The sequence below is a fragment of the Phyllobates terribilis genome, unplaced genomic scaffold, assembly GCF_046119375.1.
Source record: "Phyllobates terribilis strain yellow unplaced genomic scaffold, ASM4611937v1 Scaffold_11__3_contigs__length_659146591, whole genome shotgun sequence".
NCBI lineage: Eukaryota > Metazoa > Chordata > Amphibia > Anura > Dendrobatidae > Phyllobates > Phyllobates terribilis.
The window spans coordinates 4,047,230-4,191,408 of record NW_027362771.1 but is presented as its reverse complement, the minus strand read 5'-3'; positions in this window follow the sequence as shown (position 1 = coordinate 4,191,408).

Below are 144,179 nucleotides of genomic sequence, written 5' to 3'. Positions count from 1 at the left end.
TTCAGAGTTCCATCTTTCCAAGCAGAAAAATGACTGTTTGTGCAATGACATTATTCATTGATTTTAGCCATTGAAAAAGGTCATGTTACTCATATACCAGAAATGGTTGAAGGTACTGGCTGAACCCAAGCAGATAGCAGCTTACCCTCTTTGAATCTTCATTAGCATGTTAAAAGGAGCTGTAAAAAGCAAAAAATTTCAGAATTCCACCTTTCAAAGCAGAGAAATCACTATTTGTGCAATGACATTATTCATTTATTTTAGTCATTGAAAAACATCCTGTTACTCATATACCAGTAATGATTTAAGGTATTGGATGAATGCAAACAGATAGCAGCTCACCCTCTTTCAATCTTCATTAGCATGCTAAAAGGAGCAGGAAAAAGCAAAACATTTCAGAATTCCACCTTTCCAAGCAGAGAATTGACTGTTTGTGCAATGACATTATTCATTCATTTTAGCCATTGAAAACCGTCCTGTTACTCATATACCAGAAATGGTTGAAGGTATTGGCTTAACGCAAACAGATAGCAGCTCACCCACCCTCTTTGAATCTTCTTTAGCATGCTAAAAGGAGCAGGAAAAAGCAAAACCTTTCAGAATTCCACCTTTCAAAGCAGAGAAATGACTGCTTGTGCAATGACATTATTCATTGATTTTAGTTATTGAAAAATGTCCTGTTACTCATATACCAGAAATGGTTTAAGGTATTGGATGAATGCAAACAGATAGCAGCTCACCCTCTTTGAATCTTCTTTAGCATGCTAAAACGAGCAGGAAAAAGCAAAACATTTCAGAATTCCACCTTTCCAAGAAGAGAATTGATTGTTTGTGCAATTACATCATTCGTTGATTTTAGACATTGAAAACCATCCTGTTACTCATATATAGTGTTGAGCCACCCCCGTAGTGTTCGAGTTCGGTTCGGTTCGTCGAACACCCGTGTGTTCGCCGAACTATTCGTCGAACACCTTCGAACACCGTTAAAACCAATGGCAGGCAAACAAAAACACATAGAAACACATAGAAAACACCTTCAAAGGTGTCCAAAAGCTGACAAACTGCTCAGAAGACACAACTAACACATGGAAAAGTGATAAGTACATATAGTCATGCGAAAAGAAAAGAGGTGGAGGAGTAAAAGGAGGGGGAGACACAGATATAGGCATGTCATGCCCTTCTAAAGTCCAAAAAGTGAGAAGCCGACACGGCCAGTCCGTTCCTGCCCGTGCCACCTCTGTGTCGCCGGGTTTGTGCCAGAGCCGCGGTGGACCCTGACGGCCAGCCTCCCTATCCCAATACTGGTGCCTGTCCGCCGGTGGGTCGAGGCCCCCCACGGTGGGGGGGGGGAGTAACATCTGCAGAAGAAAGACCATCTTCCAGCCAAACTAAGATGTCGACTTCTTTTCGTGGACAATGTGATACGATCCCATTCTTACGGACACGCCCATCGCTACAAATTCTAGATGAGGCACAAAAACAGCAGGTGCTTCAACGGATATCAATTGCTCCTTCAAGTGGGCTCTCCATCACCTCAATTTCAACATCACAAATACTCCAGTCCTCAGAGGTGTCACCCCAGTCGCACTTGCTTCCTCACAGCTCCCAAGTCTCCAGCTGCCCGTCTGAGTATGGGGTAACACAGATGGTTGAGTCTGCACAGTTGTTTACTCATACTATAGCCTGGGAAACGGAGGTCTGCTCCAGAGCTTCTGTTAATCCAGATGAGGAAATGATCTGATCTGATGCCCAGAATCTTTATAAGTCGGATCCAGGACCAGATGAAGAAGGTTCTGAGCATAATGTAGACCCTTGTTCCCAAACTGTAACTCCTGTTGGTGGAGACAATGATGAAGACGATAATGAGACTCAAATACCTGATTGGAGCGACAACTTGACTTTTCGGTCAGGGCAGGAAGAGGTTGGCTCTGAGGACGACGGGTGTGATAACACACAGGGTGATGATGACGAGGTTGGAGATCCGACTTACTGTCAACCCACAGTCAGCCAGTCGATGAGGTCAGCAGAGGAGGATGTGACTAGCCCTGGGGATGGGGATGACTCGGTACCCGGGCATTTGCCTGGCCTTGGGGATGTCGCGGTGGTCGGCTCCCTGGCCCGTACCCTGGGGTCTCTCTTTAAAAGGGTGGATAATTGTTAATTTTATAAGAGTTCATGACGCCACCTGTGGTATCTGGTGACAAGCACCAGCGCTGCAGCAGTCCACTGAGGCCGGTGATAAGGCAGCTCGATGGTATAGCTCCCCACAGGTGGAGATAGGTCTCAGGGCAGCGTATGCAGGGGGAATGCAGGACAGGTGAGACCCAGCTGGGTCAGAGCAAGAACGGGAACGGACACGGTAGTCACTTCAGTACCTTTTACTGGTGGAAATTCAGGCACATCCCGGAGCACTGTAGGGTGAAGGGTGCATATCAGGATCCTCCCCAATGAGCGGGTGTAGGGCCTCCTGTTTCTTGCCTCTGCGTAGTAAGTTTCTGACCTGACTGGAGCTAGGCCTAACTTTGTCTTTGTCCTGCGCTGGCTGACCTTGTGGTAGGGCCTTCTCTTGGAGTTCACGCTCCCAGTATGCGGGGCCTAAGCGTCTCCTGGCTCTGTTACATATCAGCACCTTAGCGATCCTGGGACTTTTAGTTCTCCAGGGATTCCGGTTATGCCTTACTGGGTCATAGAGATACTGGTAAGCTCGGATCCTGTGTCCGGTAAATGCTTCGGGGTGAGCTGGTTAAGCTCCTCTGCCCCTTATGTACTAACTCACCACTCGCCTTCGGCCTACTCGGGCCCTCACTAGGCTATACACACTAACGGCAGCTTGCCGCGTTTCACTGATCTTACGGCACCGGCACAAGTTAAGCTCTATCTGGGCTCCCTGAATCTAGCAAGCAGGAGCCTCGTGCTCCACTGCTGAACTATTAACTGCGTTCTCTAGACTAGACTGAGCTCCACTGCACCAGACAATGTGAACTGAGGTCTAAGATGGCAGACATACAAGAAACAGAGGCATGTTCACACTAGCAAAAAAGAAGCAAGACAAAAATATATCTCATACCCTACCATAATTATATATAAATGTAAAGCAAAATTGCATAATAAATATAGGGTACTTAGTGAACTATTTTTGATCAAAAAAAGTATACAAGCCGTCCCACCAGCGGCAAGGTGACCCTAAATTGGGACGGTACCTATACTGCCTATATTAAAAACCTTACTGTATATCAAAGTTGAAGTAATGCATATAAAAGGGTAGACAAATAGGACCGGGTCCCAACTCCAGACCACCTAGGCCCGTGGTAAGCTACATATATACCAATCGGCTCAACAAAGGGCATGCCACACCCTTAAATTGCACAGAATGCAAACAAGTCAAAAAACCAGACAATGTGAACTGAGGTCTAAGATGGCAGACATACAAGAAACAGAGGCATGTTCACACTAGCAAAAAAGAAGCAAGACAAAAATATATCTCATACCCTACCATAATTATATATAAATGTAAAGCAAAATTGCATAATAAATATAGGGTACTTAGTGAACTATTTTTGATCAAAAAAAGTATACAAGCCGTCCCACCAGCGGCAAGGTGACCCTAAATTGGGACGGTACCTATACTGCCTATATTAAAAACCTTACTGTATATCAAAGTTGAAGTAATGCATATAAAAGGGTAGACAAATAGGACCGGGTCCCAACTCCAGACCACCTAGGCCCGTGGTAAGCTACATATATACCAATCAGCTCAACAAAGGGCATGCCACACCCTTAAATTGCACAGAATGCAAACAAGTCAAAAAACCAGACAATGTGAACTGAGGTCTAAGATGGCAGACATACAAGAAACAGAGGCATGTTCACACTAGCAAAAAAGAAGCAAGACAAAAATATATCTCATACCCTACCATAATTATATATAAATGTAAAGCAAAATTGCATAATAAATATAGGGTACTTAGTGAACTATTTTTGATCAAAAAAAGTATACAAGCCGTCCCACCAGCGGCAAGGTGACCCTAAATTGGGACGGTACCTATACTGCCTATATTAAAAACCTTACTGTATATCAAAGTTGAAGTAATGCATATAAAAGGGTAGACAAATAGGACCGGGTCCCAACTCCAGACCACCTAGGCCCGTGGTAAGCTACATATATACCAATCAGCTCAACAAAGGGCATGCCACACCCTTAAATTGCACAGAATGCAAACAAGTCAAAAAACCAGACAATGTGAACTGAGGTCTAAGATGGCAGACATACAAGAAACAGAGGCATGTTCACACTAGCAAAAAAGAAGCAAGACAAAAATATATCTCATACCCTACCATAATTATATATAAATGTAAAGCAAAATTGCATAATAAATATAGGGTACTTAGTGAACTATTTTTGATCAAAAAAAGTATACAAGCCGTCCCACCAGCGGCAAGGTGACCCTAAATTGGGACGGAGCCTATACTGCCTATATTAAAAACCTTACTGTATATCAAAGTTGAAGTAATGCATATAAAAGGGTAGACAAATAGGACCGGGTCCCAACTCCAGACCACCTAGGCCCGTGGTAAGCTACATATATACCAATCAGCTCAACAAAGGGCATGCCACACCCTTAAATTGCACAGAATGCAAACAAGTCAAAAAACCAGACAATGTGAACTGAGGTCTAAGATGGCAGACATACAAGAAACAGAGGCATGTTCACACTAGCAAAAAAGAAGCAAGACAAAAATATATCTCATACCCTACCATAATTATATATAAATGTAAAGCAAAATTGCATAATAAATATAGGGTACTTAGTGAACTATTTTTGATCAAAAAAAGTATACAAGCCGTCCCACCAGCGGCAAGGTGACCCTAAATTGGGACGGTACCTATACTGCCTATATTAAAAACCTTACTGTATATCAAAGTTGAAGTAATGCATATAAAAGGGTAGACAAATAGGACCGGGTCCCAACTCCAGACCACCTAGGCCCGTGGTAAGCTACATATATACCAATCAGCTCAACAAAGGGCATGCCACACCCTTAAATTGCACAGAATGCAAACAAGTCAAAAAACCAGACAATGTGAACTGAGGTCTAAGATGGCAGACATACAAGAAACAGAGGCATGTTCACACTAGCAAAAAAGAAGCAAGACAAAAATATATCTCATACCCTACCATAATTATATATAAATGTAAAGCAAAATTGCATAATAAATATAGGGTACTTAGTGAACTATTTTTGATCAAAAAAAGTATACAAGCCGTCCCACCAGCGTCAAGGTGACCCTAAATTGGGACGGTACCTATACTGCCTATATCAAAAATCTTACTGTATATCAAAGTTGAAGTAATGCATATAAAAGGGTAGACAAATAGGACCGGGTCCCAACTCCAGACCACCTAGGCCCGTGGTAAGCTACATATATACCAATCAGCTCAACAAAGCATTATATGCATTACTTCAACTTTGATATACAGTAAGGTTTTTAATATAGGCAGTATAGGTACCGTCCCAATTTAGGGTCACCTTGCCGCTGGTGGGACGGCTTGTATACTTTTTTTGATCAAAAATAGTTCACTAAGTACCCTATATTTATTATGCAATTTTGCTTTACATTTATATATAATTATGGTAGGGTATGAGATATATTTTTGTCTTGCTTCTTTTTTGCTAGTGTGAACATGCCTCTGTTTCTTGTATGTCTGCCATCTTAGACCTCAGTTCACATTGTCTGGTTTTTTGACTTGTTTGCATTCTGTGCAATTTAAGGGTGTGGCATGCCCTTTGTTGAGCTGATTGGTATATATGTAGCTTACCACGGGCCTAGGTGGTCTGGAGTTGGGACCCGGTCCTATTTGTCTACCCTTTTATATGCATTACTTCAACTTTGATATACAGTAAGGTTTTTAATATAGGCAGTATAGGTACCGTCCCAATTTAGGGTCACCTTGCCGCTGGTGGGACGGCTTGTATACTTTTTTTGATCAAAAATAGTTCACTAAGTACCCTATATGTATTATGCAATTTTGCTTTACATTTATATATAATTATGGTAGGGTATGAGATATATTTTTGTCTTGCTTCTTTTTTGCTAGTGTGAACATGCCTCTGTTTCTTGTATGTCTGCCATCTTAGACCTCAGTTCACATTGTCTGTTTTTTTGACTTGTTTGCATTCTGTGCAATTTAAGGGTGTGGCATGCCCTTTGTTGAGCTGATTGGTATATATGTAGCTTACCACAGGCCTAGGTGGTCTGGAGTTGGGACCCGGTCCTATTTGTCTACCCTTTTATATGCATTACTTCAACTTTGATATACAGTAAGGTTTTTAATATAGGTAGTATAGGTACCGTCCCAATTTAGGGTCACCTTGCCGCTGGTGGGACGGCTTGTATACTTTTTTTGATCAAAAATGGTTCACTAAGTACCCTATATTTATTATGCAATTTTGCTTTACATTTATATATAATTATGGTAGGGTATGAGATATATTTTTGTCTTGCTTCTTTTTTGCTAGTGTGAACATGCCTCTGTTTCTTGTATGTCTGCCATCTTAGACCTCAGTTCACATTGTCTGGTTTTTTGACTTGTTTGCATTCTGTGCAATTTAAGGGTGTGGCATGCCCTTTGTTGAGCTGATTGGTATATATGTAGCTTACCACGGGCCTAGGTGGTCTGGAGTTGGGACCCGGTCCTATTTGTCTACCCTTTTATATGCATTACTTCAACTTTGATATACAGTAAGGTTTTTAATATAGGCAGTATAGGTACCGTCCCAATTTAGGGTCACCTTGCCGCTGGTGGGACGGCTTGTATTCTTTTTTTGATCAAAAATAGTTCACTAAGTACCATATATTTATTATGCAATTTTGCTTTACATTTATATATAATTATGGTAGGGTATGAGATATATTTTTGTCTTGCTTCTTTTTTGCTAGTGTGAACATGCCTCTGTTTCTTGTATGTCTGCCATCTTAGACCTCAGTTCACATTGTCTGGTTTTTTGACTTGTTTGCATTCTGTGCAATTTAAGGGTGTGGCATGCCCTTTGTTGAGCTGATTGGTATATATGTAGCTTACCACGGGCCTAGGTGGTCTGGAGTTGGGACCCGGTCCTATTTGTCTACCCTTTTATATGCATTACTTCAACTTTGATATACAGTAAGGTTTTTAAAATATGCAGTATAGGTACCGTCCCAATTTAGGGTCACCTTGCCGCTGGTGGGACGGCTTGTATACTTTTTTTGATCAAAAATAGTTCACTAAGTACCCTATATTTATTATGCAATTTTGCTTTACATTTATATATAATTATGGTAGGGTATGAGATATATTTTTGTCTTGCTTCTTTTTTGCTAGTGTGAACATGCCTCTGTTTCTTGTATGTCTGCCATCTTAGACCTCAGTTCACATTGTCTGGTTTTTTGACTTGTTTGCATTCTGTGCAATTTAAGGGTGTGGCATGCCCTTTGTTGAGCTGATTGGTATATATGTAGTTACCACGGGCCTAGGTGGTCTGGAGTTGGGACCCGGTCCTATTTGTCTACCCTTTTATATGCATTACTTCAACTTTGATATACAGTAAGGTTTTTAATATAGGCAGTATAGGTACCGTCCCAATTTAGGGTCACCTTGCCGCTGGTGGGACGGCTTGTATACTTTTTTTGATCAAAAATAGTTCACTAAGTACCCTATATTTATTATGCAATTTTGCTTTACATTTATATATAATTATGGTAGGGTATGAGATATATTTTTGTCTTGCTTCTTTTTTACTAGTGTGAACATGCCTCTGTTTCTTGTATGTCTGCCATCTTAGACCTCAGTTCACATTGTCTGGTTTTTTGACTTGTTTGCATTCTGTGCAATTTAAGGGTGTGGCATGCCCTTTGTTGAGCTGATTGGTATATATGTAGCTTACCACGGGCCTAGGTGGTCTGGAGTTGGGACCCGGTCCTATTTGTCTACCCTTTTATATGCATTACTTCAACTTTGATATACAGTAAGGTTTTTAATATAGGCAGTATAGGTACCGTCCCAATTTAGGGTCACCTTGCCGCTGGTGGGACGGCTTGTATACTTTTTTTGATCAAAAATAGTTCACTAAGTACCCTATATTTATTATGCAATTTTGCTTTACATTTATATATAATTATGGTAGGGTATGAGATATATTTTTGTCTTGCTTCTTTTTTACTAGTGTGAACATGCCTCTGTTTCTTGTATGTCTGCCATCTTAGACCTCAGTTCACATTGTCTGGTTTTTTGACTTGTTTGCATTCTGTGCAATTTAAGGGTGTGGCATGCCCTTTGTTGAGCTGATTGGTAAATATGTAGCTTACCACGGGCCTAGGTGGTCTGGAGTTGGGACCCGGTCCTATTTGTCTACCCTTTTATATGCATTACTTCAACTTTGATATACAGTAAGGTTTTTAATATAGGCAGTATAGGTACCGTCCCAATTTAGGGTCACCTTGCCGCTGGTGGGACGGCTTGTATACTTTTTTTGATCAAAAATAGTTCACTAAGTACCTTATATTTATTATGCAATTTTGCTTTACATTTATATATAATTATGGTAGGGTATGAGATATATTTTTGTCTTGCTTCTTTTTTGCTAGTGTGAACATGCCTCTGTTTCTTGTATGTCTGCCATCTTAGACCTCAGTTCACATTGTCTGGTTTTTTGACTTGTTTGCATTCTGTGCAATTTAAGGGTGTGGCATGCCCTTTGTTGAGCTGATTGGTATATATGTAACTTACCACGGGCCTAGGTGGTCTGGAGTTGGGACCCGGTCCTATTTGTCTACCCTTTTATATGCATTACTTCAACTTTGATATACAGTAAGGTTTTTAATAGAGGCAGTATAGGTACCGTCCCAATTTAGGGTCACCTTGCCGCTGGTAGGACGGCTTGTATACTTTTTTTGATCAAAAATAGTTCACTAAGTACCCTATATTTATTATGCAATTTTGCTTTACATTTATATACAATTATGGTAGGGTATGAGATATATTTTTGTCTTGCTTCTTTTTTGCTAGTGTGAACATGCCTCTGTTTCTTGTATGTCTGCCATCTTAGACCTCAGTTCACATTGTCTGGTTTTTTGACTTGTTTGCATTCTGTGCAATTTAAGGGTGTGGCATGCCCTTTGTTGAGCTGATTGGTATATATGTAGCTTACCACGGGCCTAGGTGGTCTGGAGTTGGGACCCGGTCCTATTTGTCTACCCTTTTATATGCATTACTTCAACTTTGATATACAGTAAGGTTTTTAATATAGGCAGTATAGGTACCGTCCCAATTTAGGGTCACCTTGCCGCTGGTGGGACGGCTTGTATACTTTTTTTGATCAAAAATAGTTCACTACGTACCCTATATTTATTATGCAATTTTGCTTTACATTTATTTATAATTATGGTAGGGTATGAGATATATTTTTGTCTTGCTTCTTTTTTGCTAGTGTGAACATGCCTCTGTTTCTTGTATGTCTGCCATCTTAGACCTCAGTTCACATTGTCTGGTTTTTTGACTTGTTTGCATTCTGTGCAATTTAAGGGTGTGGCATGCCCTTTGTTGAGCTGATTGGTATATATGTAGCTTACCACGGGCCTAGGTGGTCTGGAGTTGGGACCCAGTCCTATTTGTCTACCCTTTTATATGCATTACTTCAACTTTGATATACAGTAAGGTTTTTAATATAGGCAGTATAGGTACCGTCCCAATTTAGGGTCACCTTTCCGCTGGTGGGACGGCTTGTATACTTTTTTTGATCAAAAATAGTTCACTAAGTACCCTATATTTATTATGCAATTTTGCTTTACATTTATATATAATTATGGTAGGGTATGAGATATATTTTTGTCTTGCTTCTTTTTTGCTAGTGTGAACATGCCTCTGTTTCTTGTATGTCTGCCATTTTAGACCTCAGTTCACATTGTCTGGTTTTTTGACTTGTTTGCATTCTGTGCAATTTAAGGGTGTGGCATGCCCTTTGTTGAGCTGATTGGTATATATGTAGCTTACCACGGGCCTAGGTGGTCTGGAGTTGGGACCCGGTCCTATTTGTCTACCCTTTTATATGCATTACTTCAACTTTGATATACAGTAAGGTTTTTAATATAGGCAGTATAGGTACCGTCCCAATTTAGGGTCACCTTGCCGCTGGTGGGACGGCTTGTATACTTTTTTTGATCAAAAATAGTTCACTAAGTACCCTATATTTATTATGCAATTTTGCTTTACATTTATATATAATTATGGTAGGGTATGAGATATATTTTTGTCTTGCTTCTGTTTTGCTGAGCTCCACTGCAGACTGACCTCTCTTAGGCATCTCTACTGCAGGAACTCTTCAGAGGAACTGATCTGCCTAGCTCCACCTTCCCTATTAATATCCCTAACGGGCTCCTTCTGCTGGTCTGAGGTGGAAGGTGGAGATGTGTGAATGTTTATGGGGGCCTCTTGTGGAGGATTCCATCAATGCACTCTTCTAGGATCTGTGATACCAAGCGCAGCTGGGCATCACAGATGCTATTGACGACGAGGTTAGGTTGCGCCTTCCTGAACAGAGATGGAGTACTGGAAGCACGTCAACAACTGCATCCTCAACCACAACTCTGCCTCTGACCACAAGTCGTAGTGGCTCTTCAGGTCACATGGGCTCTAAGCCTTGCTTAGCCTGGGCATTTATTCAGATCGATAAGGATGACCCAACTCGTGTTATCTGTAATATTTGTCAGCAAAAGCTAAGTAGAGGCCAAAAAATCCATAGTTTGAGTACTTCATGCATGTACGGTCACATGGATATGAAGCATAAGTTGCAGTGGGAAGCTCACTGTGCTACTATGCGGCCTAGCCGGCTTGGCCAACCACCGTCTGCCCCATCTTGTGCATCCGCAGCCTCTTCATCCTCTGTGACTGGGGGGACAGCAGTCACACATGTTTTTGGACGCAGACCTGCCACCTCTTTACCCGCAACAGCCAGTGTGATTGGCAGGTCGTCAGTTCATTGGGAAGTGGAAACACCTGCTAGTGTTGAGCGCTCTCCGACATCGAGAGCACCACCTTTGGATCAAGGCAACCTAACATGTCCGCCTGCATCTTCCTCACAGACCGGCAGTTTGCCGGGGACACCCTACTCAACACCGTCTAAGCACAACAGCCAGCCCTCGGTCCCTCAGATGTGGAAAAGTAAAAGACCATTTCCTCCTAGCCATGAGAAAGCTAAGAGGTTGAATTTCACCATCTGCAATCTGTTGGCTACAGAAATGCTGCCTTTCCACCTGGAGGACACAGAGGATTTTCAAGACCTTATGTCCGTCACAGTGCCCCAGTACCAGATGCCCAGTCGGCACTACTTCTCAAAGAAAGGTGTGCCTGCGCTCCACTAGCATGTCGCACACAACATCACCGCTTCTTTGAGAAACTCTGTGTGTGACAGGGTGCACTTCACCACAGACACTTGGACGAGAAGGCATGGACAGGGGAGTTACATGTCGCTGACTGGGCACTGGGTAACTATGGTGACAGCAGGACAAGGGGCTGCTGTCCAAGTCTTACCGTCCCCACGAGTTGTGCGTCAATCCTCTTTATCTCGAAGTTCGTCCACTGCTTCTGCCTCCTCAACCTCCTCTCGGTCCTCCAACTGCACCCAAAGCCTGTCTGGTAATGCCACCTGCTTTCTAACTGCGCAGAAGGAATCCTGCACACCTCCTTACTATGCTGGCAGCAGGGCTCAACGGCATCAGTGTTTACTTTGAAATGTCTGGGAAATGTGAGTCACACAGCTGAGGAGTTGTGGTCAGTTCTGGAGACCCAGTTTCATGAAAGGTTGTCTCCACTGGACCTGCAACCAGGGAAGGCCATGTGCGACAATGCTGCAAACCTGGATGCGGCACTTCGCCGGGGCAATGTCACACACGTGCCTTGTATGGCTCACGTGTTGAACCTGGTTGTCCAGCAATTTTTAGCCCACTATCCCGGCCTAGATGGCCTTCTGCAGAGGGCACGGTCGCTGTGTGCTCACTTCCGCCGTTCGCATCCCGCAGTTCAACGACTTACATCTCTACAGAAGTCGTTGGGCCTGCCAGTTCACCGGCTGAAATGCGATGTGCCGACACGGTGGAATTCAACTCTGCACATGTTGCAGCGACTGTGGCAGCACCGACAAGCCCTGGTGCAATACGTTCTGACGTATAGCCTGGGCCAACGAGATCCAGAGGTGGGGAAAATCACGCTGCAGGAGTGGTCTCAGATCAGGGACCTATGAAGTTGACGCGCCCCCTGGGCCATGGGGTACCCTGAGCCGGGCCGGTAGACGCTGGGGGTTGTAGTCACTGTGGCGGTGACCCAGTCCGTGACCCAGGGCGGTCAATCCAAGGGTAATTTGTATATATGGATTTTATAATGTCTGACTACGCCACCTGTGGAGTGCGGCCAAAGGGGCCGCCGCTGTGGAACAGTCCTCTGAAGCTGGTGGTTTTGCAGCAACGGTATTATTACTCACCACAGGGAGAGTGTAGCTTCAGGGCAGTGTGGGTGGATGATGGTGGTTGTAGTGCAGGGAGTCAGTAATGAACACAGAGTCCGTGTGATGCCGTCTCAAGATATTACTCACAGTTGTTGTAGTCCAGATTACAGGTACCAGAGCAATCTCCCCCGTCATGCTGTGCATACTCAGTGAGGGGCTCAGTCCACCCCCAGATAGCTCCGGAGTACTTAGCAGGACCCCCTTCTGTGTGTCCTTTCTCTGGCCTTCTCCCTGCACCTCACACCCAGTGACACTTCTATCCGGTATCCTCGGGCCTTGGCGGGTGACGTGTGTTCCGTCCCCTGGGTCCTATGTGGCTACCTTCTTAGTGAGACTGGTGTGGACTTTGGCCTGCAGTACATGAAATGCAGCAGCCTCCGGTTTCTAGTTGAGCCTTGCTGTTTCTCCGCTAGTTGAGGGACCGGTTCCCCTTATCTGGCCTGACCCCTCTACCTCCTGGTAGCAGCGGGAGTACGGGTGGCCTTCTGCATGGCCCATAGCCGTAGGGTCCCTACGGTTCCTGAAGCCTTCCAGCTCCCACTCCTCTCTTCTCTCCTTCAGTCCTGGGCCTCCCAGGCTAGGCCCGCCTCCGGAGCAGAGCTCATGCCTAGTCTCTGCTCCTGTCACTTTTCCTCCTCTGTCTGGCTTGCTCTTTCTAAGATGGCTTCCTATTTATACTCTCCTTGTCATGTGCTCCCCTAAGCTGCTCCCCTAAGCACCCACTACATAGGACCCTCAAACCAGCTAGCGACCTGGGACTGTGCTCTCCCTTAGGAGCAATCTCGCCCTACCCCCACTGCGGGTATGTGTTGGATGCAGGAGTTAGGGTCCCGAGCCATACGCCTTCCTTACCTGAGGGTGAGATACCACACCTCTGGGTGAGATGCAGTAACTCTGTGGCGACTGAACCCTCAGGGGCGCCACACACCCTTCTGCACAGTTTTGAAATGGCGACGAAGATGTTTAGTGCTGACGACGATGCCATTATCAGCATGACTATTCCGGTGATTTACATGCTGGAGCACACATTAAACAGAATTCAGAGTCAGGTGGTGGGACAAGAGGAGGTGGAGGAAGTAGAGGAGGAGTCGTATGCGGAAGGGATAACATCTCCAAGGTCCAGACGGTTGGCAGCACCAAGGCGGCAGGCATGGGAGGGTGGGGGAGAGGGATTAACCAGGGCGCATGGTAGCAGCCAAACTGTTGAGGAAGGTGCAGGAGCTGAGGAAGAAGCGGAGGACGAACTGGCGATGGGCATGGAAGACTCATCAGATGAGGGAGACCTTGATCACATTTCTGTTGCGCGAGGTTGGAGGGAGAGGGCAGAGGAAGGAAGCATGATTCTTACCTCGCTACCAACACAACAAGGACTTGGTCCTTCTGGATGCGCAAGACACATGAATGCCTTCTTGCTGCACTACCTGCAACATGACCCCCAGATTGTCAGAATTCGAAGTAATCCCGACTACTGGGTAGCCACACTCTTAGATCCCCGGTACAAAAGTATATTTGCCGAAATTATTCCTGCCATAAAAAGGTATTGACGAATGCAGGAGTATCTGCAGACGCTGTTGCAGAATCTTACATGTGCTTTTCCACAAAACACCAGTGGTGCACGTAGTGAATCTCACAGTTCTAACTTGCCAACGGTGGGACTGTCGAGTCTTCATCACTCAAACAGTAACAGTAACACAGTATCTGCTGGTAACAGCAATTTTGTGGAATCGTTTCACCACTTTTTTAGACCATCCTTTGCAAGGCCACAGGAGACAAGAAGTCTGACACATAGTCAATGCCTAGAGAGGATGGTACAGGAGAATCTCCAAGTGAACATCGAAGCCATGACTGTGTCACTGGACCCTTGCTCATTTTGGTATTCCAATCTGGAAAAATCGCCAGAGCTCGCCACTCACGCCTTGGAGATCTTGTCATGCCATGCAGCCAGCGTTCTCTCTGAACGTGTGTTGAGCGCTGCTGGTGGTGTGCTGACAGATAAGCGCACGCGGCTGTCCACTGAGAATGTAGACAGACTCACGTTCATAAAGATGAACAAATCATGGATTCGCAAGGACATTTCTACCCCTGTGTCATCCTTGGGAGACTAAAAGCTTGGGGATTTGGTAAAATCACCTCACCAACCGTTTTAAGCAACAGTGGGGCAATTGATGCCACTTAACCCTAGAATGCATGACCATAAAAATCTACACTTTCACATACCTGGGGCCCTTTAGGCCCGTGTGCAAATAACATGGAATAACTCAAACTCAAATGACAAACAACTATATACATGAAGAATACCTAGAGTTTCAAAATTCTAACTAAAGTAATCTTGCAGAAAATAGAAAACAATTAACTGGGCGGGCCTGCAAGGCCACAGGTATGCGTTCTAGGGTTAAGTGGTGTCTGTGCCACAATTTTGGGAGTCCCCTTGCTGTGTCTTACGTGACGTTGGCATCATCAATTCCAGGTGGGTTGGGTCACACCCCCCCCTTTTAACTGTAAGAAACTACATACACTATGGCTTGGGGTAACACAGATGGTTGAGTCTGAAGAGCTGTTTACTCAGAGGTCTGCTCCAAATCTTCAGTGTCTGCTAGTCTGCGTAGAATTTTTAACTGCATCTAGCCTAGGCAATACTTTGGGCGTAGTAGCCCAGCTGCGAAGCAAGCTGCACCGCCTGTGTATCTAATAAGAATTTTTAAATGAATCTAGCCTAGGCAGACTGTGGGGACCCCCAACCAAACCCAGACGCTCAGCCCCCCTACCGCCCCCCTTTCATGGACAATACAATAATGTAACTCTTACAACTGGATGGGTGAGGATCGGTCACAGCTTTATTAACTCTTTATACTCATTCCATTAGAAAGGCATTTTATTTCTAAAATAATTCAGCTTGTTGCAGCATGCCCTGGGTCCCCACTCCGGCAAGTTGGCCAACAAGTGTAACTCTCCAACATGTCCTTTCTATTTCCAGGCCACGGAGGATCCAGCGTTCTCGTATGCAGGACTCTGACCCCACCCATCACTCTTAACGCTTGTTCCACTCCGTCCTGGAGTCCTGACAGGAATATGTCCAGTCCAATATCTATTAAGTGAACACCGTCGGGCCGTATGAGGCCTGCTTTATCTCCTTCCAGTTGTCGGTGTCGTATCACTACACCGCCTCTGTCTCTTCTAAATTTTGCCATCCGAATATTTATTACCCGCCTTGTCCATTCGATGGCCGTGATGTCTCGCGCACATTGCCATACCGTTTTCGGCACAATCTCTGACCATACTATAGCTAATTTTGTGAAAAATTCTCTGCAGCGCTCAGTGTCTAGTTTCAGTATTGCCATTAGTTATGCGCTCTTGTGATGACCTAGGTTGTTTCCCCCGGCCTGTATAACTAAGATGACCGGACCTCTTGCCTCTCTCCCTACCTTGATTACCTCCATTAGTACCTGTGGCCATAGCAGGCCTCTAATACCTCTCCAGTTGAAATATGTGTTATGAAACTCTAATTTCCTCCCGCCTGGGCGGACTTTCGCCCTTTTTTGTGCCCAATATATATACGAGTGGCCTATCACTCACACTTTTGGCTTAGCGTCACCTGTAAAAGAAACAAACCACGTTAGGATAACAAGTCCGGTCTTATGTATCTCGCCAAACACGTGGATCGCCATCTCCCTATCCTCTGAACTTCCGTTTCTGACAGTCCTGCTCTTGCTGCTTCCGTGGCCGCACCTATGCGGAATGAGTGTGTCCCGTAATCTTTGGGGTGGTTCCCTGCTGATGTTATGCATTTATTAAATATAGCTTGGAACAGGTATCTTGATAATGGCGTTCAATCAATGTGTGATAGGAAGAAATTACTTTGTGATCTGATGGTTAGATATGTTTTTACTATTGTTACCCGACTCAGTGTACCGTTTGTGGGTTGTAGAAGTACCCAAGTACCCCTGCCCGCTGGAACCGTTTTGGATTGGTGTATGCGTAGACGTATTGCATTATTGGCTATGACTACGTCCTGGTGTAATAAGCCTCCACTGGTGGTAATTTTGGATTGAGGGACTAATTCGCTTATACATAGCGCCCCGAAGAAGGCGATCACAAATGCAGTAGACATTAGTGTTGCTTCAAATTGTGAGTGTCATGTTAATGGTGTTAGGGATAAGATGTGAGAAATCAGTTTTAGTGACAGGGGCGGGACGTCTACATTCCTGACTTGGCTGACCCCTTTTCCACCCTTTTATGGATTGTCTGATGAAGAATCTTTGTCACATCTCCCCAATTCAGTAGTTGGAAGTGAAATGCTACTCCGGTCAGACACCGCTGCGCTGACGCCCCTGATATGCCCCTCATCATTAGCTGGTGGAGAAATTCTATGGTGACTTGTGATCTGGCTTGTTCACATTGGTCAACCCGTCTGCCTGCTACTAGTCGTGTCCACTCTTCCCATGCCTTACCGTATGCTTGCCACGTTGACGGGGCAACTGACGCTCTGATTAATGGCATCAACTATTTGCCACTAGATCACATAGGGAGGGTGGGCAACTGTTGCCCGATGGGTGGGCGTTGTGGAAGAGCTCTGTGAAAATCTGCCAATTGAATTGTTATAAAGCACTAGCAGCAGCTTTATACCCCTCAGCATAGTGGCTAGCGCGGACCCATACATTGTGTTTTAGGCACAGGAATGCTAGCCTGCGTAGAAGGTCTAGCACTGGGAGAGACGATGATGCCATCTTATTAATGCAGTGCGCTAGGCTGGTGTTTTGTGTTATGAAGCGTATATTTTTGTTAGCCAGGCGCGCGCCCCATATTTCTATTGCTACCACTATTGGGAAAAATTATTTTCAGGGCTAGATGCAGCTAAAAATTATTATTAATTTCAAAGCTGGTGGAGCTTGGTATAAATGGCCTAATACAATGAGTCCCACACACTGCTAGAAGCCCAAATTTTTTTTTAGCGGTAGATGCAGAAAAAAATTATATTCAATTTGCAACCTGATGGAGGTCAGTATAGATGGACTAATAGACAAAGTCCCACACACTGCTAGAAGGCCAAATATTTTTTCAGAGCTAGATGCAGAAAAAAATTATATTCAGTTTGCAACCTGATGGAGGTCAGTATAGATGGACTAATAGAACAAGTCCCACACACAGCTAGAAGCCCAAATATTTTTTCAGAGGTAGATGCAGAAAAAAAATATATTCAGTTTGCAACCTGATGGAGGTCAGTATAGATGGACTAATAGAGAAAGTCCCACACACTGCTAGAAGGCCAAATATTTTTTCAGAGCTAGATGCAGACAAAAAATTATTTTTAATTTGCAACCTGATGGAGGTCAGTATAGATGGACTAATAGAGAAAGTCCCACACACTGCTAGAAGGCCAAATATTTTTTCAGAGCTAGATGCAGACAAAAAATTATTTTTAATTTGCAACCTGATGGAGGTCAGTATAGATGGACTAATAGAGAAAGTCCCACACACTGCTAGAAGGCCAAATATTTTTTCAGAGCTAGATGCAGACAAAAAATTATTTTTAATTTGCAACCTGATGGAGGTCAGTATAGATGGACTAATAGAGAAGGTCCCACACACTGCTAGAAGGCCAAATATTTTTTCAGAGCTAGATGCAGATATAAATTATTTTTAATTTGCAACCTGATGGAGGTCAGTATAGATGGACTAATAGAGAAAGTCCCACACACTGCTAGAAGGCCAAATATTTTTTCAGAGCTAGATGCAGAAAAAAATTATATTCAGTTTGCAACCTAATGGAGGTCAGTATAGATGGACTAATAGGACAAGTCCCACACACAGCTAGAAGGCCAAATATTTTTTCAGAGGTAGATGCAGATAAAAATTATTTTTAATTTGCAGCCTGATGGAGGTCAGTATAGATGGACTAATAGAGAAAGTCCCACACACTGCTAGAAGGCCAAATATTTTTTCAGAGCTAGATGCAGACAAAAAATTATTTCTAATTTGCAACCTGATGGAGGTCAGTATAGATGGACTAATAGAGAAAGTCCCACACACTGCTAGAAGGCCAAATATTTTTTCAGAGCTAGATGCAGATAAAAATTATTTTTAATTTGCAACCTGGTGGAGGTCAGTATAGATGGACTAATAGAGAAAGTCCCACACACTGCTAGAAGGCCAAACATTTTTTCAGAGCTAGATGCAGAAAAAAATTATATTCAGTTTGCAACCGGATGGAGGTCAGTATAGATGGACTAATAGAACAAGTCCCACACACAGCTAGAAGCCCAAATATTTTTTCAGAGGTAGATGCAGATAAAAATTATTTTTAATTTGCAATCTGATGGAGGTCAGTATAGATGGACTAATAGAGAAAGTCCCTCACACTGCTAGAAGGCCAAATATTTTTTCAGAGCTAGATGCAGACAAAAAATTATTTTGAATTTGCAGCGTGATGGAGGTCAGTATAGATGGACTTATAGAACAAGTCCCAAACACTGCTAGAAGGCCAAATATTTTTTCAGAGCTAGATGCAGAAAAAAATGATATTCTGTTTTTCAACCTGATGGTGGTCAGTATAGATGGACTAATAGAACAAGTCCCACACACTGCTAGAAGCCCAAATATTTTTTCAGAGCTAGATGCAGAAAAAAATTATATTCAATTTGCAACCTGATGGAGGTCAGTATAGATGGACTAATAGAATGATGCTATGACCAAAAGATTTTACTTCACTAGGTGCAGTAAAAAAATTGGTATTCTATACACAGGTGGTATATCTTGCAACACAGATAGGCTACTCCACTGACTAACACACTCTGCAATAGGCCAAAAAGGATGAGCTTTGCTAGATTCAGCCAAATGCTGTGAAAAAAACTTGCACAGCACTGGCACAGACCTGCCTGGCAAAAACTGATAGGAACTGATGTAACCTAGTCCTGAAAAGGACTCCAATTACAATTAGTCTTTACTCCCACAATCTATCTATTTAAGAGCACAAACCTGCCTGATAAAAGTCGTAGGAAATGCTGTAACCTAGTCCTTAAAAGGACTGCAATCACAACTATTCCCTACTCCCAAGCTATCTGTAGATTTGTGCGAAAATTGGCTTGAAATTAACAAGGTATAGCGCACACAGCAACAGCGGTGCCGTCTAACACGCAGCTGCAGCAGTGAGAAAATGGTGGCGACGGGGAAAATGGCTTGGTCTTATAGGGCAAGGACATGTGACATACACTGCCAATGACACATGCCCTTGCTTGTGTGAAAAAAAGCCCTTCGCTCCGTGTGTGCGCTGCTGATTCATTGTTCCTGCAGAGATCCATCCCCTGCCCCTCCCCCCACCCCGCTGTACACTCAAACTGCGTATTAACATTAATTTTCATCATTACTGAGAAAAAATCCAGTTATGATTTTGGTGCACGAACAGTTATCGAACATAACCTCGAACAGCCGAATTTTTCTGAAATCGTTCGTGTTCGCCGAACGGCTCGAACACCGCCCAAAACAGATCGAATTTGAGATTGGTGAACATTTCGAGGAGAACAACGCTCATCTCTACTCATATAGCAGAAATGGTTGAAGGTATTGGCTGAATGCAAACAGAAAGCAGCTCACCCTCTTTGAATCTTCTTAGCATGCTAAAAAGAGCAGGAAAAAGCAAAACATTTCAGAATTCCACATTTCCAAGCAGAAAATTGACTGTTTGTGCAATGACATTATTCATTGATTTTAGCCATTGAAAAATGTGCTGTTACTCATGCACCAGAAATGGTTGAAGGTATTGGCTGAACGCAAACAGATAGCAGCTCACACTCTTTGAATCTTCTTTAGCATTCTAAAAGGAGTAGGAATAAGCAAAACATTTTTAGAATTCCACCTTTCCACGCAGAGAAATGACTGTTTGTGTAATGACATTATTCATTGATTTTAGCCATTGAAAACCATCCTGTTACTCATACAACAGAAATGGTAGAAGGTATTGGCTGAACGCAACCAGATAGCATCTCACCCTCTTTGAATCTACTTTAGTATGCTAAAAGTAGAGATGAGCGTTGTTCTACTCGAACTGTTCGCCAATCTCAAATTCGAGCTGTTTTGGGCGGTGTTCGAGCCGTTCTGCGAACACGAACAATTTGAGAAAAATTCGGCTGTTCGAGGTTATGTTCGATAACTGTTCGTGCACCAAAATCATAACTGGATTTTTTCTCAGTAATGATGAAAATTAATGTTAATACGCAGTTTGAGTGTACAGCGGGGTGGGGGGAGGGGCAGGGGATGGATCTCTGCAGGAACAATGAAGATCTCCATTTTTTTTTCTCTTTCCCACATTTACAGTGGGGAGGTGCAATCTGTCAGCCTATCAGCAGCGCACACACGGAGCGAAGTGCTTTTTTTCACACAAGCAAGGGCATGTGTCATTGGCAGTGTATGTCACATGTCCTTGCCCTATAAGACCAAGCCATTTTCCCCGTTGCCACCATTTTCTCACTGCTGCAGCGGCGTGTTAGACGGCACCGCTGTTGCTGTGTGCGCTATACCTTGTTAATTTCAAGCCAATTTTCGCACAAATATACAGATAGCTTGGGAGTAGGGAATAGTTGTGATTGCAGTCCTTTTAAGGACTAGGTTACAGCATTTCCTATGACTTTTATCAGGGAGGTCTGTGCTCTTAAATAGATAGGCTGTGGGAGTAAAGACTAATTGTAATTGGAGTCCTTTTCAGGACTAGGTTACATGAGTTCCTATCAGTTTTTGCCAGGCAGGTCTGTGCCAGTGCTGTGCAAGTTTTTTTCACAGCATTTGGCTGAATCTAGCAAAGCTAATCCTTTTTGGCCTATTGCAGAGTGTGTTAGTCAGTGGAGTAGCCTATCTGTGTTGCAAGATATACCACCTGTGTATAGAATACCAATTTTTTTACTGCACCTAGTGAAGTAAAATCTTTTGGGCATAGCATCATTCTATTAGTCCATCTATACTGACCTCCATCAGGTTGCAAATTAAAACTAATTTTTATCTGCATCTACAGTACCTCTGAAAAAATATTTGGGCTTCTAGCAGTGTGTGGGACTTGTTCTATTAGTCCATCTATACTGACCTCCATCAGGTTGCAAACTGAATATATTTTTTTCTGCATCTACCTCTGAAAAAATATTGGGCTTCTAACTGTGTGCGGGACTTGTTGTATTAGTCCATCTATACTGACCTCCATCAGGTTGCAAACTGAATATAATTTTTTTCTGCATCTACCTCTGAAAAAATATTTGGCCTTCTAGTAGTGTGTCGTACTTTCTCTATTAGTCCATCTATACTGACCTCCATCAGGTTGCAAATTAAAACAAATTTTTATCTGCATCTACAGTACCTCTGAAAAAATATTTGGGCTTCTAGCAGTGTGTGGGACTTGTTCTATTAGTCCATCTATACTGACCTCCATCAGGTTGCAAACTGAATATATTTTTTTCTGCATCTACCTCTGAAAAAATATTGGGCTTCCAGCTGTGTGTGGGTCTTGTTCTATTAATCCATCTATACTGACCTCCATCAGGTTGCAAACTGAATATATTTTTTTCTGCATCTACCTCTGAAAAAATATTTGGCCTTCTAGTAGTGTGTCGGACTTTCTCTATTAGTCCATCTATACTGACCTCCATCAGGTTGCAAATTAAAACTAATTTTTATCTGCATCTACAGTACCTCTGAAAAAATATTTGGGCTTCTAGCAGTGTGTGGGACTTTTTGTATTAGTCCATCTATACTGACCTCCATCAGGTTGCAAACTGAATATATTTTTTTCTGCATCTACCTCTGAAAAAATATTTGTCCTTCTAGTAGTGTGTCGGACTTTCTCTATTAGTCCATCTATACTGACCTTCATCAGGTTGCAAATTAAAACTAATTTTTATCTGCATCTACAGTACCTCTGAAAAAATATTTGGGCTTCTAGCAGTGTGTGGGACTTGTTCTATTAGTCCATCTATACTGACCTCCATCAGGTTGCAAACTGAATATATTTTTTTCTGTATCTACCTCTGAAAAAATATTTGGCCTTCTAGTAGTGTGTCGGACTTGTTCTATTAGTCCATCTATACTGACCTCCATCAGGTTGCAAACTGAATATATTTTTTTCTGCATCTACCTCTGAAAAAATATTTGGCCTTCTAGTAGTGTGTCGGACTTTCTCTATTAGTCCATCTATACTGACCTCCATCAGGTTGCAAATTAAAACTAATTTTTATCTGCATCTACAGTACCTCTGAAAAAATATTTGGGCTTCTAGCTGTGTGTGGGACTTGTTGTATTAATCCATCTATACTGACCTCCATCAGGTTGCAAATTCAAAATAATTTTTTTCTGCATCTAACCCAGCCAATAGTTTTGGCCTAATACCACAGTTTGGCCACTCAGCTCTGCTCGGTTACCATCCATTGTTTTTTTGTGCAAACAACTCCAGAGTTGTGAATTAGTTAACCACCAAAATGAGTGGAAAAAGGCCTGCTGCTGGTGGAAAGGGGAATAGGCGTGTTGGGAAGGGGAAAAAAGGTTGTGTCCGTGGGGTAGGTGTTAAAGCAACAGTAACATCTGCAGAAGAAAGACCATCTTCCAGCCAAACTAAAATGTCTACTTCTTTTAGCGGACAATGTGATAAGATCCCTTTCTTACGGCCACACCAATCGCTACAAATTCCAGATGAGGCACAAAAACAGCAGGTGCTTCAACGGATATCAAGTGCTCCTTTAAGTGGGCTCTCCTCCACATCAACTTCAACATCACAAATACTCCAGTCCTCAAAGGTGTCACCCAAATCGCACTTGCTTCCTCACAGCTCCCAAATCTCCAGCTGCCCGTCTGAGTATGAGGTAGAACAGATGGTTGAGTCTGCAGAGCTGTTTACTCATACTATAGCCTGGGAATCAGAGGTCGACTCCAGCGCTTCTGTGAATCCAGACGAGGAAATGATCTGCACTGATGCCCAGAATCTTTATGAGTCGGATCCAGGACCAGACGCAGAAGGTTCTGACCATAATGTAGACCCTCATTCCCAAACTGTAACTCCTGTTGGTGGAGACAATGAGGAAGACGATGATAAGACTCAAATACCTGATTGGAGCGACAACTTTAGTTTTTTGTCAGGGCAGGAACAGGTTGGCTCTGAGGACGACGGGTGTGATAACGCACAGGGTGATGATGATGAGGTCGGAGATCCCACTTACTGTCAACCCACAGTCAGCCAAGAGATGAGGTCAGCAGAGGAGGTGGAGGAAGATGCTAGTGACGACGAGGTCAGGTTGCGCCTTCCTGGACAGAGACGTAGTACTGGAAGCACGTCAACAACTGCATCCTCAAACACAACTCTGCCTCTCACCACAAGTCGTGGTGGCTCTTCAGGTCGCATGGGTGCTAAGCCTTGCATAGCCTGGGCATTTTTTCAGATCGATAAAGATGACCCAACTCGTGTTATCTGTACCATTTGTCAGCAAAAGCTAAGTAGAGGCCAAAAAATACATAGTTTGAGTACTTCATGCATGAACCGGCACATGGACATGAAGCATAAGTTGCAGTGGGAAGCTCAGTGTGCTACAATGCGGCCTAGCCGGCCGGGCCAACCACCGTCTGCCATATCTTGTGCATCCGCGGCCTCTTCATCCTCTGTGACTGGGGGGACAGCAGTCACACCTGTTTTGGGGCGCAGACCTGCCACCTCTTTACCCGCAACAGCCAGCGTGATTGGCAGGTCATCATTTTCTTTGGAGGTGGTAACACCAGCTGGTGTTGAGCGCTGTCCGACATCGATAGCACCACCTTTGGATGAAGGCAACCTAACATGTCCGCCTGCATCTTCCTCACAGACCGGCAGTTTGCCGGGGACACACTTTTCAACCCCGTCTAAGCACAATAGCCAGCCCTCGGTCCCTCAGATGTGGACAAGTAAAAGACCGTTTCCTCCTAGCCATGAGAAAGCTAAGAGGTTGAATTTCACCATCTGCAAGCTCTTGGCTACAGAAATGCTGCCTTTCCGCCTGGTGGACACAGAGGATTTTCGAGACCTTATGTCCGTCGCAGTGCCCCAGTACCAGATGCCCAGTCGGCACTACTTCTCAAAGAAAGGTGTGCCTGCGCTCCATCAGCATGTCGCACACAACATCACCGCTTCTTTGAGAAACTCTGTGTGTGACAGGGTGCATTTCACCACAGACACTTGGACGAGTAGGCATGGACAGGGGCGTTACATGTCGCTGACTGGGCACTGGGTAACTATGGTGACAGCAGGACAAGGGGCTGCTGTCCAAGTCTTGCCGTCCCCACGAGTTGTGCGTCAATCCTCTTTATGTCAAAGTTCCTCCACTGCTTCTGCCTCCTCAACCTCCTCTCGGTCTTCCACCTGCACCCAAAGCCTGTCTGGTCATGCCACAAGCTTTCTAACTGCGCAGAAGGGATCCTGCACACCTCCTTACTATGCTGGCAGTAGGGCTCAACGTCATCAGGCGGTTTTTACATTGAAATGTCTGGGAAATGTGAGTCACACAGCTGAGGAGTTGTGGTCAGCTCTGGAGAACCAATTTCATGAATGGTTGTCTCCACTGGACCTGAAACCAGGGAAGGCCGTGTGCAACAATGCTGCAAACCTGGGTGCGGCCCTTCGCCGGGGCAATGTCACACACGTGCCTTGTATGGCTCACGTGTTGAACCTGGTTGTCCAGCAATTTTTAGCCCACTATCCCAGACTAGATGGCCTTCTGCAGAGGGCACGGTCGCTGTGTGCTCACTTCCGCCGTTCGCATCCCGCAGCTCAGCGACTTACATCTCTACAGAAGTCGTTGGGCCTGCCACTTCACCGGCTAAAATGCGATGTGCCTACCCGGTGGAATTCAACTCTGCACATGTTGCAGCGACTGTGGCAGCACCGACAAGCCCTGGTGCAATACGTTCTGACGTATAGCCTGGGCCAACGAGATTCAGAGGTGGGGCAAATCACGCTGGAGGAGTGGTCTCAGATCAGGGACCTATGCACCCTTCTGCACAGTTTTGAAATGGCGACGAAGATGTTTAGTGCTGACGATGCCATTATCAGCATGACTATTCCGGTGATTTACATGCTGGAGCACATGTTAAACAGAATTCGGAGTCAGGTGGTGGCACAAGAGGAGGTGGAGGAAGTAGAGGAGGAGGAGTTGTATGCGGAAGGGCTAACATCTGCAAGGTCCAGAAGGTCGGCAGCACCAATGCGGCAGGCATGTGAGGGTGGGGGAGATGGTTTTACCAGCGTGCATGGTAGCAGCCAAACTAGTGAGGAAGGTGCAGGAGCCCAGGAAGAAGTGGAGGACGAACTGATGGAAGACTCATCAGATGAGGGAGACCTTGATCACATTTCTGTTGTGCGAGGTTGGGGGGAGAGGACAGAGGAAGGAAGCATGATTGTTACCTCGCCACCAACACAACAGGGACTTGGTGCTCCTGGATGCGCAACACACATGAGTGCCTTCTTGCTGCACTACCTGCAACATGACCCTCGAATTGTGAGAATTAGAAATAATCCTGACTACTGGGTTGCCACACTGTTAGATCCCCGGTACAAAAGTAAATTTGCAGAAATTATTCCTGCCATAGAAAGGGATGCACGCATGCAGGAGTATCAGCAGAGACTGTTGCAGAATCTTACATGTGCTTTTCCACAAAATACCAGTGGTGCACGTAGTGAATCTCACAGTTCCAACTTGCCAACCGTGGGACCGTCAAGTGTTCAGCACTCAAACCGTAACAGAACCACAGTATCTGCTGGTAACATCAATTTTGCGGAATCATTTCACCACTTTTTTAGCCCATCCTTTGCAAGGCCACAGGAGACAAGAAGTCTGACACATAGTCAACGCCTAGAGACGATGGTACAGGAGTATCTCCAAGTAAACATTGAAGCCACGACTGTGTCACTGGACCCTTGCTCTTTTTGGGCTTCCAATCTGGATAAATGGCCGGAGCTAGCCACTTACGCCTTGGAGATCTTGTCATGCCCCGCAGCCAGCGTTCTGTCTGAACGTGTGTTCAGCGCTGCTGGTGGTGTGCTGACAGATAAGCGCACGCGGCTCTCCACTGATAATGTAGACAGACTCACGTTCATAAAGATGAACAAATCATGGATCCGAAACGACTTTTCTACCCCTGTGTCATCCTGGGGAGAGTAAAAGCTTGATGATTGGTTAAAATCACCCTACCAAACGTTTTAAGCTTTCAAATTACTAATCATGTTTATCTGTATCTTGACTGGAAAAAAATTTGGGCTTTGTAGCAGTGTGCAGCACTGATCCTATTAGGCCATCTATAATAAGCTCCACCAGATTTAAAATTAAAAATAATTTTTAGCTGCATCTAGCCCGGAAAATAATTTTGGGGCTCCGAGATGCGCAAGACACATAAGTGCCTTCTTGCTGCACTACCTGCAGCATGACCCTCATATTGTCAGAATTCGAAGTAATCATGACTACTGGGTTGCCACACTCTTAGATCCCCCAAACTTTTCGATCAACCTTTTCATTTTAATAAAGACCAAAAAAATGGTCATTTTTGAAATTATAAGCATTAGCAGGTTGTTAGAAACTGAAATCAAACAGTTTTCAACTCAAAACTTTATTCTAGGTGATGTTACATTTTCACATAGGACCCCTTGTTCGAAAGGAGCTTCTGAACTCTCTCGTCCATTGAATTTGTCAGGTTTTGGATGGTTTCTGCTTCAATTGTTTTGCATGAGGACAGAGTACCCTCCCAGAGCTGTTGCTTAGATGTGAACTGCCTCCCGCCATCATAGACACTCCTTTTAATGATGCTCCAAAGGTTCGGAATGGGGTAGAGGTCAGGGGAGCATGGGGATCACACCATAAGTTTGTCCCCTTTTATGCCCATATCAGCCAGAGATGCAGATGTTTTATGTGCAGCATGAGATGGTGCATTATCATGCAGAAAAATGATCTTGCTGTGAAATACACGGTTCTTCTTCTTGAACCATGGCAGGAAGTGCTGTTTGAGAAAATCCACATACATTATGGAGTTCATCTTTAGCGCCTTCAGGGATCCTAAAGGGGCCGACAATCTCTCTCCCCATGATTCCAGCCCAAAACATTACTCCACCTCCTCCTTGTTGGCGCTGTAGCCGTGTTTGCATGGGGTGTCCATCAACCAGCCATCCTCCACTCCATCCATCTGGACCATCGAGCGCTGCACGGCACTCATCCGTGAACAAAACAGTTTTGAAATCAGTCTTCATGTAATGTTTGGCCCACTGGAGCCGTTTCTGCTTGTGTGAAGTGGATAGAGGAGGTCGACAGGATGGCGTATGCACAGCTGCAAACCTCTGAAGGACCCTGCATCTTGTTGTTCGGGGGACGTTGGAGGCACAAGCAGCTTCAAAAACTTGTCTGCTGCTATGACAAGGCTTTTTTGCCGCTGCTCTTTCAACCTGACGTAATTGCCTGTAGGAAAGAGTCCTCAATTTGCCCTTATCAGCACGCACACGTGTGTACTGTGAATCAGCTACATACTTCTTGATTGCCAAGACACTTCATCCTGATCATCGCACAATGTTGATTGTAGTCATGCCTTGACCTAAACACTCCACAATTTGTTGTTTCTCAGCAGCCGACACATCCTTTTTCTTTCCCATTTTGGCAGAAAATGTAGGCTGCTTAATAATGTGAGAGAGCCTTCTTAAGTAGTCTTGCCTTTCATTGGACACACCTGCCAAACTAATTAGCACAGGTGTCTGCAATTGCTTACAGTGATATAAAGAGCCCTGACACACATCACCATCAATGAGTTTAACTGACAAACAAACAAATTCTTCCCTTATCACTCCTAAACACTTTTTGCATAATAATTTGGAACGCGGTGTACATGTGCTTTTCCACAAAACACCAGCGGTTCACGTAGTGAATCTTACAGTTCTAACTTGCCAACCGTGGTCTGTATGGAATTGTTCAATAAAGGGCCCAAAATTAAGATAACATAGATGGGAGAGGTCTCTATGAATAGGAATTCCTAAGTATTTGATACCCTGTGAGGGCCAGGCAAAGGGAAAGTTGGACTGGATGGAATCCTATATGGATTTGGGGAGGGAGACATCGAGGGCCTCAGACTTCGCTGCATTGATTTTAAAATTTTACCATGTAACAAAGTGATCTATTTCAGCCATAACAGCATGGATGGATATATGTGATTGAGTGATATATACTAGGACATCATCAGCAAATAGAGAGCACTTGTACTCGGTGCCTCCCACCTCAATCCACCTAATATTGGGGTTATGGCGAATTAATGAGAGCAGGTGCTCCGTCACTAGGATGTATAAGAGAGGGGACAGAGGACATCCCTGCCTTGTCCCATTGGTGATTGTGAAAGGTGATGAAAATGTTCTGACGCACCCCCTGGGCCTTGGGACACCCGGAGCCGGACCCTTTTTGGTGGATGCTGGTGGTTGTAGTCTTCGTCTCGGCGACCCGGTTCCGTGGCTCAGGGCGGTCAAACCAGTGGCGGAACTATTTATGTGGTTTTGATGTTTAAATGTCCGACTACGCCACCCGTGGATTGCGGTCAGAGTGAACCGCCGCTACAGGGCAGACCGCTGAGGCTGGTGTTGTGGGTGCAGCAGAGCGTAGCATAACTCCCCACGGGAGGAGTATAGCCTCAGGGCAGTGTATGCGGAGGATGGGGGTGATGGTGCAGGGCAGCAGCAGTAATGACACGGAGTCAGTGATGCAGTCCAGGGCCTTTACTCACAGTTCTTATTATCCAGACCACGTCTGCAGGTAACGGCTGCCCACGTCGTACTGTGCTCACCAGGTGAAGGGCTCAGACAACTCCCAGATAACTTTGGAGCACTTCACAGGACCCCCTTTGTGTGTCCTTTGTCTGGCCTTTCTTACCAACACTTCTGTCCGGCTGCCTCGGGCCTCCTCTTGGTAAACTTGGCGCCAGTTTCCCTGACCCTATGTGGTGCCTTCCTAGCGGGTGTAGCGAGGGTCTGCGCCACATAAAATGTCAGAGCCTCCGGTTTCTAGCTGAGGGTCGTTTCCTGCCTCCACTAGTTCGGGGACCGGTCTCCCCCTTTGGCCTGACCCCTCCACGCAGGTGGATTCGGGCGTGCGGTGGCGACTTGCCCGTCCGCACCCCTGGGATCCCTTCATTCCTCGTTCCTGGAGCCTTCTCCGCTCCTCTTCCTTCCTTCTCCCTCTTCCAGGCCTGGGCCTCTGTTACTAGGCCCGCCTCCGGAGCAGAGCTCATGCAGAGCCCCTGCTCCCTGCCACTTCTGCTCAGACTTCTCTGCACTGAACTAAGATGGTGCCCACCTTTTATACTCCCTTCTCAATGCACCCAGGAACTGCTTCCTCCCTGCTCCTGCACTACAGGGTTCCCCTTCCTCAGTGTTCCCTCCCCCCACTCCAGCCAGGGACAGGGACTGTCGTGCCCATCTCAGGGGCATATTGGTCGCCCTGCCCCACGGCAATGTGGTGTAATGCATGCAGGTGTCGGGTCCTGATCCACACTCCATCCTTACCTGAGAGTGAGATATCACACCTCTGGGTGAGGTGCAATACGTCTGTAGCAACCGAGCCCTCAGGGTGCTACAGTTCCATTTATCTTCAGCCTAGGTGACGTATTGCGATACAGGGCCGTGATTTTGGCTATAAAAGGGTCCCCTAGACCCCTACCCCAAGCTTTTTAAGAGAATCATATATGGCGTGCCAGGACACTCTATGGAATGCTTTCTCAGCATCCAACGAGAGTATCTAATTACAAATTTTTAACTGCATCTAGCCCAGGAAATACTTTGTGCCTAGTAGCAGTGTCTGCTAGTCAGCGGATTATCCCGGCTGTTAAGCAAGCTACACCACCTGTAGTTTAGACACTTAATTTTTTCAAAGGAAATGCTTCGGGACCATGGGATACTCAGTGAAGAGCATCAGGAGGCACCCCAAGGCATAGGGGCTGGGACTGGCAGTAGGATGCCTTGCGGTGGACAGCCGAGCTCTATCCTTATAAAAGCTTTTTAACTGCAGCAGCTTTAGTGGACGCTACTGGAGCTGGAATTACGCGGCTGCTGGCATGAGACTTGCCCTCCAATAGATCCTTGTAAATGGATTTAAAGTGTATTCATTCAAATTAGAGAGACAATTTAAATTAAAAAGCTTAGAGCTGCCTCCACCACAGGGGGGCTCGCTCGACCCACCAGCGGACAGGCACCAGTATTGGGAGAGGGGGGCTGGCCATCAGGGTTCACCGCGGCTCTGGCACAAACCCGGCGACACGGAGGTGGCACGGGCAGGAGCGGACTGGCCGTGTCGGCTTCTCACTTTTTGGATTTTAGAAGGGCATGACATGCCTATATCTGTGTCTCCCCCTCCTTTTACTCCTCCACCTCTTTTATTTTCGCATGACTATATGTACTTGTCACTTTTCCATGTGTTAGTTGTGTCTTCTGAGCAGTTTGTCAGCTTTTGGACACCTTTGAAGGTGTTTTCTATGTGTTTCTATGTGTTTTTGTTTGCCTGCCATTGGTTTTAACGGTGTTCGACGAACAGTTCGACGAACAGTTCGGCGAACACACGGGTGTTCGACGAACCGAACCGAACTCGAACACTACGGGGGTGGCTCAACACTAGCTAAAAGGAGCAGGAAAAAGCAAAAAAATTTCAGATTTCCACCTTTCAAAGCAGAGAAATGACTGTTTTTGTGTAGCATCGGCGTCTCTGCGCCGTTCTAGGCAGAGACGCCGTCTCTCTCACCTCCCCGCTCCTGGCGCGGCGTCCTCCAGCGCTTCTCTCCCCGCTGCTTCCGGCACGCACTCCTTCCCCGGCAGTGTGCTTAGGGCGCGCGCGCGCTCCCCCTCTCTTAAAGGGACCGCGCGCGCCGTCCTAAGGAGTCCTCGGCCAATTGCCGGAGGACCTCCCATATAAAAGGCACCTCCTCCAAAATGGAGGTGCCCGAGCAATGTTGTAGCACTGTTCACTACTCTGCTTCAGCCCTCAGGTCCCGTTGCCAGTTACCTGCCAGATACCTGCCAGATTCCTGCCAGTCTGCTGTCTAATTCCTGCCTGATATCCTGCTACCTGCCTGCTAGCCTGAGGTCCGACGGTCTGCCTTCCAACTCCTGTCAGTCTGTCTAAGGACCAGCTTGCCCGCTCACCTGGGAGCGCACATCTTCTACCTGCCTGCTTGCCTGAGGTCCGACGGTCTGCCTTCCAACTCCTGTCAGTCTGTCTAAGGACCAGCTTGCCCGCTCACCTGGGAGTGCTCATCTGCTGCCTGTCTGCTAGCCTACCAGGAGGCTCTGCCATCACGTGCTGTGACCACCCGCCTGTCCAGAGACTCCTGCCCGCTCACCTGGGAGCGCTCATCTGCTACCTGTCTGTTGGTCTTCCTGGAGGCTCCGCCGTCACATGCTGTGACCACCCGGTTATCCAGAGACTCTCGCCTGCTCACCTGGGAGCTCACGTCTATCATCTGCCGCCACAGGTCGTACCAATCCTTTACCCAGAGACTGCCCCGGTCACTTGCCGTGATCTCCTGCCCGTTCATCCAGAGACTGCCCTGGTCACTTGCCGTGACCTCCTGCCCGTTCATCCAGAGACTGCCCCGGTCACTTGCCGTGACCTCCTGTCCGTTCATTCAGAGACTGTCCCGGTCACCTGCTGTGACTGCCTGCCCGTCTACCCTGGTCGCCACCCGCTCCCTTACAAGGACTGCCCCCTTGTATAGTAGCTCAGAGGTTCCGCCGCCCAGACCCGTTGCATTGTGCAATGACATTATTCATTCATTTTTACCATTGAAAAACATCCTGTTACTCATATTCCAGAAATGGTTGAAGGTATTGGCTGAACGCAAACAGACAGTAACTCACCCTCTTTTAATCTTCTTTAGCACGCTAAAAGGAGCAGGAAACAGCAAAAAATTTCAGAGTTCCATCTTTCCAAGCAGAGAAATGACTGTTTGTGCAATGACATTATTCATTGATTTTAGCCATTGAAAAAGGTCCTGTTACTCATATACCAGAAATGGTTGAAGGTATTGGCTGAACGCAAGCAGGTAGAAGGTCTCCCTCTTTGAATCTTCATTAGCATGCTAAAAGGAGCAGTAAAAAGCAAAAAATTTCAGAATTCCACCTTTCAAAGCAGAGAAATGACTGTTTGTGCAATGACATTATTCATTGATTTTAGTCATTGAAAAACGTCCTGTTACTCATATACCAGAAATGATTTAAGGTATTGGATGAACGTAAACAGATAGCAGCTCAACCTCTTTGAATCTTCATTAGCATGCTAAAAGGAGCAGGAAAAAGCAAAACATTTCAGAATTCCACCTTTCCAAGCAGAGAATTGACTGTTTGTGCAATGACATTATTCATTCATTTTAGCCATTGAAAACCGTCCTGTTACTCATATACCAGAAATGGTTGAAGGTATTGGCTGAACGCAAACAGATAGCAGCTCACCCTCTTTGAATCTTCTTTAACATGCTAAAAGGAGCAGGAAAAAGCAAAACATTTCAGAATTCCACCTTTCAAAGCAGAGAAATGACTGTTTGTGTAATGACATTATTCATTGATTTTAGTCATTGAAAAATGTCCTGTTACTCATATACCAGAAATGGTTTAAGGTATTGGATGAATGCAAACAGATAGCAGCTCACCCTCTTTGAATATTCTTTAGCATGCTAAAACGAGCAGGAAAAAGGAAAACATTTCAGAATTCCACCTTTCCAAGAAGAGAATTGATTGTTTGTGCAATGACATCATTCGTTGATTTTAGACATTGAAAACCATCCTGTTACTCATATAGCAGAAATGGTTGAAGGTATTGGCTGAATGAAAACAGATAGCAGCTCACCCTCTTTGAATCTTCTTAGCATGCTAAAAGGAGTAAGAAAAAGCAAAACATTTCAGATTTCCACCTTTCCAAGCAGAGAATCGCCTGTTTGTGCAATGACATTATTCATTGATTTTAGCCATCGAAAAACATGCTGTTACTCATACAACAGAAATGGTTGAAGGTATTGGCTGAACGCACACAGATATCAGTTCACCCTTTTTGAATCTTCTTTAGCATGCTAATAGGAGCAGGAAAAGCAAAAAAATTTCAGATTTCCACCTTTCCAAGCAGAGAAATGACTGTTTGTGCAATGACATTATTCATTGATTTTAGCCATTGTAAAACGTCCTGTTTCTCATATACCAGAAATGGTTGAAGGTATTGGCTGAACGTAAACAGATAGCAGCTCACCCTCTTTGAATATTCTTTAGCATGCTAAAAGGAGTAGGAAAAAGCAAAACATTTTTAGAATTCCACCTTTCCAAGCAGAGTAATGACTGTTTGTGCAATGACATTATTCATTGAGTTTAGCCATTGAAAAACATCCTGTTACTCATATTCGAGAAATAGATGAAGGTATTGGCTGAACGCAAACAGGAAGCAACTCACCCTCTTTGAATCTTCTTTAGCACGCAAAAAGGAGCAGGAAAAAGCAAAAAATTTCAGAATTCCACTTTTCCAAGCAGAGGTATGTCTGTTTTTGCAATGACATTATTCATTGATTTTAGCCATTGAAAACCGTCCTGTTAATCATATACCAGAATTGGCTGAAGGTATTGGCTGAACGCAAACAGATAGCAGCTCATCCTCTTTGAATCTTCTTTAGCATGGTAAAAGGAGCAGGAAAAGCAAAAAAAAATCAGAATTCCACCTTTCCAAGCAGAGAAATGACTGTGCAATGACATTATTCATTGGTTTTAGCCATTGAAAACTGTCTTGCTACTCATATACCAGTAATAATTGAAGGTATTGGCTGAACGCAAACAGATAGCAGCTCACCCTCTTTGAATCTTCTTTAGCATGCTAAAAGAAGCAGGAAAAATCAAAACATTTTAGAATTCCACTTTTCCAAGCAGAGAATTGATTGTTTGTGCAATGACATCATTCATTGATTTTAGCCATTGAAAAACGTGCTGTTACTCATACACCAGAAATGGTTGAAGGTATTGGCTGAACGCAAACAGATAGCAGCTCACCCTCTTTGAATCTACTTTAGCATGCTAAAAGGAGCAGGAAAAAGCAAAAAAAATTCAGAATTACACCTTTCTAAGCAGAGAAATGACTGTTTGTGCAATGACATTATTCATTGATTTTAGACATTGAAAAAGGTCCTGTTACTCAAATAACAGAATTGGTTGAAGGTATTGACTGAACGCAAACAGATAGCAGCTCATCCTCTTTGAATCTTCTTTAGCATTGTAAAAGGAGTAGGAAAAGCAAAAAATTTCAGAATTCCACCTTTCCAAGCAGAGAAATGACTGTGCAATGACATAATTCATTGATTTTAGCCATTGTAAACCATCCTGTTACTCATATTCCAGAAAGGGTTGAAGGTATTGGCTGAACGCAAACAGACAGCAGCTCACCCTCTTTGAATCTTATTAAGAACGCAAAAAGGAGCAGGAAAAAGCAAAAAATTTCAGAATTCCACCTTTCCAAGCAGAGAAATGACTGTTTGTGCAATGACATTATTCATTGACTTTAGCCATTGAAAATCGTACTGTTTCTCATATACCAGAAATGGTTGAAGGTATTGGCTGAATGCAAACAGAACCTACAAAAGACAAAAGACAAAAATATATCTCATACCCTACCATCATTATATATAAATGTAAAGCAAAGTTGCATAATAAATATAGGGTACTTAGTGAACTATTTTTGATCAAAAAATGTATACAAGCCGTCCCACCAGCGGCAAGGTGACCCTAAATTGGGACGGTACCTATACTGCCTATATTAAAAACCTTACTGTATATCAAAGTTGAAGCAATGCATATAAAAGGGTAGACAAATAGGACCAGGTCCCAACTCCAGACCACCCAGGCCCGTGGTAAGCTACATATATACCAGTCAGCTCAACAAAGGGGATGCCACACCCTTAAATTGCACAGAATGCAAACAAGACAAAAAACCAGGCAATGTGAACTGAGGTCTAAGATGGTAGACATGCAAGAAATAGGAGCATGTTCACACTAGCAAAAAAGAAACAAAACCTACAAAAGACAAAAGACAAAAATATATCTCATACCCTACCATCATTATATATAAATGTAAAGCAAAGTTGCATAATAAATATAGGGTACTTAGTGAACTATTTTTGATCAAAAAAAGTATACAAGCCGTCCCACCAGCGGCAAGGTGACCCTAAATTGGGACGGTACCTATACTGCCTATATTAAAAACCTTACTGTATATCAAAGTTGAAGCAATGCATATAAAAGGGTAGACAAATAGGACCGGGTCCCAACTCCAGACCACCCAGGCCCGTGGTAAGCTACATATATACCAGTCAGCTCAACAAAGGGGATGCCACACCCTTAAATTGCACAGAATGCAAACAAGACAAAAAACCAGGCAATGTGAACTGAGGTCTAAGATGGTAGACATGCAAGAAATAGGAGCATGTTCACACTAGCAAAAAAGAAACAAAACCTACAAAAGACAAAAGACAAAAATATATCTCATACCCTACCATCATTATATATAAATGTAAAGCAAAGTTGCATAATAAATATAGGGTACTTAGTGAACTATTTTTGATCAAAAAAAGTATACAAGCCGTCCCACCAGCGGCAAGGTGACCCTAAATTGGGACGGTACCTATACTGCCTATAATAAAAACCTTACTGTATATCAAAGTTGAAGCAATGCATATAAAAGGGTAGACAAATAGGACCGGGTCCCAACTCCAGACCACCCAGGCCCGTGGTAAGCTACATATATACCAGTCAGCTCAACAAAGGGGATGCCACACCCTTAAATTGCACAGAATGCAAACAAGACAAAAAACCAGGCAATGTGAACTGAGGTCTAAGATGGTAGACATGCAAGAAATAGGAGCATGTTCACACTAGCAAAAAAGAAACAAAACCTACAAAAGACAAAAGACAAAAATATATCTCATACCCTACCTGGGTGGTCTGGAGTTGGGACCCGGTCCTATTTGTCTACCCTTTTATATGCATTGCTTCAACTTTGATATACAGTAAGGTTTTTAATATAGGCAGTATATTTACCGTCCCAATTTAGGGTCACCTTGCCGCTGGTGGGACGGCTTGTATACTTTTTTTGATCAAAAATAGTTCACTAAGTACCCTATATTTATTATGCAACTTTGCTTTACATTTATATTTAATGATGGTAGGGTATGAGATATATTTTTGTCTTTTGTCTTTTGTAGGTTTTGTTTCTTTTTTGCTAGTGTGAACATGCTCCTATTTCTTGCATGTCTACCATCTTAGACCTCAGTTCACATTGCCTGGTTTTTTGTCTTGTTTGCATTCTGTGCAATTTAAGGGTGTGGCATCCCCTTTGTTGAGCTGACTGGTATATATGTAGCTTACCACGGGCCTGGGTGGTCTGGAGTTGGGACCCGGTCCTATTTGTCTACCCTTTTATATGCATTGCTTCAACTTTGATATACAGTAAGGTTTTTAATATAGGCAGTATAGGTACCGTCCCAATTTAGGGTCACCTTGCCGCTGGTGGGACGGCTTGTATACTTTTTTTGATCAAAAATAGTTCACTAAGTACCCTATATTTATTATGCAACTTTGCTTTACATTTATATATAATGATGGTAGGGTATGAGATATATTTTTGTCTTTTGTCTTTTGTAGGTTTTGTTTCTTTTTTGCTAGTGTGAACATGCTCCTATTTCTTGCATGTCTACCATCTTAGACCTCAGTTCACATTGCCTGGTTTTTTGTCTTGTTTGCATTCTGTGCAATTTAAGGGTGTGGCATCCCCTTTGTTGAGCTGACTGGTATATATGTAGCTTACCACGGGCCTGGGTGGTCTGGAGTTGGGACCCGGTCCTATTTGTCCAACCTTTTATATGCATTGCTTCAACTTTGATATACAGTAAGGTTTTTAATATAGGCAGTATAGGTACCGTCCCAATTTAGGGTCACCTTGCCGCTGGTGGGACGGCTTGTATACTTTTTTTGATCAAAAATAGTTCACTAAGTACCCTATATTTATTATGCAACTTTGCTTTACATTTATATATAATGATGGTAGGGTATGAGATATATTTTTGTCTTTTGTAGGTTATGTTTCTTTTTTGCTAGTGTGAACATGCTCCTATTTCTTGCATGTCTACCATCTTAGACCTCAGTTCACATTGCCTGGTTTTTTGTCTTGTTTGCATTCTGTGCAATTTAAGGGTGTGACATCCCCTTTGTTGAGCTGACTGGTATATATGTAGCTTACCACGGGCCTGGGTGGTCTGGAGTTGGGACCCGGTCCTATTTGTCTACCCTTTTATATGCATTGCTTCAACTTTGATATACAGTAAGGTTTTTAATATAGGCAGTATAGGTACCGTCCCAATTTAGGGTCACCTTGCCGCTGGTGGGACGGCTTGTATACTTTTTTTGATCAAAAATAGTTCACTAAGTACCCTATATTTATTATGCAACTTTGCTTTACATTTATATATAATGATGGTAGGGTATGAGATATATTTTTGTCTTTTGTCTTTTGTAGGTTTTGTTTCTTTTTTGCTAGTGTGAACATGCTCCTATTTCTTGCATGTCTACCATCTTAGACCTCAGTTCACATTGCCTGGTTTTTTGTCTTGTTTGCATTCTGTGCAATTTAAGGGTGTGGCATCCCCTTTGTTGAGCCGACTGGTATATATGTAGCTTACCACGGGCCTGGGTGGTCTGGAGTTGGGACCCGGTCCTATTTGTCTACCCTTTTATATGCATTGCTTCAACTTTGATATACAGTAAGGTTTTTAATATAGGCAGTATAGGTACCGTCCCAATTTAGGGTCACCTTGCCGCTGGTGGGACGGCTTGTATACTTCTTTTGATCAAAAATAGTTCACTAAGTACCCTATATTTATTATGCAACTTTGCTTTACATTTATATATAATGATGGTAGGGTATGAGATATATTTTTGTCTTTTGTCTTTTGTAGGTTTTGTTTCTTTTTTGCTAGTGTGAACATGCTCCTATTTCTTGCATGTCTACCATCTTAGACCTCAGTTCACATTGCCTGTTTTTTTGTCTTGTTTGCATTCTGTGCAATTTAAGGGTGTGGCATCCCCTTTGTTGAGCTGACTGGTATATATGTAGCTTACCACGGGACTGGGTGGTCTGGAGTTGGGACTCGGTCCTATTTGTCTACCCTTTTATATGCATTGCTTCAACTTTGATATACAGTAAGGTTTTTAATATAGGCAGTATAGGTACCGTCCCAATTTAGGGTCACCTTGCCGCTGGTGGGACGGCTTGTATACTTTTTTTGATCAAAAATAGTTCACTAAGTACCCTATATTTATTATGCAACTTTGCTTTACATTTATATATAATGATGGTAGGGTATGAGATATATTTTTGTCTTTTGTCTTTTGTAGGTTTTGTTTCTTTTTTGCTAGTGTGAACATGCTCCTATTTCTTGCATGTCTACCATCTTAGACCTCAGTTCACATTGCCTGTTTTTTTGTCTTGTTTGCATTCTGTGCAATTTAAGGGTGTGGCATCCCCTTTGTTGAGCTGACTGGTATATATGTAGCTTACCACGGGCCTGGGTGGTCTGGAGTTGGGACCCGGTCCTATTTGTCTACCCTTTTATATGCATTGCTTCAACTTTGATATACAGTAAGGTTTTTAATATAGGCAGTATAGGTACCGTCCCAATTTAGGGTCACCTTGCCGCTGGTGGGACGGCTTGTATACTTTTTTTGATCAAAAATAGTTCACTAAGTACCCTATATTTATTATGCAACTTTGCTTTACATTTATATATAATGATGGTAGGGTATGAGATATATTTTTGTCTTTTGTCTTTTGTAGGTTTTGTTTCTTTTTTGCTAGTGTGAACATGCTCCTATTTCTTGCATGTCTACCATCTTAGACCTCAGTTCACATTGCCTGTTTTTTTGTCTTGTTTGCATTCTGTGCAATTTAAGGGTGTGGCATCCCCTTTGTTGAGCTGACTGGTATATATGTAGCTTACCACGGGCCTGGGTGGTCTGGAGTTGGGACCCGGTCCTATTTGTCTACCCTTTTATATGCATTGCTTCAACTTTGATATACAGTAAGGTTTTTAATATAGGCAGTATAGGTACCGTCCCAATTTAGGGTCACCTTGCCGCTGGTGGGACGGCTTGTATACTCTTTTTGATCAAAAATAGTTCACTAAGTACCCTATATTTATTATGCAACTTTGCTTTACATTTATATATAATGATGGTAGGGTATGAGATATATTTTTGTCTTTTGTCTTTTGTAGGTTTTGTTTCTTTTTTGCTAGTGTGAACATGCTCCTATTTCTTGCATGTCTACCATCTTAGACCTCAGTTCACATTGCCTGGTTTTTTGTCTTGTTTGCATTCTGTGCAATTTAAGGGTGTGGCATCCCCTTTGTTGAGCTGACTGGTATATATGTAGCTTACCACGGGCCTGGGTGGTCTGGATTTGGGACCCGGTCCTATTTGTCTACCCTTTTATATGCATTACTTCAACTTTGATAAACAGTAAGGTTTTAATTATAGGCAGTATAGGTACCGTCCCAATTTAGGGTCACCTTGCCGCTGGTGGGACGGCTTGTATACTTTTTTTGATCAAAAATAGTTCACTAAGTACCCTATATTTATTATGCAACTTTGCTTTACATTTATTTATAATGATGGTAGGGTATGAGATATATTTTTGTCTTTTGTCTTTTGTAGGTTTTGTTTCTTTTTTGCTAGTGTGAACATGCTCCTATTTCTTGCATGTCTACCATCTTAGACCTCAGTTCACATTGCCTGGTTTTTTGTCTTGTTTGCATTCTGTGCAATTTAAGGGTGTGGCATCCCCTTTGTTGAGCTGACTGGTATATATGTAGCTTACCACGGGCCTGGGTGGTCTGGAGTTGGGACCCGGTCCTATTTGTTTACCCTTTTATATGCATTGCTTCAACTTTGATATACAGTAAGGTTTTTAATGTAGGCAGTATAGGTACCGTCCCAATTTAGGGTCACCTTGCTGCTGGTGGGACGGCTTGTATACTTTTTTTGATCAAAAATAGTTCACTAAGTACCCTATATTTATTATGCAACTTTGCTTTACATTTATATATAATGATGGTAGGGTATGAGATATATTTTTGTCTTTTGTCTTTTGTAGGTTTTGTTTCTTTTTTGCTAGTGTGAACATGCTCCTATTTCTTGCATGTCTACCATCTTAGACCTCAGTTCACATTGCCTGTTTTTTTGTCTTGTTTGCATTCTGTGCAATTTAAGGGTGTGGCATCCCCTTTGTTGAGCTGACTGGTATATATGTAGCTTACCACGGGCCTGGGTGGTCTGGAGTTGGGACCCGGTCCTATTTGTCTACCCTTTTATATGCATTGCTTCAACTTTGATATACAGTAAGGTTTTTAATATAGGCAGTATAGGTACCGTCCCAATTTAGGGTCACCTTGCCGCTGGTGGGACGGCTTGTATACTTTTTTTGATCAAAAATAGTTCACTAAGTACCCTATATTTATTAAGCAACTTTGCTTTACATTTATATATAATGATGGTAGGGTATGAGATATATTTTTGTCTTTTGTCTTTTGTAGGTTTTGTTTCTTTTTTGCTAGTGTGAACATGCTCCTATTTCTTGCATGTCTACCATCTTAGACCTCAGTTCACATTGCCTGGTTTTTTGTCTTGTTTGCATTCTGTGCAATTTAAGGGTGTGGCATCCCCTTTGTTGAGCTGACTGGTATATATGTAGCTTACCATGGGCCTGGGTGGTCTGGAGTTGGGACCCGGTCCTATTTGTCTACCCTTTTATATGCATTGCTTCAACTTTGATATACAGTAAGGTTTTTAATATAGGCAGTATAGGTACCGTCCCAATTTAGGGTCACCTTGCCGCTGGTGGGACGGCTTGTATACTTTTTTTGATCAAAAATAGTTCACTAAGTACCCTATATTTATTATGCAACTTTGCTTTACATTTATATATAATGATGGTAGGGTATGAGATATATTTTTGTCTTTTGTCTTTTGTAGGTTTTGTTTCTTTTTTGCTAGTGTGAACATGCTCCTATTTCTTGCATGTCTACCATCTTAGACCTCAGTTCACATTGCCTGGTTTTTTGTCTTGTTTGCATTCTGTGCAATTTAAGGGTGTGGCATCCCCTTTGTTGAGCTGACTGGTATATATGTAGCTTACCACGGGCCTGGGTGGTCTGGAGTTGGGACCCGGTCCTATTTGTCTACCCTTTTATATGCATTGCTTCAACTTTGATATACAGTAAGGTTTTTAATATAGGCAGTATAGGTACCGTCCCAATTTAGGGTCACCTTGCCGCTGGTGGGACGGCTTGTATACTTTTTTTGATCAAAAATAGTTCACTAAGTACCCTATATTTATTATGCAACTTTGCTTTACATTTATATATAATGATGGTAGGGTATGAGATATATTTTTGTGTTTTGTCTTTTGTAGGTTTTGTTTCTTTTTTGCTAGTGTGAACATGCTCCTATTTCTTGCATGTCTACCATCTTAGACCTCAGTTCACATTGCCTGGTTGAATGCAAACAGATAGCAGCTCACCCTCTTTGAATCTCCTTTAGCATGCTAAAAGGAGCAGGAAAAATCAAAACATTTCAGAATTCCACCTTTCCAAGCAGAGAATTGATTGTTTGTGCAATGACATCATTCATTGATTTTAGACATTGAAAACCGTCCTGTTACTCATATAGCAGAAATGGTTGAAGGTATTAGCTGAATGCAAACAGATAGCAGCTCACCCTCTTTGAATCTTCGTAGCATGCTAAAAGGAGTTGGAAAAAGCAAAATATTTCAGATTTCCACCTTTACAAGCAGAGAATTGACTGTTTGTGCAATGACATTATTCATTGATTTTAGCCATCGAAAAAAATGCTGTTACTCATACACCAGAAATGGTTGAAGGTATTGGCTGAACGCACACAGATATCAGCTCACCCTCTTTGAATCTTCTTTACCATGCTAATAGGAACAGGAAAAAGCAAAAAAAATTCAGATTTCCACCTTTCCAAGCAGAGAAATGACTGTTTGTGCAATGTCATTATTCATTGATTTTAGCCATTGAAAAACGTCCTGTTTCTCATATACCAGAAATGGTTGAAGGCATTGGCTGAACGTAAACAGATAGCAGCTCATCCTCTTAGAATCTTCTTTAGCAAGCTAATAGGAGTAGGAAAAAGCAAAACATTTTTAGAATTCCACCTTTCCAAGCAGAGAATTGACTATTTGTGCAATGGCATTATTCATTGATTTTAGCCATTGAAAAACATGTTGTTACTCATATACCAGAAATGGTTGAATTACTTGGCTGAAGGCAAACAGATAGCAGCTCACCCTCTTTGAATCTTCTTTAGCGTGCTAAAAGTAGCAGGAAAAAGCAAAAAATTTCAGATATCCACCTTTCAAAGCAGAGAAATGACTGTTTGTGCAATGACATTATTCATTCATTTTAACCATTGAAAAACATCCTGTTACTCATATTCCAGAAATGGTTGAAGGTATTGGCTGAATGCAAACAGACAGCAACTCACCCTCTTTTAATCTTCTTTAGCACGCTAAAAGGAGCAGGAAACAGCAAAAAATTTCAGAGTTCCATCTTTCCAAGCAGAGAAATGACTGTTTGTGCAATGACATTATTCATTGATTTTAGCCATTGAAAAATGTCCTGTTACTCATACACCAGAAATGGTTGAAGGTAATGGCTGAACGCAAGCAGATAGCAGCTCACCCTCTTTGAATCTTCATTAGCATGCTAAAAGGAGCAGGAAAAAGCAAAACATTTCAGAATTCCACCTTTCAAAGCATAGAAATGACTGTTTGTGCAATGACATTATTCATTGATTTTAGTCATTGAAAAACGTCCTGTTACTCATATACCAGAAATGATTTAAGGTATTGGATGAATGCAAACAGATAGCAGCTCACCCTCTTTGAATCTTAATTAGCATGCTAAAAGGAGCAGGAAAAAGCAAAACATTTCAGAATTCCACCTTTCCAAGAAGAGAATTGATTGTTTGTGCAATGACATCATTCGTTGATTTTAGACATTGAAAACCATCCTGTTACTCAAATAGCAGAAACGGTTGAAGGTATTGGCTGAATGCAAACAGAAAGCAGCTCACCCTCTTTGAATCTTCTTAGCATGCTAAAAGGAGCAGGAAAAAGCAAAACATTTCAGAATTTCACCTTTCCAAGCAGAGAATTGACAGTTTGTGCAATGACATTATTCATTGATTTTAGCCATTGAAAAACGTGCTGTTACTCATGCACCAGAATTGGTTGAAGGTATTGGCTGAACGCAAACAGATAGCAGCTCACACTCTTTGAATCTTCTTTAGCATGCTAAAAGGAGCAGGAAATGCAAAAAAATTTTAGAATTCAATCTTTCCAAGCAGAGAAATGACTGTTTGTGCAATGACATTATTCATTGATTTTAGCCATTGAAAAATGTCCTGTTACTCATATGCCAGAAATGGTTGAAGGTATTGGCTGAACCCAAACAGTTAGCTGCTCACCCTCTTTGAATCTTCTTTAGCATGCTAAAAGGAGCAGGAAAAAGCAAAACATTTCAGAATTCCACCTTTCCAAGCAGAGAAATGACTGTTTGTGCAATGACATTTTTCATTGATTTTAGCCATTGAAAAACGTCCTGTTACTTATATACCAGAAATGGTTGAAGATATTGGCTGCACTCAAACAGATAGTAGCTCACTCTCTTTGAATCTTCTTTAGCATACTAACAGAAGCAGGAAAAGGCAAAAAATTTCAGAATTTCACCTTTCCAAGCAGAGAAATTACTGTTTGTGCAATGATATTATTCATTGATTTTAGCCTTAGAAAACCGTCCTGTTACTCATATATCAGAAAAGGTTGAAGGCATTGGCTGAACTCAAACAGATAGCAGCTCAACCTCTTTCAATCTTCTTTAGCATGCTAAAAGTAGCAGGAAAAAGCAAAAAAATTTTATAATTCCACCTTTCCAAGCAGAGAAATGACTGTTTGTGCAATGACATTATTCATTGACTTTAGCCATTGAAATCTGTGATGTTATTTATATACCAGAAATGGTTGAAGGTATTGTCTGAACACAAACACATAGCAGATCACCCTCTTTGAAGCTTCTTTAGCATGCTAAAAGGAGCAGGAAAAAGCAAAACATTTCAGAATTTCACCTTTCCAAACAGAGAATTGACTTTTTGTGCAATGACATAATTCATTCATTTTAGCCATTGAAAACTGTCCTTTTACTCATATACCAGAAATGGTTGAAGGTATTGGCTGAACGCAAACAGATAGTAGCTCATCCTCTTTGAATCTTCTTTAGCATGTTAAAAGGAGCAGGAAAAGCAAAAAATTTCAGAATTTCATCTTTCCAAGCAGAGAAATGACTGTGCAATGACATTATTCATTGGTTTTAGCCATTGAAAACTGTCTTCTTACTCATATACCAGAAATGGTTGAAGTTATTGGCTGAATGCAAACAGATAGCAGCTCTCTCTCTTTGAATCTTCTTTAGCATGCTAAAAGGAGAAGGAAAAAGCAAAACATTTTAGAATTCCACCTTTCGAAGCAGAGAATTGATTGTTTGTGCAATGACATCATTCATTGATTTTAGCCATTGAAAAACGTGCTGTTACTCATCCACCAGAAATGGTTGAAGGTATTGGCTGAAAGCAAACAGATAGCAGCTCACGCTCTTTGAATCTACTTTAGCATGCTAAAATGAGCAGGAAAAAGCAAAAAAATTTCAGAATTACACCTTTACAAGCAGAGAAATAACTGTTTGTGCAATGACATTATTCATTGATTTTAGACATTGAAAAAGGTCCTGTTACTCAAATAACAGAATTCGTTGAAGGTATTGGCTGAAAGCAAACAGATAGCAGCTTATCCTCTTTGAATCTTCTTTAGCATGGTAAAAGGAGTAGGAAAAGCAAAATATTTCAGAATTCCCCCTTTCCAAGCAGAGAAATGACTGTGCAATGACAATATTCATTGATTTTAGCCATTGAAAACTGTCTTGTTACTCATATACCAGAAATGGTTGAAGGTATTGGCTGAATGCACAGATAGCAGCTCACCCTCTTTGAATCTTATTAAGCACGCAAAAAGGAGCAGGAAAAAGCAAAAAATTTCAGAATTCCACCTTTCCAAGCAGAGAAATGACTGTTTGTGCAATGACATTATTCATTGATTTTAGCCATTGAAAATCGTACTGTTACTCATATAACAGAAATGGTTGAAGGTATTGGCTGAATGCAAACAGATAGCAGCTCACCCTCTTTGAATCTCCTTTAGCATGCTAAAAGGAGCAGGAAAAAGCAAAACATTTCAGAATTCCACCTTTCCAAGCAGAGAATTGATTGTTTGTGCAATGACATCATTCATTGATTTTAGACATTGAAAACTGTCCTGTTACTCATATAGCAGAAATGGTTGAAGGTATTGGCTGAATGCAAACAGATAGCAGCTAACCCTCTTTGAATCTTCTTAGCATGCTAAAAGGAGTAGGAAAAAGCAAAACATTTCAGAATTTCACCTTTCCCAGCAGAGAATTGACTTTTTGTGCAATGACATAATTCATTCATTTTAGCCATTGAAAACCGTCCTTTTACTCATATACCAGAAATGGTTGAAGGTATTGGCTGAAATCAAACAGATAGCAGCTCATCCTCTTTGAATCTACTTTAGCATGGTAAAAGGAGCAGGAAAAGCAAAAAAATTCAGAATTCCACCTTTCCAAGCAGAGAAATGACTGTGCAATGACATTATTCATTGATTTTAGCCATTGAAAACTGTCTTGTTACTCATACACCAGAAATGGTTGAAGGTATTGGCTGAACGCAAACAGATAGCAGCTTACGCTCTTTGAATCTACTTTAGCATGCTAAAAGGAGCAGGAAAAAGCAAAAAAAATTCAGAATTACACCTTTACAAGCAGAGAAATGACTGTTTGTGCAATGACATTATTCATTGATTTTAGACATTGAAAAAGGTCCTGTTACTCAAATACCAGAATTGGTTGAAGGTATTGGCTGAACGCAAACAGATGGCAGCTCATCCTCTTTGAATCTTCTTTAGCATGGTAAAATGAGCAGGTTAAGCAAAAAATTTCAGAATTTCACCTTTCCAAGCAGAGAAATGACTGTGCAATGACATTATTCATTGGTTTTAGCCATTGAAAACTGTCTTGTTACTCATATACCAGAAATGGTTGAAGGTATTGGCTGAATTCTCAGATAGCAGCTCACCCTCTTTGAATCTTCTTTAGCATGCTAAAAGGAGTAGGAAAAAGCAAAACATTTTTAGAAATCCACCTTTCCAAGCAGAGAAATGACTGATTGTGCAATGACATAATTCATTGATTTTAGCCATTGTACACCATCCTGTTACTCATATTCCAGAAATGGTTGAAGGTATTGGCTGAACGCAAACAGACAGCAGCTCACCCTCTTTGAATCTTATTAAGCACGCAAAAAGGAGCAGGAAAAAGCAAAACATTTCAGAATTCCACGTTTCCAAGCAGAGGAATGACTGTTTGTGCAATGACATTATTCATTGATTTTAGCCATTGAAAATCGTACTGTTACTCATATACCAGAAATGGTTGAAGGTATTGGCAGAATGCAAACAGATAGCAGCTCACCCTCTTTGAATCTCCTTTAGCATGCTAAAAGTAGCAGGAAAAAGCAAAACTTTTCAGAATTCCACCTTTCCAAACAGAGAATTGACTGTTTGTGCAATGACATTATTCATTCATTTTAGCCATTGAAAACCGTCCTGTTACTCATATACCAGAAATGGTTGAAGGTATTGGCTGAACGCAAACAGATAGCTGCTCACCCTCTTTGAATCTTCTTTAGCATGCTAAAAGGAGCAGGAAAAAGCAAAACATTTCAGAATTCCACCTTTCAAAGCCGAGAAATGACTGTTTGTGCAATGACATTATTCATTGATTTTAGTCATTGAAAAATGTCCTGTTACTCATATTCCAGAAATGGTTTAAGGTATTGGATGAATGCAAACAGATAGCAGCTCACCCTCTTTGAATATTCTTTAGCATGCTAAAAGGAGCAGGAGAAAGCAAAACATTTCAGAATTCCACCTTTCCAAGAAGAGAATTGATTGTTTGTGCAATGACATCATTCGTTGATTTTAGACATTGAAAACCATCCTGTTATTCATATAGCAGAAATGGTTGAAGGTATTGGCTTAATGCAAACAGAAAGCAGCTCACCCTCTTTGAATCTTCTTAGCATGCTAAAAGGAGCAGGAAAAAGCAAAACATTTCAGAATTTCACCTTTCCAAGCAGAGAATTGACTGTTTGTGCAATGACATTATTCATTGATTTTAGCCATTGAAAAACGTGCTGTTACTCATGCACCAGAAATTGTTGAAGGTATTGGCTGAACCCAAACAGTTAGCAGCTCACCCTCTTTGAATCTTCTTTAGCATGCTAAAAGGAGCAGGAAAAAGCAAAAAATTTCAGAATTCCACCTTTCCAAGCAGAGAAATGACTATTTGTGCAATGACATTTTTCATTGATTTTAGCCATTGAAAAACGTCCTGTTACTCATTTACCAGAAATGGTTGAAGATATTGGCTGAACGCAAACAGATAGTAGCTCACTCTCTTTGAATCTTCTTTAGCATGCTAATAGAAGCAGGAAAAGGCAAAAAATTTCAGAATTTCACCTTTCCAAGCAGAGAAATTACTGTTTGTGCAATGATATTATTCATTGATTTTAGCCTTAGAAAACCGTCCTGTTACTCATATACCAGAAAAGGTTGATGGCATTGGCAGAACTCAAACAGATAGCAGCTCAACCTCTTTGAATCTTCTTTAGCATGCTAAAAGCAGCAGGAAAAAGCAAAAAAATTTTAGAATTCCACCTTTCCAAGCAGAGAAATGACTGTTTGTGCAATGACATTATTCATTGACTTAAGACATTAAAAACGGTCCTGTTACTTATATACCAGAAATAGTTGAAGGTATTGTCTGAACACAAACATATAGCAGCTCACCCTCTTTGAATCTTCTTTAGCATGCTAAAAGGAGCAGGAAAAAGCAAAACATTTCAGAATTTCACCTTTCCAAACAGAGAATTGACTTTTTGTGCAATGACATAATTCATTCATTTTAGCCATTGAAAACCGTCCTTTTACTCATATACCAGAAATGGTTGAAGGTATTGGCTGAACGCAAACAGATAGCAGCTCATCCTCTTTGAATCTTCTTTAGCATGTTAAAAGGAGCAGGAAAAGCAAAAAATTTCAGAATTCCACCTTTCCAAGCAGAGAAATGACTGTGCAATGACATTATTCATTGGTTTTAGCCATTGAAAACTGTCTTGTTACTCATATACCAGAAATGGTTGAAGGTATTGGCTGAATGCAAACAGATAGCAGCTCACCCTCTTTGAATCTTCTTTAGCATGCTAAAAGGAGCAGGAAAAAGCAAAACATTTTAGAATTCCACCTTTCGAAGCAGAGAATTGATTGTTTGTGCAATGACATCATTCATTGATTTTAGCCATTGAAAAACGTGCTGTTACTCATCCACAAGAAATGGTTGAAGGTATTGGCTGAATGCAAACAGATAGCAGCTCACGCTCTTTGAATCTACTTTAGCATGCTAAAAGGAGCAGGAAAAATCAAAAAAAATTCAGAATTACACCTTTCCAAGCAGAGAAATTAGTGTTTGTGCAATGACATTATTCATTGATTTTAGACATTGAAAAAGGTCCTGTTACTCAAATAACAGAATTGGTTGAAGGTATTGGCTGAACGCAAACAGATAGCAGCTCATCCTCTTTGAATCTTCTTTAGCATGCTAAAAGGAGCAGGAAAAAGCAAAAAAATGTCAGAATTACACCTTTACAAGCAGAGAAATGACTGTTTGTGCAATGACATTATTCATTGATTTTAGACATTGAAAAAGGTACTGTTACTCAAATACCAGAATTGGTTGAAGGTATTGGCTGAACGCAAACAGATAGCAGCTCATCCTCTTTGAATCTTCTTTAGCATGCTAAAAGGAGCAGGAAAAGCAAAAAATTTCAGAATTTCACCTTTCCAAGCAGAGAAATGAATGTGCAATGACATTATTCATTGATTTTAGCCATTGTACACCATCCTGTTACTCATATTCCAGAAAGGGTTGAAGGTATTGGCTGAACGCAAACAGACAGCAGCTCACCCTCTTTGAATCTTATTAAGCACGCAAAAAGGAGCAGGAAAAAGCAAAAAATTTCAGAATTCCACCTTTTCAAGCAGAGAAATGACTGTTTGTGCAATGACATTATTCATTGATTTTAGCCATTGAAAATCGTACTGTTACTCATATACCAGAAATGGTTGAAGGTATTGGCAGAATGCAAACAGATAACAGCTCACCCTCTTTGAATCTCCTTTAGCATGCTAAAAGGAGCAGGAAAAAGCAAAACATTTCAGAATTACACCTTTCCAAGCAGAGAATTGAATGTTTGTGCAATGACATCATTCATTGATTTTAGACATTGAAAACCGTCCTGTTACTCATATAGCAGAAATGGTTGAAGGTATTGGCTGAATGCAAACAGATAGCAGTTCACCCTCTTTGAATCTTCTTAGCAAGCTAAAAGGAGTAGGAAAAAGCAAAACATTTCAGATTTCCACCTTTCCAAGCAGAGAATTGACTGTTTGTGCAATGACATTATTCATTGATTTTAGCCATCGAAAAACATGCTGTTACTCATACACCAGAAATGGTTGAAGGTATTGGCTGATCGCACACAGATATCAGCTCACCTTTTTTGAATCTTCTTTAGCATGCTAATAGGAGTAGAAAAAAGCAAAAAAAATTCAGATTTCCACCTTTCCAAGCAGAGAAATGACTGTTTGTGCAATGACATTATTCATTGATTTTAGCCATTGAAAAAAGTCCTGTTTCTCATATACCAGGAATGGTTGAAGGTATTGGCTGAACGCAAACAGATAGCAGCTCATCCTCCTTGAATCTTCTTTAGCATGTTAAAAGGAGCAGGAAAATCAAAAAATTTCAGAATTCCACCTTTCCAAGCAGAGAAATGACTGTGCAATGACATTTTTCATTGATTTTAGCCATTTTACACCATCCTGTTACTCATATTCCAGAAAGGGTTGAAGGTATTGGCTGAATTCACAGATAGCAGCTCACCCTCTTTGAATCTTCTTTAGCATGCTAAAAGGAGTAGGAAAAAGCAAAACATTTTTAGATTTCCACCTTTCCAAGCAGAGAAATGACTGATTGTGCAATGACATAATTCATTGATTTTAGCCATTGTAAACCATCCTGTTACTCATATTCCAGAAAAGGTTGAAGGTATTGGCTGAACGCAAACAGACAGCAGCTCACACTCTTTGAATCTTATTAAGCACGCAAAAAGGAGCAGGAAAAAGCAAAAAATTTCAGAATTCCACCTTTCCAAGCAGAGAAATGACTGTTTGTGCAATGACATTATTCATTGATTTTAGCAATTGAAAAACGTCCTGTTACTCATATACCAGAAATGGTTGAAGGTATTGGCTGAATGCAAACAGATAGCAGCTCACCCTCTTTGAATCTCCTTTAGCATGCTAAAAGGAGCAAGAAAAAGCAAAACATTACAGAATTAGACCTTTCCGAGCAGAGAATTGATTGTTTGTGCAATGACATCATTCATTGATTTTAGACATTGAAAACCGTCCTGTTACTCATATAGCAGAAATGGTTGAAGGTATTGGCTGAATGCAAACAGATAGCAACTCACGCTCTTTGAGTATTCTTAGCATGCTAAAAGGAGTAGGAAAAAGAAAAACATTTTAGAATTAAACCTTTCCAAGCAGAGAATTGATTGTTTGTGCAATGACAACATTCATTGATTTTAGCCATTGAAAAACGTGCTGTTACTCAAATAACAGAATTGGTTGAAGGTATTGGCTGAACGCAAACAGATAGCAGCTTATCCTCTTTGAATCTTCTTTAGCATGGTGAAATGAGTAGGAAAAGCAAAAAAATTTCAGAATTCCACCTTTCAAAACGGAGAAATGACTGTGCAATGACATTATTCATTGATTTTAGCCATTGAAAACTGTCTTGTTACTCATATACCATAAATGGTTGAAGGTATTGGCTGAATGCACAGATAGCAGCTCACACTCTTTGAATCTTCTTTAGCATGCTAAAAGGAGTAGGAAAAAGCAAAACATTTTTAGAATTCCACCTTTCCAAGCGGAGAAATGACTCATTGTGCAATGACATACTTCATTGATTTTAGCCATTGTAAACCATCCTGTTACTCATATTCCAGAAAGGGTTGAAGGTATTGGCTGAACGCAAACAGACAGCAGCTCAGCCTCTTTGAATCTTATTAAGCACGCAAAAAGGAGCAGGAAAAAGCAAAAATTTCAGAATTCCACCTTTTCAAGCAGAGAAATGACTGTTTGTGCAATGACATTATTCATTGATTTTAGCCATTGAAAATCGTACTGTTACTCATATACCAGAAATGGTTGAAGGTATTGGCTGAATGCAAACAGATAGCAGCTCATCCTCTTTGAATCTCCTTTAGCATGGTAAAAGGAGCAGGAAAAAGCAAAACATTTCAGAATTCCACCTTTCCAAGCAGAGAATTGATTGTTTGTGCAATGACATCATTCATTGATTTTAGACATTGAAAACCATCCTGTTACTCATATAGCAGAAATGGTTGAAGGTATTGGCTGAACGCAAACAGATAGCAGCTCACCCTCTTTGAATCTTCTTAGCTAAAAGGAGTAGGAAAAAGCAAAACATTTCAGATTTCCACCTTTCCAAGCAGAGAATTGACTGTTTGTGCAATGACATTATTCATTGATTTTAGCCATCGAAAAACATGCTTTTACTCATACACCAGAAATGGTTGAAGGTATTGGCTGAAAGCACACAGATATCAGCTCACCCTCTTTAAATCTTCTTTAGCATGCTAATAGGAGCAGGAAAAAGCAAAAAAAATTCAGATTTCCACCTTTCCAAGCAGAGAAATGACTGTTTGTGCAATGACATTATTCATTGATTTTAGCAATTGAAAAACGTCCTGTTTCTCATATACCAGAAATGGTTGAAGGTATTGGCTGAACGTAAACAGATAGCAGCTCACCCTCTTTGAATCTTCTTTAGCATGCTAAAAGGAGTAGGAAAAAGCAAAACATTTTTAGAATTCCACCTTTCCAAGCAGAGTAATGACTGTTTGTGCAATGACATTATTCACTCAGTTTAGCCATTGAAAACCGTCCTGTTACTCATATACCAGAAATCGTTAAAGTTATTGGCTGAACACAAAAAGATAGCAGCTCACCCTCTTTGAATCTTCTTTAGCATGCTAAAAGGAGCATGAAAAAGCAAAAAAATTCATAATTCCACCTTTCCAAGCAGAGAAATGACTGTGCAATGTCATTCATTGATTTCAGACATTGAAAACCGTCCTGTTGATCATATACCAGAAATGGTTTGAGGTATTGGCTGAATGCAAACAGATATCAACTCACCCTCTTTGAATATTTTTTAGCATGCTAAAAGGAGTAGGAAAAAGCAAAACATTTTTAGAATTCCACCTTTCCAAGCAGAGAAATGACTGATTGAGCAATGACATAATTCATTGATTTTAGCCATTGTAAACCATCCTGTTTCTCATATTCCAGAAAGGGTTGAAGGTATTGGCTGAACGCAAACAGACAGCAGCTCACCCTCTTTGAATCTTATTAAGCACGCAAAAAGGAGCAGGAAAAAGCAAAAAATTTCAGAATTCCACCTTTCCAAGCAGAGAAATGACTTTTTGTGCAATGACATAATTCATTCATTTTAGCCATTGAAAACCATCCTTTTACTCATATACCAGAAATGGTTGAAGGTATTGGCTGAACGCAAACAGATAGCAGCTCGTCCTCTTTGAATCTTCTTTAGCATGGTAAAAGGAGCAGGAAAAGCAAAAAATTTCAGAATTTCACCTTTACAAGCAGAGAAATGACTGTGCTATGACATTATTCATTGGTTTTAGCCATTGAAAACTGTCTTGTTACTCATATACCAGAAATTCTTGAAGGTATTGGCTAAATTCACAGATAGCAGCTCACCCTCTATGAATCTTATTAAGCACGCAAAAAGGAGCAGCCATTGTACACCATCCTGTTACTCATATTCCAGAATGGGTTGAAGGTATTCATTGATTTTAGCCATTGAAAATCGTACTGTTACTCATATACCAGAAATGGTTGAAGGTATTGGCTGAATGCAAACAGATAGCAGCTCACCCTCTTTGAATCTCCTTTAGCATGTTAAAAGGAGCAGGAAAAAGCAAAACATTTCAGAATTCCACCTTTCCAAGCAGAGAATTGATTGTTTGTGCAATGACATCATTCATTGATTTTAGACATTGAAAACCATCCTGTTACTCATATAGCAGAAATGGTGGAAGGTATTGGCTGAACGCACACAGATATCAGCTCACCCTTTTTTGAATCTTCTTTAGCATGCTAATAGGAGTAGGAAAAAGCAAAAAAAATTCAGATTTCCACCTTTCCAAGCAGAGAAATGACTGTTTGTGCAATGACATTATTCATTGATTTTAGCCATTGAAAAAAGTCCTGTTTCTCATATACCAGAAATGGTTGAAGGTATTGGCTGAACGCACACAGATATCAGCTCACCCTCTTTGAATCTTCTTTAGCATGCTAATAGGAGCAGGAAAAAGCAAAAAAATTTCAGATTTCCACCTTTCCAAGCAGAGAAATGACTGTTTGTGCAATGAAATTATTCATTGATTTTAGCCATTGAAAAATGTCCTGTTTCTCATATACCAGAAATTGTTGAAGGTATTGGTTGAACGTAAACAGATAGCAGCTCACCCTCTTTGAATCTTCTTTAGCACGCAAAAAGGAGCAGGAAAAAGCAAAAATTTTCAGAATTCCACTTTTCCAAGCAGAGGTATGACTGTTTTTGCAATGACATTATTCATTGATTTTAGCCATTGAAAACCGTCTTGTTAATCATATACCAGAATTGGTTGAAGGTATTGGCTGAACGCAAACAGATAGCAGCTCATCCTCCTTGAATCTTCTTTAGCATGTTAAAAGGAGCAGGAAAATCAAAAAATTTCAGAATTCCACCTTTCCAGGCAGAGAAATGAATGTGCAATGACATTTTTCATTGATTTTAGCCATTGTACACCATCCTGTTACTCATATTCCAGAAAGGGTTGAAGGTATTGGCTGAATTCACAGATAGCAGCTCACCCTCTTTGAATCTTCTTTAGCATGCTAAAAGGAGTAGGAAAAAGCAAAACATTTTTAGATTTCCACCTTTCCAAGCAGAGAAATGACTGATTGTGCAATGACATAATTCATTGATTTTAGCCATTGTACACCATCCTGTTACTCATATTCCAGAAAAGGTTGAAGGTATTGGCTGAACGTAAACAGACAGCAGCTCACACTCTTTGAATCTTATTAAGCACGCAAAAAGGAGCAGGAAAAAGCAAAAAATTTCAGAATTCCACCTTTCCAAGCAGAGAAATGACTGTTTGTGCAATGACATTATTCATTGATTTTAGCCATTGAAAAACGTCCTGTTACTCATATACCAGAAATGGTTGAAGGTATTGGCTGAATGCAAACAGATAGCAGCTCACCCTCTTTGAATCTCCTTTAGCATGCTAAAAGGAGTAGGAAAAAGCAAAACATTTTAGAATTAAACCTTTCCAAGCAGAGAATTGATTGTTTGTGCAATGACGTCATTCATTGATTTTAGCCATTGAAAAACGTGCTGTTACTCATACACCAGAAATGGTTGAAGGTATTGGGTGAACGAAAACAGATAGCAGCTCACGCTCTTTGAATCAACTTTACCATGCTAAAAGGAGCAGGAAAAAGCAAAAAAATTTCAGAATTACACCTTTCCAAGCAGAGAAATGACTGTGCAATGACATTATTCATTGATTTTAGCCATTGAAAACTGTCTTGTTACTCATATACCAGAAATGGTTGAAGGTATTGGCTGAATGCACAGATAGCAGCTCACACTCTTTGAATCTTCTTTAGCATGCTAAAAGGAGTAGGAAAAAGAAAAACATTTTTAGAATTCCACCTTTCCAAGCAGAGAAATGACTGATTGTGCAATGACATCATTCATTGATTTTAGACATTGAAAACCATCCTGTTACTCATATAGCAGAAATGGTTGAAGGTATTGGCTGAATGCAAACAGATAGCAGCTCACCCTCTTTGAATCTTCTTAGCATGCTAAAACTAGTAGGAAAAAGCAAAACATTTCAGATTTCCACATTTCCAAGCAGAGAATTGACTGTTTGTGCAATGACATTATTCATTGATTTTAGCCATCGAAAAACATGCTGTTACTCATACACCAGAAATGGTTGAAGGTATTGGCTGAACGCACACAGATATCAGCTCACCTTCTTTAATCTTCTTTAGCATGCTAATAGGAGCAGGAAAAAGCAAAAAAAATTCAGATTTCCACCTTTCCAAGCAGAGAAATGACTGTTTGTGCAATGACATTATTCATTGATTTTAGCCATTGAAAAACGTCCTGTTTCTCATATACCAGAAATGGTTGAAGGTATTGGCTGAAATCAAACAGATAGCAGCTCATCCTCTTTGAATCTTCTTTAGCATGGTAAAAGGAGCAGGAAAAGCAAAAAATTTCAGAATTCCACCTTTCCAAGCAGAGAAATGACTGTGCAATGACATTATTCATTGATTTTAGCCATTGAAAACTGTCTTGTTACTCATACACCAGAAATGGTTGAAGGTATTGGCTGAACGCAAACAGATAGCGGCTTACGCTCTTTGAATCTACTTTAGCATGCTAAAAGGAGCAGGAAAAAGCAAAAAAATTTCAGAACTACACCTTTACAAGCAGAGAAATGACTGTTTGTGCAATGACATTATTCATTGATTTTAGACATTGAAAAAGGTCCTGTTACTCAAATACCAGAATTGGTTGAAGGTATTGGCTGAACGCAAACAGATAGCAGCTCATCCTCTCTGAATCTTCTTTAGCATGGTAAAAGGAGCAGGAAAAGCAAAAAATTCCAGAATTTCACCTTTCCAAGCAGAGAAATGACTGTGCAATAACATTATTCATTGGTTTTAGCCATTGAAAACTGTCTTGTTACTCATATACCAGAAATGGTTGAAGGTATTGGCTGAATTCACAGATAGCAGCTCACCCTCTTTGAATCTTCTTTAGCATGCTAAAAGGAGTAGGAAAAAGCAAAACATTTTTAGAATTCCACCTTTCCAAGCAGAGAAGTGACTGAGTGTGCTATGACATAATTCATTGATTTTAGCCGTTGCACACCATCCTGTTACTCATATTCTAGAGAGGGTTGAAGGTATTGGCTGAACGCAAACAGACAGCAGCTCACCCTCTTTGAATCTTATTAAGCACGCAAAAAGGAGCAGGAAAAGGCAAAAAATTTCAGATTTCCACCTTTCCAAGCAGAGAAATGACTGTGCAATGACATAATTCATTGATTTCAGCAATCGAAAAACATGCTGTTACTCATACACCAGAAATGGTTGAAGATATTGGCTGAACGCACACAGATATCAGCTCACCCTCTTTGAATCTTCTTTAGCATGCTAATAGGAGCAGGAAAAAGCAAAAAAAATTCAGATTTCCACTTTCCAAGCAGAGAAATGACTGTTTGTGCAATGACATTATTCATTGATTTTAGCCATTGAAAACCCTCCTGTTAATCATATACCAGAATTGGTTGAAGGTATTGGCTGAATGCAAACAGATAGCAGCTCATCCTCTTTGAATCTTCTTAGCATGGTAAAAGGAGCAGGAAAAGCAAAAAATTTCAGAATTCCACCTTTCCAAGCAGAGAAATGACTGTGCAATGACATTATTCATTGATTTTAGCCATTGAAAACTGTCTTGTTACTCATATACCAGAAATGGTTGAAGGTATTGGCTGAATGCAAAGATAGCAGCTCAGCCTCTTTGAATCTTCTTTAGCATGCTAAAAGGAGTAGGAAAAAGCAAAACATTTTTAGAATTCCACCTTTCCAAGCAGAGAAATGCCTGTTTGTGCAATGACATTATTCATTGATTTTAGCCATTGAAAAATGTCCTGTTACTCATATACCAGAAATAGTTGAAGGTATTGGCTGAACCCAAACAGTTAGCAGCTCACCCTCTTTGAATCTTCTTTAGCATACTAAAAGGAGCAGGAAAAAGCAAAACATTTCAGAATTCCACCTTTCCAAGCATTGAAATGACTGTTTGTGCAATGACATTATTCATTGATTTTAGCCATTGAAAATCGTACTGTTACTCATATACCAGAAATGGTTGAAGGTATTGGCTGACTGCAAACACATAGAAGCTCATCCTCTTTGAATCTCCTTCAGCATTCTAAAAGGAGCAGGAAAAAGCAAAACATTTCAGAATTCCACCTTTCCAAGCAGAGTATTGATTGTTTGTGCAATGACATCATTCATTGATTTTAGACATTGAAAACCGTCCTGTTACTAATATAGCAGAAATGGTTGAAGGTATTGGCTGAATGCAAACAGATATCAGCTCACCCTCTTTGAATCTTCTTTAGCATGCTAATAGGAGCAGGAAAAAGCAAAAAAAAATCAGATTTCCACCTTTCCAAGCAGAGAAATGACTGTTTGTGCAATGACATTATTCATTGATTTTAGCCATTGAAAAATGTCCTGTTTCTCATATACCAGAAATGGTTGAAGGTATTGGCTGAACGTAAACAGGTAGAAGCTCACCCTCTTTGAATCTTCTTTAGCATGCTAAAAGGAGTAGGAAAAAGCAAAACATTTTTAGAATTCCACCTTTCCAAGCAGAGAAATGACTGTTTGGGCAATGACATTATTTATTGATTTTAGCCATTGAAAAACGTCCTGTTTCTCATATACCAGAAATGTTTGAAGGTATTGGCTGAACGTAAACAGATAGCAGCTCACCCTCTTTGAATCTTCTTTAGCATGCTAAACGGAGTAGGAAAAAGCAAAACATTTTTAGAATTCCACCTTTCCAAGCAGAGTAATGACTGTTTGTGCAATGACATAATTCATAGATATTAGCCATTGAAAAACGTGTTGTTACTCAAATACCAGAAATGGTTGAATTACTTGGCTGAACGCAAACAGATAGCAGCTCATCCTCTTTGAATCTTCTTTAGCATGCTAAAAGTAGCAGGAAAAAGCAAAAAATTTCAGATTTCCACCTTTCAAAGCAGAGAAATGACAGTTTGTGCAATGACATTATTCATTCATTTTAGCCATTGAAAAACATCCTGTTACTCATATTCCAGAAACGGTTGAAGGTATTGGCTGAACGCAAACAGACAGCAACTCACCCTCTTTTAAACTTCTTTAGCATGCTAAATGGAGCAGGAAACAGCAAAAAATTTCACATTTCCACCTTTCAAAGCAGAGAAATAACTGTTTGTGCAATGACATTATTCATTGATTTTAGTCATTGAAAAACGTACTGTAACTCATATACCAGAAATGATTTAAGGTATTGGATGAATGCAAACAGATAGCAGCTCACCCTCTTTGAATCTTCATTAGCATGCTAAAAGTAGCAGGAAAAAGCAAAACATTTCAGAATTCCACCTTTCCAAGCAGAGAATTGACTGTTTGTGCAATGACATTATTCATACATTTTAGCCATTGAAAACCGTCCTGTTACTCATATACGAGAAATGGTTGAAGGTATTGGCTGAACGCAAACAGATAGCAGCTCACCCTCTTTGAATCTCCTTTAGCATGCTAAAAGGAGCAGGAAAAAGCAAAACATTTCAAAATTCCACCTTTCAAAGCAGAGAAATGACTGTTTGTGCAATGACATTATTCATTGATTTTAGTCATTGAAAAATGTCCTGTTACTCATATACCATAAATGGTTTAAGGTATTGGATGAATGCAAACAGATAGCAGCTCACCCTCTTTGAATATTCTTTAGCATGCTAAAACGAGCAGGAAAAAGCAAAACATTTCAGAATTCCACCTTTCCAAGAAGAGAATTGATTGTTTGTGCAATGACATCATTCGTTGATTTTAGATATTGAAAACCATCGTGTTACTCATATAGCAGAAATGGTTGAAGGTATTGGCTGAATGCAAACAGAAAGCAGCTCACCCTCTTTGAATGTTCTTAGCATGCTAAAAGGAGTAGGAATAAACAAAACATTTTTAGAATTCCACCTTTCCAAGCAGAGATATGACTGTTTGTGCAATGACATTATTCATTGATTTTAGCCATTGAAAACCGTCCTGTTACTCATACACCAGAAATGGTTGAAGGTATTGGCTGAATGCAACCAGATAGCATCTCACCCTCTTTGAAACTTCTTTAGCATGCTAAAAGGAGCAGGAAATGCAAAAAATTTTTAGAATTCCACCTTTCCAAGCAGAGAAATGCCTGTTTGTGCAATGACATTATTCATTGATTTTAGCCATTGAAAAATGTCCTGTTACTCATATACCAGAAATAGTTGAAGGTATTGGCTGAACCCAAACAGTTAGCAGCTCACCCTCTTTGAATCTTCTTTAGCATACTAAAAGGAGCAGGAAAAAGCAAAACATTTCAGAATTTCACCTTTCCAAGCAGAGAAATGACTGTTTGTGCAATGACATTTTTCATTGGTTTAGCCATTGAAAAACGTCCTGTTACTCATATACCAGAAATGTTTGAAGATATTGGCTGAACGCAAACAGATAGTAGCTCAATCTCTGTGAATCTTCTTTAGCATGCTAATAGAAGCAGGAAAAGGCAAAAAATTTCAGAATTTCACGTTTCCAAGCTGAGAAATTACTGTTTGTGCAATCACATTATTCATTGATTTTAGCCATTGAAAACTGTCTTGTTACTCATACACCAGAAATGCTTGAAGGTATTGGCTGAACGCAAACAGATAGCAGCTTACGCTCTTTGAATCTACTTTAGCATGCTAAAAGGAGCAGGAAAAAGCAAAAAAATTTCAGAATTACACCTTTCCAAGCAGAGAAATGACTGTTTGTGCAATGACATTATTCATTGATTTTAGACATTGAAAAGGTCCTGTTACTCAAATACCAGAATTGGTTGAAGTTATTGGCTGAAAGCAAACAGATAGCAGCTCATCCTCTTTGAAGCTTCTTTAGCATGGTAAAAGGAGCAGGAGAAGCAAAAAATTTCAGAATTCCACCTTTCCAAGCAGAGAAATGACTGTGCAATGACATTATTCATTGGTTTTAGCCATTGAAAACTGTCTTGTTACTCATATACCAGAAATGGTTGAAGGTATTGGCTGACTGCAAACAGATAGCAGCTCACCCTCTTTGAATCTTCTTTAGCATGCTAAAAGGAGCAGGAAAAAGCAAAACATTTTAGAATTCCACCTTTCCAAGCAGAGAATTGATTGTTTGTGCAATGACATCATTCATTGATTTTAGCCATCGAAAAACGTGCTGTTACTCATACACCAGAAATGGTTGAAGGTATTGGCTGAACTCAAACAGATAGCAGCTCACGCTCTTTGAATCTACTTTAGCATGCTAAAAGGAGCAGGGAAAAGCAAAAAAATTTCAGAATTACACCTTTCCAAGCAGAGAAATGACTGTTTGTGCAATGACATTATTCATTGATTTTAGACATTGAAAAAGGTCCTGTTACTCAAATAACAGAATTGGTTGAAGGTATTGGCTGAACGCAAACAGATAGCAGCTCATCCTCTTTGAATCTTCTTTAGCATGGTAAAAGCAGTAGGAAAAGCAAAAAAATTCAGAATTCCACCTTTCCAAGCAGAGAAATTACTGTGCAATGACATTATTCATTGATTTTAGCCTTTGAAAACTGTCTTGTTACTCATATACCAGAAATGGTTGAAGGTATTGGCTGAATGCACAGATAGCAGCTCACCCTCTTTGAATCTTTTTTAGCATGCTAAAAGGAGTAGGAAAAAGCAAAACATTTTTAGAGTTCCACCTTTCCGATCAGAGAAATGACTGATTGTGCAATGACATAATTCATTGATTTTAGCCATTGTAAACCATCCTGTCACTCATATTCCAGAAAGGGTTGAAGGTACTGGCTGAACGCAAACAGACAGCAGCTCACACTCTTTGAATCTTATTAAGCACGCAAAAAGGAGCAGGAAAAAGCAAAAAAATTCAGAATTCCACCTTTGCAAGCAGAGAAATGACTGTTTGTGCAATGACATTATTCATTGATTTTAGCCATTGAAAATCGTACTGTTACTCATATACCAGAAATGGTTGAAGGTATTTCCTGAATGCAAACAGATAGTAGCTCACCCTCTTTGAATCTCCTTTAGCATGCTAAAAGGAGCAGGAAAAAGCAAAACATTTCAGAATTCCACCTTTCCAAGCAGAGAATTGATTGTGCAATGACACCATTCATTGATTTTAGACATTGAAAACCATCCTGTTACTCATATAGCAGAAATGGTTGAAGGTATTGGCTGAATGCAAACAGATAGCAGCTCACCCTCTTTGAATCTTCTTAGCATGCTAATAGGAGCAGGAAAAAGCAAAAAAAAATCAGATTTCCACCTTTCCAAGCAGAGAAATGACTGTTTGTGCAATGACATTATTCATTGATTTTAGCCATTGAAAAACGTCCTGTTTCTCATATACCAGAAATGGTTGAAGGTATTGGCTGAATGTAAACAAATAGCAGCTCACCCTCTTTTAATCTTCTTTAGCATGCTAAAAGGAGTAGGAAAAAGCAAAACATTTTTCGAATTCCACCTTTCCAAGCAGAGTAATGACTGTTTGTGCAATTACATTATTCATTCAGTTTAGCCATTGAAAACCATCCTGTAACTCATATTCGAGAAATAGATGAAGGTATTGGCTGAACGCAAGCAGGCAGCAACTCACCCTCTTTGAATCTTCTTTAGTACGCAAAAAGGAGCAGGAAAAAGCAAAAAATTTCAGAATTCCACTTTTCCAAGCAGAGGTATGACTGTTTGTGCAATGTCATTATTCATTTGATTTTAGCAATTGAAAACCATCCTGTAACTCATATTCAAGAAATAGATGAAGGTATTGGCTGAAGGCAAACAGACAGCAGCTCACCCTCTTTGAATCTTATTAAGCACGCAAAAAGTAGCAGGAAAAAGCAAAAAAATTCAGAATTCCACCTTTCCAAACAGAGAAATGACTGTTTGTGCAATGACATTATTCATTGATTTTAGCCATTGAAAATCGTACTGTTAATCATATACCAGAAATGGTTGAAGGTATTGGCTGAATGCAAACAGATAGCAGCTCACCCTCTTTGAATCTCCTTTACCATGCTAAAAGGAGCAGGAAAAAGCAAAACATTTCAGAATTCCACGTTTCCAAGCAGAAAATTGATTGTTTTTGCAATGACATCATTCATTGATTTTAGACATTGAAAACCGTCCTGTTACTCATATAGCAGAAATGGTTGAAGGTATTGGCTGAATGCAAACAGATAGCAGCTCACCCTCTTTGAATCTTCTTAGCATGCTAAAAGAAGTAGGAAAAAGCAAAACATTTCAGATTTCCACCTTTCCAAGCAGAGAAATGACTGTTTGTGCAATGACATTATTCATTGATTTTAGTCAATGAAAAATGACCAGTTACTCATATACCAGAAATGGTTTAAGGTATTGGATGAATGCAAACAGATAGCAGCTCACCCTCTTTGAATATTCTTTAGCATGCTAAAATGAGCAGGAAAAGCAAAACATTTCAGAATTCCATCTTTCCAAGAAGAGAATTGATTGTTTGTGCAATGACATTATTCATTGATTTTAGCCATTGAAAAATGTCCTGTTACTCATATACCAGAAATGGTGGAAGGTATTGGCTGAACCCAAACAGTTTGCAGCTCACCCTCTTTGAATCTTCTTTAGCATACTAATAGGAGCAGGAAAAAGCAAAAAATTTCAGAATTTCACCTTTCCAAGCAGAGAAATGACTGTTTGTGCAATGATATTTTTCATTGATTTTAGCCATTGAAAAACGTCCTGTTACTCATATACCAGAAATGGTTGAAGATATTGGCTGAACGCAAACAGATAGTAGCGCACTCCCTTTGAATCTTCTTTAGCATGCTAATAGAAGCAGGAAAAGGCAAAAAAATTCAGTAATTGACCTTTCCAAGCAGAGAAATTACTTTTTGTGCAATGATATTATTCATTGATTTTAGCCTTAGAAAACAGTCATGTTACTCATATACCAGAAAAGGTTGAAGGCATTGGCTGAACTCAAACAGGTAGCAGAACAACCTCTTTGAATCTTCTTTAGCATGCTAAAAGCAGCAGGAAAAAGCAAAAAAATTTTAGAATTCCACCTTTCCAAGCAGAGAAATGACTGTTTGTGCAATGACATTATTCATTGACTTTAGCCATTGAAAACTGTCCTGTTACTTATATACCAGAAATGGTTGAAGGTATTGGCTGAACACAAACACATAGCAGCTCATCCTCTTTGAAGCTTCTTTAGCATGCTAAAAGGAGCAGGAAAAAGCAAAACATTTCAGAATTTCACCTTTCCAAGCAGAGAATTGACTTTTTGTGCAATGACATAATTCATTCATTTTAGCCATTGAAATCCGTCCATTTACTCATATACCAGAAATGGTTGAAGGTATTGGCTGAAATCAAACAGATAGCAGCTCATCCTCTTTGAATCTTCTTTAGCATGGTAAAAGGAGCAGGAAAAGCAAAAAAATTCAGAATTCCACCTTTCCAAGCAGAGAAATGACTGTGCAATGACATTATTCATTGATTTTAACCATTGAAAACTGTCTTGTTACTCATACACCCGAAATGGTTGAAGGTATTGGCTGAACGCAAACAGATAGCAGCTTATGCTCTTTGAATCTACTTTAGCATTCTAAAAGGAGCAGGAAAAAGCATAAAAATTTCAGAATTACACCTTTATAAGCCGAGAAATGACTGTTTGTGCAATGACATTATTCATTGATTTTAGACATTGAAAAAGGTCCTGTTACTCAAATTCCAGAATTGGTTGAAGGTATTGGCTGAACGCAAACAGATAGCAGCTCATCCTCTCTGAATCTTCTTTAGCATGGCAAAATGAGCAGGAAAAGAAAAAATTTCAGAATTTCACCTTTCCAAGCAGAGAAATGACTGTGCAATGACATTATTCATTGGTTTTAGCCATTGAAAACTGTCTTGTTACTCATATACCAGAAATGGTTGAAGGTATTGGCTGAATTCACAGATAGCAGCTCACCCTCTTTGAATCTTCTTTAGCATGCTAAAAGGAGTAGGAAAAAGCAAAACATTTTTAGAATTCCACCTTTCCAAGCAGAGAAGTGACTGAGTGTGCTATGACATAATTCATTGATTTTAGCCGTTGCACACCATCCTGTTACTCATATTCTAGAGAGGGTTGAAGGTATTGGCTGAACGCAAACAGACAGCAGCTCACCCTCTTTGAATCTTATTAAGCACGCAAAAAGGAGCAGGAAAAGGCAAAAAATTTCAGAATTCCACCTTTCCAAGCAGAAAAATGACTGTTTGTGCAATGACATTATTCATTGATTTTAGCCATTGAAGATCGTACTGTTACTCATATACCGGAAATGGTTGAAGGTATTGGCTGAATGCAAACAGATAGCAGCTCACCCTCTTTGAATCTCCTTTAGCATGCTAAAAGGAGCAGGAAAAAGCAAAACTTTTCAGAATTCCACCTTTCCAAGCAAACAATTGATTGTTTGTGCAATGATATCATTCATTGATTTTAGACATTGAAAACCGTACTGTTACTCATATAGCAGAAATGGTTGAAGGTATTGGCTGAATGCAAACTGATAGCAGCTTACCCTCTTTGAATCTTCTTAGCATGCTAAAAGGAGTAGGAAAAAGCAAAACATTTCAGATTTCCACCTTTCCAAGCAGAGAAATGACTGTGCAATGACATAATTCATTGATTTTAGCAATCGAAAAACATGCTGTTACTCATACACCAGAAATGGTTGAAGATATTGGCTGAACGCACACAGATATCAGCTCACCCTCTTTGAATCTTCTTTAGCATGCTAATAGGAGCAGGAAAAAGCAAAAAAAATTCAGATTTCCACTTTCCAAGCAGAGAAATGACTGTTTGTGCAATGACATTATTCATTGATTTTAGCCATTGAAAACCGTCCTGTTAATCATATACCAGAAAGGGTTGAAGGTATTGGCTGAACGCAAACAGACAGCAGCTCACCCTCTTTGAATCTTATTAAGCACGCAAAAAGGAGCAGGAAAAAGCAAAAAATTTCAGAATTCCACCTTTCCTAGCATTGAAATGACTGTTTGTGCAATGACATTATTCATTGATTTTAGCCATTGAAAATCGTACTGTTACTCATATACCAGAAATGTTTGAAGGTATTGGCTGACTGCAAGCACATAGAAGCTCATCCTCTTTGAATCTCCTTCAGCATTCTAAAAGGAGCAGGAAAAAGCAAAACATTTCAGAATTCCACCTTTCCAAGCAGAGAATTGATTGTTTGTGCAATGACATCATTCATTGATTTTAGACATTGAAAACCGTCCTGTTACTAATATAGCAGAAATGGTTGAAGGTATTGGCTGAATGCAAACAGATATCAGCTCACCCTCTTTGAATCTTCTTTAGCATGCTAATAGGAGCAGGAAAAAGAAAAAAAAAATCAGATTTTCACCTTTCCAAGCAGAGAAATGACTGTTTGTGCAATGACATTATTCATTGATTTTAGCCATTGAAAAATGTCCTGTTTCTCATATACCAGAAATGGTTGAAGGTATTGGCTGAACGTAAACAGGTAGAAGCTCACCCTCTTTGAATCTTCTTTAGCATGCTAAAAGGAGTAGGAAAAAGCAAAACATTTTTAGAATTCCACCTTTCCAAGCAGAGAAATGACAGTTTGTGCAATGACATTATTTATTGATTTTAGCCATTGAAAAACGTCCTGTTTCTCATATACCAGAAATGTTTGAAGGTATTTGCTGAACGTAAACAGATAGCAGCTCACCCTCTTTGAATCTTCTTTAGCATGCTAAACGGAGTAGGAAAAAGCAAAACATTTTTAGAATTCCACCTTTCCAAGCAGAGTAATGACTGTTTGTGCAATGACATAATTCATAGATTTTAGCCATTGAAAAACGTGTTGTTACTCAAATACCAGAAATGGTTGAATTACTTGGCTGAACGCAAACAGATAGCAGCTCATCCTCTTTGAATCTTCTTTAGCATGCTAAAAGTAGCAGGAAAAAGCAAAAAATTTCAGATTTCCACCTTTCAAAGCAGAGAAATGACTGTTTGTGCAATGACATTATTCATTCATTTTAGCCATTGAAAAACATCCTGTTACTCATATTCCAGAAACGGTTGAAGGTATTGGCTGAACGCAAACAGACAGCAACTCACCCTCTTTTAACCTTCTTTAGCATGCTAAATGGAGCAGGAAACAGCAAAAAATTTCAGAGTTCCACCTTTCCAAGCAGAGAAATGACTGTTTGTGCAATGACATTATTCATTGATTTTAGCCATTGAAAACCGTCCTGTAACTCATATACCAGAAATGGTTGAAGGTATTGGCTGAAGGCAAGCAGATAGCAGCTCACCCTCTTTGAATCTTCATTAGCATGCTAAAAGTAGCAGGAAAAAGCAAAACAGTTCAGAATTCCACCTTTCCAAGCAGAGAATTGACTGTTTGTGCAATGACATTATTCATACATTTTAGCCATTGAAAACCGTCCTGTTACTCATATACGAGAAATGGTTGAAGGTATTGGCTGAACGCAAACAGATAGCAGCTCACCCTCTTTGAATCTCCTTTAGCATGCTAAAAGGAGCAGGAAAAAGCAAAACATTTCAAAATTCCACCTTTCCAAGCAGAGTAATGACTGTTTGTGCAATGACATAATTCATAGATTTTAGCCATTGAAAAACGTGTTGTTACTCAAATACCAGAAATGGTTGAATTACTTGGCTGAACGCAAACAGATAGCAGCTCATCCTCTTTGAATCTTCTTTAGCATGCTAAAAGTAGCAGGAAAAAGCAAAAAATTTCAGATTTCCACCTTTCAAAGCAGAGAAATGACTGTTTGTGCAATGACATTATTCATTCATTTTAGCCATTGAAAAACATCCTGTTACTCATATTCCAGAAACGGTTGAAGGTATTGGCTGAACGCAAACAGACAGCAACTCACCCTCTTTTAACCTTCTTTAGCATGCTAAATGGAGCAGGAAACAGCAAAAAATTTCAGAGTTCCACCTTTCCAAGCAGAGAAATGACTGTTTGTGCAATGACATTATTCATTGATTTTAGCCATTGAAAACCGTCCTGTAACTCATATACCAGAAATGGTTGAAGGTATTGGCTGAAGGCAAGCAGATAGCAGCTCACCCTCTTTGAATCTTCATTAGCATGCTAAAAGTAGCAGGAAAAAGCAAAACATTTCAGAATTCCACCTTTCCAAGCAGAGAATTGACTGTTTGTGCAATGACATTATTCATACATTTTAGCCATTGAAAACCGTCCTGTTACTCATATACGAGAAATGGTTGAAGGTATTGGCTGAACGCAAACAGATAGCAGCTCACCCTCTTTGAATCTCCTTTAGCATGCTAAAAGGAGCAGGAAAAAGCAAAACATTTCAAAATTCCACCTTTCAAAGCAGAGAAATGACTGTTTGTGCAATGACATTATTCATTGATTTTAGTCATTGAAAAATGTCCTGTTACTCATATACCATAAATGGTTTAAGGTATTGGATGAATGCAAACAGATAGCAGCTCACCCTCTTTGAACATTCTTTAGCATGCTAAAACGAGCAGGAAAAAGCAAAACATTTCAGAATTCCACCTTTCCAAGAAGAGAATTGATTGTTTGTTCAATGACATCATTCGTTGATTTTAGATATTGAAAACCATCGTGTTACTCATATAGCAGAAATGGTTGAAGGTATTGGCTGAATGAAAACAGAAAGCAGCTCACCCTCTTTGAATCTTCTTAGCATGCTAAAAGGAGCAGGAAAAAGCAAAACATTTCAGAATTTCACCTTTCCAAGCAGAGAATTGACTGTTTGTGCAATGACATTATTCATTGATTTTAGCCATTGAAAAACGTGCTGTTACTCATGCACCAGAAATGGTTGAAGGTATTGGCTGAACGCAAACAGATAGCAGCTCATACTCTTTGAATCTTCTTTAGCATGCTAAAAGGAGTAGGAATAAACAAAACATTTTTAGAATTCCACCTTTCCAAGCAGAGAAATGACTGTTTGTGCAATGACATTATTCATTGATTTTAGCCATTGAAAAATGTCCTGTTACTCATATACCAGAAATAGTTGAAGGTATTGGCTGAACCCAAACAGTTAGCAGCTCACCCTCTTTGAATCTTCTTTAGCATACTAAAAGGAGCAGGAAAAAGCAAAACATTTCAGAATTTCACCTTTCCAAGCAGAGAAATGACTGTTTGTGCAATGACATTTTTCATTGGTTTAGCCATTGAAAAACGTCCTGTTACTCATATACCAGAAATGTTTGAAGATATTGGCTGAACGCAAACAGATAGTAGCTCAATCTCTGTGAATCTTCTTTAGCATGCTAATAGAAGCAGGAAAAGGCAAAAAATTTCAGAATTTCACGTTTCCAAGCTGAGAAATTACTGTTTGTGCAATCACATTATTCATTGATTTTAGCCATTGAAAACTGTCTTGTTACTCATACACCAGAAATGGTTGAAGGTATTGGCTGAACGCAAACAGATAGCAGCTTACGCTCTTTGAATCTACTTTAGCATGCTAAAAGGAGCAGGAAAAAGCAAAAAAATTTCAGAATTACACCTTTCCAAGCAGAGAAATGACTGTTTGTGCAATGACATTATTCATTGATTTTAGCTATTGAAAAACGTGCTGTTACTCATGCACCAGAAATGGTTGAAGGTATTGGCTGAATGCAAACAGATAGCAGCTCATACTCTTTGAATCTTCTTTAGCATGCTAAAAGGAGTAGGAATAAACAAAACATTTTTAGTATTCCACCTTTCCAAGCAGAGATATGACTGTTTGTGCAATGACATTATTCATTGATTTTAGCCATTGAAAACCGTCCTGTTACTCATACACCAGAAATGGTTGAAGGTATTGGCTGAATGCACAGATAGCAGCTCACCCTCGTTGAATCTTCTTTAGCATGCTTAAAGGAGTAGGAAAAAGCAAAACATTTTTAGAATTCCACCTTTCCAAGCAGAGAATTGACTTTTTGTGCAATGACATAATTCATTCATTTTAGCCATTGAAATCCGTCCATTTACTCATATACCAGAAATGGTTGAAGGTATTGGCTGAAATCAAACAGATAGCAGCTCATCCTCTTTGAATCTTCTTTAGCATGGTAAAAGGAGCAGGAAAAGCAAAAAAATTCAGAATTCCACCTTTCCAAGCAGAGAAATGACTGTGCAATGACATTATTCATTGATTTTAACCATTGAAAACTGTCTTGTTACTCATACACCCGAAATGGTTGAAGGTATTGGCTGAACGCAAACAGATAGCAGCTTATGCTCTTTGAATCTACTTTAGCATTCTAAAAGGAGCAGGAAAAAGCAAAAAAATTTCAGAATTACACCTTTATAAGCAGAGAAATGACTGTTTGTGCAATGACATTATTCATTGATTTTAGACATTGAAAAAGGTCCTGTTACTCAAATTCCAGAATTGGTTGAAGGTATTGGCTGAACACAAACAGATAGCAGCTCATCCTCTTTGAATCTTCTTTAGCATGGCAAAATGAGCAGGAAAAGAAAAAATTTCAGAATTCCACCTTTCCAAGCAGAGAAATGACTGTGCAATGACATTATTCATTGGTTTTAGCCATTGAAAACTGTCTTGTTACTCATATACCAGGAATGGTTGAAGGTATTGGCTGAATGCACAGATAGCAGCTCACCCTCGTTGAATCTTCTTTAGCATGCTTAAAGGAGTAGGAAAAAGCAAAACATTTTTAGAATTCCACCTTTCCAAGCAGAGAATTGACTGATTGTGCAATGACATTATTCATTGATTGTAGCCATTGTAAACCATCCTGTTACTCATATTCCAGAAATGGTTGAAGGTATTGGCTGAAAGCAAACAGACAGCAGCTCACACTCTTTGAATCTTATTAAGCATGCAAAAAGGAGCAGGAAAAAGCAAAAAATTTCAGAATTCCACCTTTCCAAGCAGAGAAATGACTGTTTGTGCAATGACATTATTCATTGAATTTTGCCATTGAAAATCGTACTGTTACTCATATACCAGAAATGGTTGAAGGTATTGGCTGAATTCAAACAGATAGCAGCTCACCCTCTTTGAATCTCCTTTAGCATGCTAAACGGAGCAGGAAAAAGCAAAACATTTCAGAATTCCACCTTTCCAAGCAGAGAATTGATTGTTTGTGCAATGACATCATTCATTGATTTTAGCCATCGAAAAACATGCTGTTACTCATACACCAGAAATGGTTGAAGGTATTAGCAGAACGCACACAGATATCAGCTCACCCTCTTTGAATCTTCTTTAGCATGCTAATAGGAGCAGGAAAAAGCAAAAAAAATTCTGATTTCCACCTTTCCAAGCAGAGAAATTACTCTTTATGCAATGACATTATTCATTGATTTTACACATTCAAAAACGTCCTGTATCTCATATACCAGAAATGGTTGAAGGTATTGGCTGAACGTAAACAGATAGTAGCTCACCCTCTTTGAATCTTCTTTATCATGCTAAAAGGAGTAGGAAAAAGCAAAACATTTTTAGAATTCCACCTTTCCAAGCAGAGAAATGACTGTGCAATGACATTATTCAATGATTTTAGCCATTGAAAACCATCCTGTTACTTATACACCAGAAAAGGTTGAAGGTATTGGCTGAACGCAAACAGATAGCATCTCAACCTCTTTGAATCTTCTTTAGCATGCTAAAAGAAGCAGGAAAAAGCAAAACATTTCAGAATTCCACCTTTCCAAGCAGAGAAATGACTGTTTGTGCAGTGACATTATTCATTGATTTTTGCCATTGAAAAACGTCCTGTTACTCATATACCAGAAATGGTTGAAGGTATTGGCTAAACGCAAACAGATAGCAGCTCACCCTTTTGAATTTTCTTTAGCATGCTAAAAGGAGCAGGAAAAAGCAAAACATTTCAGAATTCCACCTTTCCAAGTAAAGAATTGACTGTCTGTGCAATGACATTAATCACTCATTTTAGCCATTGAAAGCCGTCCTATTACTCATATACCAGAAATGGTTGAAGGTATTGGCTGAACACAAACAGACAGCAGCTCACCCACTTGAGTCTTCTTTAGCATGCTAAAATGAGCAGGAAAAAGGAAAAAAATTCAGAATTCCACCTTTCAAAGCAGAGAAATGGCTGTTTGTGCAATGACATTATTCATTGATTTTAGCCATTGAAAAACATCGTGTTACTCATATACCAGAAATGGTTGAAGGTATTGGCTGAACGCAAACAGATAGCATCTCAACCCCTTTGAATCTTCTTTAGCATGCTAAAAGGAGCAGGAAAATGCAAAAATTTATTAGAGTTCCACCTTTCCAAGCAGAGAAATGACTGTTTGTGCAATGACATTATTCATTGATTTTAGTCATTGAAAAATGTCCTGTTACTCATATACCAGAAATAGTTGAAGGTATTGGCTGAACGCAAACAGATAGTAGCTCCCTCTCTTTGAATCCTCTTTAGCATACTAAAGGAGCAGAAAAAGGCAAAAAATTTCAGAATTTCACCTTTCCAAGCAGAGAAATTACTGTTTGTGCAATGATATTATTCATTGATTTTAGCCATTGAAAAAGGTCCTGTTACTCATATACCAGAAATGGTTGAAGGTATTGCTACACGCAAACAGATAGTAGCTCCCTCTCTTTGAATCCTCTTTAGCATACTAAAGGAGCAGAAAAAGGCAAAAAATTTCAGAATTTCACCTTTCCAAGCAGAGAAATTACTGTTTGTGCAATGATATTATTCATTGATTTTAGCCATAGAAAACAGTCCTGTTACTCATATACCAGAAAAGGTTGAAGGTATTGGCTGAACTCAAACAGATAGCAGCTAAACCTCTTTGAATCTTCTTTAGCATGCTAAAAGGAGCAGGAAAAAGCAAAATATTAAAGAATTCCACCTTTCCAAGCAGAGAAATGACTGAGCATGGACATTATTCACTGATTTTAGCCATTGAAAAATGTCCTGTTACTCATATACCCGAATTGGTTGAAGGTATTGGCTGAATAAAAACAGATAGTAGCTCAGCCTCTTTGAATCGTCGTTAGCATGCTAAAAAGAGAAGAAAAAAACAGAAAAAAATTCAGAATTCCACCTTTCCAAGCAGAGAAATGACTGTTTGTGCAATGACATTATTCATTGATGTTAGCCATTGAAAACCGTCCTGTTACTCACATACCAGAAATGGTTGAAGGTATTAGCTGAACACAAACAGATAGCAGCTCACCCTCTTTGAATCTTCTTTAGCATGCTAAAAGGAGCAGGAAAAAGCAAACAATTTCAGAATTCCACCTTTCAAAGCAGACAAATGACTGTTTGTGCAATGACATTATTCATTGATTTTAGCCATTGAAAAACGTGTGGTTACTCATATACCAGAAATGGTTGAATTACTTGGCTGAACGCAAACAAATAGCAGCTCACCCTCTTTGAATCTTCTTTAGCATGCTAAAAGTAGGAGGAAAATGCAAAAAAATTCAGATTTCCACCTTTCAAAGCAGAGAAATGACTGTTTGTGCAATGACATTATTCATTGATTTTAGCCATTGAAAAACATCCTGTTACTAGTGTTGAGCCACCCCCGTAGTGTTCGGGTTCGGTTCGGTTCGTCGAACACCGGGATGTTCGAGGAACTGTTCTTCGAACTGTTCGTCGAACACCTTAGAACACCGTCGAACACCGTTAAAACCAATGGCAGGCAAACAAAAACACATAGAAACACATAGAAAACACCTGCAAAGGTGTCCAAAAGCTGACAAACTGCTCAGAAGACACTCTCTTTAAAAAAGCCGGCCGGCAAATTCAGCAGCGGCATACACCGGTACCCGACAATTTAGACAAGAAGGAATAGAGCATCACACATAGATTAGATAGATAGAAACATGTCAGTCACACATATAAGAAGCACAGTGACAGTGTTGGTTACTGCACTTGTCATTTAGTGTAAAGGATTTATTAAAAAAAATATTAGTGTTTTCATGCACCGTCTCTTTAAAAAAGCCGGCCGGCAATTCAGCATCTGTACCCGACAATTTAGAACAGAAAGAATAGAGCTTCACACATAGATTAGATAGATAGAAACATGTCAGTCACATATATAATAAGTACAGTGATAGTGTTGCTTACTATACTTGTCATTTAGTGTAAAGGATTTATTTAAAAAAATAATAGTGTTTTCATGCACTGTCTCTTTAAAAAAGCCGGCCGGCAATTCAGCAGTGGTACCCGACAATTTAGAACAGAAAGATAGAGCATCACACATAGATTAGATAGATAGAAACATGTCAGTCACATATATATGAAGTACAGTGATAGTGTTGGTTACTGTACTTGTCATTTAGTATTAAAATAAAGGATTTATTATTAAAAAAATTGGCGTGGGGTTCCCCTTAATTTTAGCTCTAGCGGAGGTTAAGCAGACGGCTGGGGCAGATGTTTGAAGCCTGGGAAGGGGGTAATACCCACGGAGCTTCCCAGGCTACTAATATCAGCCCCCAGCTGAATACATAGCCTTTACTAGCTATTAAAATGGGGGACCCCCCCAAAAAAATGACGTGGGGTCCCCCCTAATTTAATAGCTAGCAAAGGCTAGGCAGACAGCTGGGGGCTGATATTAATAGCCCAGGAAGGGAGCCATGAATATTGGCCCCCTCCCAGGCTAGAAACACCAGCCGTCAGCCGCCCCAGAAATGGCGCATTCATAGGATGCGCCAATTCTGGCACTTAGCCTCGCTCTTCCACGCTGCCCTGGTGCGGTGGCAGGGGGTAATAGGGTTGGGGTTGATGTCAGCTTATAATGCCAGCTGACATCAAGCCCAGGTTAGTAATGGAGAGGCGTCTATAAGACACCCCCATTACTAACCCCATAGTCAAAGTTAAAAAAAACACAAACACCCAGAATAAAGTCCTTTAATTGAAATAAAGACACAATCCTTTATTGTTCTAAATTAAACCATACTTACCATCACGCCCATTCCAGCTGAAGCCAACGATCTCCTGCAATAAAAGAAAAATAATAAAGCAACCTCATCCTTACCTTTCCATGGTTCCCACGACAGCTTCAGCTCTGCTACATCGAGATGACAGGCTGGACCGCAGCAGAACGCTGCCATCCAGCCTGTCATCCCGCAGACACTGAGAAGCGCAGGCTTGCTTGCGCTGCTCAGCGTCTCTCTGTGACGACATCCAGATGAGCCGAGTTCATCTCCAATGAACTCGGCTCACCTCATGCACGTCACTGACAGCGTGGGAAAATTCTCACGCTGAAGCGCTGATTGCAGGAGAATTTTCCCACGCTGTCAGTGACGTGCAGGAGGTGAGCTGAGTTCATTGGACATGAGCTCACCTCATGCACATCACTGACAGCGTGGGAGAATTCTCCTGCACTCAGCACTTCAGCGTGAGAATTTTCCCACGCTGTCAGTGACGTGCATGAGGTGAGCCGAGTTCATTGGACATGACCTCGGCTCATCTGGATGCCGTCACAGCGAGACAGTGAGGAGCGCAAGCATGCCTGCGCTTCTCAGTGTCTGCGGGATGACAGACTGGATGGCAGCGTTCTGCTGCGGTCCAGCCAGTCATCTCGATGTAGCAGAGCTGAAGCTGTCGTGGGAACCATGGAAAGGTAAGGATGAGGTTGGTTTATTATTTTTCTTTTATTGCAGGAGATCGTTGGCTTCAGCTGGAATGGGTGTGATGGTAAGTATGGTTTAATTTAGAACAATAAAGAATTGTGTCTTTATTTCAATTAAAGGACTTTATTCTGGGTGTTGTGTTTTTTTTAAATACTTTACTAGAAATTCATGGCGGTCATGTCTAATACTGGCGTGACCCCATGAATTTTGGGCTTGGGGCCAGCTGATAATACCAAGCTGGCCCTAACCCCTTTATTACCCAGTGAGCCACCGCACCAGGGCCCTGGATGAGTTGGGTACAGCGCCAGAAGATGGCGCTTCTATGAACGCGCCATTTTCTGGGGCGGCTGCGGACTGCAATTTGCAGCGGGGGTGGCCCAGAAAGCTTGGGCCTCCCTGCGCTGCAGATTCCAGCCCCCAGCTGCCTAGTTGTACCTGGCTGGACAAAAATAGGGCGAAGCCCCACGTACTTTTTTTTTAATTATTTCATGAAATTCATGAAATAATTAAGAAAAAAAGGGCTTCCCTATATTGTTGTGTCCGGCCAGGTACAAATAGGCAGCTGGTAGATGGGGGCAGCCCGTTCCTGCCTGCTGTACCTGGCTGGACACAAATATAGTGCGAAGCCCCACTTCAATTTTTTTAATTATTTCATGAATTTCATGAAATAATTAAGAAAAAAAGGGCTTCCCTATATTGTTGTGTCCGGCCAGGTACAAATAGGCAGCTGGTGGATGGGGGCAGCCCGTTCCTGCCTGCTGTACCTGGCTGGACACAAATATAGTGCGAAGCCCCACTTCAATTTTTTTAAATTATTTCAGGAAATTCATGAAATAATTTAAAAAAAATTGACGTGGGGCTTCGCACTATATTTGTGTCCAGCCAGGTACAGCAGGCAGGAACGGGCTGCCCCCAACCACCAGCTGCCTATTTGTACCTGGCCGGACACAACAATATAGGGAAGCCCTTTTTTTCTTAATTATTTCATGAAATAATTTAAAGAAAATTGACGTGGGGCTTCGCCCTGTTTTTGTGTCCAGCCAGGTACAACTAGGCAGCTGGGGGCTGGAATCCGCAGCGCAGGGAGGCCCAAGCTTTCTGGGCCACCCCCGCTGCAAATTGCAGTCCGCAGCCACCCCGGAAAATGGCGCGTTCATAGAAGCGCCATCTTCTGGCGCTGTACCCAACTCATCCAGGGCCCTGATGCGGTGGCTCACTGGGTAATAAAGGGGTTAGGGCCAGCTTGGCATTATCAGCTGGCCCTAAGCCCGAAATTCATGGGGTCACGCCAATATTAGACATGACCACCATGAATTTCTAGTAAAGTATTTAAAAAAAACACAACACCCAGAAAAAAGTCCTTTAATTGAAATAAACACACAATTCTTAATTGTTCTAAATTAAACCATACTTACCATCACGCCCATTCCAGCTGAAGCCAACGATCTCCTGAAATAAAAGAAAAATAATAAAGCAACATCATCCTTACCTTTCCATGGTTCCCATGACAGCTTCAGCTCTGCTACATCGAGATGACAGGCTGGACCGCAGCAGAACGCTGCCATCCAGCCTGTCATCCCGCAGACACTGAGAAGCGCAGGCTTGCTTGCGCTCCACAGTGTCTCTCTGTGAGGGCATCCAGATGAGCCGAGTTAATGTCTAATGAACTCGGCTCACCTCATGCACGTCACTGACAGCGTGGGAAAATTCTCCTGCACTCAGCGCTTCAGCGTGGGAGAATTCTCACACTGAAGCGCTGAGTGCAGGAGAATTCTCCCACGCTGTTAGTGACGTGCAGGAGGTGAGCTGAGTTCATTGGACATGAGCTCACCTTATGCACGTCACTGACAGCGTGGGAGAATTCTCCTGCACTCACCGCTTCAGCGTGAGAATTTTCCCACGCTGTCAGTGACGTGCATGAGGTGAGCCGAGTTCATTGGACATGAACTCGGCTCATCTGGATGTCGTCACAGAGAGACGCTGAGCAGCGCAAGCAAGCCTGCGCTTCTCAGTGTCTGCGGGATGAGAGGCTGGATGGCAGCGTTCTGCTGCGGTCCAGCCTGTCATCTCGATGTAGCAGAGCTGAAGCTGTCGTGGGAACCATGGAAAGGTAAGGATGAGGTTGCTTTATTATTTTTCTTTTATTGCAGGAGATCGTTGGCTTCAGCTGGAATGGGCGTGACTTTAAGTATGGTTTAATTTAGAACAATAAAGGATTGTGTCTTTATTTCAATTAAAGGACTTTATTCTGGGTGTTTGTGTTTTTTTTAACTTTGACTATGGGGTTAGTAATGGGGGTGTCTTATAGACGCCTCTCCATTACTAACCTGGGCTTGATGTCAACTGGCATTATAAGCTGACATCAACCCCAACCCTATTACCCCCTGCCACCGCACCAGGGCAGCGTGGAAGAGCGAGGCTAAGTGCCAGAATTGGCGCATCCTATGAATGCGCCATTTCTGGGGCGGCTGACGGCTGGTGTTTCTATCCTGGGAGGGGGCCAATATTCATGGCTCCCTTCCTGGGCTATTAATATCAGCCCCCAGCTGTCTGCCTAGCCTTTGCTAGCTATTAAATTAGGGGGGACCCCACGTCATTTTTTTGGGGGGGTCCCCCATTTTAATAGCTAGTAAAGGCTATGTATTCAGCTGGGGGCTGATATTAGTAGCCTGGGAAGCTCCGTGGGTATTACCCCCTTCCCAGGCTTCAAACATCTGCCCCAGCCGTCTGCTTAACCTCCGCTAGAGCCTAAAATTAAGGGGAACCCCACGCCAATTTTTTTAATAATAAATCCTTTATTTTAATACTAAATGACAAGTACAGTAACCAACACTATCACTGTACTTCATATATATGTGACTGACATGTTTCTATCTATCTAATCTATGTGTGAAGCTCTATTCTGTCTGTTATAAATTGTCGGGTACCGCTGCTGAATTGCCGGCCGGCTTTTTTAAAGAGACGGTGCATGAAAACACTATTATTTTTTTTGATAAATCCTTTACGCTAAATGACAAGTACAGTAAGCAGCACTTTCACTGTACTTCGTATATATGTGGCTGACATGTTTATATCTATCTAATCTATGTGTGAAGCTCTATTCTTTCGGTTCTAAATTGTCGGGTACCGGTGTATGCCGCTGCTGAATTGCCGGCTTTTCATGTTTCACTGTTGGCACTGTTCCCATCGATTTGGGCAATCACTGTAATGCCACAACCACCATGGCTGTGGCATTACAGTGAGTGGCAGACAATCCCTGCATGATTGGTGCTCTAAATAGCACCAGACATGCAGGACACGCTTTTGGTGCACGAACAGTTATCGAACATAACCTCGAACAGCCGAATTTTTTGCAAATCGTTTGGGTTCGTCGAACAACTCGAACACCGCCCAAAACAGCTCGAATTTGAGATTGGCGAACAGTTCTAGTCGAACACGGCTCATCTCTACCTGTTACTCATATTCCAGAAATGGTTGAAGGTATTGGCTGAACGCAAACAGACAGCAACTCACCCTCTTTTAATCTTCTTTAGCACGCTAAAAGGAGCAGTAAACAGCAAACAATTTCAGAGTTCCACCTTTCCAAGCAGAGAAATGACTGTTTGTGCAATGACATTATTCATTGATTTTAGCCATTGAAAACCGTCCTGTTACTCATATACCAGAAAAGGTTGAAGGTATTGGCTGAACTCAAACAGATAGCAGCTCAACCTCTTTGAATCTTCTTTAGCATGCTAAAAGGAGCAGGAAAAAGCAAAATATTAAAGAATTCCACCTTTCCAAGCAGAGAAATGACTGTTTGTGCAGTGACATTATTAATTGATTTTAGCCATTGAAAAACGTCCTGTTACTCATATACCAAAAATGGTTGAAGGTATTGGCTGAACGCAAACAGACAGAAACTCACCCTCTTTGAATATTCTTTAGCACGCTAATAGGAGCAGGAATTAGCAAAAAAATTTCTGAATTCCATCTTTCCAAGCAGACAATTGACTGTTTGTGCAATGACATTATTCATTGATTTTAGACATTGAAAACCGTCCTGTTACTCATATATCAGAAATGGTTGAAGGTATTGGCTGAATGCAAACAGATAGCAGCTCACCCTCTTTGAATCTTCTTTAGCATGCAAAAAGGAGCAGGAAAAAGCAAAACATTTCAGAATTCCGCCTTTCCAAGTAGAGAATTGACTGTTTGTGCAATGACATTAATCACTCATTTTACCCATTGAAAGCTGTCCTATTACTCATATACCAGAAATGGTTGAAGGTATTGGCTGAACACAAACAGATAGCAGCTTAACCTCTTTGAATCTTCTTTAGCATGCTAAAATGAGCAGGAAAAAGCAAAAAAATTCAGAATTCCGCCTTTCCAACTAGAGAATTGACTGTTTGTGCAATGACATTAATCACTCATTTTAGCCATTGAAAGCTGTCCTATTACTCATATACCAGAAATGGTTGAAGGTATTGGCTGAACGCAAACAGACAGCAACTCATCCTCTTTTAATCTTCTTAAGCACGCTAAAAGGAGCAGGAAACAGCAAACAATTTCAGAGTTCCACCTTTCCAAGCAGAGAAATGACTTTTTGTGCAATGACATTATTCATTGATTTTAGCCATTGAAAACCATCCTGTTACTCATATATAGTGTTGAGCCACCCCCGTAGTGTTCGAGTTCGGTTCGGTTCGTCGAACACCCGTGTGTTCGCCGAACTCTTCGTCGAACTGTTCGTCGAACACCTTCGAACACCGTTAAAACCAATGGCAGGCAAACAAAAACACATAGAAACACATAGAAAACACCTTCAAAAGTGTCCAAAAGCTGACAAACTGCTCAGAAGACACAACTAACACATGGAAAAGTGACAAGTACATATAGTCATGCGAAAAGAAAAGAGGTGGAGGAGTAAAAGGAGGGGGAGACACAGATATAGGCATGTCATGCCCTTCTAAAATCCAAAAAGTGAGAAGCCGACACGGCCAGTCCGCTCCTGCCCGTGCCACCTCCGTGTTGCCGGGTTTGTGCCAGAGCCGCGGTGAACCCTGATGGCCAGCCCCCCGCTCCCAATACTGGTGCCTGTCCGCTGGTGGGTCGAGCGAGCCCCCCTGTGGTGGAGGCAGCTCTAAGCTTTTTAATTTAAATTGTCTCTCTAATTTGAATGAATACACTTTAAATCCATTTACAAGGATCTATTGGAGGGCAAGTCTCATGCCAGGAGCCGCGTAATTCCAGCTCCAGTAGCGTCCACTAAAGCTGCTGCAGTTAAAAAGCTTTTATAAGGATCGAGCTCGACTGTCCACCGCAAGGCATCCTACTGCCAGTCCCAGCCCCTATGCCTTGGGGTGCCTCCTGATGCTCTTCACTGAGTATCCCATGGTCCCGAAGCATTTCCTTTGAAAAAATTAAGTGTCTAAACTACAGGTGGTGTAGCTTGCTTAACAGCCGGGATAATCCGCTGACTAGCAGACACTGCTACTAGGCACAAAGTATTTCCTGGGCTAGATGCAGTTAAAAATTTGTAATTAGATACTCTCGTTGGATGCTGAGAAAGCATTCCATAGAGTCTCCTGGCACGCCATATATGATTCTCTTAAAAAGCTTGGGGTAGGGGTCTAGGGGACCCTTTTATAGCCAAAATCATGGCCCTGTATCGCAATACGTCACCTAGGCTGAAGATAAATGGAACTGTAGCACCCTGAGGGCTCGGTTGCTACAGACGTATTGAACCTCACCCAGAGGTGTGATATCTCACTCTCAGGTAAGGATGGAGTGTGGATCATGACCCGACACCTGCATGCATTACACCACATTGCCGTGGGGCAGGGCGACCAACATGCCCCTGAGATGGGCACGACAGTCCCTGTCCCTGGCTAGAGTGGGGGGAGGGAACACTGAGGAAGGGGAACCCTGTAGTGCAGGAGCAGGGAGGAAGCAGTTCCTGGGTGCATTGAGAAGGGAGAATAAAAGGTGGGCACCATCTTAGTTCAGTGCAGAGAAGTCTGAGCAGAAGTGGCAGGGAGCAGGGGCTCTGCATGAGCTCTGCTCCGGAGGCGGGCCTAGTAACAGAGGCCCAGGCCTGGAAGAGGGAGAAGGAAGGAAGAGGAGCGGAGAAGGCTCCAGGAACGAGGAATGAAGGGATCCCAGGGGTGCGGACGGGCGAGTCGCCACCGCACGCCCGAATCCACCTGCGTGGAGGGGTCAGGCCAAAGGGGGAGACCGGTCCCCGAACTAGTGGAGGCAGGAAATGACCCTCAGCTAGAAACCGGAGGCTCTGACATTTTATGTGGCGCAGCCCCTCGCTACACCCGCTAGGAAGGCACCACATAGGGTCAGGGAAACTGGCGCCAAGTTTACCAAGAGGAGGCCCGAGGCAGCCGGACAGAAGTGTTGGTAAGAAAGGCCAGACAAAGGACACACAAAGGGGGTACTGTGAAGTGCTCCAAAGTTATCTGGGAGTTGTCTGAGCCCCTCACCTGGTGAGCACATTATGACGTGGGCAGCCGTTACCTGCAGACGTGGTCTGGATAATAAGAACTGTGAGTAAAGGCCCTGGACTGCATCACTGACTCCGTGTCGTTACTGCTGCTGCCCTGCACCATCACCCCCATCCTCCGCATACACTGCCCTGAGGCTATACTCCTCCCGTGGGGAGTTATGCTACGCTCTGCTGCACCCACAACACCAGCCTCAGCGGTCTGCCCTGTAGCGGCGGTTCACTCTGACCGCAATCCACGGGTGGCGTAATCGGACATTTAAACATCAAAACTACATAAATAGTTCCGCCACTGGTTTGACCGCCCTGAGCCACGGAACCGGGTCGCCGCCACGAAGACTACAACCACCAGCATCCACCAAAAAGGGTCCGGCTCCGGGTGTCCCAAGGCCCAGGGGGTGCGTCAGAACATTTTCATCACCTTTCACAATCACCAATGGGACAAGGCAGGGATGTCCTCTGTCCCCTCTCTTATACATCCTAGTGACGGAGCACCTGCTCTCATCAATTCGCCATAACCCCAATATTAGGTGGATTGAGGTGGGAGGCACCGAGTACAAGTGCTCTCTATTTGCTGATGATGTCCTAGTATATATCAATCAATCACATATATCCATCCATGCTGTTATGGCTGAAATAGATCACTTTGTTACATGGTAAAATTGTGATAAGGGAAGAATTTGTTTGTTTGTCAGTTAAACTCATTGATGGTGATGTGTGTCAGGGCTCTTTATATCACTGTAAGCAATTGCAGACACCTGTGCTAATTAGTTTGGCAGGTGTGTCCAATGAAAGGCAAGACTACTTAAGAAGGCTCTCTCACATTATTAAGCAGCCTACATTTTCTGCCAAAATGGGAAAGAAAAAGGATGTGTCGGCTGCTGAGAAGCAACAAATTGTGGAGTGTTTAGGTCAAGGCATGACTACAATCAACATTGTGCGATGATCAGGATGAAGTGTCTTGGCAATCAAGAAGTATGTAGCTGATTCACAGTACACACGTGTGCGTGCTGATAAGGGCAAATTGAGGACTCTTTCCTACAGGCAATTACGTCAGGTTGAAAGAGCAGCGGCAAAAAAGCCTTGTCATAGCAGCAGACAAGTTTTTGAAGCTGCTTGTGCCTCCAACGTCTCCCGAACAACAAGATGCAGGGTCCTTCAGAGGTTTGCAGCTGTGCATACGCCATCCTCTCGACCTCCTCTATCCACTTCACACAAGCAGAAACGGCTCCAGTGGGCCAAACATTACATGAAGACTGATTTCAAAACTGTTTTGTTCACGGATGAGTGCCGTGCAGCGCTCGATGGTCCAGATGGATGGAGTGGAGGATGGCTGGTTGATGGACACCCCACGCAAACACGGCTACAGCGCCAACAAGGAGGAGGTGGAGTAATGTTTTGGGCTGGAATCATGGGGAGAGAGATTGTCGGCCCCTTTAGGATCCCTGAAGGCGCTAAAGATGAACTCCATAATGTATGTGGATTTTCTCAAACAGCACTTCCTGCCATGGTTCAAGAAGAAGAACCGTGTATTTCACAGCAAGATCATTTTTCTGCATGATAATGCACCATCTCATGCTGCACATAAAACATCTGCATCTCTGGCTGATATGGGCATAAAAAGGAACAAACTTATGGTGTGACCCCCATGCTCCCCTGACCTCTACCCCATTCAGAACCTTTGGAGCATCATTAAAAGGAGTGTCTATGATGGCGGGAGGCAGTTCACATCTAAGCAACAGCTCTGGGAGGGTATTCTGTCCTCATGCAAAACAATTGAAGCAGAAACCATCCAAAACCTGACAAATTCAATGGACGAGAGAGTTCAGAAGCTCCTTTCGAACAAGGGGTCCTATGTGAAAATGTAACATCACCTAGAATAAAGTTTTGAGTTGAAAACTGTTTGATTTCAGTTTCTAACAACCTGCTAATGCTTATAATTTCAAAAATGACCATTTTTTTGGTCTTTATTAAAATGAAAAGGTTGATCGAAAAGTTTGGGGGATCTAAGAGTGTGGCAACCCAGTAGTCATGATTACTTCGAATTCTGACAATATGAGGGTCATGCTGCAGGTAGTGCAGCAAGAAGGCACTTATGTGTCTTGCGCATCTCGGAGCCCCAAAATTATTTTCCGGGCTAGATGCAGCTAAAAATTATTTTTAATTTTAAATCTGGTGGAGCTTATTATAGATGGCCTAATAGGATCAGTGCTGCACACTGCTACAAAGCCCAAATTATTTTCCAGTCAAGATACAGACAAACATGATTAGTAATTTGAAAGCTTAAAACGTTTGGTAGGGTGATTTTAACCAATCATCAAGCTTTTACTCTCCCCAGGATGACATAGGGGTAGAAAAGTCGTTTCGGATCCATGATTTGTTCATCTTTATGAACGTGAGTCTGTCTACATTATCAGTGGAGAGCCGCGTGCGCTTATCTGTCAGCACACCACCAGCAGCGCTGAACACACGTTCAGACAGAACGCTGGCTGCGGGGCATGACAAGATCTCCAAGGCGTAAGTGGCTAGCTCCGGCCATTTATCCAGATTGGAAGCCCAAAAAGAGCAAGGGTCCAGTGACACAGTCGTGGCTTCAATGTTTACTTGGAGATACTCCTGTACCATCGTCTCTAGGCATTGACTATGTGTCAGACTTCTTGTCTCCTGTGGCCTTGCAAAGGATGGGCTAAAAAAGTGGTGAAATGATTCCGCAAAATTGATGTTACCAGCAGATACTGTGGTTCTGTTACGGTTTGAGTGCTGAACACTTGACGGTCCCACGGTTGGCAAGTTGGAACTGTGAGATTCACTACGTGCACCACTGGTATTTTGTGGAAAGCACATGTAAGATTCTGCAACAGTCTCTGCTGATACTCCTGCATGCGTGCATCCCTTTCTATGGCAGGAATAATTTCTGCAAATTTACTTTTGTACCGGGGATCTAACAGTGTGGCAACCCAGTAGTCAGGATTATTTCTAATTCTCACAATTCGAGGGTCATGTTGCAGGTAGTGCAGCAAGAAGGCACTCATGTGTGTTGCCCATCCAGGAGCACCAAGTCCCTGTTGTGTTGGTGGCGAGGTAACAATCATGCTTCCTTCCTCTGTCCTCTCCCCCCAACCTCGCACAACAGAAATGTGATCAAGGTCTCCCTCATCTGATGAGTCTTCCATCAGTTCGTCCTCCACTTCTTCCTGGGCTCCTGCACCTTCATCACTAGTTTGGCTGCTACCATGCGCCCTGGTAAAACCATCTCCCCCACCCTCACATGCCTGCCGCCTTGGTGCTGCCGACCTTCTGGACCTTGCAGATGTTAGCCCTTAAGCATACAACTCCTCCTCCTCTACTTCCTCCACCTCCTCTTGTGCCACCACCTGACTCCGAATTCTGTTTAACATGTGCTCCAGCATGTAAATCACCGGAATAGTCATGCTGATAATGGCATCGTCAGCACTAAACATCTTCGTCGCCATTTCAAAACTGTGCAGAAGGGTGCATAGGTCCGTGATCTGAGACCACTCCTCCAGCGTGATTTTCCCCACCTCTGAATCTCGTTGGCCCAGGCTATACGTCAGAACGTATTGCACCAGGGCTTGTCGGTGCTACCACAGTCGCTGCAACATGTGCAGAGTTGAATTCCACCGGGTAGGCACATCGCATTTTAGCCGGTGAAGTGGCAGGCCCAACGACTTCTGTAGAGATGTAAGTCGCTGAGCTGCGGGATGCGAACGGCGGAAGTGAGCACACAGCGACCGTGCCCTCTGCAGAAGGCCATCTAGTCTGGGATAGTGGGCTAAAAATTGCTGGACAACCAGGTTCAACACGTGAGCCATACAAGGCACGTGTGTGACATTGCCCCGGCGAAGGGCCGCACCCAGGTTTGCAGCATTGTCGCACACGGCCTTCCCTGGTTTCAGGTCCAGTGGAGACAACCATTCAAGAAATTGGTTCTCCAGAGCTGACCACAACTCCTCAGCTGTGTGACTCACATTTCCCAGACATTTCAATGTAAAAACCGCCTGATGACGTTGAGCCCTACTGCCAGCATAGTAAGGAGGTGTGCAGGATCCCTTCTGCGCAGTTAGAAAGCTTGTGGCATGACCAGACAGGCTTTGGGTGCAGGTGGAAGACCGAGAGGAGGTTGAGGAGGCAGAAGCAGTGGAGGAACTTTGACATAAAGAGGATTGACGCACAACTCGTGGGGACGGCAAGACTTGGACAGCAGCCCCTTGACCTGCTGTCACCATAGTTACCCAGTGCCCAGTCAGCGACATGTAACGCCCCTGTCCATGCCTACTCGTCCAAGTGTCTGTGGTGAAATGCACCCTGTCACACACAGAGTTTCTCAAAGAAGCGGTGATGTTGTGTGCGACATGCTGGTGGAGCGCAGGCACACCTTTCTTTGAGAAGTAGTGCCGACTGGGCATCTGGTACTGGGGCACTGCGACGGACATAAGGTCTCGAAAATCCTCTGTGTCCACCAGGCGGAAAGGCAGCATTTCTGTAGCCAAGAGCTTGCAGATGGTGAAATTCAACCTCTTAGCTTTCTCATGGCTAGGAGGAAATGGTCTTTTACTTGTCCACATCTGAGGGACCGAGGTCTGGCTATTGTGCTTAGACAGGGTTGATAAGGGTGTCACCGGCAAACTGCCGGTCTGTGAGGAAGATGCAGGCGGACATGTTAGGTTGCCTTCATCCAAAGGTGGTGCTATCGATGTCGGACAGCGCTCAACACCAGCTGGTGTTACCACCTCCAAAGAAAATGATGACCTGCCAATCACGCTGGCTGTTGCGGGTAAAGAGGTGGCAGGTCTGCGCCCCAAAACAGGTGTGACTGCTGTCCCCCCAGTCACAGAGGATGAAGAGGCCGCGGATGCACAAGATATGGCAGACGGTGGTTGGCCCGGCCGGCTAGGCCGCATTGTAGCACACTGAGCTTCCCACTGCAACTTATGCTTCATGTCCATGTGCCGGTTCATGCATGAAGTACTCAAACTATGTATTTTTTGGCCTCTACTTAGCTTTTGCTGACAAATGTTACAGATAGCACGAGTTGGGTCATCTTTATTGATCTGAAAAAATGCCCAGGCTATGCAAGGCTTAGCACCCATGCGACCTGAAGAGCCACCACGACTTGTGGTGAGAGGCAGAGTTGTGTTTGAGGATGCAGTTGTTGACGTGCTTCCAGTACTACGTCTCTGTCCAGGAAGGCGCAACCTGACCTCGTCGTCACTAGCATCTTCCTCCACCTCCTCTGCTGACCTCATCTCTTGGCTGACTGTGGGTTGACAGTAAGTGGGATCTCCGACCTCATCATCATCACCCTGTGCGTTATCACACCCGTCGTCCTCAGAGCCAACCTGTTCCTGCCCTGACAAAAAACTAAAGTTGTCGCTCCAATCAGGTATTTGAGTCTTATCATCGTCTTCCTCATTGTCTCCACCAACAGGAGTTACAGTTTGGGAATGAGGGTCTACATTATGGTCAGAACCTTCTGCGTCTGGTCCTGGATCCGACTCATAAAGATTCTGGGCATCAGTGCAGATCATTTCCTCGTCTGGATTCACAGAAGCGCTGGAGTCGACCTCTGATTCCCAGGCTATAGTATGAGTAAACAGCTCTGCAGACTCAACCATCTGTTCTACCTCATACTCAGACGGGCAGCTGGAGATTTGGGAGCTGTGAGGAAGCAAGTGCGATTTGGGTGACACCTTTGAGGACTGGAGTATTTGTGATGTTGAAGTTGATGTGGAGGAGAGCCCACTTAAAGGAGCACTTGATATCCGTTGAAGCACCTGCTGTTTTTGTGCCTCATCTGGAATTTGTAGCGATTGGCGTGGCCGTAAGAAAGGGATCTTATCACATTGTCCGCTAAAAGAAGTAGACATTTTAGTTTGGCTGGAAGATGGTCTTTCTTCTGCAGATGTTACTGTTGCTTTAACACCTACCCCACGGACACAACCTTTTTTCCCCTTCCCAACATGCCTATTCCCCTTTCCACCAGCAGCAGGCCTTTTTCCACTCATTTTGGTGGTTAACTAATTCACAACTCTGGAGTTGTTTGCACAAAAAAACAATGGATGGTAACCGAGCAGAGCTGAGTGGCCAAACTGTGGTATTAGGCCAAAACTATTGGCTGGGTTAGATGCAGAAAAAAATTATTTTGAATTTGCAACCTGATGGAGGTCAGTATAGATGGAGTAATAGAGAAAGTCCGACACACTACTAGAAGGCCAAATATTTTTTCAGAGGTAGATGCAGAAAAAAATATATTCAGTTTGCAACCTGATGGAGGTCAGTATAGATGGACTAATACAACAAGTCCCGCACACAGCTAGAGGCCCAAATATTTTTTCAGAGGTACTGTAGATGCAGAAAAAAATTATTTTTAATTTGCAACCTGATGGAGGTCAGTATAGATGGACTAATTGAGAAAGTCCGACACACTACTAGAAGGCCAAATATTTTTTCAGAGGTAGATGCAGAAAAAAATATATTCAGTTTGCAACCTGATGGAGGTCAGTATAGATGGACTAATACAACAAGTCCCACACACAGCTAGAAGCCCAAATATTTTTTCAGAGGTACTGTAGATGCAGATAAAAATTAGTTTTAATTTGCAACCTGATGGAGGTCAGTATAGATGGACTAATAGAGAAAGTCCGACACACTACTAGAAGGCCAAACATTTTTTCAGAGCTAGATGCAGAAAAAAATTATATTCAGTTTGCAACCTGATGGAGGTCAGTATAGATGGATTAATAGAACAAGACCCACACACAGCTAGAAGCCCAATATTTTTTCAGAGGTAGATGCAGAAAAAAATATATTCAGTTTGCAACCTGATGGAGGTCAGTATAGATGGATTAATAGAACAAGTCCCACACACTGCTAGAAGCCCAAATATTTTTTCAGAGGTACTGTAGATGCAGATAAAAATTAGTTTTAATTTGCAACCTGATGGAGGTCAGTATAGATGGACTAATAGAGAAAGTCCGACACACTACTAGAAGGCCAACTATTTTTTCAGAGCTAGATGCAGAAAAAAATTATATTCAGTTTGCAACCTGATGGAGGTCAGTATAGATGGACTAATAGAGAAAGTCCGACACACTACTAGAAGGCCAAATATTTTTTCAGAGCTAGATGCAGAAAAAAATTATATTCAGTTTGCAACCTGATGGAGGTCAGTATAGATGGATTAATAGAACAAGACCCACACACAGCTAGAAGCCCACTATTTTTTCAGAGGTAGATGCAGAAAAAACTATATTCAGTTTGCAACCTGATGGAGGTCAGTATAGATGGACTAATACAACAAGTCCCACACACTGCTAGAAGCCCAAATATTTTTTCAGAGGTACTGTAGATGCAGATAAAAATTAGTTTTAATTTGCAACCTGATGGAGGTCAGTATAGATGGACTAATAGAGAAAGTCCGACACACTACTAGAAGGCCAAATATTTTTTCAGAGCTAGATGCAGAAAAAAATTATATTCAGTTTGCAACCTGATGGAGGTCAGTATAGATGGATTAATAGAACAAGACCCACACACAGCTAGAAGCCCAATATTTTTTCAGAGGTAGATGCAGAAAAAACTATATTCAGTTTGCAACCTGATGGAGGTCAGTATAGATGGACTAATAGAACAAGTCCCACACACTGCTAGAAGCCCAAATATTTTTTCAGAGGTACTGTAGATGCAGATAAAAATTAGTTTTAATTTGCAACCTGATGGAGGTCAGTATAGATGGACTAATAGAGAAAGTCCGACACACTACTAGAAGGCCAAATATTTTTTCAGAGCTAGATGCAGAAAAAAATTATATTCAGTTTGCAACCTGATGGAGGTCAGTATAGATGGACTAATAGAGAAAGTCCGACACACTACTAGAAGGCCAAATATTTTTTCAGAGGTAGATGCAGAAAAAAATATATTCAGTTTGCAACCTGATGGAGGTCAGTATAGATGGATTAATAGAACAAGACCCACACACAGCTAGAAGCCCAATATTTTTTCAGAGGTAGATGCAGAAAAAACTATATTCAGTTTGCAACCTGATGGAGGTCAGTATAGATGGACTAATAGAACAAGTCCCACACACTGCTAGAAGCCCAAATATTTTTTCAGAGGTACTGTAGATGCAGATAAAAATTAGTTTTAATTTGCAACCTGATGGAGGTCAGTATAGATGGACTAATAGAGAAAGTCCGACACACTACTAGAAGGCCAAATATTTTTTCAGAGCTAGATGCAGAAAAAAATTATATTCAGTTTGCAACCTGATGGAGGTCAGTATAGATGGACTAATAGAGAAAGTCCGACACACTACTAGAAGGCCAAATATTTTTTCAGAGGTAGATGCAGAAAAAAATATATTCAGTTTGCAACCTGATGGAGGTCAGTATAGATGGATTAATAGAACAAGACCCACACACAGCTAGAAGCCCAAAATTTTTTAAGAGGTAGATGCAGAAAAAACTATATTCAGTTTGCAACCTGATGGAGGTCAGTATAGATGGACTAATAGAACAAGTCCCACACACTGCTAGAAGCCCAAATATTTTTTCAGAGGTACTGTAGATGCAGATAAAAATTAGTTTTAATTTGCAACCTGATGGAGGTCAGTATAGATGGACTAATAGAGAAAGTCCGACACACTACTAGAAGGCCAAATATTTTTTCAGAGCTAGATGCAGAAAAAAATTATATTCAGTTTGCAACCTGATGGAGGTCAGTATAGATGGATTAATAGAACAAGACCCACACACAGCTAGAAGCCCAATATTTTTTCAGAGGTAGATGCAGAAAAAACTATATTCAGTTTGCAACCTGATGGAGATCAGTATAGATGGACTAATAGAACAAGTCCCACACACTGCTAGAAGCCCAAATATTTTTTCAGAGGTACTGTAGATGCAGATAAAAATTAGTTTTAATTTGCAACCTGATGGAGGTCAGTATAGATGGACTAATAGAGAAAGTCCGACACACTACTAGAAGGCCAAATATTTTTTCAGAGCTAGATGCAGAAAAAAATTATATTCAGTTTGCAACCTGATGGAGGTCAGTATAGATGGACTAATAGAGAAAGTCCGACACACTACTAGAAGGCCAAATATTTTTTCAGAGGTAGATGCAGAAAAAAATATATTCAGTTTGCAACCTGATGGAGGTCAGTATAGATGGATTAATAGAACAAGACCCACACACAGCTAGAAGCCCAATATTTTTTCAGAGGTAGATGCAGAAAAAACTATATTCAGTTTGCAACCTGATGGAGGTCAGTATAGATGGACTAATAGAACAAGTCCCACACACTGCTAGAAGCCCAAATATTTTTTCAGAGGTACTGTAGATGCAGATAAAAATTAGTTTTAATTTGCAACCTGATGGAGGTCAGTATAGATGGACTAATAGAGAAAGTCCGACACACTACTAGAAGGCCAAATATTTTTTCAGAGCTAGATGCAGAAAAAAATTATATTCAGTTTGCAACCTGATGGAGGTCAGTATAGATGGACTAATAGAGAAAGTCCGACACACTACTAGAAGGCCAAATATTTTTTCAGAGGTAGATGCAGAAAAAAATATATTCAGTTTGCAACCTGATGGAGGTCAGTATAGATGGATTAATAGAACAAGACCCACACACAGCTAGAAGCCCAATATTTTTTCAGAGGTAGATGCAGAAAAAACTATATTCAGTTTGCAACCTGATGGAGGTCAGTATAGATGGACTAATAGAACAAGTCCCACACACTGCTAGAAGCCCAAATATTTTTTCAGAGGTACTGTAGATGCAGATAAAAATTAGTTTTAATTTGCAACCTGATGGAGGTCAGTATAGATGGACTAATAGAGAAAGTCCGACACACTACTAGAAGGCCAAATATTTTTTCAGAGCTAGATGCAGAAAAAAATTATATTCAGTTTGCAACCTGATGGAGGTCAGTATAGATGGACTAATAGAGAAAGTCCGACACACTACTAGAAGGCCAAATATTTTTTCAGAGGTAGATGCAGAAAAAAATATATTCAGTTTGCAACCTGATGGAGGTCAGTATAGATGGATTAATAGAACAAGACCCACACACAGCTAGAAGCCCAAAATTTTTTAAGAGGTAGATGCAGAAAAAACTATATTCAGTTTGCAACCTGATGGAGGTCAGTATAGATGGACTAATAGAACAAGTCCCACACACTGCTAGAAGCCCAAATATTTTTTCAGAGGTACTGTAGATGCAGATAAAAATTAGTTTTACTTTGCAACCTGATGGAGGTCAGTATAGATGGACTAATAGAATGATGCTATGCCCAAAAGATTTTACTTCACTAGGTGCAGTAAAAAAATTGGTATTCTATACACAGGTGGTATATCTTGCAACACAGATAGGCTACTCCACTGACTAACACACTCTGCAATAGGCCAAAAAGGATTAGCTTTGCTAGATTCAGCCAAATGCTGTGAAAAAAACTTGCACAGCACTGGCACAGACCTGCCTGGCAAAAACTGATAGGAACTCATGTAACCTAGTCCTGAAAAGGACTGCAATTACATTTAGTCTTTACTCCCACAACCGATCTATTTAAGAGCACAGACCTCCCTGATAAAAGTCGTAGGAAATGTTGTAACCTAGTCCTTAAAAGGACTGCAATCACAACTATTCCCTACTCCCAAGCTATCTGTATATTTGTGCGAAAATTGGCTTGAAATTAACAAGGTATAGCGCACACAGCAACAGCGGTGCCGTCTAACACGCAGCTGCAGCAGTGAGAAAATGGTGGCGACGGGGAAAATGGCTTTGTCTTATAGGGCAAGGACATGTGACATACACTGCCAATGACACATGCCCTTGCTTGTGTGAAAAAAAGCACTTCGCTCCGTGTGTGCGCTGCTGATAGGCTGACAGATTGCACCTCCCCACTGTAAATGCGGGAAAGAGAAAAAAAAATGGAGATCTTCATTGTTCCTGCAGAGATCCATCCCCTGCCCCTCCCCCCACCCCGCTGTACACTCAAACTGCGTATTAACATTAATTTTCATCATTACTGAGAAAAAATCCAGTTATGATTTTGGTGCACGAACAGTTATCGAACATAACCTCGAAAAGCCGAATTTTTCTCAAATAGTTCGTGTTCGCCGAACGGCTCGAACACCGCCCAAAACAGCTCGAATTTGAGATTGGCGAACAGTTCGACTAGAACAACGCTCATCTCTACTCATATACCAGAAAAGGTTGAAGGTATTGGCTGAACTCAAACAGATAGCAGCTCAACCTCTTTGAATCTTCTTTAGCATGCTAAAAGGAGCAGGAAAAAGCAAAATATTAAAGAATTCCACCTCTCCAAGCAGAGAAATGACTGAGCATGGACATTATATACTGATTTTAGCCATTGAAAAACGTCCTGTTTCTCATATGCCAGAATTGGTTGAAGGTATTGGCTGAATACAAACAGATAGTAGCTCAGCCTCTTTGAATCGTCGTTAGCATGCTAAAAAGAGAAAAGAAAAAAACAGAAAAAAATTCAGAATTCCACCTTTCCAAGCAGAGAAATGACTGTTTGTGCAATGACATTATTCCTTGATTTTAGCCATTGAAAACCGTCCTGTTACTTATATAGCAGAAATGGTAGAAGGTATTGGTTGAACACAAACACATAGCAGCTCAACCTCTTTGAATCTTCTTTAGCATGCTAAAGGAGCAGGAAAAGTCAAAAAATTTCAGAATTTCACCTTTCCAAGCAGAGAAATTACTGTTTGTGCAATGATATTATTCATTGATTTTAGCCATAGAAAGCTGTCGTGTTACTCATATACCAGAAAAGTTTGAAGGCATTGGCTGAACTCAAACAGATAGCAGCTCAACCTCTTTGAATCTTCTTTAGCATGCTAAAAGGAGCAGGAAAAAGCAACAATTTTCAGAATTCCACCTTTCCAAGCAGAGAAATGACTGAGCATGGACATTATTCACTGATTTTAGCCATTGAAAAACGTCCTGTTACTCATACACCAGAAATGGTTGAAGGTATTGGCTGAACACAAACAGAACTCACCCTATTTGAATCTTCTTTAGCACGCTAAAATGAGCAGGGAAAAGCAAAAAAAATTCAGAATTCCATCTTTCCAAGCAGACAAATGACTGTTTGTGCATTGACATTATACATTGATTTTAGCCATTGAAAAACATCCTGTTACTCATATACTACAAATGCTTGAAGGTATTGGCTGAAAACAAACAGATGGCAGCTCACCCTCTTTGAATCTTCTTTAGAATGGTAAAAGCAGCAAGAAAAAGCAAAAAATGTCAGAATTTCAGCTTTCCAAGCAGAGAAATGACTGTTTGTGCAATGACATTATTCATTGATTTTAGCCATTGAAAACCGTCCTGTTACTCATATACCAGAAATGGTTGAAGGTATTGGCTGAACACAAACAGATAGCAGCTCACTCTCTTTGAATCTTCTTTAGCATGATAAAAGGAGCAGGAAAAAGCAAAAAAATTCAGAATTCCACCTTTCAAAGCCGACAAATGACTTTTTGTGCAATGACATTATTCATTGATTTTAGCCATTGAAAAACATGTTGTTACTCATATTAAAGAAAGGGTTGAATTACTTGGCTGAACGCAAACAGACAGCAGCTCACCCTCTTTGAATCTTCTTTAGCACGCAAAAAGGAGCAGGAAACAGCAAAAATTTCAGAGCTCCACCTTTCCAAGCAGAGAAATGACTGCTTGTGCAATGACATTATTCATTGATTTTAGCCATTGAAAACCGTCCTGTTACTCATATACCAGAAAAGGTTGAAGGTACTGGCTGAATAAAAAACAGATAGCAGCTCAACCTCTTTGAATCTTCTTTAGCATGCTAAAAGGAGCCGGAAAAAGCAAAATATTAAAGAATTCCACCTTTCCAAGCAGAGAAATGACTGAGCATGGACATTATTCACTGATTTTAGCCACTGAAAAACGTCCTGTTACTCACATACCAGAATTGGTTGAAGGTATTGGCTGAATACAAACAGATAGTAGCTCAGCCTCTTTGAATCGTCGTTAGCATGCTAAAAAGAGAAGAAAAAAACAGAAAACATTTCAGAATTCCACCTTTCCAAGCAGATAAATGACTGTTTGTGCAATGACATTATTCATTGATTTTAGACATTGAAAAAGGTCCTGTTACTCGTATACCAGAATTGGCTGAAGGTATTGGCTGAACGCAAACAGATAGCAACTCACCCTCTTTGAATCTTCTTTAGCATGCTAATAGGTGCAGAAAAAAGCAAAAAAATTTCAGATTTCCACCTTTCCAAGCAGTGAAATGACTGTTTGTGCAATGACATTATTCATTGATTTTAGCCATTGAAAAATGTACTCTTACTCATATACAAGAAATGGTTGAAAGTATTGGCTGAACGTAAACAGATAGCAGCTCACTCTCTTTGAATCTTCTTTAGCATGCTAAAAGGAGTAGGAAAAAGCAAAACATTTTTAGAATTCCAACTTTCCAAACAGGGAAATGACTGATTGTGCAATGACATTATTCATTGATTTCAGCCATTGTAAACCATCCTGTTACTCATATTCCAGAAAGGGTTGAAGGTATTGGCTGAACGCAAACAGACAGCAGCTCACCCTCTTTGAATCTTCTTAAGCACGCAAAAAGGAGTAGGAAAAAGCCCAAAATTTCAGAATTCCACCTTTCCAAGCAGAGAAATGACTGTTTGTGCAATGACATTATTCCTTGATTTTAGCCATTGAAAACCGTCCTGTTAATTATATAGCAGAAATGGTAGAAGGTATTGGCTGAACAAAAAACACATAGCCGCTCAACCTCTTTGAATCTTCTTTAGCATGCTAAAAGGAGCAGGAAAAAGCAAAACATTTCAGAATTCCACCTTTCCAAGCAGAGAAATGACTGTTTGTGCAGTGACATTATTAATTGATTTTAGCCATTGAAAAACGTCCTGTTACTCATATACCAAAAATGGTGGAAGGTATTGGCTGAACGCAAACAGACAGAAACTCACCCTCTTTGAATATTCTTTAGCACGCTAATAGGAGCAGGAATTAGCAAAAAAATTTCAGAATTCCATCTTTCCAAGCAGACAAATGACTGTTTGTGCAATGACATTATTCATTGATTTTAGACATTGAAAACCGTCCTGTTACTCATACATCAGTACTGTTGAGCCACCCCCGTAGTGTTCGAGTTCGGTTCGGTTCGTCGAACACCCGTGTGTTCGCCGAACTGTTCGTCGAACTGTTCGTCGAACACCTTCGAACACCGTTAAAACCAATGGCAGGCAAACAAAAACACATAGAAACACATAGAAAACACCTTCAAAGGTGTCCAAAAGCTGACAAACTGCTCAGAAGACACAACTAACACATGGAAAAGTGACAAGTACATATAGTCATGCGAAAAGAAAAGAGGTGGAGGAGTAAAAGGAGGGGGAGACACAGATATAGGCATGTCATGCCCTTCTAAAATCCAAAAAGTGAGAAGCCGAGACGGCCAGTCCGCTCCTGCCCGTGCCACCTCCGTGTCGCCGGGTTTGTGCCAGAGCCGCGGTGAACCCTGATGGCCAGCCCCCCTCTCCCAATACTGGTGCCTGTCCGCTGGTGGGTCGAGAGAGCCCCCCTGTGGTGGAGGCAGCTCTAAGCTTTTTAATTTAAATTGTCCCTCTAATTTGAATGAATACACTTTAAATCCATTTACAAGGATCTATTGGAGGGCAAGTCTCATGCCAGCAGCCGCGTAATTCCAGCTCCAGTAGCGTCCACTAAAGCTGCTGCAGTTAAAAAGCTTTTATAAGGATCGAGCTCGGCTGTCCACCGCAAGGCATCCTAGTGCCAGTCCCAGCCCCTATGCCTTGGGGTGCCTCCTGATGCTCTTCACTAAGTATCCCGTGGTCCCGAAGCATTTCCTTTGAAAAAATTAAGTGTCCAAACTACAGGTGGTGTAGCTTGCTTAACAGCCGGGATAATCCGCTGACTAGCAGACACTGCTACTAGGCACAAAGTATTTCCTGGGCTAGATGCAGTTAAAAATTTGTAAGTAGATACTCTCGTTGGATGCTGAGAAAGCATTCCATAGAGTCTCCTGGCACGCCATATATGATTCTCTTAAAAAGCTTGGGGTAGGGGTCTAGGGAACCCTTTTATAGCCAAAATCACGGCCCTGTATCACAATACGTCACCTAGGCTGAAGATAAATGGAACTGTAGCACCGAGGGCTCGGTTGCTACAGACGTATTGCACCTCACCCAGAGGTGTGATATCTCACTCTCAGATAAGGATGGAGTGTGGATCAGGACCCGACACCTGCATGCATTACACCACATTGCCGTGGGGCAGGGCGACCAATATGCCCCTGAGATGGGCACGACAGTCCCTGTCCCTGGCTGGAGTGGGGGGAGGGAACACTGAGGAAGGGGAACCCTGCAGTGCAGGAGCAGGGAGGAAGCAGTTCCTGGGTGCATTGAGAAGGGAGTATAAAAGGTGGGCACCATCTTAGTTCAGTGCAGAGAAGTCTGAGCAGAAGTGGCAGGGAGCAGGGGCTCTGCACGAGCTCTGCTCCGGAGGCGGGCCTAGTAACAGAGGCCCAGGCCTGCAAGAGGGAGAAGGAAGGAAGAGGAGCGGAGAAGGCTCCAGGAACGAGGAATGAAGGGATCCCAGGGGTGCGGACGGGCGAGTCGCCACCGCACGCCCGAATCCACCTGCGTGGAGGGGTCAGGCCAAAGGGGGAGACCGGTCCCCGAACTAGTGGAGGCAGGAAACGACCCTCAGCTAGAAACCGGAGGCTCTGACATTTTATGTGGCGCAGCCCCTTGCTCCACCCGCTAGGAAGGCACCACATAGGGTCAGGGAAACTGGCGCCAAGTTTACCAAGAGGAGGCCCGAGGCAGCCGGACAGAAGTGTTGGTAAGAAAGGCCAGACAAAGGACACACAAAGGGGGTCCTGTGAAGCGCTCCAAAGTTATCTGGGAGTTGTCTGAGCCCCTCACCTGGTGAGCACAGTACGACGTGGGCAGCCGTTACCTGCAGACGTGGTCTGGATAATAAGAACTGTGAGTAAAGGCCCTGAACTGCATCACTGACTCCGTGTCGTTACTGCTGCTGCCCTGCACCATCACCCCCATCCTCCGCATACACTGCCCTGAGGCTATACTCCTCCCGTGGGGAGTTATGCTACGCTCTGCTGCACCCACAATACCAGCCTTAGCGGTCTGCCCTGTAGCGGCGGTTAACTCTGACCGCAATCCACGGGTGGCGTAGTCGGACATTTAAACATCAAAACCACATAAATAGTTCCGCAACTGGTTTGACCGCCCTGAGCCACGGAACCGGATCGCCGCCGCGAAGACTACAACCACCAGCATCCACCAAAAAGGGTCCGGCTCCGGGTGTCCCAAGGCCCAGGGGGTGCGTCAGAACATTTTCATCACCTTTCACAATCACCAATGGGACAAGGCAGGGATGTCCTCTGTCCCCTCTCTTATACATCCTAGTGACGGAGCACCTGCTCTCATCAATTCGCCATAACCCCAATATTAGGTGGATTGAGGTGGGAGGCACTGAGTACAAGTGCTCTCTATTTGCTGATGATGTCCTAGTATATATCACTCAATCACATATATCCATCCCTGCTGTTATGGCTGAAATAGATCACTTTGTTACATGGTAAAATTTTAAAATCAATGCAGCGAAGTCTGAGGCCCTCGATGTCTCCCTCCCTAAATCCATATAGGATTCCATCCAGTCCAACTTTCCCTTTGCCTGGCCCTCACAGGGTATCAAATACTTAGGAATTCCTATTCATAGAGACCTCTCCCATCTATGTTATCTTAATTTTGGGCCATTTATTGAACAATTCCATACAGACCACGGTTGGCAAGTTAGAACTGTAAGATTCACTACGTGAACCACTGGTGTTTTGTGGAAAAGCACATGTACACCGCGTTCCAAATTATTATGCAAAAAGTGTTTAGGAGTGATAAGGGAAGAATTTGTTTGTTTGTCAGTTAAACTCATTGATGGTGATGTGTGTCAGGGCTCTTTATATCACTGTAAGCAATTGCAGACACCTGTGCTAATTAGTTTGGCAGGTGTGTCCAATGAAAGGCAAGACTACTTAAGAAGGCTCTCTCACATTATTAAGCAGCCTACATTTTCTGCCAAAATGGGAAAGAAAAAGGATGTGTCGGCTGCTGAGAAGCAACAAATTGTGGAGTGTTTAGGTCAAGGCATGACTACAATCAACATTGTGCGATGATCAGGATGAAGTGTCTTGGCAATCAAGAAGTATGTAGCTGATTCACAGTACACACGTGTGCGTGCTGATAAGGGCAAATTGAGGACTCTTTCCTACAGGCAATTACGTCAGGTTGAAAGAGCAGCGGCAAAAAAGCCTTGTCATAGCAGCAGACAAGTTTTTGAAGCTGCTTGTGCCTCCAACGTCCCCCGAACAACAAGATGCAGGGTCCTTCAGAGGTTTGCAGCTGTGCATACGCCATCCTGTCGACCTCCTCTATCCACTTCACACAAGCAGAAACGGCTCCAGTGGGCCAAACATTACATGAAGACTGATTTCAAAACTGTTTTGTTCACGGATGAGTGCCGTGCAACGCTCGATGGTCCAGATGAATGGAGTGGAGGATGGCTGGTTGATGGACACCCCACGCAAACACGGCTACAGCGCCAACAAGGAGGAGGTGGAGTAATGTTTTGGGCTGGAATCATGGGGAGAGAGATTGCGGGCCCCTTTAGGATCCCTGAAGGCGCTAAAGATGAACTCCATAATGTATGTGGATTTTCTCAAACAGCACTTCCTGCCATAGTTCAAGAAGAAGAACCGTGTATTTCACAGCAAGATCATTTTTCTGCATGATAATGCACCATCTCATGCTGCACATAAAACATCTGCATCTCTGGCTGATATGGGCATAAAAGGGGACAAACTTATGGTGTGACCCCCATGCTCCCCTGACCTCTACCCCATTCAGAACCTTTGGAGCATCATTAAAAGGAGTGTCTATGATGGCGGGAGGCAGTTCACATCTAAGCAACAGCTCTGGGAGGGTATTCTGTCCTCATGCAAAACATTTGAAGCAGAAACCATCCAAAACCTGACAAATTCAATGGACGAGAGAGTTCAGAAGCTCCTTTCGAACAAGGGGTCCTATGTGAAAATGTAACATCACCTAGAATAAAGTTTTGAGTTGAAAACTGTTTGATTTCAGTTTCTAACAACCTGCTAATGCTTATAATTTCAAAAATGACCATTTTTTTGGTCTTTATTAAAATGAAAAGGTTGATCGAAAAGTTTGGGGGATCTAAGAGTGTGGCAACCCAGTAGTCATGATTACTTCGAATTCTGACAATATGAGGGTCATGCTGCAGGTAGTGCAGCAAGAAGGCACTTATGTGTCTTGCGCATCTCGGAGCCCCAAAATTATTTTCCGGGCTAGATGCAGCTAAAAATTATTTTTAATTTTAAATCTGGTGAAGCTTATTATAGATGGCCTAATAGGATCAGTGCTGCACACTGCTACAAAGCCCAAATTATTTTCCAGTCAAGATACAGATAAACATGATTAGTAATTTGAAATCTTAAAACGCTTGGTAGGGTGATTTTAACCAATCATCAAGCTTTTACTCTCCCCAGGATGACACAGGGGTAGAAAAGTCGTTTCGGATCCATGATTTGTTCATCTTTATGAACGTGAGTCTGTCTACATTATCAGTGGAGAGCCGCGTGCGCTTATCTGTCAGCACACCACCAGCAGCGCTGAACACACGTTCAGACAGAACGCTGGCTGCGGGGCATGACAAGATCTCCAAGGCGTAAGTGGCTAGCTCCGGCCATTTATCCAGATTGGAAGCCCAAAAAGAGCAAGGGTCCAGTGACACAGTCGTGGCTTCAATGTTTACTTGGAGATACTCCTGTACCATCGTCTCTAGGCGTTGACTATGTGTCAGACTTCTTGTCTCCTGTGGCCTTGCAAAGGATGGGCTAAAAAAGTGGTGAAATGATTCCGCAAAATTGATGTTACCAGCAGATACTGTGGTTCTGTTACGGTTTGAGTGCTGAACACTTGACGGTCCCACGGTTGGCAAGTTGGAACTGTGAGATTCACTACGTGCACCACTGGTATTTTGTGGAAAAGCACATGTAAGATTCTGCAACAGTCTCTGCTGATACTCCTGCATGCGTGCATCCCTTTCTATGGCAGGAATAATTTCTGCAAATTTACTTTTGTACCGGGGATCTAACAGTGTGGCAACCCAGTAGTCAGGATTATTTCTAATTCTCACAATTCGAGGGTCATGTTGCAGGTAGTGCAGCAAGAAGGCACTCATGTGTGTTGCGCATCCAGGAGCACCAAGTCCCTGTTGTGTTGGTGGCGAGGTAACAATCATGCTTCCTTCCTCTGTCCTCTCCCCCCAACCTCGCACAACAGAAATGTGATCAAGGTCTCCCTCATCTGATGAGTCTTCCATCAGTTCGTCCTCCACTTCTTCCTGGGCTCCTGCACCTTCCTCACTAGTTTGGCTGCTACCATGCGCCCTGGTAAAATCATCTCCCCCACCCTCACATGCCTGCCGCCCTGGTGCTGCCGACCGTCTGGACCTTGCAGATGTTAGCCCTTCCGCATACAACTCCTCCTCCTCTACTTCCTCCACCTCCTCTTGTGCCACCACCTGACTCCGAATTCTGTTTAACATGTGCTCCAGCATGTAAATCACCGGAATAGTCATGCTGATAATGGCATCGTCAGCACTAAACATCTTCGTCGCCATTTCAAAACTGTGCAGAAGGGTGCATAGGTCCCTGATCTGAGACCACTCCTCCAGCGTGATTTGCCCCACCTCTGAATCTCGTTGGCCCAGGCTATACGTCAGAACGTATTGCACCAGGGCTTGTCGGTGCTGCCACAGTCGCTGCAACATGTGCAGAGTTGAATTCCACCGGGTAGGCACATCGCATTTTAGCCGGTGAAGTGGCAGGCCCAACGACTTCTGTAGAGATGTAAGTCGCTGAGCTGCGGGATGCGAACGGCGGAAGTGAGCACACAGCGACCGTGCCCTCTGCAGAAGGCCATCTAGTCTGGGATAGTGGGCTAAAAATTGCTGGACAACCAGGTTCAACACGTGAGCCATACAAGGCACGTGTGTGACATTGCCCCGGCGAAGGGCCGCACCCAGGTTTGCAGCATTGTCGCACACGGCCTTCCCTGGTTTCAGGTCCAGTGGAGACAACCATTCACATTTCCCAGACATTTCAATGTAAAAACCGCCTGATGACGTTGAGCCCTACTGCCAGCATAGTAAGGAGGTGTGCAGGATCCCTTCTGCGCAGTTAGAAAGCTTGTGGCATGACCAGACAGGCTTTGGGTGCAGGTGGAAGACCGAGAGGAGGTTGAGGAGGCAGAAGCAGTGGAGGAAAAATGACATAAAGAGGATTGACGCACAACTCGTGGGGACGGCAAGACTTGGACAGCAGCCCCTTGTCCTGCTGTCACCATAGTTACCCAGTGCCCAGTCAGCGACATGTAACGCCCCTGTCCATGCCTACTCGTCCAAGTGTCTGTGGTGAAATGCACCCTGTCACACACAGAGTTTCTCAAAGAAGCGGTGATGTTGTGTGCGACATGCTGGTGGAGCGCAGGCACACCTTTCTTTGAGAAGTAGTGCCGACTGGGCATCTGGTACTGGGGCACTGCGACGGACATAAGGTCTCGAAAATCCTCTGTGTCCACCAGGTGGAAAGGCAGCATTTCTGTAGCCAAGAGCTTGCAGATGGTGAAATTCAACCTCTTAGCTTTCTCATGGCTAGGAGGAAATGGTCTTTTACTTGTCCACATCTGAGGGACCGAGGTCTGGCTATTGTGCTTAGACAGGGTTGATAAGGGTGTCCCCGGCAAACTGCCGGTCTGTGAGGAAGATGCAGGCGGACATGTTAGGTTGCCTTCATCCAAAGGTGGTGCTATCGATGTCGGACAGCGCTCAACACCAGCTGGTGTTACCACCTCCAAAGAAAATGATGACCTGCCAATCACGCTGGCTGTTGCGGGTAAAGAGGTGGCAGGTCTGCGCCCCAAAACAGGTGTGACTGCTGTCCCCCCAAGTCACAGAGGATGAAGAGGCCGCGGATGCACAAGATATGGCAGACGGTGGTTGGCCCGGCCGGCTAGGCCGCATTGTAGCACACTGAGCTTCCCACTGCAACTTATGCTTCATGTCCATGTGCCGGTTCATGCATGAAGTACTCAAACTATGTATTTTTTGGCCTCTACTTAGCTTTTGCTGGGTTGACAGTAAGTGGGATCTCCGACCTCATCATCATCACCCTGTGCGTTATCACACCCGTCGTCCTCAGAGCCAACCTGTTCCTGCCCTGACAAAAAACTAAAGTTGTCGCTCCAATCAGGTATTTGAGTCTTATCATCGTCTTCCTCATTGTCTCCACCAACAGGAGTTACAGTTTGGGAATGAGGGTCTACATTATGGTCAGAACCTTCTGCGTCTGGTCCTGGATCCGACTCATAAAGATTCTGGGCATCAGTGCAGATCATTTCCTCGTCTGGATTCACAGAAGCGCTGGAGTCGACCTCTGATTCCCAGGCTATAGTATGAGTAAACAGCTCTGCAGACTCAACCATCTGTTCTACCTCATACTCAGACGGGCAGCTGGAGATTTGGGAGCTGTGAGGAAGCAAGTGCGATTTGGGTGACACCTTTGAGGACTGGAGTATTTGTGATGTTGAAGTTGATGTGGAGGAGAGCCCACTTAAAGGAGCACTTGATATCCGTTGAAGCACCTGCTGTTTTTGTGCCTCATCTGGAATTTGTAGCGATTGGCGTGGCCGTAAGAAAGGGATCTTATCACATTGTCCGCTAAAAGAAGTAGACATTTTAGTTTGGCTGGAAGATGGTCTTTCTTCTGCACCTACCCCATGGACACAACCTTTTTTCCCCTTCCCAACACACCTATTCCCCTTTCCACCAGCAGCAGGCCTTTTTCCACTCATTTTGGTGGTTAACTAATTCACAACTCTGGAGTTGTTTGCACAAAAAAACAATGGATGGTAACCGAGCAGAGCTGGGTGGCCAAACTGTGGTATTAGGCCAAAACTATTGGCTGGGTTAGATGCAGAAAAAAATTATTTTTAATTTGCAACCTGATGGAGGTCAGTATAGATGGACTAATAGACCAAGTCCCACACACTGCTAGAAGCCCAAATATTTTTTCAGAGCTAGAAGCAGAAAAAAATTATTTTTAATTTGCAACCTGATGGAGGTCAGTGTAGATGGACTAATAGACCAAGTCCCACACACCGCTAGAAGCCCAAATATTTTTTCTGAGCTAGATGCAGAAAAAAATTATATTCAATTTGCAACCTGATGGACGTCAGTATAGAAGGACTAATAGAACAAGTCCCACACACTGCTAGAAGCCCAAATATTTTTTCAGAGCTAAATGAAGAAAAAAATTATTTTTAATTTGCAACCTGATGGAGGTCAGTATAGATGGACTAATAGACCAAGTCCCACACACTGCTAGAAGCCCAAATATTTTTTCAGAGCTAGATGCAGAAAAAAATTATTTTTAATTTGCAACCTGATGGAGGTCAGTATAGATGGACTAATAGACCAAGTCCCACACACCGCTAGAAGCCCAAATATTTTTTCAGAGCTAGATGCAGAAAATTTTTTTATTCAATTTGCAACCTGATGGAGGTCAGTATAGATGGACTAATAGACCAAGTCCCACACACTGCTAGAAGCCCAAATATTTTTTCAGAGCTAGATGCAGAAAAAAATTATTTTTAATTTGCAACCTGATGGAGGTCAGTATAGATGGACTAATAGAACAAGTCCCACACGCTGCTAGAAGCCCAAATATTTTTTCAGAGATAAATGAAGAAAAAAATTATTTTTAATTTGCAACCTGATGGAGGTCAGTATAGATGGACTAATAGACCAAGTCCCACACACTGCTAGAAGCCCAAATATTTTTTCAGAGCTAGATGCAGAAAAAAATTATTTTTAATTTGCAACCTGATGGAGGTCAGTATAGATGGACTAATAGACCAAGTCCCACACACCGCTAGAAGCCCAAATATTTTTTCAGAGCTAGATGCAGAAAAAAATTATATTCAATTTGCAACCTGCTGGAGGTCAGTATAGAAGGACTAATAGAACAAGTCCCACACACTGCTAGAAGCCCAAATATTTTTTCAGAGCTAGATGCAGAAAAAAATTATTTTTAATTTGCAACCTGATGGAGGTCAGTATAGATGGACTAATAGACCAAGTCCCACACACTGCTAGAAGCCCAAATATTTTTTCAGAGCTAGATGCAGAAAAAAATTATATTCAGTTTGCAACCTGACGGAGGTCAGTATAGATGGACTAATAGAATGATGCTATGCCCAAAAGATTTTACTTCACTAGGTGCAGTAAAAAAATTGGTATTCTATACACAGGTGGTATATCTTGCAACACAGATAGGCTACTCCACTGACTAACACACTCTGCAATAGGCCAAAAAGGATTAGCTTTGCTAGATTCAGCCAAATGCTGTGAAAAAAACTTGCACAGCACTGGCACAGACCTGCCTGGCAAAAACTGATAGGAACTGATGTAACCTAGTCCTGAAAAGGACTCCAATTACAATTAGTCTTTACTCCCACAATCTATCTATTTAAGAGCACAGACCTGCCTGATAAAAGTCGTAGGAAATGCTGTAACCTAGTCCTTAAAAGGACTGCAATCACAACTATTCCCTACTCCCAAGCTATCTGTATATTTGTGCGAAAATTGGCTTGAAATTTACAAGGTATAGCGCACACAGCAACAGCGGTGCCGTCTAACACGCAGCTGCAGCAGTGAGAAAATGGTGGCGACGGGGAAAATGGCTTGGTCTTATAGGGCAAGGACACGTGACATACACTGCCAATCACACATGCCCTTGCTTGTGTGAAAAAAAGCACTTCGCTCCGTGTGTGCGCTGCTGATAGGCTGACAGATTGCACCTCCCCACTGCAAATGCGGGAAAGAGAAAAAAAAATGGAGATCTTCATTGTTCCTGCAGAGATCCATCCCCTGCCCCTCCCCCCGCCCCGCTGTACACTCAAACTGGGTATTAACATTAATTTTCATCATTACTGAGAAAAAATCCAGTTATGATTTTGGTGCACGAACAGTTATCGAACATAACCTCGAACAGCCGAATTTTTCTCAAATTGTTCGTGTTCGCCGACCGGCTCGAACACCGCCCAAAACAGCTCGAATTTGAGATTGGCGAACAGTTCGAGTAGAACAACGCTCATCTCTATACATCAGAAATGTTTGAAGGTATTGGCTAAATGCAAACAGATAGCAGCTCACCCTCTTTGAATCTTCTTTAGCATACTAAAAGGAGCAGGAAAAAGCAAAACATTTCAGAATTCCACCTTTCCAATTAGAGAATTGACTGTTTGTGCAATGACATTAGTCACTCATTTTAGCCATTGAAAGCTGTTCTATTACTCATATACCAGAAATGGTTGAAGGTATTGGCTGAACACAAACAGATAGCAGCTCACCCTCTTTGAATCTTCTTTAGAATGGTAAAAGCAGCAAGAAAAAGCAAAAAATTTCAGAATTTCAGCTTTCCAAGCAGAGAAATGACTATTTGTGCAATGACACTATTCATTGATTTTAGCCATTGAAAAACGTGCTGTTACTCATACACCAGAAATGGTTGAAGGTATTGGCTGAACTCAAACAGATAACAGCTCAACCTCTTTGAATCTTCTTTAGCATGCTAAAAGGAGCAGGAAAAAGCAAAAAATTTCAGAATTCCTCCTTTCCAAGCAGAGAAATGACTGAGCATGGACATTATTCACTGATTTTAGCCATTGAAAAACGTCCTGTTACTCATACACCAGAAATGGTTGAAGGTATTGGCTGAACCCAAGCAGAACTCACCCTATTTGAATCTTCTTTAGCACACTAAAATGAGCAGGGAAAAGCAAAAAAAATTCAGAATTCCATCTTTCCAAGCAGACAAATGACTGTTTGTGCATTGACATTATACATTGATTTTAGCCATTGAAAAACATCCTGTTACTCATATACTAGAAATGGTTGAAGGTATTGGCTGAAAACAAACAGATGGCAGCTCACCCTCTTTGAATCTTCTTTAGAATGGTAAAAGCAGCAAGAAAAAGAAAAAAATTTCAGAATTTCAGCTTTCCAAGCAGAGAAATGACTGTTTGTGCAATGACATTATTCATTGATTTTAGCCATTGAAAACCGTCCTGTTACTCATATACCAGAAATGGTTGAAGGTATTGGCTGAACACAAACAGATAGCAGCTCACCCTCCTTGAATCTTCTTTAACAAGCTAAAAGGAGCAGGAAAAAGCAAAAAAATTTAGAATTCCAACTTTCAAAGCAAACAAATGACTGTTTGTGCAATGACATTATTCATTTATTTTAGCCATTGAAAAATATCCTGTTACTCATATTCCAAAAATGGTTGAAGGTATTGACTGAACGCAAACAGACAGCAACTCACCCTCTTTTAATCTTCTTTAGCACGCTAAAAAGAGCAGGAAACAGCAAAAAATGTCAAAATTTCACCTTTCCAAGCAGAGAAATGACTGTGCAATGACATTATTCATTGATTTTAGACACTGAAAACCATCCTGTTAATCATATGCAAGAAATGGTTGAAGTTAATGGCTGAGTGCAAACAAATAGCAGCTCAACCTCTTTGAATATTCTTTAGTATGCTAAAAGGAGCAGGAAAATGCAAAACATTTCAGAATTCCACGTTTCCAAGCAGAGAATTGATTGTTTGTGTAATGACATTATTCATTGATTTTAGCCATTGAAAAACGTGCTGTTACTCATACACCAGAAATGGTTGAAGGTATTGGCTGAACGCAAACAGATAGCAGCTCACGCTGTTTGAATCTTCTTTAGCTTGCTAAAAGGAGCAGGAAAAAGCAAAAAAATTTCAGAATTACACCTTTCCATGCAGAGAAATGACTGTTTGTGCAATGACATTATTCATTGATTTTAGACATTGAAAAAGGTCCTGTTAATCATATACCAGAATTGATCGAAGGTATTGGCTGAACGCAAACAGATAGCAGCTCACCCTCTTTGAATCTTCTTTAGCATGCTAATAAGAGCAGGAAAAAGCAAAAAAAAATCAGATTTCCACCTTTCCAAGCAGAGAAATGACTGTTTGTGCAATGACATTATTCATTGATTTTAGCCATTGAAAAACGTCCTGTTACTCATGTACAAGAAATGGTTGAAGGTATTGGCTGGACGTAAACAGATAGCAGTTCACACTCTTTGAATCTTCTTTAGCATGCTAAAAGGAGTCGTAAAAAGCAAAACATTTTTAGAATTTCACCTTTCCAAGCAGAGAAATGACTGATTGTGCAATGACATTATTCATTGATTTTAGCCATTGAAAATCATCCTGTTACTCATATACCAGAAATGGTTGTAGGTATTGGCTGAACGCAAACAGATAGCAGCTCACCCTCTTTGAATCTTCTTTAGCATGCTTAAAGGAGCACGAAAATGCAAAACATTTCAGAATTCCACCTTTCCAATCAGAGAATTGATTGTTTGTGCAATGACATCATTCATTAATTTTAGACATTGAAAACCGTCCTGTTACTCATATACCAGAAATGGTTGAAGGTATTGGCTGAATGCAAACAGTTAGCAGCTCACCCTCTTTGAATCTTCTTAGCATGCTAATAGGAGCTGGAAAAAGCAAAAAATTTTCAGATTTCCACCTTTCCAAGCAGAGAAATGACTGTTTGTGCAATAAAATTATTCATTGATTTTAGCCATTGAAGACCATCCTGTTACTCATATTCCAGAAATGGTTGAAGGTATTGGCTGAACGCATACAGACGGCAACTCACCCTCTTTGAATCTTCTTTAGCACGCAAAAAGGAGAAGGAAAAAGCAAAAAATTTCAGAATTCCACCTTTCCTAGCAGAGAAATGACTGTGCAATGACATTACTCATTGATTTTAGACATTGAAAAACGTCCTGTTAATAATATACCAGAAATGGTTGAAGGTATTGGCTGAATGCAAACAGATATCAGCACACCCTCTTTGTAATCCTCTTAGCATGCTAAAAGGAGCAGGAAAGAGCAAAACTTTTCAGAATTCCACCTTTCCAAGCAGAGAAATGACGGTTTGTGCAATGACATTATTCATTGATTTTAGCCATTGAAAAACATGATGTTACTCATACACCAGAAGTGGTTGAAGGTCTTGGCTGAACGCAAACAGATAGCAGCTCACCCGCTTTGAATCTTCTTTAGCATGCTAATAAGCGCAGGAAAAAGCAAAAACATTTCAGAATTCCACATTGCCAAGCAGAGAAATGACTGTGCAATGACATTATTCATTGTTTTTAGACATTGAAAAAGGTCCTGTTTCTCATATACCAGAATTGGCTGAAGGTATTGGCTGAACGCAAACAGATAGTAACTCACTCTCTTTGAATCTTCTTTAGCATGCTAAAGGAGCAGGAAAAGTCAAAAAATTTCAGAATTTCACCTTTCCAAGCAGAGAAATTACTGTTTGTGCAATGATATTATTCATTGATTTTAGCCATAGAAAGCTGTCCTGTTACTCATATACCAGAAAAGTTTGAAGGCATTGGCTGAACTCAAACAGATAGCAGCTCAACCTCTTTGAATCTTCTTTAGCATGCTAAAAGGAGCAGGAAAAAGCAAAAAATTTCAGAATTCCACTTTTCCAAGCAGAGAAATGACTGTTTGTGCAATGACATTATTCATTGATTTTAGTCATTGAAAAATGTACTGTTACTCATATACCAGAAATGGTTCAAGGTATTGGCTGAACGCAAACAGATAGCAGCTCACCCTCTTTGAATCTTCTTTAGCATGCTAAATGGAGCAGGAAAATGCAAAACATTTCAGAATTCCACCTTTCCAAGCAGAGAATTGATTGTTAGTGTAATGACATCATTCATTGATTTTAGACATTGAAAACCGTCCTGTTATTCATATAGCAGAAATGGTTGAAGGTACTGGCTGAATGGAAACAGATAGCACCTCAGCCTCTTTGAATCTTCTTAGCATGCTAAAAGTAGCAGGAAAAAGCCAAACATTTCAGAATTCCACCTTTCCAAGCAAAGAAATGACTGTTTGTGCAATAACATTATTCATTGATTTTAGCCATTGAAAAACTTGCTGTTACTCATACACCAGAAATGGTTGTAGGTATTGGCTGAACGCAAACAGATAGCAGCTCACGCTCTTTGAATCTTCTTTAGCATGCTAATAGGAGAAGGAAAAAGCAAAAAAAAATTCAGAATTAACCCTTTCCAAGCAGAGAAATGACTGTTTGTGCAATAACATTATTCATTGATTTTAGACATTGAAAACCATCCTGTTACTCATATACCAGAAATGGTTGAAGGTATTGGCTGAATGCAAACAGATAGCAGCTCCCCCTCTTTGAATCTTCTTTAGCATGCTAAAAGGATCAGGAAAAGCAAAACATTTCAGAATTCCAATTTTCCAAGCAGAGAATTGACTGATTGTGCTATGACATTATTCACTCATTTTAGCCATTGAAAACCGTCCTGTTACTCATATACCAGAAATGGCTGCAGATATTGGCTGAACGCAAACAGATAGCAGCTCACCCTCTTTGAATCTTCTTTAGCATGCTAAAAGGAGCAGGAAAAAGCAAAACATTTCAGAATTCCACCTTTCAAAGCAGAGAATTGACTGTTTGTGCAATGACATTATTCATTGATTTTAGCCATCGAAAAAAACACCCTGTTACTCATATACTAGAAATATTTGAAGGTATTGGCTGATCGAAAACAGATAGCAGCTCACCCTCTTTGAATCTTCTTTAGCATGCTAAAAGGAGCAGGAAAAACTAAAACATTTCATAATTCCACCTTTCCAAGCAGAGAAATGACTGTGCAATGACATTATTCATTAATTTTAGACATTAAAAAATGTCCTGTTAATCATATACCAGAAATGGTTGAAGGTATTGCCTGAATGCAAAGAGATAGCATCTCACCCTCTTTGAATCTACTTTAGCAAAAAGTAGCAGGAAAAATCAAAACATTTCAGAATTCCGCCTTTCCAAGCAGAGAATTGATTGTTTGTGCAATGACATCAATCATTGATTTTAGACATTGAAAACCGTCCTGTTACTCATATAGCAGAAATGTTTGAAGGTATTGGCTGAATGCAAACAGATAGCAGCACACCCTCTTTGTAATCCTCTTAGCATGCTAAAGGGAGCAGGAAAGAGCAAAACATTTCTGAATTCCACCTTTCAAAGTAGACAAATGACTGTGCAATGACATTATTCATTGATTTTAGCCATTGAAAATTGTGCTGCTACTCATATGCCAGAAATGGTTGAAGGACTTGGCTGAACGCAAACAGATAGCAGCTCACCCTCTTTGCATCTTCTTTAGCATGCTAAAAGTAGCAGGAAAAAGCAAACCATTTCAGATTTCCACCTTTCAAAGCAGAGAAATGACTGTTTGTGCAATGACAATATTCATTGATTTTAGCCAAAGAAAAACATCCTGTTACTCATATACCAGAAATGGTTGAAGGTATTGGCTGATCGCAAACAGATAGCAGCTCACCCCCTTTGAATCTTCTTTAGCATGCTAATAGGAGCAGTAAAAAGCAAAAACAATTCTGAATTCCACCTTTCCAAGCAGAGAAATGACTGTTTGTGCAATGACTTTATTCATTGATTTTAGCCATTGAAAAACATCGTGTTACTCATATACCAGAAATGGTTGAAGGTATTCGCTGAACGTAAACAGATAGCAGCTCACCATCTTTGAATCTTCTTTAGCATGATAAAAGGAGTAGGAAAAAGCAAAACATTTTTAGAATTCCACCTTTCGAAGCAGAGAAATGACTGTTTGTGCAATGAAATTATTCATTGATTTTAGCCATTGAAGACCATCCTGTTACTCATATTCCAGAAATGGTTGAAGTTATTGGCTGAATGCAAACAGAGAGCAGCTCACCCTCTTTGAATCTTCTTTAGCATGCTAAAAGGAGCAGGAAAAAGCAAAACATTTCAGAATTCCAACTTTCCAAGCAAAGAAATGACTGAGCACGGACAATGTTGACTGATTTTAGCCATTGAAAAACATCCTGTTACTCATATACCAGAAATGGTTAAAGGTATTGGCTGAATACAAACAGATAGCAGCTCACCCTCTTTGAATCTTTTTTGCATGCTAAAAAGAGCAGGAAAAAGCAAACAATTTCAGAATTAGACCTTTCAAAGCAGAGAAATGACTGTTTGTGCAATGACATTATTCATTGATTTTAGCCATTGAAAAACGTCCTGTTACTCATATACCAGAAATGGTTGAAGGTATTGGCTGAACGCAAACAGAACTCACCCTCTTTGAATCTTCTTTTGCACGCTAAAAGGAGCAAAAAAAAGCAAAAAAATTTCAGAATTCCATCTTTCCAAGCAGACAAATGACTGTTTGAGCATTGACATTATTCATTGAGTTTAGCCATTGAAAAACATCCTGTTACTCATATAACAGAAATGGTTCAAGGTATTGGCTGAACGCAAACAGATAGCAGCTCAGCCTCTTTGAATCTTCTTTAGCATGCTAAAAGGAGCAGGAAAAAGCAAAAAATTTCAGAATTCCACCTTTCCAAGCAGAGAAATGACTGTTTGTGCAATGACATTATTCATTGATTTTAGCCATTGAAAAACGTACTGTTACTCATATACCAGAAATGGTTGAAGGTATTGGCTGAACTCAAACAGATAGCAGCTCACCCTCTTTAAATCTTCTTTAGCATGCTACAATGAGCAGAAAAAAGCAAAACATTTCAGAATTCCACCTTTCCAAGCAGAGAAATGACTGTGCAATGTCATTATTCAATGATTTTAGACATTGAAAACCATCCTGTTAATCATATACCAGAAATGGATGAAGGTATTGGCTGAATGCAAACAGATAGCAACTCACCCTCTTTGAATCTTCTTTAGCATACTAAAAGGAGCAGGAAAATGCAAAACATTTCAGAATTCCACCTTTCCAAGCAGAGAATTGATTGTTTGTGCAATTACATCATTCATTGATTTTAGACATTGTAAACCGTCCTGTTACTCATATACCAGAAATGGTTGAAGGTATTGGCTGAATGCAAACAGATAGCAGCTCAACCTCTTTGAATCTTCTTAGCATGCTAAAAGGAGCAGGAAAAAGCAAAACATTTCAGAATTCCACCTTTCCAAGCAGAGAATTGACTGTTTGTGCAATGACATTATTCATTGATTTTACCATTGAAAAACGTGCTGTTACTCATACACCAGAAATGGTTGAAGGTATTGGCTGAGCGCAAACAGATAGCAGCTCACCCTCTTTGAATCTTGCTTAGCATGCTAATAGGAGCAGGAAAAAGCAAAAAAATCAGAATTCCACCTTTCCAAGCAGAGAAATGACTGTTTGTGCAATGACATTATTCATTGATTTTACACATTGAAAAAGGTCCTGTTACTCATATACCAGAATTGGTTGAAGGTATTGGCTGAACTCAAAAAAGATAGCAGCTCACCCTCTTAGAATCTTCTTTAGCATGCTAATAGGAGCGGGAAAAAGCAAAAAAATTTCAGATTTCCACCTTTCCAAGCAGAGAAAAGACTGTTTGTGCAATGACATTATTCATTGACTTTAGACATTGAAAAAGGTCCTGTAACTCATATACCAGAATTGGTTGAAGGTATTGGCTGAATGCAAACAGATAGCAGCTCACCTTCTTAGAATTTTCTTTAGCATGCTAATAGGAGCTGGAAAAAGCAAAAAATTTTCAGATTTCCACCTTTCCAAGCAGAGAAATGACTGTTTGTGCAATGACATTATTCATTTGATTTTAGCCATTGAAAAACGTCCTGTTACTCATATACCAGAAATGGTGAAGGTTTTGGCTGAACGCAAAAATACAGCAACTCACCCTCTTTGAATCTTCTATAGCACGCAAAAAGGAGCAGGAAAAAGCAAAATATTTCAGAATTACACCATTCCAAGCAGAGAAATGACTGTTTGTGCAATGACATTATTCATTGATTTTAGCCATTGAAAACCACCCTATTACTCTTATACCAGAAACGATTGTAGGTATTGGCTGAACGCAAACAGATAGCAGCCCACCATCTTTGAATCTTCTTTAGCATGCTAAAAGGAGCAGGAAAAAGCAAAACATTTCAGAATTCCACTTTTACAAGCAGAGAAATGACTGTTTGAGCAATGACATTATTCATTGATTTTAACCATTAAAAAACATTCTGTTACTCATAAAATAGAAATGGTTGAAGGCATTGGCTGAACGTAAACAGACAGCAACTCACCCTCTTTGAATCTTCTTTAGCACGCTAAAAGAAGCAGGAAAAAGCAAAATAATTTCAGAATTCCACCTTTCCAAGAAGAGAATCACTGCTTGTGCAATGACATTATTCATTGATTTTAGCCATTGAAAACCATCCTGTTTCTCATATACCAGAAATGGTTGAAGTTATTGTCTGAACACAAACAGATAGCAGCTCACCCTCTTTGAATCTTCCTTAGCATGATAGAATAAAACAAGGAAACCAAAAAACAAGATGTACTTCCGGCGGAAATAAATATAAGTGTATAAATTCAGAGTACATAAATATTCAACCAGCCAGAATAAGGGACCAATATAAGCAAGAGGGACAATCGTAAAAAACACCAAAAGAAGAAGGGGAGAGAGGGAAGCCGACCATAAAGTCCCAAATATCAAATGTAGTGAATAATTTCATATTTATTAACAACAGGTGACAATGAATAGCAGATCAAATACATGATAAAAATAACTAAAAACATCTAAAAACATGGGCGAGTGTCCGATATGATATTCCGTGTGGGAAAGAAAAATAGAAAAAAAAAAAAAAAAAAATATATATATATATATATATAATAATAATTGAATAAATAGTCTATAAATAGATAAGATAAATAAAGAATAATTGTGAATAATAAATAAGGTGCATAGTGAGATATATTAGAAAGTGTCAGTGCTATGAATATTTTGATGTCTACCCCAAGATTGTGTACAGAGTATATATAAAGATATATAACAAGTCAATAGCAGCATCAATGCATAATATATGTTTATCAATATATATATACTAGGGAGACAGGGCAGAGAAAATCAATGCCTTAATCAAGAAATCAGCAATGCAAGTGCCTGAGAATAGATCAATGTGTACCTGAGGTAGATAACTATCCTAGCATAATTAACAAATAATGAAATTGAAATATACCTACAAATGTGTAGTGAGGGGCTCCCACACACCAGACACGCGTCCACCACGATGCGCGTTTCGGCAAGCGCCTTCGTCAGGGGGTGAAGATACCAGGCAACCAGGAAGTATAAGAGGAGACGGGGACCAATCATATAAGGGGGCGTGTGGTGATAGACCAATCACAGGAGAGGGGGCGTGGTATGGCATGATGTAAACCCCAAACCAATCATGTAGGGGGCGTGTGTGAATGGACCAATCATCAAGGAGGAGGCGTGGTGTGATGCGACGCAAGCCCCAGCGTCCGCGCGTCTCCGCAGCAACCGCGTCACGTGACCCGCAGTCACGAGACCACGCAGCACACGTGATTCGGAACCACAGGGCACCTAATAGACGCGGTCATCACGGAGACAGCAGAGGACGCAGGATCACACGCCGCATACCGCCTGCTCCAGGATGGTAAAGGAGGCGTGGAATGACGCATATGACGCCACGATAACCAAGGGCAGCCGCGACCCCCGTGTCATGTGACCAAAACAATGTAAGGCCACATAGAGACACAGCATGCTAAAAGGAGCAGGAAAAAGCAAAAAATTTCATAATTCCACCTTTCCAAGCAGAGAAATGACTGTTTGTGCAATGACATTATTCATTTGATTTTAGCCATTGAAAAACGTCCTGTTACTCATATACCAGAAATGGTTGAAGGTATTGGCTGAACGCAAAAATACAGCAACTCATCCTCTTTGAATCTTCTATAGCACGCAAAAAGGAGCAGGAAAAAGCAAAAAATTTCAGCATTCCACTTTTCCAAGCAGAGGTATGACTGTTTGTGCAATGTCATTATTCATTGATTTTAGACATTGAAAACCGTCCTGTTAATCATATAACAGAAATGGTTGAAGGTATTGGCTGAATGCAAACAGACAGCAACTCACCCTCTTTGAATCTTCTTTAGCATGCTAAAAGGAGCAGGAAAATGCAAAACATTTCAGAATTCCACCTTTCCAAGCAGAGAATTGATTGTTTGTGCAAATACATCATTCATTGATTTTAGACATTGAAAACCGTCCTGTTACTCATATACCAGAAATGGTTGAAGGTATTGGCTGAATGCAAACAGATAGCAGCTCACCCCCTTTGAATCTTCTTAGCATGCTAAAAGGAGCAGGAAAAAGAAAAACATTTCAGAATTCCACCTTTCCAAGCAGAGAATTGACTGTTTGTGCCATGACATTATTCATTAATTTTAGCCATTGAAAAACGTGCTGTTACTCATACACCAGAAATGGTTGAAGGTATTGGCTGAATGCAAACAGATAGCCGCTCACCCTCTTTGAATCTTCTTTAGCATGCTAATAGGAGCAGGAAAAAGCAAAAAAAATCAGAATCCCACCTTTCCAAGCAGAGAAATGACTGTTTGTGCAATGACATTATTCATTGATTTTAGCCATTGAAAACCGTCCTGTTACTCATATACCAGAATTGGTTGAAGGTATTAGCTGAATGCAAACAGACAGCAACTCACCCTCTTTGAATCTTCTTTAGCATGCTAAAAGGAGCAGGAAAATGCAAAACATTTCAGAATTCCACCTTTCCAAGCAGAGAATTGATTGTTTGTGCAAATACATCATTCATTGATTTTAGACATTGAAAACCGTCCTGTTACTCATATACCAGAAATGGTTGAAGGTATTGGCTGAATGCAAAGAGATAGCAGCTCACCCTCTTAGAATCTTCTTTAGCATGCTAATAGGAGCTGGAAAAAGCAAAAAAATTTCAGATTTCCACCTTTCCAAGCAGAGAAATGACTGTTTGTGCAATGACATTATTCATTTGATTTTAGCCATTGAAAAACGTCCAGTTACTCATATACCAGAAATGGTTGAAGGTATTGGCTGAACGCAAAAATACAGCAACTCACCCTCTTTGAATCTTCTATAGCACGCAAAAAGGAGCAGGAAAAAGCAAAATATTTCAGAATTCCACCATTCCAAGCAGAGAAATGACTGTTTGTGCAATGACATTATTCATAGATTTTAGCCATTGAAAACCACCCTATTACTCTTATACCAGAAACGGTTGTAGGTATTGGCTGAACGCAAACAGATAGCAGCCCACCATCTTTAAATCTTCTTTAGCATGCTAAAAGGAGCAGGAAAAAGCAAAACATTTCAGAATTCCACTTTTACAAGCAGAGAAATGACTGTTTGAGCAATGACATTATTCATTGATTTTAACCATTAAAAAACATTCTCTTACTCATAAACCAGAAATGGTTGAAGGCATTGGCTGAACGTAAACAGACAGCAACTCACCCTCTTTGAATCTTCTTTAGCACGCTAAAAGAAGCAGGAAAAAGCAAAATAATTTCAGAATTCCACCTTTCCAAGAAGAGAATCACTGCTTGTGCAATGACATTATTCATTGATTTTAGCCATTGAAAACCATCCTGTTTCTCATACACCAGAAATGGTTGAAGTTATTGTCTGAACACAAACAGATAGCAGCTCACCCTCTTTGAATCTTCCTTAGCATGATAGAATAAAACTAGGAAGCCAAAAAACAAGATGTGCTTCCGGCGGAAATAAATATAAGTGTATAAATTCAGAGTACATAAATACTCAACCAGCCAGAATAAGGGACCAATATAAGCAAGAGGGACAATCGTAAAAAACACCAAAAGAAGAAGGGGAGAGAGGGAAGCCGACCATAAAGTCCCAAATATCAAATGTAGTGAATAATTTCATATTTATTAACAACAGGTGACAACAATGAATAGCAGATCAAATACATGATAAAAATAACTAAAAACATCTAAAAACAGGGGCGAGTGTCCGATATGATATTCCGTGTGGGAAAGAAAAATAGAAAAAAAAAAAAAAAAATATATATATATATATAATAATAATTGAATAAATAGTCTATAAATAGATAAGATAAATAAAGAATAATTGTGAATAATAAATAAGGTGCATAGTGAGATATATTAGAAAGTGTCAGTGCTATGAATATTTTGATGTCTACCCCAAGATTGTGTACAGAGTATATATAAAGATATACAGTCATATGAAAAAGTTTGGGCACCCCTATTAATCTTAAGCTTAATGTTTTATAAAAATTGGTGTTTTTGCAACAGCTATTTCAGTTTGATATATGTAATAACTGTTGGATACAGTAATGTTTCTGCCTTGAAATGAGGTTTATTGTACTAACAGAAAATGTGCAATCTGCATTCAAACAAAATTTGACAGGTGCATAAGTATGGGCACCTCACCAGAAAAGTGACATTAATATTTAGTAGATCCTCCTTTTGCAAAAATAACAGCCTCTAGTCGCTTCCTGTAGCTTTTAATGAGTTCCTGGATCCTGGATGAAGGTATTTTTGACCATTCCTCTTTACAAAACAATTCCAGTTCAGTTAAGTTTGATGGTCGCCGAGCATGGACAGCCTCTTCAAATGATCCCACAGATGTTCAATGATATTCAGGTGTGGGGACTGGGATGGCCATTCCAGAACATTGTAATTGTTCCTCTGCATGAATGCCTGAGTAGATTTGGAGCGGTGTTTTGGATCATTGTCTTGCTGAAAGATCCATCCACTGCGTAACTTCAACTTTATCACTGATTCTTGAACACTATTGCCAAGAATCTGCTGATACTGAGTGGAATCCATGCGTCCCTCAACTTTAACAAGATTCCCAGTGCCGGCATTGACCACACAGCCCCAAAGTATGATGGAACCTCCACCAAATTTTACTGTGGGTAGCAAGTGTTTTTCTTGGAATGCTGTGTTTTTTTGCCACCATGCATAACGCCTTTTTGTATGACCAAACAACTCAATCTTGGTTTCATCAGTCCACAGGACCTTCTTCCAAAAAGAAATAGGCTTCTTCAAATGTGCTTTTGCATACCTCAGCCGACTCTGTTTGTGCATACTTGCAGAAACGGCTTCTTTCGCATCACTCTCCCATACAGCTTCTCCTTGTGCAAAGTGCGTTGTATAGTTGACCGATGCACAGTGACACCATCTGCAGCAAGTTGATGCTGCAGCTCTCTGGAGGTGGTCTGAGGATTGTCCTTGACTGATCTCACCATTCTTCTTCTCTGCCTTTCTGATGTTTTTCTTGTCCTGACACTTCTGGCCTTAACAAGAACTGTCCCTATGTTCTTCCATTTCCTTACTATGTTCCTCACAGTGGAAACTGACAGGTTAAATCTCTGAGACAGCTTTTTGTATCCTTCCCCTGAACAACTATGTTGAATAATCTTTGTTTTCAGATCATTTGACAGTTGTTTTGAGGAGCCCATGATGCCACTCTTCAGAGGAGATTCAAACAGGAGAACAACTTGCAAGTGGCCACTTTAAGTAGCTTTTCTCATGATTGCATACACCTGGCTATAAAGTTCAAAGCTAAATGAGGTTACAAAACCAAAAAAAGTGCTTTAGTAAGTCAGTAAAAAGTAGGCAGGAGTATTTAAAACAAGAAAATGATAAGGGTGCCCATACTTATGCACCGGTCAAATTTTGTTTGAATGCAGATTGCACATTTTCTGTTAGCACAATGAACCTCATTTCAAGGCAGAAACATTACTGTGTCCAACAGTTATTACATATATCAAACTGAAATAGCTGTTGCAAAAACACCAATTTTTATAAAACATTAAGCTTAAGATTAATAGGGGTGCCCAAACTTTTTCATATGACTGTATAACAAGTCAATAGCAGCATCAATGCATAATATATGTTTATCAATATATATATACTAGGGAGACAGGGCAGAGAAAATCAATGCCTTAATCAAGAAATCAGCAATGCAAGTGCCTGAGAATAGATCAATGTGTACCTGAGGTAGATAACTATCCTAGCATAATTAACAAATAATGAAATTGAAATATACCTACAAATGTGTAGTGAGGGGCTCCCACACACCAGACACGCGTCCACCACGATGCGCGTTTCGGCAAGCGCCTTCGTCAGGGGGTGAAGATACCAGGCAACCAGGAAGTATAAGAGGAGACGGGGACCAATCATATAAGGGGGCGTGTGGTGATAGACCAATCACAGGAGAGGGGGCGTGGTATGGCATGATGTAAACCCCAAGCCAATCATGTAGGGGGCGTGTGTGAATGGACCAATCATCAAGGAGGAGGCGTGGTGTGAAGCGACACAAGCCCCAGCGTCCGCGCGTCTCCGCAGCAACCGCGTCACGTGACCCGCAGTCACGAGACCACGCAGCACACGTGATTCGGAACCACAGGGCACCTAATGGACGCGGTCATCACGGAGACAGCAGAGGACGCAGGATCACACGCCGCATACCGCCTGCTCCAGGATGGTAAAGGAGGCGTGGAATGACGCATATGACGCCACGATAACCAAGGGCAGCCGCGACCCCCGTGTCATGTGACCAAAACAATGTAAGGCCACATAGAGACACAGCATGCTAAAAGGAGCAGGAAAAAGCAAAAAATTTCATAATTCCACCTTTCCAAGCAGAGAAATGACTGTTTGTGCAATGACATTATTCATTTGATTTTAGCCATTGAAAAACGTCCTGTTACTCATATACCAGAAATGGTTGAAGGTATTGGCTGAACGCAAAAATATAGCAACTCATCCTCTTTGAATCTTCTTTAGCATGCTAAAAGGAGCAGGAAAATGCAAAACATTTCAGAATTCCACCTTTCCAAGCAGAGAATTGATTGTTTGTGCAAATACATCATTCATTGATTTTAGACATTGAAAACCGTCCTGTTACTCATATACCAGAAATGGTTGAAGGTATTGGCTGAATGCAAACAGATAGCAGCTCACACCCTTTGAATCTTCTTAGCATGCTAAAAGGAGCAGGAAAAAGAAAAACATTTCAGAATTCCACCTTTCCAAGCAGAGAATTGAATGTTTGTGCCATGACATTATTCATTAATTTTAGCCATTGAAAAACGTGCTGTTACTCATACACCAGAAATGGTTGAAGGTATTGGCTGAATGCAAACAGATAGCCGCTCACCCTCTTTGAATCTTCTTTAGCATGCTAATAGGAGCAGGAAAAAGCAAAAAAAATCAGAATCCCACCTTTCCAAGCAGAGAAATGACTGTTTGTGCAATGACATTATTCATTGGTTTTAGCCATTGAAAAACGTCCTGTTACTCATATACCAGAAATGGTTGAAGGTATTGGTTGAACGTAAACAGATAGCAGCTCACCCTCTTTGAATCTTCTTTAGCATGCAAAAAGGTGTAGGAAAAAGCAAAACATTTTTAGAATTCCACTTTCCAAGTAGAGAAATGACTGTTTGTGCAATAAAATTATTCATTGATTTTAGCCATTGAAGACCATCCTGTTACTCATATTCCAGAAATGGTTGAAGGCATTGGCTGAACACATACAGACAGCAACTCACCCTCTTTGAATCTTCTTTAGCACGCAAAAAGGAGCAGGAAAAAGCAAAAAATTTCAGAATTCCACCTTTCCTAGCAGAGAAATGGCTATTTGTGCAATGACATTATTCATTGATTTTAACTATTGAAAACCGTCCTGTTACTCATATACTAGAAATATTTGAAGGCATTGGCTGAACGCAAAAAGATAGCAGCTCACCCTCTTTGAATCTTCTTTAGCATACTAAAAGGAGCAGGAAAAACCAAAAAATTTCATAATTCCACCTTTCCAAGCAGAGAAATGACTGTGCAATGACATTATTCATTGATTTTAGACATTGAAAAACGTCCTGTTAATCATATACCAGATATGGTTGAAGGTATTGGCTGAATGCAAAGAGATAGCAGCTCACCTTCTTTGAATCTTCTTTAGCAAAAAGGAGCAGGAAAAAGCAAAACATTTCAGAATTCCACCTTTCCAAGCAGAGAATTGATTGTTTGTGCAATGACATCAATAATTGATTTTAGACATTGAAAACCGTCCTGTTACTCATATAGCAGAAATGGTTGAAGGTATTGGCTGAATGCAAACAGATAGCAGCACACCCTCTTTGTAATACTCTTAGTATGCTAAAAGGAGCAGAAAGAGCAAAACATTTCAGAATTCCACCTTTCCAAGCAGAGAATTGATTGTTTGTGCAAATACATCATTCATTGATTTTAGACATTGAAAACCGTCCTGTTACTCATATACCAGAAATGGTTGAAGGTATTGGCTGAATGCAAACAGATAGCAGCTCACCCCCTTTGAATCTTCTTAGCATGCTAAAAGGAGCAGGAAAAAGAAAAACATTTCAGAATTCCACCTTTCCAAGCAGAGAATTGACTGTTTGTGCCATGACATTATTCATTAATTTTAGCCATTGAAAAACGTGCTGTTACTCATACACCAGAAATGGTTGAAGGTATTGGCTGAATGCAAACAGATAGCCGCTCACCCTCTTTGAATCTTCTTTAGCATGCTAATAGGAGCAGGAAAAAGCAAAAAAAATCAGAATCCCACCTTTCCAAGCAGAGAAATGACTGTTTGTGCAATGACATTATTCATTGGTTTAGCCATTGAAAAACGTCCTGTTACTCATATACCAGAAATGGTTGAAGGTATTGGTTGAACATAAACAGATAGCAGTTCACACGCTTTGAATCTTCTTTAGCATGCTAATAGGAGCAGGAAAAAGCAAAAAAAATTCAGAATTCAACATTTCCAAGCAGAGAAATGACTGTTTGTGCAATGATATTATTCATTGATTTTAGCCATAGAAAGCTGTTCTGTTACTCATATACCAGAAAAGGTTGAAGGCATTGGCTGAACTCAAACAGATAGCAGCTCAACCTCTTTGAATCTTCTTTAGCATGCTAAAAGGAGCAGGAAAAAGCAAAAAATTTCAGAATTCCACTTTTCCAGGCAGAGAAATCACTGTTTGTGCAATCACATTATTCATTGATTTTAGTCATTGAAAAATGCAATGTTACTCATATACCAGAAATGGTTGAAGGCATTGGCTGAACGCAAACAGATAGCAGCTCACCCTATTTGAATCTTCTTTAGCATGCTAAAAGGAGCAGGAAAAAGCAAAAAATTTCAGTATTCCACCTTTCCAAGCAGAGAAATGACTGTTTGTGCAATGACATTATTCATTGATTTTAGCCATTGAAAAACATCCTGTTACTCATATACCAGAAATGGTTGAAGGTATTGGCTGAACGCAAACAGAACTCACCCTCTTTAAATCTTCTTTAGCACGCTAAAAGGAGCAGGAAAAAGCAAAAAATTTCAGAATTCCACCTTTCCAAGCAGAGAAATGACTGTTTGTGCAATGACATTATTCATTGATTTTAGACATTGAAAACCATCCTGTTACTCATATACCGGAAATGGTTGAAGGTATTGGCTGAATGCAAACAGATAGTAGCTCCCCCTCTTTGAATCTTCTTTAGCGTGCTAAAAGGAGTAGTGTTGAGCCACCCCCGTAGTGTTCGAGTTCGGTTCGGTTCGTCGAACACCCGTGTGTTCGCCGAACTGTTCGTCGAACTGTTCGTCGAACACCTTCGAACACCGTTAAAACCAATGGCAGGCAAACAAAAACACATAGAAACACATAGAAAACACCTTCAAAGGTGTCCAAAAGCTGACAAACTGCTCAGAAGACACAACTAACACATGGAAAAGTGAAAAGTACATATAGTCATGCGAAAAGAAAAGAGGTGGAGGAGTAAAAGGAGGGGGAGACACAGATATAGGCATGTCATGCCCTTCTAAAATCCAAAAAGTGAGAAGCCGAGACGGCCAGTCCGCTCCTGCCCGTGCCACCTCCGTGTCGCCGGGTTTTTGCCAGAGCCGCGGTGAACCCTGACGGCCAGACCCCCTCTCCCAATACTGGTGCCTGTCCGCTGGTGGGTCGAGAGAGCCCCCCTGTGGTGGAGGCAGCTCTAAGCTTTTTAATTTAAATTGTCCCTCTAATTTGAATGAATACTCTTTAAATCCATTTACAAGGATCTATTGGAGGGCAAGTCTCATGCCAGCAGCCGCGTAATTCCAGCTCCAGTAGCGTCCACTAAAGCTGCTGCAGTTAAAAGCTTTTATAAGGATCGAGCTCGGCTGTCCACCGCAAGGCATCCTAGTGCCAGTCCCAGCCCCTATGCCTTGGGGTGCCTCCTGATGCTCTTCACTAAGTATCCCGTGGTCCCGAAGCATTTCCTTTGAAAAAATTAAGTGTCCAAACTACAGGTGGTGTAGCTTGCTTAACAGCCGGGATAATCCGCTGACTAGCAGACACTGCTACTAGGCACAAAGTATTTCCTGGGCTAGATGCAGTTAAAAATTTGTAAGTAGATACTCTCGTTGGATGCTGAGAAAGCATTCCATAGAGTCTCCTGGCACGCCATATATGATTCTCTTAAAAAGCTTGGGGTAGGGGTCTAGGGGACCCTTTTATAGCCAAAATCACGGCACTGTATCACAATACGTCACCTAGGCTGAAGATAAATGGAACTGTAGCACCGAGGGCTCGGTTGCTACAGACGTATTGCACCTCACCCAGAGGTGTGATATCTCACTCTCAGATAAGGATGGAGTGTGGATCAGGACCCGACACCTGCATGCATTACACCACATTGCCGTGGGGCAGGGCGACCAATATGCCCCTGAGATGGGCACGACAGTCCCTGTCCCTGGCTGGAGTGGGGGGAGGGAACACTGAGGAAGGGGAACCCTGCAGTGCAGGAGCAGGGAGGAAGCAGTTCCTGGGTGCATTGAGAAGGGAGTATAAAAGGTGGGCACCATCTTAGTTCAGTGCAGAGAAGTCTGAGCAGAAGTGGCAGGGAGCAGGGGCTCTGCATGAGCTCTGCTCCGGAGGCGGGCCTAGTAACAGAGGCCCAGGCCTGCAAGAGGGAGAAGGAAGGAAGAGGAGCGGAGAAGGCTCCAGGAACAAGGAATGAAGGGATCCCAGGGGTGCGGACGGGCGAGTCGCCACCGCACGCCCGAATCCACCTGCGTGGAGGGGTCAGGCCAAAGGGGGAGACCGGTCCCCGAACTAGTGGAGGCAGGAAACGACCCTCAGCTAGAAACCGGAGGCTCTGACATTTTATGTGGCGCAGCCCCTTGCTCCACCCGCTAGGAAGGCACCACATAGGGTCAGGGAAACTGGCGCCAAGTTTACCAAGAGGAGGCCCGAGGCAGCCGGACAGAAGTGTTGGTAAGAAAGGCCAGACAAAGGACACACAAAGGGGGTCCTGTGAAGCGCTCCAAAGTTATCTGGGAGTTGTCTGAGCCCCTCACCTGGTGAGCACAGTACGACGTGGGCAGCCGTTACCTGCAGACGTGGTCTGGATAATAAGAACTGTGAGTAAAGGCCCTGAACTGCATCACTGACTCCGTGTCGTTACTGCTGCTGCCCTGCACCATCACCCCCATCCTCCGCATACACTGCCCTGAGGCTATACTCCTCCCGTGGGGAGTTATGCTACGCTCTGTTGCACCCACAACACCAGCCTTAGCGGTCTGCCCTGTAGCGGCGGTTCACTCTGACCGCAATCCACGGGTGGCGTAGTCGGACATTTAAACATCAAAACCACATAAATAGTTCCGCCACTGGTTTGACCGCCCTGAGCCACGGAACCGGATCGCCGCCACGAAGACTACAACCACCAGCATCCACCAAAAAGGGTCCGGCTCCGGGTGTCCCAAGGCCCAGGGGGTGCGTCAGAACATTTTCATCACCTTTCACAATCACCAATGGGACAAGGCAGGGATGTCCTCTGTCCCCTCTCTTATACATCCTAGTGACGGAGCACCTGCTCTCATCAATTCGCCATAACCCCAATATTAGGTGGATTGAGGTGGGAGGCACCGAGTACAAGTGCTCTCTATTTGCTGATGATGTCCTAGTATATATCACTCAATCACATATATCCATCCCTGCTGTTATGGCTGAAATAGATCACTTTGTTACATGGTAAAATTTTAAAATCAATGCAGCGAAGTCTGAGGCCCTCGATGTCTACCTCCCTAAATCCATATAGGATTCCATCCAGTCCAACTTTCCCTTTGCCTGGCCCTCACAGGGTATCAAATACTTAGGAATTCCTATTCATAGAGACCTCTCCCATCTATGTTATCTTAATTTTGGGCCCTTTATTGAACAATTCCATACAGACCACGGTTGGCAAGTTAGAACTGTAAGATTCACTACGTGAACCACTGGTGTTTTGTGGAAAAGCACATGTACACCGCGTTCCAAATTATTATGCAAAAAGTGTTTAGGAGTGATAAGGGAAGAATTTGTTTGTTTGTCAGTTAAACTCATTGATGGTGATGTGTGTCAGGGCTCTTTATATCACTGTAAGCAATTGCAGACACCTGTGCTAATTAGTTTGGCAGGTGTGTCCAATGAAAGGCAAGACTACTTAAGAAGGCTCTCTCACATTATTAAGCAGCCTACATTTTCTGCCAAAATGGGAAAGAAAAAGGATGTGTCGGCTGCTGAGAAGCAACAAATTGTGGAGTGTTTAGGTCAAGGCATGACTACAATCAACATTGTGCGATGATCAGGATGAAGTGTCTTGGCAATCAAGAAGTATGTAGCTGATTCACAGTACACACGTGTGCGTGCTGATAAGGGCAAATTGAGGACTCTTTCCTACAGGCAATTACGTCAGGTTGAAAGAGCAGCGGCAAAAAAGCCTTGTCATAGCAGCAGACAAGTTTTTGAAGCTGCTTGTGCCTCCAACGTCCCCCGAACAACAAGATGCAGGGTCCTTCAGAGGTTTGCAGCTGTGCATACGCCATCCTGTCGACCTCCTCTATCCACTTCACACAAGCAGAAACGGCTCCAGTGGGCCAAACATTACATGAAGACTGATTTCAAAACTGTTTTGTTCACGGATGAGTGCCGTGCAGCGCTCGATGGTCCAGATGAATGGAGTGGAGGATGGCTGGTTGATGGACACCCCACGCAAACACGGCTACAGCGCCAACAAGGAGGAGGTGGAGTAATGTTTTGGGCTGGAATCATGGGGAGAGAGATTGTCGGCCCCTTTAGGATCCCTGAAGGCGCTAAAGATGAACTCCATAATGTATGTGGATTTTCTCAAACAGCACTTCCTGCCATGTTTCAAGAAGAAGAACCGTGTATTTCACAGCAAGATCATTTTTCTGCATGATAATGCACCATCTCATGCTGCACATAAAACATCTGCATCTCTGGCTGATATGGGCATAAAAGGGGACAAACTTATGGTGTGACCCCCATGCTCCCCTGACCTCTACCCCATTCAGAACCTTTGGAGCATCATTAAAAGGAGTGTCTATGATGGCGGGAGGCAGTTCACATCTAAGCAACAGCTCTGGGAGGGTATTCTGTCCTCATGCAAAACAATTGAAGCAGAAACCATCCAAAACCTGACAAATTCAATGGACGAGAGAGTTCAGAAGCTCCTTTCGAACAAGGGGTCCTATGTGAAAATGTAACATCACCTAGAATAAAGTTTTGAGTTGAAAACTGTTTGATTTCAGTTTCTAACAACCTGCTAATGCTTATAATTTCAAAAATGACCATTTTTTTGGTCTTTATTAAAATGAAAAGGTTGATCGAAAAGTTTGGGGGATCTAAGAGTGTGGCAACCCAGTAGTCATGATTACTTCGAATTCTGACAATATGAGGGTCATGCTGCAGGTAGTGCAGCAAGAAGGCACTTATGTGTCTTGCGCATCTCGGAGCCCCAAAATTATTTTCCGGGCTAGATGCAGCTAAAAATTATTTTTAATTTTAAATCTGGTGAAGCTTATTATAGATGGCCTAATAGGATCAGTGCTGCACACTGCTACAAAGCCCAAATTATTTTCCAGTCAAGATACAGATAAACATGATTAGTAATTTGAAAGCTTAAAACGGTTGGTAGGGTGATTTTAACCAATCATCAAGCTTTTACTCTCCCCAGGATGACACAGGGGTAGAAAAGTCGTTTCGGATCCATGATTTGTTCATCTTTATGAACGTGAGTCTGTCTACATTATCAGTGGAGAGCCGCGTGCGCTTATCTGTCAGCACACCACCAGCAGCGCTGAACACACGTTCAGACAGAACGCTGGCTGCGGGGCATGACAAGATCTCCAAGGCGTAAGTGGCTAGCTCCGGCCATTTATCCAGATTGGAAGCCCAAAAAGAGCAAGGGTCCAGTGACACAGTCGTGGCTTCAATGTTTACTTGGAGATACTCCTGTACCATCGTCTCTAGGCGTTGACTATGTGTCAGACTTCTTGTCTCCTGTGGCCTTGCAAAGGATGGGCTAAAAAAGTGGTGAAATGATTCCGCAAAATTGATGTTACCAGCAGATACTGTGGTTCTGTTACGGTTTGAGTGCTGAACACTTGACGGTCCCACGGTTGGCAAGTTGGAACTGTGAGATTCACTACGTGCACCACTGGTATTTTGTGGAAAAGCACATGTAAGATTCTGCAACAGTCTCTGCTGATACTCCTGCATGCGTGCATCCCTTTCTATGGCAGGAATAATTTCTGCAAATTTACTTTTGTACCGGGGATCTAACAGTGTGGCAACCCAGTAGTCAGGATTATTTCTAATTCTCACAATTCGAGGGTCATGTTGCAGGTAGTGCAGCAAGAAGGCACTCATGTGTGTTGCGCATCCAGGAGCACCAAGTCCCTGTTGTGTTGGTGGCGAGGTAACAATCATGCTTCCTTCCTCTGTCCTCTCCCCCCAACCTCGCACAACAGAAATGTGATCAAGGTCTCCCTCATCTGATGAGTCTTCCATCAGTTCGTCCTCCACTTCTTCCTGGGCTCCTGCACCTTCCTCACTAGTTTGGCTGCTACCATGCGCCCTGGTAAAATCATCTCCCCCACCCTCACATGCCTGCCGCCCTGGTGCTGCCGACCGTCTGGACCTTGCAGATGTTAGCCCTTCCGGATACAACTCCTCCTCCTCTACTTCCTCCACCTCCTCTTGTGCCACCACCTGACTCCGAATTCTGTTTAACATGTGCTCCAGCATGTAAATCACCGGAATAGTCATGCTGATAATGGCATCGTCAGCACTAAACATCTTCGTCGCCATTTCAAAACTGTGCAGAAGGGTGCATAGGTCCCTGATCTGAGACCACTCCTCCAGCGTGATTTGCCCCACCTCTGAATCTCGTTGGCCCAGGCTATACGTCAGAACGTATTGCACCAGGGCTTGTCGGTGCTGCCACAGTCGCTGCAACATGTGCAGAGTTGAATTCCAACGGGTAGGCACATCGCATTTTAGCCGGTGAAGTGGCAGGCCCAACGACTTCTGTAGAGATGTAAGTCGCTGAGCTGCGGGATGCGAACGGCGGAAGTGAGCACACAGCGACCGTGCCCTCTGCAGAAGGCCATCTAGTCTGGGATAGTGGGCTAAAAATTGCTGGACAACCAGGTTCAACACGTGAGCCATACAAGGCACGTGTGTGACATTGCCCCGGCGAAGGGCCGCACCCAGGTTTGCAGCATTGTCGCACACGGCCTTCCCTGGTTTTAGGTCCAGTGGAGACAACCATTCATGAAATTGGTTCTCTAGAGCTGACCACAACTCCTCAGCTGTGTGACTCACATTTCCCAGACATTTCAATGTAAAAACCGCCTGATGACGTTGAGCCCTACTGCCAGCATAGTAAGGAGGTGTGCAGGATCCCTTCTGCGCAGTTAGAAAGCTTGTGGCATGACCAGACAGGCTTTGGGTGCAGGTGGAAGACCGAGAGGAGGTTGAGGAGGCAGAAGCAGTGGAGGAAAAATGACATAAAGAGGATTGACACACAACTCGTGGGGATGGCAAGACTTGGACAGCAGCCCCTTGTCCTGCTGTCACCATAGTTACCCAGTGCCCAGTCAGCGACATGTAACGCCCCTGTCCATGCCTACTCGTCCAAGTGTCTGTGGTGAAATGCACCCTGTCACACACAGAGTTTCTCAAAGAAGCGGTGATGTTGTGTGCGACATGCTGGTGGAGCGCAGGCACACCTTTCTTTGAGAAGTAGTGCCGACTGGGCATCTGGTACTGGGGCACTGCGACGGACATAAGGTCTCGAAAATCCTCTGTGTCCACCAGGCGGAAAGGCAGCATTTCTGTAGCCAAGAGCTTGCAGATGGTGAAATTCAACCTCTTAGCTTTCTCATGGCTAGGAGGAAATGGTCTTTTACTTGTCCACATCTGCGGGACCGAGGGCTGGCTATTGTGCTTAGACGGGGTTGATAAGGGTGTCCCCGGCAAACTGCCGGTCTGTGAGGAAGATGCAGGCGGACATGTTAGGTTGCCTTGATCCAAAGGTGGTGCTATCGATGTCGGACAGCGCTGAAGACCAGCTGGTGTTACCACCTCCAAAGAAAATGATGACCTGCCAATCACGCTGGCTGTTGCGGGTAAAGAGGTGGCAGGTCTGCGCCCCAAAACAGGTGTGACTGCTGTCCCCCCAGTCACAGAGGATGAAGAGGCCGCGGATGCACAAGATATGGCAGACGGTGGTTGGCCCGGCCGGCTAGACCGCATTGTAGCACACTGAGCTTCCCACTGCAACTTATGCTTCATGTCCATGTGCCGGTTCATGCATGAAGTACTCAAACTATGTATTTTTTGGCCTCTACTTAGCTTTTGCTGACAAATGTTACAGATAACACGAGTTGGGTCATCTTTATCGATCTGAAAAAATGCCCAGGCTATGCAAGGCTTAGCACCCATGCGACCTGAAGAGCCACCACGACTTGTGGTGAGAGGCAGAGTTGTGTTTGAGGATGCAGTTGTTGACGTGCTTCCAGTACTACGTCTCTGTCCAGGAAGGCGCAACCTGACCTCGTCGTCACTAGCATCTTCCTCCACCTCCTCTGCTGACCTCATCTCTTGGCTGACTGTGGGTTGACAGTAAGTGGGATCTCCGACCTCATCATCATCACCCTGTGCGTTATCACACCCGTCGTCCTCAGAGCCAACCTGTTCCTGCCCTGACAAAAAACTAAAATTGTCGCTCCAATCAGGTATTTGAGTCTTATCATCGTCTTCCTCATTGTCTCCACCAACAGGAGTTACAGTTTGGGAATGAGGGTCTACATTATGGTCAGAACCTTCTGCGTCTGGTCCTGGATCCGACTCATAAAGATTCTGGGCATCAGTGCAGATCATTTCCTCGTCTGGATTCACAGAAGCGCTGGAGTCGACCTCTGATTCCCAGGCTATAGTATGAGTAAACAGCTCTGCAGACTCAACCATCTGTTCTACCTCATACTCAGACGGGCAGCTGGAGATTTGGGAGCTGTGAGGAAGCAAGTGCGATTTGGGTGACACCTTTGAGGACTGGAGTATTTGTGATGTTGAAGTTGATGTGAAGGAGAGCCCACTTAAAGGAGCACTTGATATCTGTTGAAGCACCTGCTGTTTTTGTGCCTCATCTGGAATTTGTAGCGATTGGCGTGGCCGTAAGAAAGGGATCTTATCACATTGTCCGCTAAAAGAAGTAGACATTTTAGTTTGGCTGGAAGATGGTCTTTCTTCTGCACCTACCCCACGGACACAACCTTTTTTCCCCTTCCCAACACGCCTATTCCCCTTTCCACCAGCAGCAGGCCTTTTTCCACTCATTTTGGTGGTTAACTAATTCACAACTCTGGAGTTGTTTGCACAAAAAAACAATGGATGGTAACCGAGCAGAGCTGAGTGGCCAAACTGTGGTATTAGGCCAAAAGTATTGGCTGGGTTAGATGCAGAAAAAAATTATTTTTAATTTGCAACCTGATGGAGGTCAGTATAGATGGACTAATAGACCAAGTCCACACACCGCTAGAAGCCCAAATATTTTTTCAGAGCTAGATGCAGAAAAAAATTATATTCAATTTGCAACCTGCTGGACGTCAGTATAGAAGGACTAATAGAACAAGTCCCACACACTGCTAGAAGCCCAAATATTTTTTCAGAGCTAAATGAAGAAAAAAATTATTTTTAATTTGCAACCTGATGGAGGTCAGTATAGATGGACTAATAGACCAAGTCCCACACACTGCTAGAAGCCCAAATATTTTTTCAGAGCTAAATGAAGAAAAAAATTATTTTTAATTTGCAACCTGATGGAGGTCAGTATAGATGGACTAATAGACCAAGTCCCACACACTGCTAGAAGCCCAAATATTTTTTCAGAGCTAGATGCAGAAAAAAATTATTTTTAATTTGCAACCTGATGGAGGTCAGTATAGATGGACTAATAGACCAAGTCCCACACACCGCTAGAAGCCCAAATATTTTTTCAGAGCTAGATGCAGAAATTTTTTTTATTCAATTTGCAACCTGATGGAGGTCAGTATAGATGGACCAATAGACCAAGTCCCACACACTGCTAGAAGCCCAAATATTTTTTCAGAGCTAGATGCAGAAAAAAATTATTTTTAATTTGCAACCTGATGGAGGTCAGTATAGATGGACTAATAGACCAAGTCCCACACACTGCTAGAAGCCCAAATATTTTTTCAGAGCTAGATGCAGAAAAAAATTATTTTTAATTTGCAACCTGATGGAGGTCAGTATAGATGGACTAATAGAACAAGTCCCACACGCTGCTAGAAGCCCAAATATTTTTTCAGAGATAAATGAAGAAAAAAATTATTTTTAATTTGCAACCTGATGGAGGTCAGTATAGATGGACTAATAGACCAAGTCCCACACACTGCTAGAAGCCCAAATATTTTTTCAGAGCTAGATGCAGAAAAAAATTATTTTTAATTTGCAACCTGATGGAGGTCAGTATAGATGGACTAATAGACCAAGTCCCACACACCGCTAGAAGCCCAAATATTTTTTCAGAGCTAGATGCAGAAAAATTTTTTATTCAATTTGCAACCTGCTGGAGGTCAGTATAGAAGGACTAATAGAACAAGTCCCACACACTGCTAGAAGCCCAAATATTTTTTCAGAGCTAAATGAAGAAAAAAATTATTTTTAATTTGCAACCTGATGGAGGTCAGTATAGATGGACTAATAGACCAAGTCCCACACACTGCTAGAAGCCCAAATATTTTTTCAGAGCTAGATGCAGAAAAAAATTATATTCAGTTTGCAACCTGATGGAGGTCAGTATAGATGGACTAATAGAATGATGCTATGCCCAAAAGATTTTACTTCACTAGGTGCAGTAAAAAAATTGGTATTCTATACACAGGTGGTATATCTTGCAACACAGATAGGCTACTCCACTGACTAACACACTCTGCAATAGGCCAAAAAGGATTAGCTTTGCTAGATTCAGCCAAATGCTGTGAAAAAAACTTGCACAGCACTGGCACAGACCTGCCTGGCAAAAACTGATAGGAACTGATGTAACCTAGTCCTGAAAAGGGCTCCAATTACAATTAGTCTTTACTCCCACAATCTATCTATTTAAGAGCACAGACCTGCCTGATAAAAGTCGTAGGAAATGCTGTAACCTAGTCCTTAAAAGGACTGCAATCACAACTATTCCCTACTCCCAAGCTATCTGTATATTTGTGCGAAAATTGGCTTGAAATTAACAAGGTATAGCGCACACAGCAACAGCGGTGCCGTCTAACACGCAGCTGCAGCAGTGAGAAAATGGTGGCGATGGGGAAAATGGCTTGGTCTTATAGGGCAAGGACATGTGACATACACTGCCAATCACACATGCCCTTGCTTGTGTGAAAAAAAGCACTTCGCTCCGTGTGTGCGCTGCTGATAGGCTGACAGATTGCACCTCCCCACTGCAAATGCGGGAAAGAGAAAAAAAAATGGAGATCTTCATTGTTCCTGCAGAGATCCATCCCCTGCCCCTCCCCCCGCCCCGCTGTACACTCAAACTGCGTATTAACATTAATTTTCATCATTACTGAGAAAAAATCCAGTTATGATTTTGGTGCACGAACAGTTATCGAACATAACCTCGAACAGCCGAATTTTTCTCAAATTGTTCGTGTTCGCCGACCGGCTCGAACACCGCCCAAAACAGCTCGAATTTGAGATTGGCGAACAGTTCGAGTAGAACAACGCTCATCTCTAAAAAGGAGCAGGAAAAGCAAAACATTTCAGAATTCCACCTTTCCAAGCAGAGAATTGACTGTTTGTGCAATGACATTGTTCACTCATTTTAGCCATTGAAAACCGTCCTGTTACTCATATACCAGAAAAGGCTGAAGGTATTGGCTGAACGCAAACAGATAGCAGCTCACCCTCATTTGAATCTTCTTTAGCATGCTAAAAGGAGAAGGAAAAAGCAAAAAATTTCAGAATTCCACCTTTCAAAGCAGAGAATTGATTGTTTGTGCAATGACATTAGTCATTGATTTTAGCCATCGAAAAAAACCCTGTTACTCATATACTATAAATATTTGTAGGTATTGGCTGATAGAAAACAGATAGCAGCTCACCCTCTTTGAATCTTCTTTAGCATGCTAAAAGGAGCAGGAAAAACCAAAACATTTCATAATTCCACCTTTCCAAGCAGAGAAATGACTGTGCAATGACATTATTCATTAATTTTAGACATTAAAAAACGTCCTGTTAATCATATGCCAGAAATGGTTGAAGGTATTGGCAGAATGCAAAGAGATAGCATCTCACCCTCTTTGAATCTTCTTTAGCAAAAAGGAGCAGGAAAAAGCAAAACATTTCAGAATTCCACCTTTCCAAGCAGAGAATTGATTGTTTGTGCAATGACATCAATCATTGATTTTAGACATTGAAAACCATCCTGTTAATCATATAGCAGAAATGGTTGAAGGTATTGGCTGAATGCAAACAGATAGCAGCACACCCTCTTTGTAATCCTCTTAGCATGTTAAAGAGAGCAGGAAAGAGCAAAGCATTTCAGAATTCCACCTTTCAAAGTAGACAAATGACTGTGCAATGACATTATTCATTGATTTTAGCCATTGAAAATTGTGCTGCTACTCATATGCCAGAAATGGTTGAGGAACTTGGCTGAACGCAAACAGATAGCAGCTCACCCTCTTTCATCTTCTTTAGCATGCTAAAAGTAGCAGGAAAAAGCAAAACATTTCAGATTTCCACCTTTCAAAGCAGAGAAATGACTGTTTGTGCAATGACAATATTCATTGATTTTAGCCAATGAAAAACATCATGTTACTCATACACCAGAAATGGTTGAAGGTATTGGCTGATCGCAAACAGATAGCAGCTCACCCTCTTTGAATCTTTTTTAGCATGCTAATAGGAGCAGTAACAAGCAAAAACAATTCAGAATTCCACCTTTCCAAGCAGAGAAATGACTGTTTGTGCAATGACTTTATTCATTGATTTTAGCCATTGAAAAACCTCGTGTTACTCATATACCAGAAATGGTTGAAGGTATTCGCTGAACGTAAACAGATAGCAGCTCACCATCTTTGAATCTTCTTTAGCATGCTAAAAGGAATAGGAAAAAGCAAAACATTTTTAGAATTCCACCTTTCCAAGCAGAGAAATTACTGTTTGTGTAATGACATTATTCATTGATTTTAGCCATTGAAAACCGTCCTGTTACTCATATATCAGAAATGGTTGAAGGTATTGGCTGAACGCAAACAGATAGCTGCTCACTCTCTTTGAATCTTCTTTAGCATGCTAAAAGGAGCAGGAACAAGCAAAAAATTTCAGAATTCCACATTTCAAAGCAGAGAAATGACTGTTTGTGCAAAGACATTATTCATTGATTTTAGCCATTGAAAATTGTGCTGTTACTCATATACCAGAAATGGTTGAAGGACTTGGCTGAACGCAAACAGATAGCAGCTCACACTCTTTGAATCTTCTTTAGTATGCTAACAGTAGCAGGAAAAAGCAAAACATTTCAGATTTCCATCTTTAAAAGCAGAGAAATGACTGTTTGTGCAATGACATCATTCATTGATTTTAGCTATTGAAAACCGTCCTGTTACTCATATACCAGAAATGGTTGAAGGTTTTGGCTGAATGAAAACAGATAACAGCTCACCCTCTTTGAATCTTCTTTAGCATGCTAAAAGGAGCAGGAAAAAGCAAAACATTTCAGAATTCCACCTTTCCAAGCAGAGAATTGATTGTTTGTGCAATGACATCATTCATTCATTTTAGACATTGAAAACTGTCCTGTTACTCATATAGCAGAAATGGTTGAAGGTATTGGCTGAATGCAAACAGATAGCAGCTCACCCTGTTTGATTCTTCTTAGCATGCTAAAAGGAGCAGGAAAAAGCAAAACATTTCAGAATTCCACCTTTCCAAGCCGAGAATTGACTGTGCAATGACGTTATTCATTGATTTTAGACATTGAAAACCGTCCTGTTACTCATATACCAGAAATGGTTGAAGGTATTGGCTGAACGCAAAGAAATAGCAGCTCACCCTCTTTGAATCTTCTTTAGCATGCTAAAAGGAGCAGGAAAAAGCAAAAAATTTCAGAATTCCACCTTTCAAAGCAGACAAATGAATGTGCAATGACATTATTCATTGATTTTAGCCATTGAAAAACATCCTGTTACTCATATTCCAGAAATGGTTGAAGGTATTGGCTGAACCCAAACAGACAGCAACTTACCCTCTTTGAATCTTCTTTAGCATGCTAAAAGGAGCAGGAAAAAGCAAAAAATTTCAGAATTCCATCTTTCCAAGCAGAGAAATGACTGTTTGTGCAATGACATTATTCATTGATTTTAGCTATTGAAAACCATCCTGTTACTCATATACCAGAAATGGTTGAAGGTATTGGCTGAATGAAAACAGATAACAGCTCACCCTCTTTGAATCTTCTTTAGCATTCTAAAAGGAGCAGGAAAAAGCAAAACATTTCAGAATTCCACCTTTCCAAGCCGAGAATTGACTGTGCAATGACATTATTCATTGATTTTAGCTATTGAAAAACGTGCTGTTACTCATATACCAGAAATGGTTGAAGGTATTGGCTGAACGCAAACATATAGCAGCTCAACCTCTTTGAATCTTCTTTAGCATGCTAATAGGAGCAGGAAAAAGAAAAACAATTTCAGAATTCCACCTTTCCAAGCAGAGAAATGACTGTTTGTGCAATGACATTATTCATTGATTTTAGACATTGAAAAATCTCCTGTTACTCATATACCAGAATTGATTGAAGGTATTGGCTGAACGCAAAATGATAGCAGCTCACCATCTTTGAATCTTCTTTAGCATGCTAATAGAAGCAGGAAAAAGCAAAAAAATTTCAGATTTCCACCTTTCCAAGCAGAGAAATGACTGCTTGTGCAATGAAATTATTCATTGATTTTAACCATTGAAAAACGTCCTGGTACTCATATAATAGAAATGGTTGAAGGTATTGGCTGAACGTAAAAAGATAGCAGCTCACCCTCTTTGAATATTCTTTAGCATGCTAAATGGAGCAGGAAAAAGCAAAAAATTTCAGAATTCCACCTTTCAAAGCAGAGAAATGACTGCTTGTGCAAAGACATTATTCATTGATTTTAGCCATTGAAAATTGTGCTGTTACTCGTATACCAGAAATGGATGAAGGACTTGACTGAACGCAAACAGATAGTAGCTCACACTCTTTGAATCTTCTTTAGCATGCTAACAGTAGCAGGAAAAAGCAAAACATTTCAGATTTCCATCTTTCAAAGTAGAGAAATGACTGTTTGTACAATGACATTATTCATTGATTTTAGCCATTGAAAAACATCCTGTTACTTATATTCCAGAAATGGTTGAAGGTATTGGCTGAACGCAAACAGACAGCAACTCACCCTCTTTGAATCCTCTTTAGCATGCTAAAAGGAGCAGGAAAAAGCAAAACATTTCAGAATTCCACCTTTCCAAGCAGAGAATTGATTGTTTGTGCAATGACATCATTCATTGATTTTAGCTATTGAAAACCGTCCTGTTACTCATATTGCAGAAATGGTTGAAGGTATTGGCTGAATGCAAACAGATAGCAGCTCACCCTCTTTGAATCTTCTTTAGCATGCTAAAAGGAGCAGGAAAAAGCAAAACATTTCAGAATTCCACCTTTCCAAGCAGAGAATTGATTGTTTGTGCAATGACATCATTCATTGATTTTAGCTATTGAAAACCGTCCTGTTACTCATATACCAGAAATGGTTGAAGGAATTGGCTGAATGAAAACAGATAACAGCTCACCCTCTTTGAATCTTCTTTAGCATGCTAAAAGGAGCAGGAAAAAGCAAAACATTTCAGAATTCCACCTTTCCAAGCAGAGAATTGATTGTTTGTGCAATGACATCAATCATTCATTTTAGACATTGAAAACCGTCCTGTTACTCATATTGCAGAAATGGTTGAAGGTATTGGCTGAATGCAAAGAGATAGCAGCTCACCCTCTTTGAATCTTATTTAGCATGCTAAAAGGAGCAGGAAAAAGCAAAAAATTTCAGAATTCCACCTTTCCAAGCAGAGAAATGACTGTTTGTGCAATGACATTATTCATTGATTTTAGCTATTGAAAACCATCCTGTTACTCATATACCAGAAATGGTTGAAGGTATTGGCTGAATGAAAACAGATAGCAGCTCACCCTCTTTGAATCTTCTTTAGCATGCTAAAAGGAGCAGGAAAAAGCAAAACATTTCAGAATTCCACCTTTCGAAGCCGAGAATTGACTGTGCAATGACATTATTCATTGATTTTAGCTATTGAAAAACGTGCTGTTACTCATATACCAGAAATGGTTGAAGGTATTGGCTTAACGCAAACAGATAGCAGCTCAACGTCTTTGAATCTTCTTTAGCATGCTAATATGAGCAGGAAAAAGAAAAACAATTTCAGAATTCCACCTTTCCAAGCAGAGAAATGACTGTTTGTGCAATGACATTATTCATTGATTTTAGACATTGAAAAATTTCCTGTTACTCATATACCAGAATTGGTTGAAGGTATTGGCTGAACGCAAAATGATAGCAGCTCACCCTCTTTGAATATTCTTTAGCATGCTAATATACGCAGGAAAAAGCAAAAAAATTTCAGATTTCCACCTTTCCAAGCAGAGAAATGACTGCTTGTGCAATGACATTATTCATTGATTTTAGCCATTGAAAATCGTCCTGTTACTCATATAATAGAAATGGTTGAAGCTATTGGCTGAACGTAAACAGATAGCAGCTCACCCTCTTTGAATCTTCTTTAGCATGCTAAAAGGAGCAGGAAAAAGCAAAACATTTTTAGAATTCCACCTTTCCAAGCAGAGAAATTAGTGTTTGCGCAATGACATTATTCATTGATTTTAGCCATTGAAAACCATCCTGTTACTCATATTCCAGAAATGGTTGAAGGTATTGGCTGAACGCACACAGACAGCAACTCACCCTCTTTGAATCTTCTTTAGCATGCTAAAAAGAGCAGAAAAAGCAAAAAATTTCAGAATTCCACCTTTCAAAGCAGAGAAATGACTGTTTGTGCAATGACATTATTCATTGATTTTAGCCATTGAAAAACGTCCTGTTACTCATATACCAGAAATGGTTGAAGGTATTGGCTGTACGCAAACAGAACTCACCCTCTTTGAATCTTCTTTAGCACGCTAAAAGGAGCAGAAAAAAGCGAAAAAAAATCACAATTCCATCTTTCCAAGCAGACAAATGACTGTTTGTGCATTGACATTATTCACTGATTTTAGCCATTGAAAAAAGTACTGTTACTCATATATCAGAAATGGTTGAAGGTATTGGCTGAACTCAAAAAGATAGCAGCTCACCCTCTTTGAATCTTCTTTAGCATTCTATGAGGAGCAGGAAAAAGCAAAAAATTTCAGAATTAGACCTTTACAAGCAGAGAAATGACTGTTTGTGCAATGACATTATTCATTGATTTTAGCCATTGAAAAACATCCTGTTATTCATATATCAGAAATGGTTGAAGGTATTGGCTGAACGCAAACAGATAGCAGCTCACCCTCTTTGAATCTTCTTTAGAATGCTAAAAGTAGCAGGAAAAAGCAAAAAATTTCAGGTTTCCACCTTTCCAAGCAGAGAAATGACTGTTTGTGCAATGACCTTATTCAATGATTTTAGCCATTGAAAAAAGTCCTGTTGCTCATATACCAGAACTGGTTGAAGGAATTGGCAGAACATAAACAGAAAGCAGTTCACCCTCTTTAAATCTTCTTTAGCATGCTTAAAGGAGACGGAAAAAAGCACAAATTTTAAGAATTCCACCTTTCCAAGCAGAGAAATTATTGTTTGTGTAATGATATTATTCATTCAATTTAGCCATTGAATACTGTCATTTTTCTCATATACCCGAAATGGTTTTAAGGTATTTGGCTGAATTCCAACAGATAGCAGCCCACCCTCTTTGAATCTTCTATAGCATGCTAAAAGGATCAGGAAAAAGCAAAAAAATTCAGAATTCCACCTTTCCAAGCAGAAAAATGGCTGTTTATGCAAAGAAAATATTCATTCATTTTAGCCATTGAAAACCATCCTGTTACTCATATACAAGAAATGGATGAAGGTATTCGCTGAACGCAACCAGACAGCTCACACTCTTTGAATCTTCTTTAGCACGCTTAAAGGAGAAGGAAAAAACAAAACATTTCAGAATTCCACCTTTCCAAGCAGAGAAATGACTATTTCTGCAATGACATTATTCATTGATTTTAGCCATTGAAAACCATCCTATTACTCATATACCAGAAATGGTTGAAGGTATTGGCTGAACGCAAACAGATAGCAGCTCACCCTCTTTTAAACTTCATTAGCATGCTAAAAGTAGCAGGAAAAACAAAAAAATTTCAGAATTCCAGCTTTCAAAGCAGAGAAATGACTGTTTGTGCAATGACATTATTCATTGATTTTAGCCATTGAAAACCATCCTGTTACACATATACCAGAATTGGTTGAAGGTATTGGCTGAACGCAAACAGATAGAAGCTCACCCTCTTTGAATCTTCTTTAGCATGCTAAAAGGAGCAGGTAAAAGCAAAATATTTCAGAATTCCACCATTCCAAGCAGAGAAATGACTGTTTGTGCAATGACATTATTCATTGATTTTAGCCATTGAAAACCACCCTATTACTCTTATACCAGAAACGGTTGTAGGTATTGGCTGAACGCAAACAGATAGCAGCCCACCATCTTTGAATCTTCTTTAGCATGCTAAAAGGAGCAGGAATAAGCAAAACATTTCAGAATTCCACTTTTACAGGCAGAGAAATGACTGTTTGAGCAATGACATTATTCCTTGATTTTAACCATTAAAAAACATTCTGTTACTCATAAACCAGAAATGGCTGAAGGCATTGGCTGAACGTAAACAGACAGCAACTCACCATCTTTGAATCTTCTTTAGCACGCTAAAAGAAGCAGGAAAAAGCAAAATAATTTCAGAATTCCACCTTTCCAAGAAGAGAATCACTGCTTGTGCAATGACATTATTCATTGATTTTAGCCATTGAAAAACATTCTGTTACTCATATACCAGAAATGGTTGAAGCTATTGGCTGAACGCAAACAGATAGCAGCTCACCCTCTTTGAATCTTCTTTAGCATGCTAAAAGGAGCAGGAGAAAGCAAAACATTTCAGAATTCCACCTTTCCAAGCAGAGAAATGACTGATTGTGTAATGACATTATTCATTTAATTCAGCCATTGAATGCCATCATTTTTCTCATATACAAGAAATGGTTTTAAGGTATTGTCTGAATGCAAACAGATAGCAGCTCACCCTCTTTGAATCTTCTTTAGCATGCTAAAAGGAGAAGGAAAAAGCAAAAAAATTCAGAATTGCACCTTTCCAAGCAGAGAAATGACTGTTTGTGCAATGACATTATTCATTGATTTTAGCCATTGAAAACCGTCCTGTCACTCATATACCATAAATGGTTGAAGGTATTGGCTGAACGCAAACAGATAGCAGCTCACCCTCTTTGAATGTTCTTTAGCACACTAAAAGTAGCAGGAAAAAGCAAAAAATTTCAGAATTCCAACATTTCAAGCAGAGAAATGACTGTTTGTGCAATGACATTATTCATTGATTTTAGCCATTGAAAACCGTCCTGTTACTCTTATACCAGAAATGGTGGAAGGCATCAGCTGAACGCAAACAGATAGCAGCTCACCCTCTTTGAATCATCTTTAGCATGCTAAAAGAAGCAGGAAAAAGCAAAAAATTTCAAAATTCCACCTTCAAAGCAGAGAAATGACTGTTTGTGCAATGATATTATTATTTGATTTTCAACAATGAAAACAGTCCTGTTACTCATATACCAGAAATGGTTGAAGGCATTGGCTGAACGCAAACAGACAGAAACTCACACTCTTTGAATCTTCTTTAGCACGCTAAAAGGAGCAAGAAAAAGCTAAATAATTTCAGAATTCCACCATTCAAACATAGAAATGACTGTTCGTTCTATGACATTATTCATTGAATTTAGCCATTGAAAACCACCCTGTCACTCATATACCAGAAATGGTTGAAGGTATTGCATGAATGCAAACAGATAGCAGCTCAACCTCTTTGAATCTTCTTTAGAATCCTAAAAGTAGCAGGAAAAAGCAAAAAATTTCAGGTTTCCACCTTTCCAAGCAGAGAAATGACTGTTTGTGCAATGACCTTATTCATTGATTTTAGCCATTGAAAAAAAGCCTGTTGCTCATATACCAGAACTGGTTGAAGGAATTGGCTGAACATAAACAGATAGCAGTTCACCCTCTTTGAATCTTCTTTAGCATGCTTAAAGGAGACGGAAAAAGCACAAAATTTCAGAATTCCACCTTTCCAAACAGAGAAATTACTGTTTGTGTAATGACATTATTCATTCAATTTAGCCATTGAATACCGTCATTTTTCTCATATACCCAAAATGGTTTTTAGGTATTTGGCTGAATTCCAACAGATAGCAGCTCACCCTCTTTGAATCTTCTATAGCATCCTAAAAGTAGCAGGAAAAAGCAAAAAAATTCAGAATTCCACCTTTCCAAGCAGAAAAATGACAGTTTGTGCAATGACATTATTCATTGATTTTAGACATTGAAAACCGTCCTGTTACTCATATACAAGAAATGGTTGAAGATATTGGCTGAATGCAAACAGATAGCAGCTCACCCTCTTTGAATCTTCTTTAGCATGCTAAAAGGAGCAGGAAAAAACAAAACATTTCAAAATGCCACCTTTCCAAGCAGAGAATAGACTGTTTGTGCAAAGAAAATATTCATTCATTTTAGCCATTGAAAACCATCCTGATACTCATATACAAATAATGGATGAAGGTATTTGCTGAAAGAAACCAGACAGCTCACACTCTTTGAATCTTCTTTAGCATGCTTAAAGGAGAAGGAAAAAAAAAAAAAATCAGAATTCCACCTTTCCAAGCAGAGAAATGACTATTTGTGCAATGACATTATTCATTGATTTTAGCCATTGAAAACCATCCTATTACTCATTTGGCAGAAATGGTTGAAGGTATTGGCTGAACGCAAACAGATAGCAGCTCACCCTCTTTGAATCTACTTTAGCATGCTAAAAGTAGCAGGAAAAAACAAAAAAATTCAGATTTCCACCTTTCAAAGCAGAGAAATGACTGTTTGTTCAATGACATTATTCATTGATTTTAGCCATTGAAAACCATCCTGTTACTCATGTACCAGAAATGGTTGAAGTTATTGGCTGAATGCAAATAGAGAGCAGCTCACCCTATTTGAATATTCTTTAGCATGCTAAACGGAGTAGGAAAAAGCAAATATTTCAGAATTCCACCTTTCCAAGCAGAGAAATTACTGTTTGTGCAATGACATTATTCATTGATATTAGCCATTGAAAAATGTTCTGTTACTCATATACCAGAAATGGTTGAAGGTATTGGCTGAACGCAAACAGATAGCAGCTCACCCTATTTAAATATTCTTTAGCATGCTAAAAGGAGTAGGAAAAAGCAAAAAATTTCAGA